The 144179-nt window shown below is 46.7% G+C and overlaps 1 long non-coding RNA gene across 1 annotated transcript; it reads right to left on the bottom strand.

Moving 5' to 3' along the window:
* Positions 1–68359: 68359 nt before the first annotated feature.
* On the bottom strand, positions 68360–125951 carry LOC146823215 (uncharacterized). The gene is made up of 4 exons (XR_014961892.1): positions 125866–125951; positions 88055–88130; positions 86159–86203; positions 68360–69130 (listed from the first exon to the last, which is right to left on the bottom strand). It is a non-coding gene; the product is annotated as an uncharacterized LOC146823215 (long non-coding RNA).
* Between the last annotated feature and the right edge of the window lie 18228 nt (positions 125952–144179).

Here is a 144179-nt window from a genome sequence, read left to right as displayed (position 1 = left end):
GGACGTTTGGCCAATTAGCGCCTAGAAAATGCTAGCTGGCCTAACATCAATTTTCTGTTTTTATCGGGGACCCCCCCCCCCCTTCCCCACACACACACAAAAACGATGCTATGATGAAAAAAAATAAGTTAAATTTTGGATTAGCCAGGAATGAGCACAGCACAAGATAACAACCTCCCCCCTCCCCTCCCCCCACACCACTACTACCCTGGATGGCCAGCCAGAGTACAAGGGGAAGAGAAAGTATAAGTTCAGTCAGTAGGAGAATGAGATCTTGATCACAGAGGTGATGGAGCACCAACACCAGCTCTTCGTCAGCTCCAAAGTGTCATTGGGGAAGAAAAAGATAATATGGCAGTCCATGGTGAACTGTGTTGCTGAAGTCAAGAGGCCGGTGACAGACTGTAAGAAGCACTGCCGCGATGCCAAGCGCAGAACTAAGGAGAAACTGCCAGCAAATCTACAAGCATCATTACAGACCGGAGAGGGTAGTCCAGCGCCCCAGGAGGAGTTGGATCCCCTGGAGGAGCAGATATCCACTGTTGTCTATGAGGAGTCCCTGGTTGGAGTTGTGGGACAGGATAGTGCTGACTATGACCAACTACATCAGCAACAGGGTAAGTACCAACAAGGGACAATGGGGGAATATACGTAGTATCGTGCAGCCCAGGCAGCTATGCCCCAGTCATCTGCCGCACTGTCTGCAGGTTAGATGGCAGGTAATTGGCTCATCTATGCTTAGACATGACATCAATTGAAGGCTCATGGGCATTTTGATCGCATGTTAGCATAGGACAGCGTTGCAAGCCTTATAGATGGGCTATCCTAACTCAAATTGAAAGAGCAGCAATGTGCTGTTTCTACAAGATACGGTGCATTCCTGTATTAACTTCATGCGCTGGTGCACATAAGCAGGCGTACACCAAAGCAGGCACCCCTGCACCATGGTTCTAGGGTACCTTCAAGCCAGCTGAATGTGCACCATCAGAAAGGAAAGCACAGGGATGCGAAGTACTGTCCTAAACACAGAGCGACCCTGCACTTTCCTATTCACATAGATTGGTGCAGCAAGATGATTTCTTGCGCTGCGCTGCACCACATCTCTATGAAATATGCCCCTCTGTCACACCTGGGCCAATGCACATTAACCAAGGCTACAAATTCCAAGCATACATTTGGTATCTCACAGGATGAATAACACACCTGAGGGATGAGAGATCTGTGGGCCGTGACTAGTACCTACATATAAGGACATTTATATTGTCACTTCCATACTCACCTAGAGCAAACTACATGGCACACAGATGTTTTGGCATGCAGGCTCACACCACACGTGTCAGCTACCATGGTAGGGACCACCTGAACTCCTCTCATTTACATATATTTGACTGGGTGTGGGTGAGAATGCAACTTATGTACATCAGAGGAACATGGTCCATAGTTAAAGTGAAAAGGCGTAGGGCGTCTATGCAAACATATCTTCAGCACCAAAATGCATCATTTCACAAATGCATGGATGGGCAGTATTCACTGGATTATGTCTCACCCCTGCGCTGCTGCAAAAAAAACAGCTGTGCACCAACGGAGGTACCCTTGCACCATGGCACAAGGTTGTTTGTATTGGTGCTTCACTGTCATTATTGGTGCCAGTGCAAGAGAAAACATATGTGGTGTGCCCGATCCTTGTAAATATGGAGCGGTCCTGTGTATGTGGAAAGATGCAGGGTTGCGTAGATAAAGTGCTTGCAGTGCCACATTGTCCCATTACAAGGCCTCGGTAGGTATATGTCACCATTCCCAGCAAAACTGCCATCTGGGCTGCAGCCGGACACATGTCACTCTATAACAGCCTTCCTTGTCAGTCCATTGGAGATGGTCACACATGATGTAGGTGTCATAGGTACTGGAGAGTCATTGTATGATCAGGGTCCCATCACTGTGTGACAGTAAGTCGGCTGCCAGGACCTATTTTGAAACAGCCATGGACACATATACGTGCACGGGTTGGATTAAAGAAATGTCTGACACCCTGCATATAACCAACTCTGGTCATGATGAAATGGCATGAACGTTAGTGCTTGGAATCTGACTACTAAGACGGCCCACCCGCTCAGAGTAGGTATAGTGTTACTGATGACAATGCTGAGGTTCTGTCATCTGAAATGGAAATACAGTGCTAGCTGCCATCCACACCCTAGTGTAACAGCTGTCCTGCGCATCAATGAGGATCTGAAAGTGTCATGCCATGCACTTTGTTTGTCAACTACTTTAAATCATATCAACATGTACAAAACATAATCAATTAGTGTAAAGATAAAAAGCCCCCTGCTACTGATAGGAAGTTCCTCTAGGCAGGGAAATAATACATAGTGTAAATTCCTAGGGCAACTTCTGAAAGAATATCACAATAAACCAATACAATTCTAATACAAGGAGACAAAGACAAATTTATATTGGAAAGTACAAAAATAGTTATTTATTGATAATAATATATTCAATATATCATCACTAAAACTAGAATAAACCACATACACACCACATTCATCTCATCATTCGTACTCAATAGTCATAATGTATACATAAACAGGTATGATCAACTCCTGAAAATTTATAAGTCAAAGCATTATGTACATGTTCTGATGTATTTTATATTTCCATCATAGTGATTATTTAGACGTTTTCCATAGATGAGCCTTGTACATAGGCTTTTAATACAAAGGTATGTATCTATGTCGTGAAGTGGCTGCAGCTCCTGGGTGGTTTCTACGTGCTTCGGCATAGGAATACATAACCAATAGCATTTCCCCATCTCACTGCAGAGGATGAACCCTTACCCCCTGGCCAGCACCCTGTTCCGGACATCAGTGATGATGGCGATGACAACCTACCAACCATCGACCATGACACCCTCCAAGAGCTTCTGGACTCCATTGGGACACCATCTCCGGACCCGGGGAGTGTCAGCAGCGCCGTGGCATCTCCACATACTCCACCTAACAACCAACAGGCACAACCTCCCACCACACCCACACCGCTGGACTCTGAGAACCCAACCATTATCTTAAAACGGACTGCGGTAGGAGTCCAGCAGGAGTTGGCAGATCAGTTTCAGGCAGGGATAGAGACTGTGGCGGCCACCCTAATGGGAGCCCGTGGATGCCTCAGTCCCAATAGGGACAACACTGCCACCATCAGAGGCACCTACCCTCCGCTACGTGGCCCCCAGCAGTCCCTGGCTGACATCGCTGGTGTCTTGAGGCTGAGGCATCAACAACTGCCCTGCCAAAGTCACACCAGCAACATGGACAAAGAGCTGGGGGCTATGTGAACAATCTTGGAGTTCATTGAGCGGAAGCCAAATGCTGCCATTGCTGCCTACCACCAATACGTTGCTGCTGTGCAGCAAATCCAGCAGATCCTCCTCGCTGCTGTGCTGACTCATGCATTGGCACAGATGAATGCTGCTGCAGGCAAAGGATCCACATCTTCCAACCCTGATGTGGGTGTGCCTTCCTTGGCTGCCACATCTACAACACCACCCTCATGGGAGACACTGCACACATCAGAGGAGGAAGATGTGGATGGTACCTCTTTCCAACGAAGAAGTCTCAGGTAGCATTTATCTGTGCCATTTAACTAGTTTCTCCTTAGCCCTGTGCTGATCAACATGCCAGGGAACCTCTGCTGTCACTGTCCTCATTATGACTTTGCCCTGTTCACCATGGCCATTTGCAGACTTACAATGTGGCCTGTCCTCCCCAACGACACTGCAATCATTCTCATGATTGAAGCACTCCTCACCTCAACATGTCCCATGACATGTTCCCCACATGGACTCTGTCTGGAAATCCACTGGCTCAAAACATCCTTTGGGGATGTTGTCCAATCAACTTTAGCTGTGATCTCCTACAACATTAGCACTTGTAAATAAATGCACCAATAAGTACTACCTCTGTGTTGTGTGTCTCTATGAGTCATGACAAGGTTCCCCATTGGCCATTCTGGGAGGCAAGTACAATAAGTACTAGCCAAAGGGACATATTTTTGTTTGCGGAGTTGAGACAATGTTAGCCAGTCAAAGTGTAACATATATTGTAATCACTATTTGTGTGATGACTAGTAAGTGTTTACTCAAGGTTGTAAGTATTAAGTCCAACTGGTGTCATGAGGTCAATGTGAATGGTGAGTTCAGTCAACCCACGTGTCGGGTCCATCCATGGTTACTAGCAAGCATACAACATTGGGTTGACAAGTAAACGCTGAAAGTGTGAGATGTTACAGGACAGCCATCAGGGTACGAGTCCAAATACCTACTATAAGTGCAAAAGTCATTGAGCACAACTTACCTCCAAGGCATGTTGCATTAGCAACACACACATTGATATTGTACATGAACATAAGATAAGCACTGTGTCAATATTCATCCATGAATGCCAGGTGTACTGTGCAACAATGTCTGATCATAAGATCATGTAAAGTCATTGGCAGACTGACAGATCCCTGTCCATAGCTAAGAAACCCACTCACACATGTTGCCAGACACTGCAAGCAAAGATAAATGCAGTACAAATCTTCACTGGAGCACTCACACCCACACAGTAATTCATGACGTACACCTGTATGTAGAAAACTATTAGATTTAATGTGAATATAAAGTTTAAATAGAAATAACTCTCTACCCTATGCTAAATACCTATCCTAAGCTATCCTACACTAACTTTGCCTATTTAGTATTTTAAACTACCTCAACTTAACTTAGCTTATTCTACACAATTAGCACGACATGATAAACACCAAACCCCCAACTTCCTTAAGTCACATTGTTACACAGGACAACAGAAACAACACCTAACCATCAGCTACCTTCACACAGAAACCTAAACAATCATATATTTTTTGTACTTTTTGTAACATTTTTAAGTGTTTTTGGTATTTTTAATTTTTATACATATAAAACACATCAACCCCCACCCCCTAACTAACCCACAGTAGCCCTACTGACTAACAGACTAACCCACCCCTAAAAATCCCCCTAAAACCACTACCACTACACTAAAACTACACTAATCCTAAACTTGTCTATAAAAACCTATTACAAATATGTCTGAATGTCAAGCAGGGGGAATGGCAGAAGGGGTCCCTGTGGCATACATCTTTTGGCCTGTCCAACTGCTTATATCCTGAAGCAGGGATAATGCCTGGTTCTCCTTGTTTTCAACAACTACCACTCTAAGGGGCATATTCTCAAGGAGCTATCACCGAGTTAACAGCACTTTATCCGGGGATAGCATCCTCAAAAAACATTGCCACAGATGACCCCGGCAACTAGCGCTAATGAGATGCAGAGTAGGCGTTCCCATGCAGAAAGCCGCAACACCACTCCACAACATTCTCAACGTCCAGCCAGATAGGCGATAAGATCACAAAACATGCGATAAGGAGTGTTAGCAGCAGGAAATTAACACCTGCTCTGACCTGGTGCAAAGTCGGACAACAACCAGCACCAAACAAAGGAGCACAGCCCATAGCCGAACATGAGGAACAACAGATGCCCCCGGGCAACTGAACATGCAGCCCGGAGCCCCAATAGGGCAACAACATTCACCGCCACCACCCCCAGGACCCCCCCCCCCCCGGCTCCCCTCCAGCCCCCTGCACGGACCAACACTGAGGCAGCGCAGACAAAGACATCGCCCTGATGAAAACGCACCAACCTCACAGACCCAGCACCAGGGAATGTCATTGCCCACCACAGGCCCAAAAGGACAACCATCCTATGCATCCTGACCACCATTGCCCACAGGCCGACGGTACCAACACAGTGGACAACCAACATCCCTCCACAGACAAAGCTGCTGGCTGTGCTGCACCTGTTGGCCTCTGGGACCTGCCAACCAACAACCGCCAGAATCGGAGGAGTCTCACAGCCAGCTCAATCCAATCCCCCCACAACTGTCTTGGATGCCATCATCAGCTTGGTACCACACTACCTATCCATCCCCCACACTGCACAGGAACAGCTGGAGACCAAGCAAGGCATCTACGCCATAGCTGGCTTCCCTCACCTGTCAGGGGGCAATTGAATGCACACATGTCCTACTTGTGCCCACTGGTGACACTGCACACGCATACCATCACTGTGCAGGCAATAGTGGACCACCTGAGAATCTCCACCAACGTCGACGCCAACCACCCATTCCGAGTGCATGAGTCCTTCATCTTCCGACAGTCCATCATCAACCGGCGCTTCCTGACTGGCACCTACGAAAATGCGCTGCTCGTTGGCAAGTACCAAATGAACACACCACACACCTCAACTACACAATCATGCAACTCACAACACTGAGAATGCACACATCACAAACTCACATACAACATGCCAACCAACATGCCCACTCACCAGACACGACAGCACAACTTACTCTGGCAACCTGGGCCAGCCATGCACATAAGCCATCAACTACATGGCACCTCAGCCACACGATAGCAGATTGTGGGAAGAGGTGGGGACCAGGCATGTGCGAAGGAGGCAAGTGATTGATGAATGAGAATGTACACAATGCCAAGTGTGGCATGGAAGCAATGTCCAGACTGCAGTATGCAGATCACACACCTATCCATGTCGACATACACCGCTGGTGTATTGAGTGCAGTGGACAGTGGATGCAACCATGTCACCCCAGCCAGTGGGGAAGATCCTGGAAATGTAGCTTGTTGCGTCCCCCCCTGTAAGCGTTAGCGAAGTGGGCTGGCCCGGCGTATGCCAGGCGTAGGGGTGTGAATATAAAGCACGTAGCTCTGGGTGTGGTCCTCTTCCGGAATGCCCAACATCTTTGCCAGGGCGGCACCCCTCACCCTGCCAGGAGGCCGACGCTGTCACCATGAGCGGTGTTGCCTGCGTTCCTGTGTGCCAGCTGCACCCCGTCCCGCTGGACCCCGTACCAGTCCTGCCAGGCTCGGCGCACCCAGGCCTCAATACACACCTTCAAAAAAGGGGAGGAACCAAGAGCTTTTTAATGAGGTCCTGCACCGTGCTCCGAGGAATAGAGAACAAAACCAAGGGATGCAGTTCCTCTAGGATAGAAGGGGAGTGGGGGGGGGAGAGCGATTAGTCTCTATAGAATGCCCTCACACACCTAGCAAGGTGTCATGCTTCATCATAGGGCTGTGCTCCTCGTCGGGCCGGCGCTGCAATGCCCGACGGGCTCCCGCGAAGGGGCTCTTTTTCGGAGATCTTTTATAGAGACAGCCGTATGGGTGCGTGGGTGTCAGTGCAACAAGTGTAGTGAGTGGTGGTGTAGTGAGTTAAAATAGGTATGGTATTGCCAGACAGTGAACCGTTTTATTCTGATGGTATACCAGCCTAAGTAAAAATAGGTGATCCCAAGGGATTATAATGATCCCTAGGGAGATCAGAAGGTCGACATGTTTCTTGCTCTATGCCCAAACGGGTCGGTGGCAATTCATCAGGACCAGGTGAGAAAGTGCTCAAAAGAATATATAATAAATGAACTCTACTACATAATTGGTGATGCAAAAATTATAAATACATCACCATGCAAATCCATTGGGTCCCTAAGAGGGGTGGACCCGTTGTTGCGGTACCTAGAAGAAAAAGGAGGACAACACAGACACATAAAACTTTACAGAATTAGAGAATTAGGTGCTACTGGGCTCCTGAAGGGAACCGTGCGTATGGTGTGACGGCCCAATCAATGTGCTCACACAGTGACTCAGAAGAGAGTCGTGTCCAATACTGTAAGTGTTACCACAAATGTGATAAGTACAGATACATGACTGCCGAATGCTAAAATGTGCAAAACAATGTGTACAGCTGGCACAGATGACTAGCAGAAGTGGAGCATGCCTTAACGTAACAGGCTTATCGAAATGCGTGAGGCTATGTGCACACCATATATGCCAAATATGCCAAAATGCTATACTGTGCGTCACGACATGCTCTATGGTGGGCGAATAATGGTGAGAATTAAAGCAAGGTATTCGTTCTACTGTTCAGCCCTTCGAAATCGTAAAACACACAATATGCGAGGTGTTGGGAGGCCGGGATGGCGATAGTAGTGGAAACACTGTCTCCACGGATACTAATGCTCCTGGCTAGGTGACCAAGATCGTAATGAAAGTAGAAGGTCCCGTACGGGGCAAACTCACCCCCTTTGGGACAGAACTTGTTGTACGGGTTCGCCTGGCGGCCATAGAGCGCCTGTCCTAAATCGTTAGAAAAAGTCAAGGGAAGGTTTAGAAGCCTGGCGAGTTAAAGTACATGTAACTTATGACAGAACCCAGGAGAGGAGGAGTACTTACAGATTGTGGGCGCATTCACGGCCGGAATCCTACTGCGGCTCAGGCTTCCGTAACACGCCGCTGTGGGTGTGTTACAGATAAAGGACGTGATCAGACGTAGCCCAGGCAAACGACTAGACCGCAACCATTGGCGGCCATATTGGAGGTGTCACAAAACTTTATTGCGCACGGGGTGTAAAGATCGACAATAGTCCCGTCTCAGGTAATATCACGAGCGCGCTAGGGGACAAAGCGTGTATGAGAAATGTAGTTAATTAAGTAGTCAGAGTGTGATGGTAATAGTATGTGGCTAGATATCCCCTAGTCAGACATAGGCATAGGCTCTGTCAGGACATAAATGTGTGTGAAATGGATGTCAGACTGACAAGCCGATGGGTCTTGTCTAAGGTATCCACAATAATGTCTGTAGACCTTTGGAATTATCGGCGGTGACCCAGGCTAGTCACCTTAATGTGGTGTGCAAGTATCAGGTGGATATCGGCTATCTCATGTATCCAGTGGTTCATGTGTTGTTGAGAGTGGCCCAAGGTATATCATCATTGAGGCCGTTAGTATGGCTCGAAATTCTAAAAATCCACTGTTGTTCCTTGCGGAAGAGGGCTTCCTTACTGATCATTGGAAACGCTTGAAGAATTGTCCATGAGAGGTCATTGGCAGTGTGGTTATTTTCCAAGAAGTGGGTGCACATTTTGGTGCTGATCTTTTTGCATCTAATGTTGCTCCGATGCTCGTAGATCCTGATCTTCACTGGACGTGTCGTCATGCCAATGTACATAAGGTCACACGGGCACTGAATTAAGTAAATGCAATTGCGAGTATTGCAATTGGTGTGGGATCTTTGTTGCCAATTCAGAGTCTCTGAGAAGGTTATAGATTTACTCGTTTTAGTGAGGTTACATGCTGTGCATTGTCCGCATGGATGATGGCCTGTCACAGGTGGGAGTCCCCACAGTCTCTGCTCAGCTCGTGGAGCTGGTTTGGGTCTGGTGCTGATAAGCATAGTTTTCAAATTGTCGGTTCTTTTGAATGCAAAACGTGGTTTGGGAGCTTCCCAGCCTCCTACCGATAACAGCTTCCAATGTCTTTTGATTATTTTCTGAAAGGTGTTTGATTCAGAAGTAAAGGTGCTTACACACGTAATTAAGTCGGTTTTCATTTTCTCTGTAGAGGCAAGCAAGACATCTCTGTTGGTATTGCGTGCCCTTTTGTAGGCCGTTTGCGTAATTGTACCCGGATATTCTCTACGGGCCAGGTGGCCAGTGAGCTCATGTGCTTGTGAGTTGAAGTCCTCCAGTGCGCTGCAATTGCGTCGGAGTCTGAGATATTGCCCATATGGCAGGTTGTTACGTAAAGCCTTCGGGTGAAAGCTACTAAAGAGTAGTGGGCTATGGCTGTCAGTAGGTTTTTTGTAAGTTTTGGTGTTCAACCCCAAAGTGTTTTTTTGAATGAGCAGATCCAGAAACGGCAGCTCAAGAACGGAGGAGTTGGCTGTGAACCGAAGGTAGGGGTTCAGGGAATTAACCCACGCTACAAAAAGAGGGATGGCATTCAGATCCCCTTTCCAGAAAATGAGTATATCATCTATATACCTCCGCCAAAGGGTGATGTTACCCTGATAAATATTGGTCTCAGATAGGATGTGGTTGGCCTCAAAGTGTGCCATGTAGAGGCATGCCAGGCTGGGAGCAAATGTGCTCCCCATCGAAGTGCCCTGGACTTGATGGTACATGCGGTCTTCGAATCTGAGACCAATATTTATCAGGGTAACATCACCCTTTGGCGGAGGTATATAGATTATATACTCATTTTCTGGAAAGGGGATCTGAATGCCATCCCTCTTTTTGTAGCGTGGGTTAATTCCCTGAACCCCTACCTTCGGTTCACAGCCAACTCCTCCGTTCTTGAGCGGCCGTTTCTGGATCTGCTCATTCAAAAAAACACTTTGGGGTTGAACACCAAAACTTACAAAAAACCTACTGACAGCCATAGCCCACTACTCTTTAGTAGCTTTCACCCGAAGGCTTTACGTAACAACCTGCCATATGGGCAATATCTCAGACTCCGACACAATTGCAGCGCACTGGAGGACTTCAAATCACAAGCACATGAGCTCACTGGCCACCTGGCCCGTAGAGAATATCCGGGTACAATTACGCAAACGGCCTACAAAAGGGCACGCAATACCAACAGAGATGTCTTGCTTGCCTCTACAGAGAAAATGAAAACCGACTTAATTACGTGTGTAAGCACCTTTACTTCTGAATCAAACACCTTTCAGAAAATAATCAAAAGACATTGGAAGCTGTTATCGGTAGGAGGCTGGGAAGCTCCCAAACCACGTTTTGCATTCAAAAGAACCGACAATTTGAAAACTATGCTTATCAGCACCAGACCCAAACCAGCTCCACGAGCTGAGCAGAGACTGTGGGGACTCCCACCTGTGACAGGCCATCATCCATGCGGACAATGCACAGCATGTAACCTCACTAAAACGAGTAAATCTATAACCTTCTCAGAGACTCTGAATTGGCAACAAAGATCCCACACCAATTGCAATACTCGCAATTGCATTTACTTAATTCAGTGCCCGTGTGACCTTATGTACATTGGCATGACGACACGTTCAGTGAAGATCAGGATCTACGAGCATCGGAGCAACATTAGATGCAAAAAGATCAGCACCAAAATGTGCACCCACTTCTTGGAAAATAACCACACTGCCAATGACCTCTCATGGACAATTCTTCAAGCGTTTCCAATGATCAGTAAGGAAGCCCTCTTCCGCAAGGAACAACAGTGGATTTTTAGAATTTCGAGCCATACTAACGGCCTCAATGATGATATACCTTGGGCCACTCTCAACAACACATGAACCACTGGATACATGAGATAGCCGATATCCACCTGATACTTGCACACCACATTAAGGTGACTAGCCTGGGTCACCGCCGATAATTCCAAAGGTCTACAGACATTATTGTGGATACCTTAGACAAGACCCATCGGCTTGTCAGTCTGACATCCATTTCACACACATTTATGTCCTGACAGAGCCTATGCCTATGTCTGACTAGGGGATATCTAGCCACATACTATTACCATCACACTCTGACTACTTAATTAACTACATTTCTCATACACGCTTTGTCCCCTAGCGCGCTCGTGATATTACCTGAGACGGGACTATTGTCTATCTTTACACCCCGTGCGCAATAAAGTTTTGTGACACCTCCAATATGGCCGCCAATGGTTGCGGTCTAGTCGTTTGCCTGGGCTACGTCTGATCACGTCCTTTATCTGTAACACACCCACAGCGGCGTGTTACGGAAGCCTGAGCCGCAGTAGGATTCCGGCCGTGAATGCGCCCACAATCTGTAAGTACTCCTCCTCTCCTGGGTTCTGTCATAAGTTACATGTACTTTAACTCGCCAGGCTTCTAAACCTTCCCTTGACTTTTTCTAATGATTTAGGACAGGCGCTCTATGGCCGCCAGGCGAACCCGTACAACAAGTTCTGTCCCAAAGGGGGTGAGTTTGCCCCGTACGGGACCTTCTACTTTCATTACGATCTTGGTCACCTAGCCAGGAGCATTAGTATCCGTGGAGACAGTGTTTCCACTACTATCGCCATTCCGGCCTCCCAACACCTCGCATATTGTGTGTTTTACGATTTCGAAGGGCTGAACAGTAGAACGAATACCTTGCTTTAATTCTCACCATTATTCGCCAACCATAGAGCATGTCGTGACGCACAGTATAGCATTTTGGCATATTTGGCATATATGGTGTGCACATAGCCTCACGCATTTCGATAAGCCTGTTACGTTAAGGCATGCTCCACTTCTGCTAGTCATCTGTGCCAGCTGTACACATTGTTTTGCACATTTTAGCATTCGGCAGTCATGTATCTGTACTTATCACATTTGTGGTAACACTTACAGTATTGGACACGACTCTCTTCTGAGTCACTGTGTGAGCACATTGATTGGGCCGTCACACCATACGCACGGTTCCCTTCAGGAGCCCAGTAGCACCTAATTCTCTAATTCTGTAAAGTTTTATGTGTCTGTGTTGTCCTCCTTTTTCTTCTAGGTACCGCAACAACGGGTCCACCCCTCTTAGGGACCCAATGGATTTGCATGGTGATGTATTTATAATTTTTGCATCACCAATTATGTAGTAGAGTTCATTTATTATATATTCTTTTGAGCACATTCTCACCTGGTCTTGATGAATTGCCACCGACCCGTTTGGGCATAGAGCAAGAAACATGTCGACCTTCTGATCTCCCTAGGGATCATTATAATCCCTTGGGATCACCTATTTTTACTTAGGCTGGTATACCATCAGAATAAAACGGTTCACTGTCTGGCAATACCATACCTATTTTAACTCACTACACCACCACTCACTACACTTGTTGCACTGACCCCCACGCACCCATACGGCTGTCTCTATAAAAGATCTCCGAAAAAGAGCCCCTTCGCGGGAGCCCGTCGGGCATTGCAGCGCCGGCCCGACGAGGAGCACAGCCCTATGATGAAGCATGACACCTTGCTAGGTGTGTGAGGGCATTCTATAGAGACTAATCGCTCTTCCCCCCCCCCACTCCCCTTCTATCCTAGAGGAACTGCATCCCTTGGTTTTGTTCTCAATACACACCTGCCGACACCGGCGTGTGTCGACGAGGGCCCACCACGTGCCGGTGCAAGCTCCAAGCCTGAGTGCCGCAACCCTGGCAGCCTGCTCAGATCATCACGGCCACCGCGACACAGGCCCGCAGTACTCTCTTCTCGTCGACGTACTCCACCGGCATACACAGCAGACTAGTAGGTCACACATTTGTAACTGAGTCTTGATTACACCATGGCAGAGAACATTAATTATGGCTGCTTTTGTCTCACTCTACTCCCTTCGATGTGGTGACACCAAGTCTGTGTATAGCATTCCAACCACACGTGTCTGTGTGCCCATACGGACTACTGCCCTCGGGCCACACTGCGCTAGAGTAGGTCACACATTTAGACTGACTCTTGATTTTTCAATGGCGGAGTACATATCATTGCACACAAGGAGAGGTGTAAGAGGATGACGCGTTTCAGTCCGGAGGGAAGAGAGGATCATTGTTACGGAGGTGATCGAACACTACCGACAACTGCCCTGGTGTCACTAACTCTGTGCATCGTAAGCCGACGACACGTGGCTGTGGGCCCCTGCTGACCGCTGCCTCCGGCCTACACTGCGGTCGAGTAGGACACAAATTTCAAATTCAGTCTTGATTTATTAATGGCTGACTTGATATCATACAGGCTGCATCGCAGACTGCATCCCCTTTCAGCTGCGGTGCCACTAAGTCTGTTCCCCAAAATCCATGGACACATTCTGGTTGAACTTTGGTGGCGACTGAGTCCATGGACTGGGGGTTGTCATCACCATCATGTCGGTGATACTGACTTTGTGGCAAAAATGAGGCAGTAGCATTCCACTCCTCCATTTGCTGCTTCCGGACGGCTTCTACCCTGTGCATCATGACCTGGAGGACACCTTCCACTGTCCCCCGGAACCCTCCCCCACATACCCCTCGAACATCGATGAGGACCCGCTCAGCTCGCGTGGCCCATCTGACTGCACCGCAAGTCACCGTCCCATGGCGGGGTGCATGTGCCGGCCGCAGTGCATCTGGGGCCACTAACTCTGGCTCATGAGATATTGGATGGCCTCTGAGACGATGGCCTTGGGGTCATCGACGCCATGTGTATGTGGCCCTGTACTGTCTGCTGCCTCCGGACTCAACCGCGTAAAGCCAAGGCTCGCACATCACATCGAGTCCTGACCGGACCGGACGACGCATCATCGCAGGGGGCACACGCCACCACCGCCAGGTCCACATCGAACCGCCAACTGCAGGAGTCAAAACAGTCGTACTGGCAGACTGACGGAGTTGCTCACACCTGTGGTGGATGCCATCATCTGCCTGATACCCTGCTCGGCACTACAGGTGCCCCAACCTCAGTGCACTGCAACACACGGACACCACTGTTTGCATATTGGGTGACCTCTGTACTTGCTCCGGCTACCTCCATGATGCTCCGCAGTTCTCTGTTATGCTGGGGTTTTCTGTTTCCGTTTTACTGGTGATCACTGTTCAAGTTTTTGCCAGCACCAGCCACGCCTTGCGGGCTGGCTTACACTCACCCCACACACATCCAGCACAGGCGTCACTGTACAAGTGGTCCTGCCAATAAAGGGGCCGGGTGCACGTACCCGTAGCCAGTTCCACAAACTATCTGCTTGTGTCCGTGTGGTCCTGATGTATGCATGAGGGCCTCTGGCCCGTCAACATCACATTGTGTTGTGTACAGCGGACACCAACATGTCACCGCAGGCAGTGTGTTAGACCTTGGACATGTAGCTTTATCGTCACCCACTCAATGCGCAAGGGGAGTGTACTGGGCCTTCGTACGCAGGTCCAGCATGGGTGTGTGGATGATGATTGCGAGCCTCTGCGTGTGGTTCAGTACTGGAAATGTGCAAATGCATGTGTCGCTGTTGCAGTGTGGGTCTCCTTTGTGTGGTGTAGGTGGTCCCTGAGGGGAATTAGACACCCATGCATGTGATCTAGTTTGTATTCCATGGGTTCGGACCCCACCCGCACCTGTTCGGCCACCTCTGTTTGGCATTGGAATGCCATGTGTAGCTCGGTGAGGTGTTGGGAGCCAGCTGGGGTGGCGGGTGTTTCCTGCTGTGTGGTCTGTGCAGGGGCTGGGTTCTCCTCTATGTAGCTTGGCTGCCGTGGTCCTGGTGGCGGGTTGCCTGGGATGTCCATGAGCTGTTGTGGTGCAGTGGGGTCAGAGGTGTGGTGTTCCCTCCAGCATCACTGTAGAGTTGTCTGGTCTGCTCTGCTGGAGGTGTTGTTTGTCCATTTGCAATGTGAACGGGAGATGCGTGTTGACATTGTGTTGACATGTATGTTGAAACATTGTTCTAGTCCATATGCAGACTGTATGACTGTACATTGTGGCTGTTTGTGGGGTGCTGGATATTTGGTGCTGGACAGTGGACATTTGGTCTACATGACGGACGTGTGGTTGTACACGTGCATTTCCATCTCACATTTTCCTGCTATGTTAGATGTGATTGGCCTGTTCTGCGCATGAGCGGACCCAGTTGTGTTCTCTGTTCTGCAGTGTCGGTGTGGCACTTTGTGCCACATTGTCGTCGGATGTGCTGTTATTGCTATGTGTGTGTGCTGCGGTGTGCCACAGGGTTCAGGGACATGATCCAGGGTCATTGTGGGTGTGCAGTGTGCTACACATCGTTGTGCATGTGCACCATCTCCCCCGTCCCCCAGTCCCTGGTCGTTACTCATCCTGTTGATGTTGTATCAGGTCCTCTCGAGCTGTGTCTTGTCTCGCATCACCTTGCAGCGTCTCCACACTGGTGACTGTGGCCTCAGTTTCCTCCAGCTCCTCCTGTGGCGCAAGACTCCCACCTCCTGTTGCCGTTGCTACCTTCCTGTTGGCAGCGGGTTTGTGCTTGGTTTGGCTTTTCCCATTATGCCAGCGCCTCTTGCCCTCCTCCATTGACCTCCTCGACACTCCGATTGCATTCACGGTGGTCTAATTGTCTGTCAGTTGATGGTAGTGTTCTGTCACCTCCGTGATGCTGATCTGCTTTTCCTGCGGACTACACCCTGTCTTCCTCTCACTCTTCTCCTTGGCCTTCCCCGACCCCGTTGTTCCTTGCTGGTGGCTTGTGGGGTTCGTGTTGGCCTCTGCACTCGGTCCGGGTGCATCCATGGTGCTACACAGTTGCTTTTTTTCTCCATTTTATTTCCGTGGCTTTTATGGTGCATTTTCCCGCATAATGCGTCGGAACTGCAGGCCTGTGGCTGGTTTTCGCTGTTTTTTGTGTCGCGATTGGCCTCATCGCAACTTTTTTGGCATCGCGTTGTGTTTAACGCGGTCATTTGACGCGTTATCGTGTGACTATCGCATGGTGCCGCCAGGTTGAGAATACCACGCTGCCACGGTGTTATTTTCCCGCGATAGACTGCGATGTGAAGAGTTGCGTTAAGCTACTTTTACAGTAGTTATCACACGTTCTTGAGAATATCCCCCTAAGTTTCAGGTTAGACATGTCCTTCCTCATGTCCTGCTCAAAAACGTGAGTGCCCTCCTGTGGTCCCTAAAGCTTAAATTCATCTTGCAGCTTAGAGTGACTATACACATTCTGATTATCTAGCATATCAGATGTCCTTAGCCCTAATTTGCAAAGGAAGGCAAATTGTTAGACTGTGGAAGAGCAACACTGTTGGCAGATCTAATCATGACCATTTCAGTACTGAGTATGCTTGGAAACAAACATCTTTAGTACCGATGGAATGGTACTCATTTTCACCTTCACTGGGTAGTACTGTACCTTCTGCTTCCTGCAATGGCATTTATGCCATAGGTATTTAACACAGAAGTACTATGTCTTGATAGCACATGTCTTGTCTCACAACGTTTAGTAATTGATAAGGCAAGGAGTCATATCAGGACACATTGCTACCTATAGGGATAACTTGGCAGGTATGACATGTAACTATAGGTGCAGGAAAAGTATCCTACATTATATAGAGGCATTTGAACCTTACCATATTTTTTTTTTTTTTACTGTTTTTAGTTTTTATTTGAGAAAACAACCAAATCTTCAGCAGGTATATCTCACATAGCACCAGTGTGATACAATGGGTGACAAACATGATTGGTAAGAATACAAATTTCACATTATAGCAGTTTTCCTTCATGAGTTTCGTGTCCCGCTCCCTTATTGAGTGTGTCCTGTTCCCCTCAACTATTCGTGGGATCTGGAAGATTAAGTACATCGCCTATAAGTCTCTGTGTGATAGGTTGTGTTGTGTCGGTTTCATCTTCCGCCATTTCTAAATTGTAGTAGCTTAACCGTTGCTGCTAGACTTTCCTGAACTTCTTTGGGCACCCTCTCGCTTTGTATACCATTTTTTCTGCCCCCATATACATGTCCAAACCGGCCCGCCACTCTTTCATGGTGGGGAGTTCTGCTCTCCCCCAGTACCTGGCTACGTCCCGCTTTGCCACTATATGTCCTAGACTGCTTGGTAAGAGTTTATATCTGGGCATGTCAATGTCTGTGTGTATGCCTAGGAGACATTTTTTGGGATCTATTGGAATCTGCGTTTCCAGTATATTATTAAATTCTTGTAATATCCTAGACCAGTAACTACGTACTAGTTTGCATTCCCATAGAGTATGCACCTAGGCGCCACTCTCCGTTTTACAGCGCAGGCAGTCTGGTGTCTCTGATCTGCCCATTGCATGAAGTCTCACCCTGTCGTAGTATACTCTGTGTAATACTTTGAACTGGATCAGTCGTAACCTAAGCTTGATCTCCGCCTCTCTGGGGTGCATCAAGGCTTCCTCTCAATCTATATCTTCCAAAGTGCCTGTAGTTTCCTCCCATTTATTTTTAAGTGTTAATAAGTTGTCGGGCATATTGTTTATTGGGGCCTTGTAGGTCCAGCAGACTGCCTTTACGGGTATCTCCTCTTGTAGCAGCCATCCTTCTAATGGTGCATATTCTGGAATATCTATGATGCAGGGTTTTTGCGTTCTCCAAGCGTGTCTTAGCTGGATATATTTATAATATGGTTTATCTGACAGGCTGTATTCCGCCTGGAGTTCTGAAAAGGTTATCAGGTTGCCTTGCCTTATTATATCTCCCAGTGTCGTGATCCCAATTGTGTCCCATCCTTTAAACCCCCGCAACTTCGCTATTTCTGGCAGTCGCTTACCCTCCCATAGCGGTGTGGACCTGGTTAACATTTTCCCCCATTTCATCTGTCGTTCCGCCTCCTTCCATGCTTCAATCACCCTCTGAGTTGTTGACAAAAGCCCCTCCCTCCTTAGACCCATAGACATAGTGTAGATAAGAGTGTCTTCGAAATTGGAGTCTCTCTAGGGCGTATGTGGGATGAACTCTGGGCACATGTCCCCATTCGTTAATCACTGTAAGGTGTGCCGCTCTGTAGTACGCCTGGATTTATGGTAATCCGATTCCCCCATTGTACTGATTAATTGCAGCGTTTGCAGTGCAACTCGGGGTGGTCTCCGTCCCATAGTAGTGTGCGCACTTTGTCATTTATCGCCCGAAAGACTGCCTCCGGAATTTTGCAATATGTGTTTTGGAGGATGTAAAGTAACTTAGGTAACTTAGGTATACATGGCCACCCTTCTGAGTAGTGTCAAGGGGAGGCGTCGCCATCTAGTTACATCTTCGCAAAATTACGCTAGGGCTCGCTGGATGTTATGAGCGAGGCAGTCTGTCATGTTAGTGGAAATATATAGTCCTAGGTATTTAAAGCCATCTTTAGTAATCGGAAGATGTTCCGGTATGAAATGTGTGTCTACGGAGCCGCCGATTGGATATAGGTTTGACTTCCGCCAGTTAATGTTGTATGCCGCCTGTCTACCATATTCCTTGGGATCCACCCTCAGATATATATGTACGTCAAATCCTCCCAGATTAAGTATGTATTCCTACAGTGGTGGAAAGTACACACAGGTTGTTTAAATACCCCTCACACACCAAAAGGGCCCTTGGTGTCATGCTTCATCATAGGGGTCTTCCCGACCCTCTACGGGACGGGGCGTGCTACGACCTACGTCTACGTGGGAGCACTGTTGTTGTGAGACAACTATGTGTTGTGTAGGGGTTTGAGAGGAAGGCTCAGGAGTGGATAGGAAAGTGAATTAAAAAATACCTGGCTCGTTGGTCAAAAAACTTTCATATACCTTAGAGCTGGTATTATTAAAATGTGGGGAAGGAGGTGTATATGCCTCAATGAGCTATGCCTCCTATATCTGCCGACATGTTTCGAAGCCCCCCCAAGCTTCTTCTTCAGGACCATAAGGATCCCTTCCTATACTCACAATTATAATAGTGGTGCGTGATCTATTAATCCTAATGGTGATATATGTCATGTGTAAAGAGTATGGTGCAAGTGAATTCACTGCACGCAGTCATGAAGCCTCAATAGGTCGTAGTAGTCGTTAACTTGAAAATTGTAGGAATAAAGCACCATGAGCCTTGTGGCCTCCCCGATGGCTCCATCGGGGAGGCCACAAGGCTCATGGTGCTTATGGTGCTCCATCGGGGAGGCCACACGAGGCAAGGCAGTGTCCCAGGAGTAATTGCCTATTAGGCACTCCTTCCACCCGTTCAAGGCTCATGGTGCTTTATTCCTACAATTTTCAAGTTAACGACTACTACGACCTATTGAGGCTTCATGAGTGCGTGCAGTGAATTCACTTGCACCATAGTCTTTACACTTGACATATATCACCATTAGGATTAATAGATCACGCACCACTATTATAATTGTGAGTATAGGAAGGGATCCTTATGGTCCTGAAGAAGAAGCTTGGGGGGCTTTGAAACATGTCGGCAGATATAGGAGGCATAGCTCATTGAGGCATATACACCTCCTTCCAACTTATTTTAATAATAGCAGCTCTAAGGTATATTAAAGTTTTTTGACCAACGAGCCAGGTATTTTTTAATTCACTTTCCTATCCACTCCTGGCCCTTCCTCTCACACCCCTACACAACACATAGTTGTCTCACAACAACAGTGCTCCCACGTAGACGTAGGTCGTAGTACGCCCCGTCCCGTAGAGGGGCGGGAAGACCCCTATGATGAAGCATGACACCAAGGGCCCTTTTGGTGTGTGAGGGGTATTTAAACAACCTGTGTGTACTTTATTTATTTATTTGCGGGTTTATATGGCGCTAGAATCGACTCCAATGGAGTATCTCTGCGCTTTGGGTCGGGTTTTCAGCTGATCAGTAGCAAACAAGGGAGGGCTGGCCTAGATGTTATTTTTAAACAGAAAAGTTTTAAGTTGTTTCCTGAATTTCAAATGTTCGGGACATAGTCTTAGAGTTAGCGGGAGACTGTTCCACAATGCAGGTCCCACCACTGATAATGCTTTGCCACCATGTCTAGCCTTCTTGACACGAGGCACTACCAACAGATGACCATTGCTGGATCTAAGGGTCCTGGAAGGGGTATAAGGAATACATTTATTTTCCAGGTATAGGGGACCTTGCCCATTTATGCTTTTGTGAATCAGGCAGCATATTTTAAACTTAGTCCGTTGACGGATTGGCAGCCAATGCAACTTTTCTAAAAGAGGCTTTGAAGCTGTTCTTGGAGGGGCATTAAGGACTAGTCGAGCCGCTGTATTTTGAATAACCTGTAGTTTGGCCAACACTCCCTCATTTGCTGAGAGGAGCAGGCCATTACAATAATCCAGCCGACTCAAAACAAGAGCCTGCACCAAGGTCCTTCTAGAGGAATCCGGCAACAAAGGGAAAACCTTACGCAGCAGGCCAATAGTATAAAAGCATACACCTGTGATGTAATGGGTATGTTGCTTTAATACTAAATCCTGATCAAGACGTACCCCAAGATTTTTAACGACCTGCTTAGGTTCAGGAACCATACCCAGATCAGAGGGCCACCAATCGGGGGACCACAATACCTTGGCTTCTCCAAACAACATAATCTCTGTTTTGCTGACATTGCATTGTAGGTAATTGGAGGACATCCATTGTCCTACAGCCTTCATGCCTGCTGAGAATCCATTGTCCTACAGCCTTCATGCCTGCCGAGAAAGAGTTCTTAGTTTCCGTCGTAAGGGTTTTGAAGGGGAAGAGGAGCTGCGTGTCATCAGCATAGGACACGGGAATGAAACCAAATTTGCGCATCACTCTTGCCAGGGGTGCCGCATAGATGTTAAAAAGTGTAGGGCTCAGACACGAGCCCTGTGGCACCCCTTTCGTAATTTCTACTTCCCTGGAACGGTACGTACCCATGGTGACAGTCTGAGTACGGCCAGTAAGAAAACTCCTCAACCAGGCAAGGGCTTTGTTCTTAATTCCTATGTTCGACAACCGGTCAACAAGAATGTTATGTGACACGGTGTCGAACGCTGCTGATAAGTCAAGCAAAACTAAGATTACTGAATAGCCTTTATCTTGAAGCATATGTAGATCGTCTACCACAGACAAAAGAGTAGACTCCGTGCTGTGTTTTGGCCTAAACCCAGATTGTGAATAGTCAAGGCCACCCACATCCTCAATGAAGCCGGACAGAAGTCTGTTGACATATTTTTCTGTCAATTTCCCCAGAAAAGGGAGCAGTGAGATAGGTCTTAAATTGGCAAGTTCAGTCCAAGGGATGGTGGTATTTTTCCTGATGGGCCTTACCAACGCACGCTTCCATTCCTTGGGGACAGAGCCCGAATCCAGAGATAAATTAACAAGCCTTTGAATTATGGGACCTAGTTGTTCAGAAAGAATAGGCATAAATCTGGCGGGTATAATATCATCCGGACTACCACTTTTAATCTGTGTCATCAGTGCTAATAGATCCGAAGAAGAAATGGAGGGAAAAGTATCTAAAAAATGTACATTGAGCATATGTTCAGTATCTCTAAAAACATGGCAAGAGTCAATAGTAGTATTGGCATTATTAGAGTTGACTATTTTCTCATAGATCCTGTCTATTTTATTAGAAAAAAAAGACGATATTTGGTCACAGAGCTGTTGAGAAGCTAATTCAGAGCTTTCACAGGCAGTCGGTTTGACAAAAGACTGTAAAACCTGATAGAGAACCCTCGAGGAATTCTCTGCCGCAGCAATTTGAGATGCTATATGGGTTTTTCGTGCCCCACGAATGGCTTTATGGTAAGTAGACAGAGAAGCCCAATATTGCTTCCTATCGTTCTCCTGATGGGAGGTTCTCCATTTTTTCTCCAACTTCCTAGAGGCCTGTTTTAAAATTCTAAGATCATCAGAAAACCAGATCTCTTGTTTGTTGGCAGCCCGTGGTTTAAATTGTTTCAATGGAGCAATAGTGTCTATCGTCCGCCTAGTAGCTAAATCGAATTTCCTTAAGGCACAATCAATTTTCTCTGAGGCAATGTAGGAGGGTTCAATAAAGTTATCTTTAAAAGTCACTTCATTGACTTTATGCCAAGGACGTCGTTTACAGGGAATAGAGACTGGTCCATGACCATTATATTTATGCTGAAAAGTATGGAATTCAATAATAAAATGATCAGTCCAACCAGTTTGAATAGGGGGTAGACATGAGACGATAGGATGATTGGCTAATATTAGGTCTAAAGTATGTCCTGCCTGATGTGTGGGCCCTGAATTAACTTGTGTTAACCCAAGTATGGAAAGGTCATGTAATATCGACTGAGCTTCTTTGCAATTTTTTAGTTCACTGTGTATATTAAAATCTCCTAATAAGAGAAAATCTCTGTCATTGCTGATAAATGGAGCAAGTGTCTCAAGTAAAATATTGGAGAAGTTCGTACATGGGCCCAGGGGGCGATATACTAGGGCACCCATCTGTGTGTTTGTGTTTTTAAGGGAAGAGGAGGTTTTGAAAATTAGTAATTCAATTTCCGGTGTAGTTAGCTCAGCTACCATGGTACAAACAATATCTTGTTTGTAAACAATAGCAATCCCTCCTCCCATTTTCGAGGGACGGTCTAGTCTAATTACTTTAAAACCCGTGGGAATTGCTAATGCAATCGCTGGAGTTGAGTAAGGTTTCAACCATGTTTCCGTAAGGAAACATAGATCCGGATTGCTAGTGGAAATTAGGTCCCATACCTCAGAAGTATGTTTAGGTAGAGATCTTATATTGCATAATATATTTTTCCTTCCTGTAGTAAAGTTAGTGGTGTTCTTACCAATATTTACAGTGGGAAAATGAGCAATCATATGCTCATGAGAATGAGCCTCCTGACTAACAGTAGTGAACTGAGCTTGACAATGGCAGCAGGAAAACGGCCCTTCCACTTCCACATTACCTCCTAGTCCACATGTCCGCATAGGACTCACACCCAGATGACGTAACATCACACTAGAATAGGTAATCCTCGTTGTAGGGGACGATGGTGGAATAATCGTGTGTGGTCCCATACTTTCCACGACTGTAGGAATACCTACTTAATCTGGGAGGATTTGACGTACATATATATCTGAGGGTGGATCCCTATGTTTACTAACTTGACTTTGGGAGGGTGTATCCACCTCCACTACTCGTGCTGAGTAGTACCTCTCTACTTCCCATTTTGTTTCTTTTTACTATATTCCTTGACCAAGTTAAATATGAGGGGGAGTGTCGTGTCGGGGCTGGATATGTAGAGTAGAATATCATCTGCATATAGGGAGATTCATTCGTCCGTCAACTGTCCCTCGGGATCTTGGAACCCCTTTATGCCTGGGTGTGTTCTAATTAAGCATGCTAAAGGTTCTAGGACCAGTGCAAAAAGCAGGGACGAAAGCTGGCAACCCTGCCTAGTCCCTCACTGAATGGAGAAGTCAGTTGATTTGACCCCGTTAAACTTGTCTCTTGCTCAGGGGTTTGTGTATAGTATATCCACCCATGATCCGATGTTATGTCTGAAGCCTAGTTTAAGAAACACTTGTCTCATGAAGGGCCAGTGGACAGTGTCAAAGGCCTTCTAGGTATCCAACGACAGAAGCATCTGGGGCGTATCTCTCTCCTTCGCCTTATCCAACCAGTTTGCTAGTCTGCGAAGATTGAGGCGCGTGGCTCGTTTGGGCATAAAACCCGACTGGTCCCTATGAACCAATGATGTAATAATCGTCAGTAATCGTGTAGCAAGGATGGAGGCTAGGATCTTAGTTTCAATACACTATTGTTTTGTTTAAAGAATTCCGCTGGCAACCCATTCGGGCCTGGGTTTTTCCTGATTTTTGACTGGTGTTAGCGACTTGCACTTCCTCGGCGTACTTGTCGAGCCATAGGCCTCAACTACCTCAAGATCTGGAGGTAGCGGATTTGCTAGTCCATGACTGGGTAACAGCAGGTCTGGACAATTGCATCCCAGCTAAGCTGACGAGGGTAAAACGGGACCAAACTATACCTTGGTTCAACGAGTCGCTATCTAAGGCAAAGAAGCATTGTAAACAGTTGGAACGTACATGGAGACGCTCTTACGATGCAGTGGGGAAATCTAATTACCGAACAGCCATTAATCTTTATCATAAGCAAATTCGGAGAGCTAGGGCTGAGTATATAGGAAATACTATCCTAACTAGCTCGAATCCTTCTAAAACAATTTTCTCCTTGCTTAAGATTATGAAGACCGGTGATATGGCTAAAAGTTCTCCAATTTCTTCCAATAACCAATGTGATGAGCTGGCCAACTACTTTATTAACAAAGTGGATAAAATATATCAAAATCTACCGGTAGCCGCTGATCCTGTTACGAAGATTGGGCCCACTGTCCCGGCCTCCCAAGGCCTAAATAGCTTGCTATCGTTTCCAGTGCTATCTCTAACAAGCCTGGAGGTCCTGTTCAAAAAAATTAAATCTGGTTCACCTATTGATCCATTGGCCCCTAAAAATCTTTCTCAAGGCATGCCATCCATTCTACACGTGTATCTTGAATTGATGAATCTCTCTCTAGAGTCAGCTATAGTACCTGCAACATGGAAACACGCAAAAGTTATCCCTCTGCTGAAAAAACCGTCGCTGGACCCAGCCGAGCCGGGTAACTATCGTCCCATTTCGCAACTTCCTTTTTTAGCGACAATGGTAGAACTACATGTTCAGACTATTCTGACGGAGTTCATTGAACAGAACACTATCCTTGACCCATCGCAGAACGGTTTTAGAGCCCGGCATGGCACTGAGTCTGCCTTGTTGACAGTGACGGAGGAAATCCGAGGGATACTGGATGTAGGGGACTCGGCGGCCTTAGGTCTTCTCGATCTAAGTGCCGCCTTTGACACGGTCTCCCATGGAATCCTACTGAAGCGGCTATCTGATATTGGAGTGAGGGATCTGGCTCTCGACTGGTGCCGAGCCTTTCTAACGGAAAGATCTTTTCAGATTTGGATGCCACCATTTCAATCCCGGAGGTTTGCCCTACAACGAGGAGTGCCTCAGGGGTCAATCCTGAGCCCCCTCTTGTTTAATATCTACATGCAACCTCTGGCCCAGGTGGCTCGGAAGAGGGGTCTGTCAATGGTGTCATACGCTGACGACACCCAATTAGTGATTGCCTACTTTAAAAAGAACACCGCCAATCTAAGTAGATTCAGGGAAGATCTGGTTGAGGTGGCAGACTGGATGGCCAGCAATTACCTTCAACATTACGCCAGTAAATCCGAGGTGTTAGTATTTGGAAAAGATCAGGACCTATGGTCTGATCATTGCTGGCCTGACAACCTTAAGCCAGCCCCTGTGCCCTAAGAAGCGGTCAAAAACTTGGGTTTCTGGATTGATAGCGGACTGACTTTTGACTTGCAAGCCAAGGCTGTGGCTGGGTCGTGTTTTGGCCTACTGCGTGGTTTGAAGCCAGTACTGGGCTTTTTTCCCCCTAGAGATCGTTAGACCATCATCCAGGCGACTATACTATCGAGACTGGATTATGGGAATGGATTATATCTTGGGGCAAACAAATCCTGTATCATGCGTTTACAGAGAGCTCAGAATGCAGCAGCACGTATGCTAGTGGCACTCCCGAGATCTGCATCGGTTGCCCACATCCTCCCCAAGCTGCATTGGTTGCCTGGTGAGAAAAAAATTCAATTCAAAACCTTATGTGTTGCTCATAAAATTCTCTCTCAACAGGCTCCATTGGGTCTATCTAAGCTACTTCAACCATATACACCTCAGCGATCTCTCAGATCATCCAATCAGCTGCTGGCTATTGTACCCCGGACGGCGAGAGCAAAAGCCGGGGGGCGGTCTTTCCGCTGTCTTGCAGCGTTACTGTGGAACCGACTCCCTCTCTCCATCAGGCAGATACAGACTCATTTCTCCTTCCGCAAGGCGATCAAGACCTGGCTCTTCCCTGCCGTTGTATAATCGCCTCCTGTCCCTCCACTCTTTCGTGTCTCCGATCGCGCTGGGATGCCCCATTGCTGGGGCAGCTATGCGCGCTATAAATCTGAAAAATAAAAAAATAAAAAAATTCCTCTAGGGTTAGCTCTGCTCTAGGGCTTCCTTGTCTTCTTGCTGCAGGGGGGGCATGTATATGTCACTGAGATAGTCTCTCATTTGGTCCTCGTCTACTAGTGGCTTAGCCTCGTAGAGGTTGGCATATTAGCGTGCGAAATGCTACAGCTATTGCCTATGCTGTTATTTGTCATGTATCTGCTTCATCGATCTGACTTACCCAGTTTGCCTCTCTTTCCTTACGGCTTAGCCAGGCTAGGAGTTTCCCCGCATAATATCCCCAATTCATACAGTCTGTGTTGTGTGGCCTGGATTTGGGATCGGACTTCTTTGAATACCAGAGCCCTGAGCTCCCTGCGTGTAACCTCTAACTGCCTGAGCAGGCCTACCTCATTATCTGGGGTGATACTACCTTCTAATTCTAAAAGTTTGCCTTCTAAGTTTTCTATTTGTAACGTTTCCCCGCTCCATTTCTGCGCTATTGTGTCTTGTAGTCTACCTCGGAGGACTGCCTTATAGGCCTCCCAGAGGGTGGCTTCCGAGGATACTGAGCCCTCGTTCTCATGAAAGAATAACTTAGTCTCTGCCCTAATTATGCCTGTTACTGCTTTATCTCGGAGTTCCCATGCGTTCAGCCTCCAATCTGAGCTCTGTCTGCGTTCTGTTCCCCCCACTTCAACTGCAGCGGTGAGTGATCTGAGATGCTCTTTGCAAGGTAGTCTACTTTATCTATTGTCTGGCTCTCCCCTGACGGCTCAAAGACGTAGTCAATCCTAGAGAAGGTCTTTATGTGCCCCTGAGAAATATGAATAACTGCGATTGAGTGGGTGGTGTCGGCGCCAAAGGTTTGTCAATCCCAGGGATCTCACAAAATCCGCAAGTGGGGTAGGAACACATGTTCAAGCCGGTGCACTTGATCTGTCTAAGCTTCGGTTCAAAACATCATTGAAGTCTCCACCAATGATATGAGTTGGGGATCCTGAGTCTAGCAGTATCTTGGCGACTGCGCTCAATGTTTAGGGTTATAGTCGTGGTGGGGCATAAACACTGACAAGGGTAATCTCCCGCCGTCCCCACTTTCCTTGGACTGCAGCGTGTGTTCCGTTGGGGTCCACCCAGGCTCTGGTTATGTGAAACGGCTGGGTTTTCCTAATGAGGATGGCCACTCCACGTGCTCCTGGGAAGAACCTGATGTACGCCAATGTGGTGTATGTCCCTCTCCCTATGAATGCGCATTGTGTGCCTTGGGTGAGTTTCCTGCAAGAGGACCACATCAGGCTTGAGTCTCTTAATATATCTATTAACTAGTCCTCTCTTGATCTTACTGCCTAATCCATTGACATTCCATGCCAATATTGTGTATGGCGTATCATGCATTATGTGTGTACCTTGTATGCACCGCATAGGGGGTGATCCCCACCCCGTCAAACTCCATCTCACTATTTCTAGCCATGTATCTTGATACGCCCTGCTGCTGTCTAAATTGAAAACATATCAGATCTTTGAACTATGAAATTCCCCACCCTAACCCTGGTCCCCCAACCCACTTTCTCCCACATCCTACGCCTATCCCATGAACTGTCAACATGACAACTTAGCGTATGTGTCTTTTAAGAAGTCTGTTGATCCCTCTCTTCCCCTCCCTCTCCCCTAAATAATATTCACAACAATAAAGGATGTAGGGCCAGTTGTACGGCGGTTTTTGCATGCGCAAACGGGTTTGCGAACCAGTTTGCGCATGCAAATACCATTAGGGGTATGTACAATCCCAAAATAGTGAGTCGCAATTTATTTGCGACTCGCTATTTTGGTATTGCTAATCACTATTAGGAAGGGGATGTTCCCTTTCTAATAGAGAGCGCAACCCCATGTACAAAGGTTTTTGGGGCCGCATTTGCGGGCGCAAAACTCTCGCAAATTACCACCCTCTTCAAGAGGGTGGTAATAGGGTCGCAAAAGGGAAGGGGTCCCCAGGGGACCCCTTCCCCTTTGCAAACGCAGGGGAAACACTTTTTGAGGGCCGGCAGTGGTCCCAGGGACTACTGCCTACCCTCAAAAAATGAAACGAAAACGTTTTTTTTTTTTGTTTTTTTTTAATGAATCCTCTTTTCCTTTAAGGAAAACGGGCTGCATTTGAAAATAAAAACTGCCTTAGATAAAAGCAGTCCCAGACATGGTGGTCTGCTGAGCCCAGCAGGCCACCATACCTGGGAGGACATGCCATTCCCAAAGGGGTCGCAAATTGCGAGAGTCTCATTAATATTCATGAGCCTCTCTATTTGCGACCCCATTGGGAATCGCTAACAGTGTGTTATACACTGTTGTACATCCAAAATAGCGTCTCGCAAATTGCTAGTCGCAAAAGACTTGCAATTTGCGAGGTGCTATTCTGGCTGTCGTACATCTGGCCCATAGTCTTTTCCACAGAGAAGTGTTTCTCACAATCTCTCCTGAGCGTTAGCAAGTCTGGGAGGGGGGCCTCCTTGCGACCGTCCTGTCACCGATCTGCTCCCGGCCCACGCCCATACTTCAGTCCTCTCCGTCACCTTTGTCTTGCTGCATTTGTTGCATGTTACCAGTTGCCTGTGCCTCTTGTCCTGGCTCTTCCGTACGGTTGATAGCTTTAAGGAGTGGGTCATCGCTGTCTGTTTCCACCTGGGAATCTTTATCAGAGTGGCCTGTGTGGGTGCTATCTCCTCGGTTTGAGTCCCTGCTGGTGGCTCGTGCCTGCCCTGAACCTTCATCTGAGGCTATTCATCTCTGTCGGTGTGGGGTCTCTATCCACGCGGTTCCTATTTGCTTTTTATGTCTTCCAGTAAGCCTTCTCTTTGTTTTTATTCTCTAGGACCTAGCTTCTCACCTAGGTTGCGACTCTCTGGGTCGTGCCTTGCTGCCTCTGGTAGTGGTCTAGGATGTTCTTCTATTCACGCCCAGACATATTCTGGAGTTTGGAAGAACTGGGTTGAGCCTTAAAACATTACTTTGAGCTTGGCTGGGAACAGTAGCATGTATTGAATTTGCATGGCTCTAAGTTTGACCTTTACCGAGTCAAAAGTTCTCTGCATCTTCTGCACCTCTCTGGAATAGTCAGGGAAGATCATCATTTAAGTTCTCCCACTCGTCGCGATTCGCTGAGTATTGTGTCACGCTCTTGACAATTTAGAAATTTTGCTATCAGTGGGCGCGGGGGGCCCGGTGGAGGCCTCACATTTGGCATCCTGTGGGCCCGTTGAATGATGAAACAGGTGGAAAATGTTTCCCCCGGGAGGGTGTCTTTCAGCCACGCCATGAGGAAGGTTATCGGGTGGGCGCTCTCCTGTCCTTCTGGTATCCAGATAAAGCGGAGGTTATTTCTCCTAGCTCTGTTTTCCGCGTTGTGAACCTTCCAGACTACCTCTCTCATGTTTGCCTGAAGTTCTGGAATTTATGTGTCACGTCTTCTACTTCCGAAATGTGGATTTCTGCTTGGGTTACTCGATCCGCAATGTTACGCACGTCTTGACCAGGAGGAACACCTCCGATATTAAATCCCCCATTTTACCTTCTATGGTCTCTCTTGAGGCATGGATTGCTTGAAGAATGGCTGCATTATCTGGGGGGTCTGTGTCCCCTCCTTCGGGCTCCGTCTGCATTGGGAGAACTTTTCTGTATTTGTCTATCTTCCCCTGTTTTTCCGTTTTAGGTTCCGTGTCTCTTGCCATTATTAGGTCCTGTCGTAGTAGGTTATCTTCCAGGTATCTGGGAATTATAGTTTCATGTAATTGGGCAGAAGCCGACTGCAGGGGATCAATCGGCTCAGAGTGGAATTCCTGTGGTTTTAAACGTTGCACTGGCAGGGCTTACTCTTCTCATACGGGCGCTAGGCTCTATAGGGACGCCCCTAACGTGTATCTGTCTATCGTGGGTATCAACCAGCTCTCTTCCCGTCTCTAAGACCCAGGTAGCTGTTTCAACAATAGTGCGGTGTCTTCTGGCCGTATCTCATATAATGTGTCCCCCTCGTCCAAGGACGAAGTTCTACAATATCTACCTAGTTCATGTCTGACAGGTCTCTCAGTGGCATGGCCGTCAAGGAGGTGTTATAGTTGGGCCACCCCTCCCCGTCGCCGGCATCTGAGAACTCTGGGCTTCTTCTGTGGTCTGACCGTGGGCCACTCCTCAGCATAAGTTCATGCTTCTTGTTTGCTTCAGAGGTGTCCCATCCGCTTCCACTCTCCCGCTGCGGGGGGTGTTTCAGATCTGCTAGTCTCCCCTTACAGTGGAGAACTGGTCCTAGGGACGGAAGGCAGGTGAGGCTCCAAACAGTCTTTAGACTTTCCACTGCCTAGAAAAGTTTTGGTGTAGCTCTGGGGGTATCTATGCTTCTTTCTCCCTATTGGGGTCCGAACGGCAGCCTGTTGAGCGTGGACATCTTTGCTCTATTTACCATATGGCGTCTTCAAGTGGAACACCTGGCAATTTCAGTGGGCAGGACTGTCCCTGAGGTCTTCTGGCTAGCACTAACCTCTCCGCTTCCCCAGGCCTCCCAGCTAGACGCCCGCAGCAGCGGGGGAGGCCGCCTCCCACTCGCCCTGACGCAGTCCCTCTCACCTGGGCTTGGGCTGGGCTCCTGGGTTCGGCACTTCTCCTCTGGGGATTTCTTCTTTGCCCCATTTCTGTGCGCAGATCACCGGCCCCGTGGTTAGGGGCCTCTTTTCAGCCTCGGGCGGCTCAGGCAGTTCCCTGGAGCACTTCCTCTCCGTGAAGAGAGCTTGCCACACAACCCACACTTGTTCACTTTGGGGGACAGGGCCTCACCGCTCCCCCAGCTGCTCTGCCAGCTCTCCGCAGATGCCGGCGTCGTCGCTCTGTGTGGCAGTGAGCCTCGGCAGTCCCGTGGTCTGGCGAGCCGGAATACGACAGTCGGCCCCTGGGTATTTGTATGGGTTCGTCGCCTCGGCTCTGGCAACCATTTTATTATTTCCAGCCTGCGTCACCACCGGGGCCGTGCTTTTAATTCAGGTCAAGCCGGGAGGGGGTCACTTGATTCTACTTGATTCTGCCTCTTCCATAACAGGGGGTAGTTTTTCACTCTCAGTTCTTCAGTGTGGCCTCGTTCTTCTTTTCCCCTTCGCTTGTCGCTTACGCGGGATCGCGAAGCTTCCCAGGCGGTGTTGTTGGCTCCTAGACGATCGCCGGCGGCAGGTCTCCGCAGGTCTTGGGCTACAAGCTGCCTCTACACAGCAACACGCAGGCAGCCTACCTCAGAGCTCCGAGCAGCAGCCCCAGTTTGGGGTATTGATGTTATCGGGTCCCATTGGCCATCTTGGCAGCCATGGCCGTCTCCACTCCGATGCGATTTTCCCCCAGTCTTGTCTCGTTAGCTTCTACTACAATGACCTCAGTCGTGTGCCTGGGGTGACAGGGCTACGCAGAGCCCAATTTGGGCTGTGGATGGGGTCTTGAAGAGCAGGATTGATGTCAGGATCGATGTCGGCCGGCCTGGAGCTCTGGCAAATGCGGCTAGTAGGCCATGTTGCTACCCACGCCCCCGAACCTTCCCATATTTGACCTGTAGCAACTCCATGGTGGACAGGTGCGCAACACCCATTGGGCTCAAAGGGCTTCAGTCCCCCGTCGTGTGTGGCCGCACGGGTTGAGACTGCTTCCCGGGCACACACACAGCCGCACCGAGTACTTCACAGGTCTTTAAAAGACCATTTGCTTGTTAATGAGGCTTTGTTGGTTTTTCACCCCTTCTAGAGCCCCTGCATCTCCACTATAACTATTGCTGGAAGAGTCAGCCCGCCCACTTACCCCCCCCCCCCCCGAAATTTGGCTCTAGTTGCGCACCTGATGGTGGACCATGCCACCTCTCAATGCATGCTCCCAATATCATGCCATGTGCAATTCACATGCATTCTGTAGAGTTCACAGCCACATCCATTTCTGATGTCCATCCACTACCAGATATATTAGCAATGTCTGACACTGGCATCATGGTTCCCCTGTCAATCAACTATCATGTGGTCCATCCCAGATAGGCAAAGTGTTCTCATCAACAGTTTTCGGAGGCTGATAGACATGCAACACGTCACCACAACTTTCCATGGCCTATTTCTCACCTTCCAAAAGTTTAATTGTGATGAGAATGCACATTGAAAATGGCAATTCCCACATCATTTGACGTCACACTCATTCCTTGCAGTACGCAAATAGCACAGATGAAGGCACTCACAGATTAAGTTGGAGTTTTTGAAGTTGGTCATCTCCGGTTCCTTGTATCAGGGGGGTGGGCGGGGTCCAGCTACAAGACATAACAAGTAAATCACATCATTTACCTTACTACATATATTTGATAAGCAACAACAGCACAGTACATATGCAAGGCTATTTGCTATTTAGCCATTCAGGTTGTAAGTGTCAGGTGACACAGTTGACATCCCTGGATGATACACATAGGTAAGGCTGGCTGAGTCAAAAATACATGTGAATGCCTTACACATGCACCTGTTGGCCACTATGCAGAACTATGTGCTGACCCTCATCACTACTTAACTACACAGTGATAGCTGGCTTGGATGATGCTGTGCACCTTCACAATTCCCATGCCATACTCAGTAAGGTGATGCTAACCAGAGGCCCTCTTCAAAGCAGGCATCAGTAAATGAGTACATTACATGCATCTCGATTCACAAGTACTGGTCCACTAAATAACATGAGTAATGTACCTGTCAGTGCTGCTGAGTGCATGATATTGTACACTTATGTTCTATGCATCCCTAAGCAGAAAATACATATTGGCTCATTGAAACGTATGGTATCGGCAGAGATGTGTCCCGTTCAGGCACGCATACCCTTGGATACTGTAGCATGTGAGTGGGCTCCCATTTGACACACATTTGGGCCCTCATACTGGAGTCGTGTACCATGTGTGTTGCAAATGTTGAGACAGCTCCAGTGGCTCTGGTCTCAATAATCCCTGCATGAAGCCATGCAAATTCAGCATGTAGGATTTACTATGCAGTCAGAGGTATGTAGTCAGGAAAGCCAGTGCAAAGCACAGCATAGCCATAGTGGGCATCAAGGAACCATTACACATAGGAAATGGTGTTAAAGACCAGTGTAATGTGTACTGCCACGTTCAGAGGTGAGATAACCAGTGTAAGCCATGGCAGGCCTCATTGATGACAGACAACTGAGGGGAGGTATGCCAAGGAATATTATTGGCACAGCAATATGGGGCTTCTTTACAAGGCTCTAGCGTGGCCGCTGCATCTCTTTTGATGTTGTTAGAAGTGAAAATGCCAGCAGTGCAAGGCCCTTTTAAATAAGCCCCCTTATGTATGACATATGTTCTGTGATGCACCATCACAACTGTCCATGACAAATAGCTAAGGAGAAATAAGCAGCTGTGGAGCATATCTGCAATACCTGCCCGGTCATAACATACGTTGTGTGGATGGGCTATGGGTGCTGGCAGGGCATGGGCCAGCCTGTCCTGGCCACCCGGGGCCAAGATCCGTGGCCTTCCAGTCCTGTCCAATGAGCCTGCCTTCCTGAAGCATTCAAGAATGTTTCAAGAAAGCTCACCCGCAGGGACGACACGGCGCTGGATACTGCTAAGACCGGAGCTCTACTTGCAAATACTTTTTTGCCTACACTGCGGACAACTTAACTGAGGCGGATACTTGAGTCCTGACAAATAATTGGACCACATTTGCTTTCACTTTGAGGTATAATCCCTCTTTCATCAATTGCCCCGACGCAGACTTGATGATCATTCGGACCTAATTTTATTAACATTGGCGAATTTACTACATTAGCTATCGCCCTGAAGAAGCCCTTGTCTGGGCGAAACGCGTTGGCTGTCTAATTGAGTAAACCAAGTGCATCTGTAATAAAAGACACCTTCAGACCATATACAACAACGTGGAATTCCTTCTTTTTTTTCCTGTACATACTTATGTTTTACTTTGTATATATATTGCCTCTCATACCACGTTGAACTTATGCGTTGATTTATTCCCTGTCCTTTATATACGCCGTATGTCACTTGTACCCATTGAATGGTTTAGTGAGGTCCTTAGTGTGACCCACCGGGGTCAGCAATGGCCATGTTGGGGCACAGGGATGAGGATCAAATTCGACTTTCTATAGGAAGTAAAAGTTGTTACCAGGTTTCTGGCCTGGGCATCTGAGTTCAAACCCTCGCCTGCCTCCCAGGTGGAACCTAAGGCACGATCCAGCCTTTCATGCATGCGCCTTGTCCGGCAGAGCGGTCCATGGCTGCCAGGTGCTTGGGCGAAGACCGGCTGCGGTCTGGCTCCTCTACCCAGGAGGACCTGACCGACGCACTAGGAACCGGAGCAGGTGAGCAATACGGCTCCTCCGAAAGGGGCACGATGCATCAGATAGCCCTTCAGAGACATAACTCACTCTCCCTCTGCAGAAACCCCGGGGAAACTGAATCCCAGTACTTCCCTAGGCTGGGCTTTCCCAAAGGCCCTCCAGTGCCCGATCCCAGTCCTCCCGGATTTTGCACGGTTAAGGAATGGCCCGTCTTGGGCAGTAGGGCAGCCTGGATAAGAATGAACCAGGGCCACATGAGAACCTTGTTTCCTCTCGGCAGAGACGCAATGGCCCCAGTGCGAATTGCTTCGAGGAGGTGGGATGGGACGCCGTCCCAGCTGCTCAGGTTTCCTCACATGTACCCCCCCCCCAATCGGGCATTGTGCCAGTTGCTTTGACAGCACAGGAGAAAAACCCAGCTCTCTTCTCCTTCATGGCAGTTTGGGGTGGCCCCCAGTCCACTGGCATGGCTCAGAGCACTCACGTGAGACATGGACTCTCGATGTGCAGGAGTCAAGCAGTGGCTACCACTGGGCGGCGGACGGCTGATGTGCAAGTGGTGCGACCCTTCCTCGTTGCCCTCGTTGCCAGGTACTTGGTTTACCTGGTCCGATGTGGAAAGGCTAGGAGTTTATAAACTCATGCGTTCCTACTCAGGCGTCCGAGAGGGCTGGTGGCAGAGCACTGTTTTACAGTGGATGCAAACAACTTGTGCCCAAGACAATGCATTAGTTAAAGGAAATAACATTTAGGCGGAGCCAAAGCACCTTTCTTAGTAGTGCTTCTTCAGTGCTTAATTTGAACCAGTGGTTGCAAGTGTGGGTCACGGGTGCTCATTTTTCAGGAACGACTCTGATTTTTCCTGAACAAACTTTGATCCAGAGCAAGAGAGAGAAAAACACAAAACTGGGAATAAAGAAGGAAGAGAAAGTTGGTAAAACAGTGACCGATAGGTAATGCAGAGATTAAAAAAAGAACCTGCATTACTGAGATAAAGAGCAGGCAGTGTTTGGTAGTGGTTTATAGAGACATGACGAGGAATCAAGCTTTGGCATTTGGCACCCCGATTTTTATAGCACAGGCCACAGGCTTATGAACAAAAATGATATCTCCTAAATGATATTTAACAAATTAAGCACTGTAGCTGCATCTTAAAAATCTTCGAGTGATCACATGAGGTCAGATGACAGTTGCGCTGTCAAGCTAGACCTACAGAATTATAGTCTAAACTTGAAAGGGATTGTGAGGGAAGCAGGATGATTAGTGGGCACTGCATACCAGGGGTAAGGCGCAATTACAGACCCATGTGTGGGTCACAGAAAACGAAATAGAAGGGTGCAGCAGATTAAAAATGTAGAGAAATTGAAACAGCAATGCAGTGGCCTTCATATCCGAAAGAAGAAAATCCCCTTGATCAGAATAGAGCTATATGACATTTGGCTTTATTTGTTACATGCAAAAACAGTCAAAATGCTTTAAGGGAAAAATGCTAAAATAAATATATCAAACGCCTTCAAGTTTTGCTTACTTGTAGGATATTAAGAAAGGCACGTGTTATTCTCTAACTTACCCAACCAATATTGAATTTTGTCTATAAACACTTTTGAGCAAAATGTCTGACTAGATGTTAATGTAGCTAAAAGTCAAAGGGTGATATAGTCTGCGAGGCGTATGCATAGCAAACAAAACCCCTTCTCCACCCCTTCACCAGTCTTTCGCCACGTCACACACGCATTCATTCATTACTATGAAATTCAACCACATTTAGGGAGTGGAGGTTTCCGGATGCACTGAGTCATAATGTGATAGTCACATTGTGACTCTGTGTGAGTCAACATTTTGGCGCCAGTCCTAAAATGGTCCCGCCATTTCTATAAATGTCACAACCTGAAAGGGAGCCCTTTGTTCTCGGAGCACTTTTGCAAATTTGCACTGCAGCTGCGTATGTGGACTTAGAAATGTGGTTACCTGCACGAGTATGAACACCAAATACAGTCAGTGAAGAGCGGAACTATGGAAGTGCCTGAAGGTAGCCCTTGAGACACAGACTGACACTTTTGTGATGCCAATGTCATGACGAGGCCGTGAGTCATAGCCGGAGATGCTTGGCTAAGGTAGGGCAGCCCTAAACTGATGGTAAAACACGCCCTACCGCCTCCTCAAAGCAAAAAAACAGGACGTTCTCAAAATTATCGTTACAAAATAAACGATTTAATGACTCGACGGTTTCGAGTGCAGATTCCTTGCCTGCTGGACCGTCAATTAGAATGCCTCAATGTCTCCCTATCTTATGGGAGTAAAATTCCTCTAGTTAGGTCCATATGTAACCTAAATATGCCAGTTAGAATGTAAATCGTCAACACCAGGCCTACCCACCCCACTACTCTATTCACCCACCAATCCTCACCCCAATGGGATGTTTATAATACATACTTCCTTCACAGCCCGTAGTCTCTAGCAGAACAAGTATGTCAAGAAAACTCGGACTTGTCACCCAACTAATAATAAATTACAGCGCTTCACCAAAATCCCACTTTTAAGTGCTGTAAATAATTTAATGAGGCTTACTTTGGCGGTCCCCCCAAAATGAAAGGCTGCCGAGACCGTAACTCGTGACCAGCGCCTCTCCGCACGTTTTGGAGGCGTGGGCCACATCGAGGGCTGCCTGTCTCGCATCCGAAACACTTTTAGACGCAGGCAGAGGGAATTTCTGTAGTGTCGCCAAACACAATAAAGTCTATAATAAACAGACATTTTCTACGTGCCTGTAACTCCAGTCCCGGTCATTTGTAAATGTGTCAAAAATAGAGTGGTAATATATTTTCGTAAGTGATCTCAAATCATTGGATGTGTAGACATGCGACTGATATGCCGCTGACCGCGGCCCCCGCAGGGGGCCACTCGGCGGTCGGCGCCTTAGTGGCCCCGGGGCCCCGGTCACCCCTCCCCACTCCCTCCTTCGGGGGGGGGGGGCAGGGACACAGACTGGTGCCCCCCTCCGTGTCAGGGCCGGAAGTGACGCGCAATGCGCGTCACTTCCGGGCCCAGGTGTGAGGGGGAGGCTATTTAGCCTTCCCCCACCCTCACTGGCGACCTCAGTTAGCAACAGATGAAAGTATCAGCGTGTGGGTATCGGACATCTGCTTTCTGGGAGCACCGTGCCCTGGGAGCACGCGCGTTGCCCTAATTCTGAGGCCTACCCATAAAGGGGCCGAGTAGCAAAACAAGTAATTAGGCTCCATAGGCGGGCCTCGGGCCTCACAGCTGGGCCCAGGGAAAATAGGGCTTTTCTTAATGTCTAGAGGACCATTGCGGTTGGGGGTACCCCCCACCGGTTTCACTGGTTGCGTACCGCAGATGCGGGAGACTGGGATCCGGGTACGGACACGTTACCGCGCTAGGGGCGCTGCCAGCAAACATAGGGTGCTGCTGGCACAGTAACTGGGGTGTCAGCGGGGCAATCGCAAGGGGACAGTATGTCAATAGTACATTTGACACACCCAGGGTGCACTAAATCTCCACTTCAACGGAGCAGGAATTTGGCACTGCTGGGGATGCTCTGGGTCCTTCTGAGGAGCATGATGGGAGGGGCGTAGTAGGACTTAGTCAATCCTCAATGCTTGAACTTTACTGACGGCGCGCAATGTTAAGCCAGACAGATTCCCGAAGCTGGTATACCTAGGGGGTTACATCACTGAGGGATCTGTAGGGGCATAATTCCCATAAGGAATAGGGGATGGTGGGCAGGGGCAGGAGTCGCCCCTTGCCCACGGTCACGCGCTGGCAGCTAGGAGCACTCCTGTGCTCCAGGTTTAGCAATCAGAGGGAGCTGGCCAAAGGTTAAGTGAACCCCCTCTCGCCTTCATAGCCTAAGAGGGCAGCCCAGAATTGTGAAGAGGGTAACCTGCCCGCATGGGGGGCGAATAGTTCTTGGCACATCTCCCCAGGCCCAACGGGTCCTTTATTTCAGCAGACCCTATTCCGATTAGGATAGCGTCTCGGGCCTTGGGGGCTTAGATGGGGCCATCTACAACACCAGGAGCTATAACTCAATGGTAAGTCTTGGGTTCGAGTCCCGCAAACGCTGTCAAAGTGTCAGGTGTTGGCAAAATTTCCAACTCTTCTTTAACCAGGAGCCATAGCTCAATAAGTCTTGTGCTACGGTTGTAATGGTCTCACAGGACAAGGGTTCGAGTCCCGCGAGCACTGTCAAACTGTCATGAGGTGGCAGAATGTCAAACTCTTCTGTCTGCAGGGATGGTTCCCTTGCAGCTAGTTGCAGGAAGCCCTAGATGGGAGAGGTGCAGGTAAGACTATAGCGGGTTGGTGGGGGGCCCTGGCTGCGACGGTTAGCCGCCTCCAGGGCTGTGGCGGAGTTACAGGGCGATCTGGAAGCAGGCCGGTACAAAGGGTACCTCTGCGCGGCACCACGTGGTGCCTGAGCCAAAACGAGGAGCCTCCAGAGAGGTCCCGGAAGCCGGTCGGCGCCCCGCTAGGCCTGCGGGCGGTTGTGGGCCTGAACAACCGGGGGCTTGCTATGCGACGCTCCGCCCCGAGAGGGGGGGTGTGAGTAGAATTTCAACGGCACGTGATCGTAAAAAAGAATCACTTGGGGGGCAGCACTTGCGGGTCGTTCCCGTGCTGCCCGGCTCATCAGGCGGGCAGGTGAAGTAGATGGCCACCTGCCCTTGGATCGCCCGTAAGATAACCCACCTATTACATATACTGGAATTATGTAATAAACCTGCAGCATTTGTTACCCACTTACAACTGTTTCTTGTGTTTTCATTGGGTAACCTAATTTGGGGGAGGGGGGAAAGCGGGGTGCCCCTGGGGGTACTATGCCGCTGACCGCGGCCCCCGCAGGGGGCCACTCAGCGGTCGGCGCCTTAGTGGCCCCGGGGCCCCGGTCACCCCTCCCCACTCCCTCCTTCGGGGGGGGGGGGCAGGGACACAGACTGGTGCCCCCCTCCGTGTCAGGGCCGGAAGTGACGCGCAATGCGCGTCACTTCCGGGCCCAGGTGTGAGGGGGAGGCTATTTAGCCTTCCCCCACCCTCACTGGCGACCTCTTTTGTCGCCCACCTCGCCTTTTCCCTCCCTACCGCTTACCCGGCGTGGGCGTGGTTGAGGGGGGGGGTTTCTGAGCGTTGTAATGTTTTCCTTTTCGTTGCAGGCGGAGTTACAGGGCGATCTGGAAGCAGGCCGGTACAAAGGGTACCTCTGCGCGGCACCACGTGGTGCCTGAGCCAAAACGAGGAGCCTCCAGAGAGGTCCCGGAAGCCGGTCGGCGCCCCGCTAGGCCTGCGGGCGGTTGTGGGCCTGAACAACCGGGGGCTTGCTATGCGACGCTCCGCCCCGAGAGGGGGGGTGTGAGTAGAATTTCAACGGCACGTGATCGTAAAAAAGAATCACTTGGGGGGCAGCACTTGCGGGTCGTTCCCGTGCTGCCCGGCTCATCAGGCGGGCAGGTGAAGTAGATGGCCACCTGCCCTTGGATCGCCCGTAAGATAACCCACCTATTACATATACTGGAATTATGTAATAAACCTGCAGCATTTGTGACCCACTTACAACTGTTTCTTGTGTTTTCATTGGGTAACCTAATTTGGGGGAGGGGGGAAAGCGGGGTGCCCCTGGGGGTACTATGCTGTGCCACGTGGCCAGTATACTTTACCGCTATAGTTCTACATATCCTTACCATCACGTGAAAAAAAAGGGCACAATACAGAAAGAAACTGTTTGTACTTATAAGTGGTACTCAGAACGCAAAATAAGCCGCTTTGCTCATTCCATCTTCAGAAAATGTTTGGTCGTATATCTCACTACAAGGTATAAAATAAATATAAAAAGCTATCCACGACAAATTAAATCCCATCATTATTAAAACAGCACACTCAGTCTGAAAATTCACGAAGAAAGAAAAAAAAATCACCAGCGACTCCAATATGATTTTACCAGATGCCTTTTCCAGTGAACTAAAGAAAGCAGGCTGGCCCAATCCCCCCTATTGACGCATCCCCAGCAGAAACCCAGCCCTAGCCCTAGATTCAAAACCAGGTCAGACCCATATCGTTCACCTGGTATAGTGTAAAGAAAAAAACAAGTGGTATTTGCTCCAAACATACCATCTGTTCATGCATTAGGAGTGGATCGGCCTTCACCACGCAAAACGGGGTTGGAGCAGTGCAAGGATCAAGTTTTGATGCTCAGAAACTTGCACTGAAAAGTTGATGGTATGCACAGATTTGTAACACGACTGCGCAAACCGTCACCTGATTTGGGCCCTAACCTGCCACCCCACAGATAGGAGAAACAACCGTTAACAAAGATGAAGTGGCAGAGCACGTGACGTGACCGCATGGACCAACGCTTCCATTTCACTGCTATTACAAACATTGACCGTGTGGATACAATGGCATTTACATCAACAGCCATCTCTATCAAAAGAGTTGAACATAAATAACGGAAAGGGTGATAGGACCTTTTTAGAAATCTGAAGGAATAGAGTCCGGACCTGAAGCTTTGCCACTGGGTAGGCTAGTGTAGGAAAGTAGGATCTGCTTTAATGGTTACCCACACTATTTGCCTGGTTCTAAGCTGTTTTTGACTAGTCTGACTGGAATCCTGCTAATCAGGACTCGAGTCTCTCTGCTTTCTCCCTTAAAATGGTTATGTTCAGTAGTTAGGTACATCCCAGATTGGATACTAGGGTACCCTTATCAGTGCCTAGTATATGGTACTAAGGTACCCCCAGTGGTCGAAGTGGGGAAAAAAAAGTAGGGGAACTGTGGGCGGAGACTCAGGGGGCGGGAATAACCCAAGGATTGGATCAGTGGGCGGAGTCGGAGGTGTGGCTAGAAATAGCAAAACATACCAATTTTTGAACGTTTGGCATTTCACTGACCAGTTACAGCGTATAACGTTATTTAATTCAAAGAATCAATAAACATGTTTATTTGAGGTTTAATATATAAGTTGTTTATATTTAATTCATTTACAATGTGGGACATGTTTCCAATCACAGAATATTCCAAATACGCTTATAAGTGGAATCATAAGCCATTTGTCTCCGAGCCATGCAGTTTCTTTCATCTGCATTTCTCCTCCCTTTTTCTAACCATTTCTGAACATAAAATTCAGGTTTAAATTCTATGACAGGTGGCCCCACGATATTTATGAACATTGTAGAAGACAGACGATTGATTGATATTCTGTTCCGCAGTGGTGTGAGCACATCATTCATTACACTAAGCCCCGTTCACATTCAGCAGTTGAGGTACAAAAGGTGTTTATAATGTGCATTAATGGTTTCAGGCTTTCAGAGATGCAATTTTTATTTTGTTTGTACTCTCTGAAACCAAGGATGTACTGCCTGGTATCAAATACATGCAACCTGCTACAAAGGTTTTGTAATTCTCCCTCACCGTATAAGATGTCTACTGGATCTGGCCAATAAACTGGTTGTAGGAGTTTCATTCTATGTACTAACTCTTTGTATTCTATTTCATCATTGTTTGTGGTTGTGCATCTAGAAACATTTGATGCATTAGACATTGTCATCCTTTTTCGCAGGTTATTTGCTAAGCTCCTAAAGAACTGTGCCCTATTGATGCTAACACAGCCTTTGTTCTGTTGCAGTCCTACACCAGCAAACTGCATCCGTTCAGCAGCATCTAATGCAGTTGTAGCAACCAAAGGGCCCAGGTGAATCAGCCATTGATTCAAACACTAAAATCTGCATCTGTATTGAACGATCGGCCTCATATATGGTCATATCACGCCGCTGCAGCCTTCTGAATAGGTCACCCAATTCTGTGAGAGCATCATATAAAATGCCCATATTTTCAACAAACACCAGGGAGGTTAATAAACGGTTTAAACCAGCATATTTCCTCTGCTCAATGTCACTCCTCGTTGAGTCTTCGGAAGATTCCATGAAATGTTTACTAAGTGCTTTGTAGTTATTCCAAACAGCTCTCACAGATCCTTCCCTTGAGGACACCCAACGTACATCTAGCACCTTTCCAATTGCCAGAAGTCTTACTTCTACCTCCAGAGCACATTCCCCAAGCTCTCTCTGATTTTTCGGAGAGGCATGGTAGGTGGTATATAGTTTATCAAAAAAAACTTTGAGCTGATTAATGCCTGCGACTTCTTTACAAACATCACCCACAGCAAGCTCCAGCTTGTGGTTAGCACAGTGTCATACACTCAACTGTACATATTTCAGTTTCAGAAGAGTTGCCACTCCGGATTTCCTACCTATCATATTGGAAGCACCATCTGTTACAAGCTGAAACAAATGACTTTTTAAATACTCATCAGTAAAACCCTGTCTCTCTAAGCATGCAAGTAAGGTATCTAAGATTAGATCTGCTGCTGTGCTTGGCAACTCAACAAGGTCCAAGAAAAAGGTCAGTGGCTCATTGTGTTTATCAATACATGCTCTTACACAGATAATTAGTGTGGTCAATTTACTATTTGTGAGCTTAGGGACATATTTATGGGAATGGTGGCGCAGGGCAGCACAGCAAGTTACTTTGCTGCGCTGACCTGCGTCACAGGGAAAGGGCGGGAATGTGTCGTATTTATCCAATATGGTGCATTCCGGTCTTTTCCCCCTGCACTGGTGCCATTTCGACAGCCTAGCTTCAATGCAGGCCCACTTGCCCCATGGTGCAAGAGTGCCTCCTTTGCATGCAGGATTGTTTTTGTGCAGGAAGGGGCACCTTCCTGTACAAAAACAATCTTGAGAGGCTTTTTCATCTTTCTATGTGGGCTGCAGAATAAAGCACAGTTTGAAAGAGAGAAAAACAAGGAGAAATAAAGATATTTCTCCTAGTTATGCCTCCTCTTGGCCAGCGCAAGATTTTGCCGCATTCCCAGGATTACAAGTACTTGTAAATCTACGAATGCGTCAAAAACCGTGGGAGTTGTGTGGGAGACTTTTATTATTGCAGGAAAACTACTGCGTGACAAAGCCACTGCTGCTCTAGGGTGTGCTGCTTTGTAGATCTGCCCGCAAGACTGGTGGTGAACTTCGGTATGAATTGTGGTGGACAGGGCTTCAAGTTTACCCAACTGGCCACCGGTAAGGTTCACCTGCTGGTGCTAAGAGACCAGGGCTTCTAAGGTCTAGTGGGGCCTTCTAAAGTCTATCATGGGTGCTCCCTCAGGAGTGGTCTGATGGACAAGGCATGAAGGCTGAACCAGGTTCCCCAGTTCCAAATTTGGTAGCTCTGGCCATAGTGCCACATCCTATCCCCACCGAACACCCTTCTGCCCCACTGAGTGAAACTCGCACTGTCTTCAGCTACAACCCAATTCTGCCCCATTATAAGCACCTGGATGTGACTCATTTCAAATTATGCGGTGCCTGAAAAAAAGGAACAACATTCTGGGAAAAGCAAATACTCATAGGGAATGCAGGATTATGTAAAGCATGCAAAATATAAGCAGGAACGACATGTTACCTTAACGCTTTTACTCTCGTTCAGAAATCAATGAGTATTTTTTGTCTCAAACATTGAGGACATGAATATAGGGCTCCTCCTGTACACATGTGTTAAGCAGGGCTCAGAGACAAAGGAACTCTTCAAGAGAATCTGATCTGACTCACGGAAACCCACAAGGGCTCCTTCTTATCCACAAATTGTGCACTCTTGATTGTCAGCGCCAGGATGCCTGTTAGGTGAGAGTGCGCTTTACAAGTGAGATAAATAAATAAATAATTCTTATTCATGTCAGCCAGCTAGCTGCTCAAACATAGTATAGCACATATGTATGCAAGTGTCCTGCAAAGAAGAATAAGTGTGAGTAAGTAAATGTGGCTGTGAATGATTGAGTGCCTGAATGTAACTGAGCATGAGTGAAAGAGTGTATGTCGATGAAAGTGAGAGAAAGTGAGTGAGAAGGAGTCACGTAGAGTAAGTGAAACTGTAAGTTAGAATGAGGTAATCAGAGTAGGAAAAAGTGGTGAGGCTGAGTGAGAGTGAGAATGTGATACCGAATGTTGAAGAGTGAGTGCAAGTGAGCAATTTTGAGTAAAAGGGAAAGTGAATGAGAATGAATAATGGGGGTAGTGAGCCTGAGTGAGATAACATGTGAGCAAGCAGGACAAATCACAGGCCTTGGCAAAGTGGAGGTAAATATTTACTTATGGGAGGAACATATTGTGCATCTTGAAAAAAAATGTGGTCAACTCCAGGCCTGCTTCAGGGCCCTCTTTTATCTCTTCTTAGTCTTACAAGGCCCAGTAAATCACACTTTTCCAAATCTCTTTCTAAATATTATCACTCTCAAAAACTGTTTTTTCTATGTAATTTTCCTTTGATGGGAAGAGGAGGTTTCTGAGGTGGTAGTATCAGGCAAGTGACACTACTTGGGCTCCCTCTGTTCGAGCCTTCATGGAGGATCCCTCTTCATTACTACCTCCACCTGACCCCAGACTCCGCAACGCACTCCCTTGCAGGCTTGATTATCTACTACTCCTCTCCAGTGCACCTTATCTCACAGCTGACCTTGGGCCCCAGCCCCATATCAGGCACCATCGGGCTCCACTTTCATTTTTCCCGGTAAAAACATTAGTAAAATCACCTTCAAACTTAAAACATTGAATATAGCAGTAAATATAATTAGCACGCACTTTAAAGTATGTTCCACAGTAGCCCTTATGACCCGACTGCTAATTAAATAAACAAAAACAGAAAGGCCATGACAGGGCCGGCTTTAGCACTGATGCGAAAGTCTTTTTTGGCGCCGCACCAATAATCACTGCCATACGCCACAAGTGCTCCTCATCTCCCCATAGCCCCTCCCCCTCATGACCTCCTCCTCGGATTCCCTCACTGCCACCCTCCACCAATGCCCCTCATTTCTCTGTAGCCCCTCCCCCTCATGACCTTCTCCTCAGAATCCCTCACTACCATCCTCCAGCAGTGCCCCTCATCTCTCCCTAGCTCCCCCCTCCCCCCTCCACCCCATGACCTCTTCCTCGGATTCCCTCACTGCCACCCTCCAACAGTGCCCCTCATCGCTCCATAGCCACTCCCACTACCTCCTCCTCGGATTCTCTCACTGCCACCCTCCAACAGAGCCCCTCATCGCTTCATAGCCCCTCCCACTACCTCCTCCTCGGATTCCCTCACTGCCACCCTCCAACAGTGCCCCTCAGCTTTACGTAGCCACTCTCTCGTATGCATTTCATTTGTTGTGTAGCGCTACTCATATCAGTGTAGTGTGTGTCAGTACTTTACACCACGCACACATTATACAGAGACAACGAATGTAAGTAAATCAGCCTAGAGGAATGTCACATAAGCCAATGAGGATTACAAGGTGTATGAATCACATGTCATCCATACTGGTGGGCTGTTATTTTAAGAGGGTTTGGTCTGGAGAAGCACAAACTCAGGATTTAAAGAGTACTCCAGTGGTTAGGGGTTGGCTTTACTGATAAAAATGTATATCTGCCCAAAGATACTCATTTTAGCAACATTAGAATAATGAAAGACTGGGGAAGTTCTAACTATATAACAAAACAAAAAACGCGAAGTTCTAACTATACCATTCAGGTTTGCATACAGCTCTTTGATGACAGTTCATTGGTCACTGTCATATGTTAGGATTGTAACTTCTGAACTGCAAGTAACACAAGGATCTCTGTCACAATGACAGTAACCCACTGAGCTTCCACATAAAATACAGTTCATCTGCACTTAACTACTAACAGAGAAATTATTGCTCTCCAGCAGGATCATTAATCACCAGCGTTATCTGGGCATTTTTTTATTGTCCTATTGTTGTCCTGCATCAGCCATGATAATGATAAAAACGGATTAAATGAAGCACACACAAAGTACATGTCCTGCTGGGCCTGTGCGGATTTTAAAAAGAAAAACAAATAGTGACACATTCTCCTACCTACTCCATTAGTCAAACTTAGTGTCGCAGCCTGAAGTGATAAGCAGCTGCAGGGGTTGGGAAAGGTGAATCAAAATAAACAAACTTCTTTTCTCCTGCGCTGCATAGAAAAAGAATATCCACGCAGCAGGACAGTAGGCAAAGGTTACCGCGGCCAAAGAAAGGATTTGTCGCCATCCCCTGTTGGAGATGAAGGGTTGAAAAAATAAACTAAGCCTCGTTAACATGTAAATGGTCTTTTAAAGACCTGTGAAGTACTCGGGTACGGCTGCGATAATCTCAAAAACTGTCTGGGTGTGGCGCCCGGGCGCACACACACGACGGGGGAGCTTTGAAGCACTTTGAGCCCCATGGCGTTGCGCTCCTCCCTTCAAGCCCTTACTGCAAGGGCCAAGGCTCCAGTCTGGGTGGGCCAGGCTAATGTTTGGGTGGGCCCGGCCCACCCGGTAGAACTGGGCCTGAATTAGGGCAGTCCCGGGCCGCTTTTTTAAAATTAAGAAGTAGGGGAACGGACTAGCATAATTTTTAAAAGTAGGGGCACGCAGTGCCCTTCCGTTCCCCCCCACTTCTAACACTGGGTACCCCACAGGTCGCCCATGGGCTGAAGCATGTTTTATGCCACCCATGGGAGATCATTCAAACTGTAACTACAGGCCTGCAGCCTGTGTAAGCTGGTGCTAGCACCCATTTACGAAAGATATAGGTTCCCTATATCTATGGTCACTGCACTTAAAACTTATAGGCCACCCCTATAGCAGGCATTTCCAATCCTGAGGGCAGGGTGCTTGGTTCTAAGTGTGAGGGTGCCCCTGCATGAGCAGGACATCCCTACAGCCTACGGAGTCCATTCTCCCAGGTTATAAGTGAAGCAGCCATATACTATATAGAGGGTTAGCACTTAATTACGCAATGACCATCTCAAAATCGACTGCAACGAATCCTGTCATGTTTGGTATCAAACATGTTGGAATCATACGCATATAGGTATGATTCCAAGCACTGGAAAAGGCCCTCCGTTAATCTCTCCCTGCTCCTGGTACCAGTCTTCTAGACCCGGACAGCACAACATGGCTGCTGTCGACCAGAGAAACGATTCTGCCCTCCTGCTGCTGAGCCAAGCTCAAGCAGGGGAAGGCAGAAAAATAGGTATCCTGTCACAGGGTTGTGTGACCACCTCCCAGATAGGATTCAGTGTATTGAGGCCGGGTGGGTACGCTTGCCAGTGCCACTCAGTCTGCATGAGGAGCACATTTAGTTCCTCCTTGCATAGTCTAGTTCAAACCAGCACTGGGAGCCGTTGGCTCCCGCTCTGGTGCAAAACTGGAAAAAGGACATGGGAGTAACCTCCCCACTGCCCAGGCCCTCCCCTGGGAGGGTCTCCTGAATCGTCCCAACCCTTTCCTTAGGGTACTTAAGGGCATACCTGTGGGTGGGTTCCTAGATTCGTTGCGGGACACAGTTTAAATCAGACACCCCTTCATCTTCTACCGTCTGGACACTCTGGACTTCGCTGGACTTCGTTTGGGCTCGACTTCGTTCCCCTTCAGTCTGCTGAATCATCTGTACCTGTGCACCATATAGGAACCTTCCAAGGCTTGTAATTATCCAAGACACTTGAAGGAATCTCCCTTGAAGTGAAAGAGTCACTTCCCTGCATCTGCAGGCTAAACAACTAAGCTGACTGGTCTGCTAATCTTGAGCTCCTAAGGACTTCGAAAGGTTCAACAACACAGATGGTGGTTCTCCACACCTCTTGAGGCCTGCCCTGCCCTCTCACCAAGTTTGAGGCCAGTATTCCTCGTAGGAGCTGCAGGAACCGAACCCCTGTGCACCACATCAACTTGCTGTTACAAAGGCTTGTTGGCTTCCTTCCACCAAGATCTTCGGACTCCAAGTAGCATCAACCTCAAGCATCTCCAGTGACCCGAATCTTTGTCCACACTGCATTGCTTGAACCGTGGTCTGCATCTTTTGGTGAGCTGCTCGAGGTCCTCTTGCGACTCCAGTGCTTCCGGCCTCCCCTGCTTGTGGTGAGTCCCCTGAACCTTGCCGGTCCCAAAATGACACCTTCTTCAACTTCCACTTTGTTTCCATTTGCCAAGGCTTGTTGGTGCTTCCGCCGGACACCAACCCCTCAGCATTCGACATACGACATGGGACAGCTCATGCACGGCTCCTGGTCTTCCTCAGCGACGCCTGGTCCTCACAGATGCAGAGTCAAGGTCACCTTCAACTCTCCTGCAAAACCCAACATCGGTGGGAATTCATCTTCCAGGTCTCAGGTCACTCCTGAGTGACAGAGACTCTTTCCCCTCTGCTAGCAGGTACCTCGCAACTAAAATCCACCTTCAGACTCCACCGGACACTTTCTCCTTCTCCAGCAGCGGCACTTGCCTGAAGTCCTCCATTGGGTTCGACATGCACCCGGCTTCCCTGGTTTAGGTAACGTGGGTACTAGGGTATCCACGGGTGGGGTGGCTCTCCAACCTTCTGTCTTCAACTGAGTTTCTTCAGGGTCTACTGGGAAGGGTCCTTAATCGTTAAAATTGCAACCGCGACTTACACATTGATTTGTACAGAGAACGCGGTTGTGTTCCCACACTGCACAGGATCTCGGTGGGACTCCTAGTCTCTTACCTTGGGTGCTTCCTTGGGTCCCCAGCACTTCTACGTCCCCTGGACATTGTCTTGACACGAGTCGTGGTTCTTATACCACTTTCTTAGTGTAGGGTTTGGTCCCCCCCGGGTCCACTGTGCATTCTGTGCTATTTACTTGATTTCTATTCAACGTGTTGTGTGCATTTTATTTATCTCCAGGTAGGAGGTATCTAAATGTGTTAGAGCGTAATATATAATAAATACATATTTTTTATAAATACCTTGTGTGGTTCTTTTCCATTTAATCTATACATAGAAGATTGCATTCTGGTAAAACAACTCTCCACAGCTACCAGTTAGAGAGCTGTCTAAGGTTGTCTAAGACCTCTTAAATCACCATAAGGGTTGTCTGGACTGGTGCAGGGTGCCAGCTTACATTGTGGACATCATATACCAGGCCAGCCTCTGACAGCGAGCATGAGCGTTTTCTAAATCTTGTTTAGTGATGGGTGTTTCCAATAATGTTTGTTGGATCCTTAGTTTCACAGGGATTACTAATAATGCTTATTTAAAATGATATCTGAAGTGAGGTAGATAAAGTATTATCTTGATAGGTAGTGGAATATTGTAAAAAAAAGTGAGATGATAGTGTGTTGGTGCAGAGTTGTCTTTATGACTCTATAACTGCTTCAATATACTCGTTGTTGGCTTGTTTTTTAAGTTTTAGGGTTATAATTCTTCCCAGGTTTCATTATGGACGACTCAGCTTCTACACCCCCACCGGCCAGCTCCGTTCCGCCGACCGTGCCCTCGCAACAGTCCCCCGCATCCGAAAAGTGACCTCCGGTGGCAGATCATTCTCCCACCTCGCCGCCAAGACATGGAACACCCTCCCCATCCACCTACGGCAGACCCAGGACCTACTGACCTTCAGAAGACTCCTCAAGACCTGGCTCTTCGAGCATTAGCAGCATTCCCCACCCCCCAGCGCCTTGAGACCCTCATGGGTAAGTAGTGCGCTTTACAAATGATATGATTGATTAATTGATTGATTATTCTCAAAACATTTAAGACTGCTTTGGAATGTAACATGAGCAGCTTTGTCCCAAACCTTTTTCTTAAGAAACATCTCGACAGTTATAAACTTACTATATTTATTCTCCTGGCTTGAAGGTGAGAAATGATTTTGTATTGACCATGCATGTTCTACTTCAAGAGTAAGGAGTGTTCCTCTTGAATGCTTCTGCGCTTCTTTAACTTTTTTTTTATCTCTAGTAATAGAAAACGTGAGAGTTGATCCTTAAATTACTGCCTTTAGACAGCCCCACACCATTTTGAGAGTAGCTTAATTAAGGTTAGAAGCCCAAAATTCTTTGACAGTTCTAGACCTATAGCCCTTTAATTCATATAAAAAATGTTTCTGTCAAATGATCATCTGCCAGCCATTTTCATACACTGAAGAGACAACCAGATGTACTAAAACCGAGAGGGCTATGATCTGACACTATTGAAGGATATAAACTGAATTGAAGCTTGGGAGTAGAGATTTTGTGCCACCAGGAGTACATCTATTCTTGGCTAAGTTTTATGCTGCGATGAATAAAACGTAGTCAGATGTTTTTGTATAGCAGTGGTGCCAGCACTCTACGAGCCCGAAAGAGGTCATAATATGTTGAAGAGCTGCAGCGGAGTAGAAAGAACCTCCAGGTTTTGTCATGTCTTTATCTGCTTGAATCGTTAAATTCCCATTACTACACATGGCCGTCCCAGGTAGAGAGTTCAAACAGTAAATGCTGAAATATTATGGGATCATCGTCGTCAGGGGCATAGATGCTACATGTTGTCAAGGAGCATGAGTACTTAAAAAGTCTAACAATTATCTATGTACCCTGAATATCAGATTTAGTACTGAGGAACTGCCAAATTTGATCTTTAACAAGCAAAGCAAGCCCCCCCCCCCATATTGGCACTTCTTGTTTAGTTGCGCCAAGAATAGTGAATCCTAATTGTCACAGTTCACCCCAATCAAAGTAATAGGCTGTGTTTCCAGAATCAGAAGATCTTGGGGGCAATAGGCAGCAGCTCCTCTTGGATATTATGTATTTTACTTGTAGATTGTAATCCATTTACATTCCATGTCAGAATTAGTAAACAACAGAGTAAAATACAGATTGTTGGTCGGACACAACCTTAAGCAAAGTGACCTCAGGTTCTTGCTGCTATACATCATCTTTTAATTTTTCTTAATGCTCATCGACTCCCATTGTCCACCCCATCTCATGTCCCGTTCTACAATCCCAAGGAGATCCCTCGCACCCCCTACCCATGTCTATAGGTGGTTTCTCAGACCTGAAATTAGCTTCCTTATTAGACTCAAGAATGAATAAAGAGGAAAGGTCACCCCCACATGAGAACAAAGGCAAGCATCAATCTCGATTGCCCTGAATATATCCAGAAAAATCAATCAACGTTTGATTTGCCCCCATGTGCATTTATCCAAAGTTGTGCGGATCTTGTGTCTGAGTTACAAATATAGGTACGCAAGTTATTTGTGCTTTTTAGTTTTGCAGGATCTTGTAGAAAGACCTGTGTCCCAGTGGCTTGAAAAGTGGGAATCAACTATGTAGTCTAAAGCGGCACTCAACAGTGGCATAGCACAAATCTGATCTGATAAATAGATTTTGTTCACCCTCTTTGATGGGCTTGGAGGGTTGTTCAGCCTGGTAGATAAATTGATTAAAAATATAGTTTCCAATGTAGATAAACAAAGTGCGTTGAGTGAAGGTCGCTCTGTGCTCATGTTTGGTTTATGAAAAAGCAATTTATTGGCATATTCCCCTTCTCCACTCACGGTTATCCGAGCATGTGAAGATTATTGCTCTGCATACAGTTTTCAACATCTGATAGCTTATCCGCCAAATCTCCAATTTATTTTCTGTTTAGTTTTTGTTGCATGTTATGAGTCATGTCTTTCAGTCTGATCTTTCACGTCTTGGATTCAAATACCAAAAGTAGCCACTTGCTTGGAAACTTTACATACTGCTGCTTGGGTTTTGTAATGAGATGTATGTATTGTAGCAAGGCCTTTTCTATACTCCTCCTGGTAAGAGCTGAACAGTTCAAATATGGAGGCTATATGGAGGTCATCGGAGCCCCGAATTTGCATCTGAGGTCATCTAGTTTAAGGAATGTATTTGTTGTATATTGCAAGGAGTAGCAGATTGAATGTTAGAAGCCTTCATAGTAGGTGTAAGCCTTCAACATCAAAGTTCACATCTGTATTCGACCCTAGGAGCAGTGAACATAGTTTTGATACATCCAAGAGCCCTAATAGTTTCAGTATATTGTCTCTTTCTTGACAGTGAGAGTAGTCTCTGGGGAGGGAGGGGGCAGGGGGAGCTGGGTTGGTAGGCAGAAGGGGTCCTTTAAAGCAAGGATTTTGTAAAACCTGAAGCCTTAAATATCCTTTCTCACTTCCTTGGACAATGACCTTGTCGACTGTGATGTTTAAACCATTAACAGAGTCTGGGCCAGTACCCCTTCTTACGTCAGCACCCTCACACTAAGCAGAGCCATCCACAGAGAAAGTAAAGTTGTTTGCATTCATGCCCTCTAATCTCGAAAAGTACTTCCTCAGCCTTGTGATTGTTTGCAGGTATAGAAGCTTGGAATTGTGTGCTTACCTTTAAATGTAAAGCCGCTACACCTTTACTCTGCTGAGTTGTCAGATCAGCAGAGGGCAGAGAGTCCCGGGGCTGCAGCGGACTGTCTGCCTTTAATTTCGTTATTCCTTCGTTACACTTCTCTTGTCCTTTTCGTAGCTAGGAAATATAGTCCCAGGTCAAGGAGTGACTCCGGAAGACATCTTCCTAGGCCTAGCCTTCGAGCAAGAAACCACTGGAGGATGTTGGTGGGCCGGGTTCTTGGAGCAGAGCAGCCACTTCCGCTGCAGCAGGTTGTTATTGAGCACGCTGGGAGAGCACTGCTGTTCTTGTCCCCTCAAATAACCGCGGCTTCATACCTCGCAAGGCCCAGCGGCCCACACTCCCCAAACAGCCACGTTCAACAACACTCTCCGACGTCAGCCAAGAGCAAAGCTCCAACCGCAGATCAGGAGCTGCAAAAGTAATCACTCTGGGAATTGCATGCTCATGGTTCCAAACAGCAAGACCAAACAATAGTATGAAGACATGTGAGGGTTAAGCTAAAGTGGCATTTGATTGGAGTTTTTTCCACAAGATGTTCATAATGAAATATGAAAGTGAAGGGCGGGGTGGGGGGTCATTGACATTCCTTCTATCCCAAAAGCGTTTGACACTGCCCCCTGACCTTTTCTGCCTATGTTAAACTCTTTCAATAAAGATTCTTGACTTCCTTCTTCATGATAAGAAACCAATTAACAAGATACTTACCTTCGGTATCACCTTATCTGGTAGAGACTCTATCTAGCAGCAGATTTCTTACTTTAGGATTATCCCCAAGCGTCAGACTGGATTCAGAAAGTTTATCATGAGCCCTACCCCTGTAAGTTGGTTGGTGGCATCATTTGGCTTCTTGTGGCATCGTCTGCGCTGGAAGTGACGTGCGCAGTGCCTATATAGGCGCAACCCCTGCTCCAGCGGAAAAGGGAAAATTTACATATCCTCCCTATGTCACAGACTCGTCACCACATTAACTCATTCTTACACTCATTCATTGGTGGGGCCCATAACACCAACACTCATACGTCTCACTCTAGTCTGCACACAGAAGGAAAAGAAGCGCTGGACATGTGGGGGTACCTTGTTACCTATCGGGAGTAATTCCTTTACATCATATACATTATATACATCAGTACTTATAGAATCCTAACTTTAACATCAAGGCACTCCACCACTTGGTCGATGGACCAATTAGTTGGACTGGTGGATGGTGATTTAGAACCAGCTAAAACACATTTAAAGCTTCGGAACCTTTCGGTTAACTTTTTTTTTTTTTAAAAACCTTTATTCGTATAATTCAGATACACAGCTATTCAGCCGACAACCCGGAGGTTCGGCAGCTCCTCAATCGACACGTGCAGTCATCTACAGCTCTCATACAGGATAAAAACAAAGGTTCCAATTTTTAAAAATGAACACAACAAGCAAGGCAATATACATCATAAGTTCGCGTCCGCTCCCAGCGAGGGGGCGGCCCCATTTCCAACATCAGTTCAAGCCACCGATTGAGAGGAGGAGGGAGAAGCAGGGGCGTTAACATTCTAGCAGAGGTGCATCAGAGATACCCAAGTCGGATGCGAGGCTAGGGGGAAAGTTGCTCCTCTAGTGGTTCAGTGGCAGGAGGCAAACATATGTACCCCCTATACTGGTTCCAACCTCCCCATACCTTATGCCATTTCTTGGGCCTACCCCGCGCACTATACACCGTTTTCTCCCGGAACATGCACCAGTCCATGTTGACCTTCCAAGCATCCAGGGTGGGAGGGCTAGGGGATCCCCACAATCTTGCAATATCACGCTTAGCCACCATATTACCTAGGGTCACCCATTGAGTCTGCGCCGCGTCGTAGTCTGTAGGACCCCACACATTCAAGAGACAGCGCCGCGCCTCTGGGTGCAATACAATGCCCGTGACCTCCTGCATAACAACATGAATCCGCTTCCATAGTTCCGCAATCACACCACACTCCCATATAATGTGCAGAAAGGTGCCCACCATCCCGCAGCCCCTCTTACACAGCCCGTCCTCGGAAAAACCCATATGGACCAATCGGGGCCCAGTGACATAGACTCTGTGGAGTATCTTAAGCTGGACAAGCCGCAACCTGGCGGGGATTGCGACCTCCTTAGGAGAGGAGACCGCGTACTGCCAATCCTCATCGTCCAGCTCAAGGCCGTCTCTAGTCCACTGGTCCCGCACCCCCAGGAGGAGATCGGTACGAACGTTCACAAGCTTTTTGTAAATTAGGGAGATTGTGCTCTCCGGCATATGGCCGTCCAGGATCCGGTCCTCCAATGGAGAGGACTCAGGCACCTTTTCCCCCTGAACGAGGACCGACTGCAGCGCATGGCGCACCTGCGCATACCGGAAGTATTCCGTGCCCTCAAGCGCAAATTCCGACCGCAGCTCATCGAACGACTTAATCCGCCCCTTGGTCAGCATGTCCCCCACCCTGGAGATGCCGATCAGATCCCATTTGTCGAATCCCTTAGAGTGCCAGAGGTTCCCCAACATGTCCGAGTCATACAACGGAGTGGCGAGGGTGAGCCTATCCTTCCATCCCAGGGAGTTCGTGACTGCCTTCCACACGTGCACCGCCACCCCGGTCGGCCCCGTGAGGGACCCAGCCGATGGCTTCGAATAAAGTGCTCTATAATAGCCACCACCCCGCAGCAACCACCGGTCCATAGCAAAGCCAGGGCCAAGTGCCGGACCGTAGACTCCATGATTGATCGCGCTCAGTTGGGAGGCCCAATAGTATCTCCGGATGTCGGGAAGCGCGATACCCCCGTCGTACCAAGGGAGAGTTAATTTTGCTATCGCTATACGCGGGCGGCCGTCCCACAGCAGCGAACGCTGCAGACTCTCAACCTCCCGAAAGTAGCTGGCCGGAACCAGCTCCTGGGTGTTCTGCAGGACATAGAGAAAACGGGGAAGAGACATCATTTTGAATAGCACCGCACGGCCAAGGAGGGAAAGCGGCAACCGCCGCCAGCCCGCCACATCCCGCCGCAGGCGCGCCAACGGAGGGAGCAGGTTCCTCTCATACCGCACCATTGGGTCGGCAGAGATATAAATCCCAAGATACAGGAAACCCTCCCGGGCAATCTGGATCGGGCAATTCCGCGGGGGAACCGGGACGTCCCCACACAGGGCATACAGATATGACTTACCCCAATTAATGGTTAGCCCCGAGTTCCTCCCGAAAGAAGTCAATATGTCGCAAACAACTATAAGGGACTTCCGAGGTGAAGTAAGATAGAGCAGAATATCGTCGGCATAGAGGGAAATGCGGTCTTCGTGGTCAGGGGACCAACGAATCCCCCTCACATCTGGGTGCCATCGTATCCAGGCCGCCAGCGGCTCAAGGGCGAGGGCGAGGGCGAGGGCGAACAACAACGGCGATAGAGGACAACCCTGCCTGGTACCCCTCCCCAGATCGAAGGGACGGGACGCCCTACCGTTAACTGCAACTTTGGCGAGAGGGTCTTCGTATAATAGCCTTACCCAGCCCACAAATCCGGGCCCGAAGCCGAATTTCGCAAGCGCAGCCCACAGGTATGCCCACTCCACCGTGTCAAATGCCATCGTTGCGTCGAGCGCAGCCACCATGGCCGGCTCCCGCATCGTCCCCACCCTCGCGATCACTCCATGGATGCGCCTAAGATTCAACGCGGTATTACGATGCGGGATGAAGCCAGATTGGTCAGGGTGGATCAGATCCCCGACCACCCTGACCAGCCGGCTTGCAAGGATTTTGGCAAGGATCTTCGGCTCAGCATTAAGGAGCGAGATCGGCCTGTATGAGCTGCACCGGTTCCTGGGCTTGCCATCTTTATGGATGACCACGATCGTTGCCAGGCGCTGGTCAAGTGGGAGGCAGCCCATCTCCCGCGCCTCCACAAACATAGCCCGCAAATGCGGAGCGATCTTGTCCGGTCGGAGTTTGTAAAGCTCAATTGGCAGGCCATTCGGACCCGAGGCCTTGCCCGGGCGCAAAGAGCGGATAGCCCCCGCAATCTCGTCGACTGTGATGTCACCATCAAGATCGTCTCTGTCTATGTCGGAGAGGCAAGGCAGGGCAAGATCGCGCAGGAGCTCACATGAATCCTCCACTGGCCTGTCAGACACGGAGGTATAGACCGTGTGGAAGTAATCCGCAAAGCACTGGACTATGCCGTCCGGCTCCGTGACCATAACGCCATCCTCCGTCACAAGGTCCGGCACAACACGATTGGCCCGCTCCTTTTTGTCTAGCCACGCGATCAATTTCCCGGCCTTGTCCCCGACGTCGTACAGACGGCCCCGCTGTTCCCTACTCAGGGCTTTGGCCGCATCCGTCACAAGGGCCCTGTACTCCGATTGTTTAAGGCTCAACTTGTGCAGCGCCTCCGACGTGACCTCCCCTTCCAGAGCCAACTCTAGATCCGCAATCTCCGCCTCAAGCTGGGCGACCTCCGCGTCTCTACGACGCTTGGCCGCTGTTATCAAGGAGAGGGCCTCACCCCTAATCACTGTTTTGAACGCTTCCCACAAGGACACCGCCGACGTGACCGAACCAAGGTTTTCTTGAAAGTAACGGTCGACCGCCTTCAATACCGCACTACGAGTCGCAGGGTCCCTGAAGTTAATTGGGGCCACCCTACCACCCACTCCTCTGCCAACATCCATACAGATCCACACCGGGGAATGGTCAGAAATACCTCGTGCCATGTGCCTGGCCTCAGAGACGAAGGAGGCGTGTGCAGCTAGGGTAAGGACATAGTCAATTCTAGAGAGACTGCCATGCGCCCCTGAGTGGAAAGTATATTGTCGTTGTGTGGGATGCAACAATCGCCAACAGTCAACTAGCCCAAGGGTATCTATAAAATCAGGAAGCCACTTCTGAGCCCCCCCCGAACTCCTCTGCGGGTGTCTGTCGAGCAGGCCAGAGCCAACCGCATTGAAGTCGCCACCCACCACCAACATTCCTTCTGGGAGGTCCAACAATGTCCTCTCTAAGTCCGCTAGTGTAGAGGGCTGCAATGCAGGGGGGACATAAACCGACACCAGGACCAGGGTCCTGCCCTCCCACCGCCCCGCTACTGCCGCAAAGCGTCCCCTATCGTCAACGGTAGTGGAGTCAACCTCGAATGGCAGAGAGGACCTGACAAGTATTCCCGCTCCTCTAGAACCCGAGGAAAACCCGGAATGTGCAACAAATTTATAGCCTTTACGATTGAGTGCATAGCACGTGTTACCAATCAAGTGCGTCTCTTGCAATAAGACAATATCAGGGGTACATCGCTTCAGAAATTGCAGGACAATCCCACGCTTTATACGATCCCCCAAGCCATTTACATTCCAACTGAGTATTTTTAGGCCCCTACCCTCCATCCCAACATGTAAGGAGACCACCACCCCCCGCGTGGAACCAGACCCGAGTCACAGCAGCTTGCATCTTTACGCCTTGCATAACAAAAAACAACAACAACCCCAACAACAACCCACATCCACCCCCCACCCTGCACCCCTGCGTAAGCTCTAAAGTGCCCCCCAACTTGCAGTGTGCCTGTCGCCCCTTAAAACTACTAATCTACGAAAAGAACCCCAGAGGAGGAAGAGGCTCCCCTACTGCCCCCGCTACCCCCCGGATTATCAACCTCCCGGAGGAACCGGAGTCCTAGTACTTAAGTCCTGGCTCAGTGTTCATCTCCACCACCATCTGCGCCACCGGAGCGTTCCACGCCAGACCGTCCTTGGGGCAATGTGTCCAGCCAGTCTCCGACCATGTCAGGTGACTCAAAAAAGAAAGTCCGCTCTTCGAACACCACCCGCAACCTGGCCGGGAAGAGCATTGCATATTTTAGTCCCATCTCACGTAGTCTTCTCTTGACCGCCAGGAAGCCTTGCCGTTGCTTCTGCACCATCTGGGTAAAGTCCGGATAGAAACTTACAGTAGTGTTCTGGAATGGCAACGGGCCGGCCACCCGCGATGCTTGCAGAATGGCATCTCGGTCCCTGAAGTTAAAAATCCTGGCGACAATCGGCCTCGGAGGGGCCCCCACCTTGGGCCTCCCGCCAGGGACTCTGTGGGCCCGTTCGACAGCAAAGAACTTACTGAGGCCTTTGGGCGCCAGATGGTTCACCACCAGGTCCTCCACGAACAGGTCCACCGACTGCTCCTCCGAATTTTCCGGGACCCCGATGATGCGCACGTTATTGCGCCTTGCACGGCCTTCGAACTCTTCCAACCGTCGGGCGAAGTGATCATTTGCCGTCCGCAGGGTACGGACTTCCTGCTGAAGGCCAGAGACGTCGCCCAGGAGGCCGGCAGTCTTGAGGTCCAAGGACTGAACCCGCTCATTAGTTTTCCCCAGGTCTGCCCGAACCAGATTGACGTCAATCGATATGGCATCCACTTTTTGTGCCAGGGTCTCAAATTGTTGCCCAATCGAGGACTTCATCCCTTCGATGGCCCCCATAATATCTTGCAGGGTCAGTTCTGTGGGGGGAGGTGTCGCGTCCTTCGAGGCGTCCAGTATCGGGCCCGATCCGCCCGGAGACCCCTTCTGGTGGGCATACCGGTCCATGTTGTTAGTCTGGGTGTAACTGCCCCGCCTGGTACTCTTGGGCTTCTGTTTGTCGGCGTCCGACTTGGTCGACATCGCAATCTGCCTTGTAGACACTCTCCTTGCCCATACAGAGTAATCAACCATGCGACCAGTGGCTGGCACTACGCACGCCCCGTCCCGGGCGCTGTGGAGACTGGAAGGCGAAAGTGAAAGTGAAAGTGGAAACACCCTCCCTCCGCCGACCCGTCCCCAGCCCGGCCGCTGTTGTTCAATTAGTGCACGGGCACTGTGCCAACGCAAGGCCCGGGCACCGTGCGGGGAGTAGGCCACAAACTTCCAGTCAGTACAACTTCGGTCTCCGGTGGACGATTTCGATCCGGACAGCGACTCTCGCCTCAGCAACAGCTCCCCTCCAATATTCCGGGCATCAAAAGCAGGATAATATACAGGATAGCTGCCGGAGGGAGCGAGGGTCTCGGGAGCTCTAGGCTCACGCGGCCATCTTGATCACGCGCTAAGCTCCTCCTCGGTTAACTTTTAATACCTTATTAAAGAATCACAAACACGTTTCTTATTAATCAAAGTTTAGTTTATCTAATTAGGTCACTTTGTGTTGGCATATTCAGGATTACAGTTCAAATAATTTCTCTATTGAGCGATTTCCAATCTTTGATCTTTAACATAAATTGACATAACATTTATATTTACCTAAGTTTGGACATTGGCGACCACCTCCAGAAGAACCCGTCAACCCACAGCAATAATCAAAATCCCTTCAGATGGAATCGTCTTTTTATAATCAAAGAAACCCAGGTAAATCCAGGGAATCTCCTTCAGCTCGACGCAGTCCCCACGATTCAGCCAAAGGACCAAGCGATCGCACCAACTAACATACAACCCAGCAAAATCAACCCTCCACACCACCAACAACAACAACAGCAATAATAATCCCCTCTTCCAAATCCTTTCCTTTTATACTCTTTTTTTCTCCTTACTTTTAGGACAATGCGCAACAATTTAGGGGTAGAAAGTGTTCTGATTGGCTAAACCGTCTGAAATTTGTAAGTCTCTTGAATGTTCCCAGGTTTGCCTGTTTCCCATGAGACCGGGCATGACATTTCTCAATTGTATTCTTTTTGGTAATTTCACAGGCAAAAGTTCCGAAGTAACAACATGTAAGCTTTCTTGTACAGGTCTTTCATTGTCCCCTCGGTCATTCACACTAGTCTTCATCTTGGCAGTCCTCCATGTTCCTATCCTTGACAAGGAACATTTCGGTTCTCGTCGGAGGTCGCTTGGAGATCTCCAGAGCCATCCGAGTCTGCGCAGTAGACATCGCGCTCACATGACGGTGGCCACTTCCGAACTCCATTTTAAGTACTGAGGCCTAGTAGGCCCGAATGCCAACTTAAGCAAAAACAAACATAACAGTAATGAAGATTCTAATGTTAAAACCCGCACTAATCCCAATATATATTAGTATTTTCCTAGCTTGTAGCAACATTTAAAGCAATAATACTCAACATTCTGCAGCACTGGAAGCACAAACCATTACAAAAGCAACATGAATCATGCAATTCTCTATTTCAATATATCCTAAAGTTAGTTTGCGTACCACAGTTAATCATTTAATTAGTTGCCATGCAATTAGCATTTTAGTCCCACGTGTATCTTGTGTTTATTAAGGTGCAATTATTGATTATTCATGCCACTTCACGCAATTAGTACAAGTTAATATTTAGAATGATTACGTAATTCAATTTCATGCAAAATAGAGGAGGTATACAACATTTTGCTTTACCTGCTCCATCAATCCCCCCTTTGGTGATTTTTAACATCACCACAAATCTCAATAAATGTCAAAAATGTTCGCGGAAATGATTACTCAGTTCCCTTACATTTTGTTATGTTACATCATAGTATCTCCCATCTCATCTTCTCTTGTTTTCTTGTACATGTTTTCTTTCCATTCTTCTAGTTCTATATCTACTACTTCTTTTTCTCTTATTTCCTTCTCCTTTCTTTTCACAATTTCTCTTTTTATTCTATTTTGTAATATTCTTCTTTTTATACATACACACCCTAATCTTAAGATCAGTATCAGTATTACCACACAAGTCACTGGTATTAGTATTTTACCTACAAATAAACTGCCTAATTTTATTAATAAACCCTTTATGGTAGAAAACCTTTTACCAAGCTTCTCCCAAACACTTTCAACCTCCAATGGAACAATTTCCTCATGCAAATCAGTTATATTCTTAATGTATTTCTTTAAATTTTGTCTCTCGTCAGGAATATAAGTACAGCAATGTTGTACCTTCAGCATTCCACAGACTCCTCCCTCTTTCGCTAATATAATATCAAGGGCAAGTCGATTTTGCATAATCATGGCTCTCATGGCAACCATTTCGGTATTTACCATTAAGAACACTCCAGCTGTGCTCGTCGATAAGCGATCCACAACTGTAGACAATTTTCTAATTTTATGTGCATTCAGAGATATTCCAACGGCTGGTATCAGTGCTCCAAAGATATCCCCTATAATTTCTGACCAACTCTCCCTCCTTCTATGTGTCAGTTGTCTACCTATTTTGTGCAAACCGTCCTCTCCCCTTCCCACATGAAATATGTTTGGGAAGACCAGGCCTAGGTAGCATGTACCATACCAGTGGTCCGGTAACCTATAATAAGCCCTGTTCCCACAGATGTAATATATTCCAGGGAATACCGTATCATTTCCTCCTTTAAATCCCCATCCTCCCTGGATTTTATATAAATCATGGCATTCACTCGCACCTACAAAGTAATTATCATAAACAGTGTTATCTCTACTGATGCACAATTTCCCTTTCTGAGGCCAATCCAAAGCTATTGCGGGATTTATTTCTCCCTTTAGATGGTTTTCCTTTTCAGCATCCCAAAATGTTGTTACCATCTTTTCCCCATACACTTTTCTTTGCATCTTAATTCTCCTCTCCTCTACCATGTTCAAGAAAGTTTTTTCTTCTTTTCTCAAGCTACAAGTAAGATTATTCTTAAACACTTCTTCTAAAGTTAATTCTCTAGTTTCTAAGAAAAATTCACCTAAAATTCTACCAGGAATCACCTTGTTTAGTTCAGGGACTACAGGTATCTGTGAGAAAACATTATCTACATCAGTATAATAATATTCTAATTTCCCTTTTCTATAGAACAAGCTTGCTAATACACTACAAGTTATCCCATATGTCAAAGGAAGGTGATGCTAGATGACACCTTCTGACACCGATGCAGGTAACTGCATACAAACATAACAATCTCTGACTTCCATAGTCTTTACATATTCGTACAGCAACTTTGAAAAAACATTATCAGAAAAATCATTTATAGACCTATCCTTATGGAAATCTGTTCTATCTACCAGTTTAGTAACATGAGCATCATAAACCTCTTCTCTATTAGTCCTGTTCTCAGTGTGGTTTTATACCCTTTTAAATGTCACCTTAAATGAAATCGTTATTGCTAATATGATCCATAGAAGCATTAGTAATCATGTACAACAAAAACACATTTTACACCATCTTCGGAGAAACCCACATGTAGGTGTTCTACCTTCTGTGTTTGCCATTTCGGAAATGATCAGTGTCTTTTGACTTAGCCTCTTTTCATTCACAATTTAAATGTTGTCTAAACCTAAGGCTTTGAGTGCCTACTTGGTTCTTTCAGTTACGTGTCTTGTCCAATGTTTTAAATTCTCTGCATCTTTCTTTGTCACTTCAATCCGTGCATGGATCGTCTTTGTCTCTGTTTTCACAATCTTGGTTCAGAACTTCCTGATCATCCATCTCTTCTCTGATATCAGATAAGATTAATCTCAGGATTTCCGAATCTTCTTCTTCTTCAACTACTTCCTGTACAGTCACTCCTAGACTTCCTTGGCTGTCTGCTTCCTCCTGTATATCAGGAAGTGCCACATACGTCCACTCTGGAGACTTGTACTTCTGGTTGGGTTTCTTTATTTTCTCTACTCTTTTCAAGTGTACCTGATCAGTGTCTTCTGATTTCTCTTGACTAGACACTTCATTCACTTGTTCAGCGTTAGAAGATTTTACTCTTGTTAGTCGGTATCTCAATCTTTTAAGTTTATTAGGCCAAATTTCCTCTTTCGACGGTCTCTTCAACCTAATCCCCTTCTCACCTTGCTCTGTTTTCAAAGCTCTTTTCCTCAAGATTCGTCCTCCTTGGCCTTCTCCTTCACTTTCTTCAGATTCTGTATCGGTTTGACTTTTACTTTCTTTGGATTTTATTCTCAGGACCTCAGGCTCACTATCTACGTTTTTCCCTCCTGTTGTTTCTTCCACGCAATCTTCCTGCTGACTAACTGTCCCTTCTTCCACCTGAATGTGTGTTGTCCCTACACCTCCTCGGGGGTCTTCTGCAATAATCTTACCCTCTCTCTCTGTATTTAATTCCTCACCTTCTATTTCTATGATTTCAGGCGGAAATTCTCTTGTGCTTGCACTTGGTGCTTCTTTATCAAGAATTACTTGTTCAGTTTCTTCAATATTTTCTTTTATCCTTTCTTGTATTCCCACCTGTTCAGTCTGATTCGGAGCTAGTGTCAGAAATTTCCAGTCGTCTCCTTAGTGGTATATTCTCTGGCTCCGTAACTTGGCTCAAATCCACTTCTCCCGTTCTTGGGGTTTGTCTTCTTGTTTCTTCTGTTTCTGACTCAGAACTGGTATCAGATTCTTCCAAATACTCTTTCCTTAGGTCTAGTTATAGGACCATGGATTCGAAGAGTATGACTAGCATGAATCCAATTCTTTACCTTGGCACACTTCACAGCAGTCGTTGTGGTCAGAATCACTTGACGTGGTTTCCCCCAGCGTGGGACCAGACAATTTCTCCTTCTATGCACTTTGATTCGTACCCAGTCTCCAGGACTCAAATCATGAGCTGGCTTCTTTTCAAGGGTGGTTGCATCCGGTCCAACCTGATGAAACACAGAATGAAAGGTATCAGCCAACCCCTTGCAATAATCCAAAACGAAGTCATCAGATATAGGCAGTAGTTTGTTGACAGAAATAAAAACATGTCTCATTGCTCTACCCATAATAATTTAATGGGGTCTCATGCCAGTGTTCCTATCAGGAATCAACCTAATAGTCATGAGCACCATGACAACTGGCCATTTTAGACCTGTGGCCAAACACATTTTTCCCAATCTGTTTTTAATGGTGCCATTCATTTGTTCCACTACTCCAGAAGCCTCTGGGCGATAGGCACAATGTAGTTTCTGTTGTACATTCAATGCTTCACAAATCAATTTTATAATTTCGTTCTGAAAATGCTTTCCTCTATCTGATTCAATCGTTACTGGGAAACCAAATCTAGGAATTAACTCTCTCAATAGGAGTTTCGCTACAGTAACTCCATCACTCCTTCTAGTCGGGTAAGCTTCCACCCAACATGAAAACAGGCAGACAATTACTAGGACATTCTGGTGAAAGGACCTCCCTCCTGTCCTATAGTTCCCAAACTCACCACTGTTTTTCTTCCCGGATGATATTGCTGACATATAAGGCATCTTTGACGCAGGCTCTCAGCTACAAGCCGGAACTTGGCGTTATACCAGGTCTGTTTGAAAAGTCTAATCATGGCATCCCTACCTATATCTGCCTGTCCATGGTACATCCGTGCCATGGTAGAGATCATGCTATCAGGCATTACTGGTCTTCCATCACGATAAACCCAAACCTTGTCTACCTCACGTGGTGCACATCCTGATTTTATCCACTGTTTCTTTTCCTCCTCTCATGCCTCTTCCTGTAACTTCCTCACCTGATCCCAGGTACTCACAGTGTTAGTAAAAAGCAAGGGACATGAGTAAATTTCCTTTTCCCGATTCCGATTCAAGGAGTTTTGGTTCCGCGCACAATACTGCGCTATGTAATTCGCAAATTCGTTGCCCTCTGACACGTAGTCTGTACCCTTGGAATTGGCTGCACATTTTACAACTGCAATTTGCTTAGGCAGCTGTATCGCCTCAAGCAATTTTCCAACCACTTCAGCATTTCTGATTGGAGTTCCACTCGACGTCAAGAACCCTCCTTGAGATCAAATCTGTCCAAAATCATGCACCACTCCAAACCCATACTGACTATCGGTAACCACAGTAACTCGCAGGTTCTTTCCCAACTTGCATGCTCGGGTCAGTGCAAATAATTCAGCAACCTGAGCTGATTTTACTCCTTTCAGGCAGGACGCTTCCAACACAGCCGCTACAGTACATCCTGCATATGCAGCACTCAGAATTCCCTCTTCAGTTCTCAGACATGACCCATCCACAAACATCACATAGTCACTTTCTTTCAGAGGCACATCTTTTATGTCCGGACGCGACTTAGTGCAAAAATCAAGCACTTTCAAACAGTCATGATACACCTCATCCTTCACTTCCACATTCACAGTATCAGATAGCAATGTTGATGGATTTACATTAAGGCACCTCACAAGGCTCACATTTGTAGCACCTAGAATGACCTTTTTATATTTAGTTAGACGACTATGCGTCATAAATTGTGTGCGGCTTCTTGTCAAAAGGATTGCAACATCATGGGGAACAAACACTCTCACAGGATATCCCATCACAATTCCTTCACTCTGGTCCAGACTCTTACAGGTAGCAGCCACTGCTTTCAAGCAACCAGGCAAAGCTACGGCTACAGGATCTAGTACAGTTGAAAAGTATGCAACTGGTCGTCTTAATTTTCCATGCCTTTGTACTAACACAGAGAGAGCACATCATCTCTCTCACTACAATATAGCTCAAATTCCTTTTCGGAATCAGGCATTCCAAGAGCTAGTGCTTCATACAAGCTGTCCCTCAGTTGTCTAAAAGCCTTCATCTCCTCCTTATTTAGTTCAAGGGGATCTTTCACATCACTTTTTGTCAAGAGTACCAAAGGTTTCGCAATCAGCGAAAAGTTGCTGATCCACTGACGACAATATCCCACCATCCCAAGAAACATTCTCACTGCTCTCATTCCTTTTATTATTCTGATCCTGTCTGCAGTCACTTTCCTCAGGCTTTTCTCAATCTTATGACCTAAGTATTGTACTTCCTTCTTCCAAAATTGTAATTTTGATGGGGATGCCTTAAGTCCTCCATCCGCCAAATGATTCAACAATGCAACTGTGTCCACCACACATGCCTCTCGCGTCTTCGATGCCACCAATAGGTCATCGATGTATTGCACAAGTACTGAACTTTCGGGCATTTTCAAATCTTCTAAGGACTTCTTTAGAATCTGATTAAATATCGATGGACTTTCTGTATACCCCTGTGGGATACGGCACCATGCCAAAGTACATTTGCCGAACCGGAACGCAAAAATGTGTTGGCTATCGTGGGTGCAATGGGATAGAAAAGAAAGCATGACACAGGTCGATGACTGTGTACCATTCTGCATCAAGGGGAATCTGATATAGGATTACCGAAGGGTTCGGTACAATGGGGCAGCCGGGCACAACAATTTTATTCACTTTTCTCAAATCTTGTACTATCCTGAAAGTTCCGTTAGTCTTCTTTAAACCCATGATCGGAGAATTACATGGACTACTCATTATTTCTCTCAAAATTCCCTGTTCAATCATCTTGTCTATTACAGGCGTCACTCCTGCAATTATTTCTGGTGTCAATTTATACTGGGGAATATTCGGGTAGCTTACTCCTTCTTTTACAGTTATTTTCACAGGATCTACTCTTTTCATTAATCCCATATCTTCTCATGTGAAATCCCATACCTCGGGTTTCACTGTTTTCTTCAATTCCTGAGGCAATTCCTCTGGATCAAATACAACAAATGCCTCAGTAGTTTCAGGTTCCAAATTTGCCATTGTCATTCTATACAGTACATCCTCATGAGGAGTTTCAAAACATATGCCATCAGGGGCCCAGAAGATCGTGCAATTCATTTTGCACAACAAATCTCTCCCTAACAAATTCACGGGGCTAGTGTCACACACGACACATTGATGCATGTCGGTGAATTTTCCTATTTTAACTTTAACAGGATCAGTAAGATAAGTTTTTATCTGTCTATTTGAGACTCCAACTACTTGGATTGTGTCACCCGAGAGAGGTAGATTTTTAACGTCAGCTGATCTAACAGTTGAACGAGTAGCACCAGTATCTACTAGGAAAGTAATATTTTCATCATTTACCTTTCCATCTACAAAGGGTCCTGTCTGGTCTACCTCTAGAGTTGCGCCAAGTACGCACTCCTCTTCCTCTCCTAGGCACCGTCAATAACTCTCTTCTGACTCACTCTCATCGCGCTGCAGCCAATACTGCGAAACAGCACTAGCGCGCGGTAGCTTCGTTACCTGTTCCTCAGTGTAGAATCCTGTCTCATTACTGTATCTCTGAGGATTTACGCCCTGTGGAAAAGGTGGCTTTGGCACCTGACACTGTTGGGTAACAACCTGCTGCTGTCGCGGCAGTTGACAACTCACCTCATTCTGCACCTGTGGATTCAATGATGCATCATCACCATTAGCACTCGGGGGCAATTTACACTCAGATTTCCAATGCCCTTATTTTTCACAATTATGACATGGCCATTTCTTTTTTGCTTCCTCTAAGCTGATTGGTCCCTTTCCTTTTCCAATATTAGGTTTTTGTCTAACTTGGCCCATGCCATTAGCTTGCTCAATCAGCTGGGCTTCTTGTCTCTCCGCTACCTTAACTTGTGCCCACATCGCCTTCTCTTTCAGTTTGCATTGCGCTGTTTGCTTTCGGTTAACTTTTAATACCTTATTAAAGAATCACAAACTCGTTTCTTATTAATCAAAGTTTAGTTTATCTAATTAGGTCACTTTGTGTTGGCATATTCAGGATTACAGTTCAAATAATTTCTCTATTGAGCGATTTCCAATCTTTGATCTTTAACATAAATTGACATAACATTTATATTTACCTAAGTTTGGACATTGGCGACCACCTCCAGAAAACCCGTCAACCCACAGCAATAATCAAAATCCCTTCAGATGGAATCGTCCTTTTATAATCAAAGAAACCCAGGTAAATCCAGGAAATCTAATTCAGCTCGACGCAGTCCCCACAATTCAGCCAAAGGACCGTGCGATCGCACCAACGAACCAACAACCCAGCAAAATCAACCCTCCACACCAACAACAACAACAACCGCAATAATTATCCCCTCTTCCAAATCCTTTCCTTTTATACTCTTTTTTTCTCCTTACTTGTAGGACAATGGGCAACAATTTAGGGGTAGAAAGTGTTCTGATTGGCTAAACCCTCTGAAATTTGTAAGTCTCTTGAATGTTCCCAGGTTTGCCTGTTTCCCATGAGACAGGGCACGACATTTCTCAATTGTATTCTTTTTGGTAATCTCACAGGCAAAAGTTCCGAAGTAACAACATGTAAGCTTTCTTGTACAGGTCTTTCATTGTCCCCTCGGTCATTCACTCTAGTCTTCATCTTGGCAGCCCTCCATGTTCCTATCCCTGACAAGGAACATTTCGGTTCTCATCGAAGGTCGCTTGGAGATCTCCAGAGCCATCCGAGTTTGTGCAGTAGACATCGCGCTCACATGACGGTGGCCACTTCCGAACTCCATTTTAAGTACTGCGGCCTAGTAGGCCCGAATGCCAACTTAAGCAAAAACAAACATAACAGTAATTAATATATAGAAATGAAGATTCTAATGTTTAAACCCGCACTAATCCCAATATATATTAGTATTTTCCTAGCTTGTAGCAACATTTAAAGCAATAATACTCACCATTCTGCAGCACTGGAAGCACAAACCATTACAAAAGCAACATGAATTATGGAATTCTCTATTTCAACACATCCTAAAGTTAGTTTGCATACCGCAGTTAATCATTTAATTATTTGCCATGCAATTAGCATTTTAGTCCCACGTGTATCTTGTGTCTATTAAGGAGCAATTGTTGATTATTCATGCCACTTCACACAATTAGTACAAGTTAATATTTAGAATGATTACGTAATTAAATGTCATGCAAAATAGAGGAGTGTTGCAAAGTCATCCTGTGCCCTGGGAACCCCCCAACTTTTTGCTGACTGAAACTGGTGGTAACTGACTCTGACTGACCCTGGGCTCTGTTTAACCAGGCCCAGGGCCAGTGCCAAGCTGAAAGGAACACATTAGAATACAGTTAAGACACCCAACATACACTAGGGTACACTATGGTATGGTGGGGTACCCCTGTAATCGGTATGACCTACCCCATAATCCCCTAGTATATAAGAGGGCAGGGGATTGAAAATACCTAGAAGTCCCCAGTATCCTGGGGCATGGCAGTTTAGAGGCCAGCAGATTTTCTGCACTTGCATGTGTGCAATGGTGATGCCTGGGGTCAGTTTAAAAACAACCCTGGCTGCCAGGACTGCTTTTAAACAGTACATTCTGCCCAAGCTCGACTATTGTGGTATGGGCACTTAAAAATGGAAAACCTACAATGTTTTGGTATATTATGGACCCCCAGGGTCTCCCCTAGGTATCCCAGGGGTGGGGGTCAGTTATCTATAAGGTACACCCTTATAAAATGAGTTTTTATATGCCTGGGTAAAGTGAAATTTCACATTTCACTCCTCACATTGTGTTAAAGTGGTGGTCAAATTCGACTTTGATGCTAGGAGCACTGGGTAAGGAGGATCTGCATTATTTCTGCAGATTCAGAACCCCTAATGTCTCCCCTAGTTGCATCCTGTAGAAATTAGGGAAATACTTATAAAATATGTTTTTATAAGCCCTGGTGCTAGAAAACTGGCCCAAGTCATTTTCCCCATTGCAAACCCCATGGCCCATAGGTTAACATGGTAGGAAGTTATTGATTAATAAATATTGATAGGAGAGGACTAGCCGGACCATTCAAAGACTTCCCAGAATGGCAGTAGTAAATCCAACAATATTATATTGTTGAATTTCTCCTAAAGTGTACATACAAGAAGTTATAAGACTTTGTTTGTACGTCCAAATTCAGCCTTACAGTGGTCTGCCCTGATTGGTCAGAGTTAAGTGGATTAGCCAGGCTGCTTTGAAGAGGTGATAAAGAACCACTCTGCTGGTAGGGCAGTGTGCTGGTCTATAGGAATGCCAGGCCAGGGGGTGGAGTCATAAACCATGCTCTTCAAAGGCAGAGGGGAGGCCTGGGTTTCAGTTTCACTCTGACACTCTTGACCCAGAGTCAGGTCTAGGCTTAAGGAAGGTATGTGCAGATGGTAGGGGGAGAGTCCATGGAAATAAGCCATCCCAGGGGGTGTGTTTAGCCAGCTCTTGCCTCCTTGCTAGAAAATCACCCATTATGGATTTGGAAGATTGATGCACTCTGGGACAAAATAATGCCACACTCTACAGGATGTGTGGTCATAACTATGAGGAGTTGCCCTGCTCTCATTGGTCAGAAGTGACCTGGTGCTTGACCCAGAGAATTTTGAATAAGTATCTGAGAGGGGCAGAGCCCTCCAGATCTGCTACTTGAAACTGAATGAAGCAAGAAGTGCCTTGCTGAAAAGATTTTGCTGTGCAAGGAACTCTAAGGCCTGACATCTGAAGACTGCGCCAAGTGAAACTGCAGCCCTGTGGATTACCTTGCTGCCAAAGGACTCAAGAGTGGAACTCCCTGCAAGCTACAGGTTAACAGAGCTCACCTGGACAGCCCCACAAAGAATTCAAAGCCTGGAGTACCAGTGGATTTGTAAGGGTTTTGTTCAAGTGGATTGTGGAATTGAAGTTTCACACGTTCAAGGACCCTCTTGGAGATTCCAGATCCTTGGACTGTGTGTTGGATACTTTGGGACCCGCAAGCAGAACTTCAGGAAGGAGTTCTAACTGGACCCAGCCTGCTGGAGAAGGCTGCACAGTGGTGAGATATTCTCCAAAACAGTTTCTAAAGGTGTGTCCCTGTCAGAGAAAACTAAATGACTAAAAGGGGCACTGTTGGTTTCTAAGCACTAGAAAGTGACTAATCTTTAAAAATTCATATATCTGGTTCCCTACAGTGCATTTTTATTGTTTTGGTGTCATTTAAAAGATAAAAATATTACCTATTTCTATAAATTGGTGTTGGATTTTTATTTTGTGTTGTGTCCTAATTATTTACTGAAATGGTGTTTTTGAAGTTAAGCCTGTCTGCTCACAGCCACGTTACCAAGGGTTGAGCATAGGAATTACTTTCTAAGACCTATGCTGGGTCCTATAATGTGTTAGTGGCCTTATTGCCAGTGGCAGACCTACATTTGCCCCTACCAATAACCCACTTTCCAACATTTGGTGCTCAGCAGTGTGGATGAGGACTTGCATTTAAAGCGTACACCTTTCAGTAAAGTGAATAAAGATTGTAAAAATCCTCTAAATTGCCTTAGAACAAAACTTTTGAGTTTGATTTTTGGAATTTGGACTAAACAGTTTTTAATCCATTGTTTTGATTTTTCCAAATTGTTCTAAGTCTGTTGTGCCTAGTTATTGTGACCCAAAACTAGGGAACCATGGAGCTGGACCTGGCTAAACTGTTCCAGTTCGCAGTGGGTGATCTTAGGGTACAGTGTAGGCTTAGGGGGCTGCCTGCTTCCAACAAGATTAAGACAGCGTTGCTTAAGTCCCTAACGGCCTGGGTTGGGGTAGCTGAGGAGACACAAGGGGAGATGGAGGGGGAGATGGAGGGTGAGCCCCTCAACCTCACCCCAGAGGGAGGTGAGGATGATGCCTCTTCCATTTTTTCTAGTGTTAGCCATATGATTCCAGGTGGTGGGAGGGGGGAAGGGTCCCTTACTCAGATACCAGTACTGTCCCTTGCAGAGAGACAGCTTCAGGCTCAATTAGAGCTGATTGCCTTGGAGAAGGAGACATTTGAACTGGCTGAGAGAAGATGGGAGAGGGAGGAGGAGAAGAGGAATGGTGGCAGCGAAAGTGAAGAAGATGTTGAGATGTCCAGGGGTGGTAGATTTGAACCTACACTTCCCAAGGGCATAGTACCCAAGTACACTGAGGGGGATGACATTGACAAGTGGCTAGCAGCTTTTGAGAGGGCTCTTAAAATGAGTAGGGTCCACTCTAGGTATTGTGGTGCACTCCTGTGGGAGTTGATTCCAGTAGCTGGGAGGGATAGGCTCCTGTCCCTGAAGGGGGAGGATGCAGAATCATACCAGCAGATGAAGGCATGCTTAGTCAAGAGATTTGGTCTGACTCCAGAGCAGTACAGGGTGAAGTTTAGCGGCACCCAGAAATTGAGTTCAAAGTCTTGGGTAGACTTTGTGGACATTTCAGTGAAGGCACTGGAAGGCTGGATTGTTGGTAATAAAGTTGACACATATGAGGGATTGTATAATTTGTTTTTGAAAGAAAACATTTTGACTCATTGTGCAGAAGAGAAGTTACGCCAGTATCTAGTGGACTTTAAGCTGACAGACCCCAGAGAGCTGGGGGAATCAGCTGATGAGTGGGTGAGAACCCGGGTTTCCATTCAGCACCAGGGGGGTGACCAGAAGAAAGGAGGACAGGTCCCTCCCCAGGGGAAAGCCCAGGGAAATGAAGGTCAAAAACCTGAGGAGGCCTCCAAAGACCCACAAAAACCTGCACATGGATGGGGGCCCCGAGCCAACCCAAATTCAAAGGGAGGGGGTTTGAGGGAAAGCCTGGTAGGTTCTTTGATCCCTCAAAGGTGGGTAAGTGCTTTGACTGCAACCAGCCAGGGCATAAGCAGGGAGATGCTGTCTGCACCAAGAAGCTCCCCCCTAAGGGGCCATCCACAGGGATTGCCAGTGTCAGTGTAGGGGTGGAGAGTGGTGCCCCAGAGAGGGGTAGTCAGGTGGTGGAAGCAACCTTAGTGTCCCTGGGTGGGGTGAGTATTGCAACCCTTGCTGCCTTACCTCCAAACATGCACAAGTACAGGCAGAGGCCTAAAGTGAATCGGACTGAGGTTGAGGCTATCAGAGACACTGGGGCTAGTGTAACTATGGTCCTGGATGAACTGGTACCTCCAGAGAGGTTGTTACCTGGTGAGTTTCACCAGGTGACATATGCAGACAGAACTACCAAACTCCATCCTTTGGCTGTGGTGGATTTGGAATGGGGAGGTGTGACTGGCCCTATGAAGGTAGCTGAGTCAAAGGTGCTCCCAGTCCAGTGTTTACTGGGCAATGATCTTGAAGCCTCTGTGTGGTCAGAGGTGGAGAGAGGACTCCATATGAAAATATTGGAGCTCCCTGAGTGGGTATGTACTGTGACTAGGTCACAGACTAGCCAGAAGGGAGGGGCTGGACACCTGGACCCTGGAACAAAGGGCCGAACATCCAAGGACAAGGGCACTGGGCCTGGTCAGCCAGCCCAGGGAACTCCAGAGGTGCAGGAAGAATCTTACCCTGATGGGGAGGATCTGGCCTCTGAGGGAGGGACTCCATCCCTGCCAGAGCTGTCAGATTTGGCAGAACTGACAGGAGCAGGTGGACCCTCCAGAGAGGAGTTCAGTCAGGGACAGCATGACTGTCCCACCCTTGAGAGCTTGAGGCGGATTGCTTCTAAGCAAGAGGAAGGGGATGACAGTGGGTTTCACAAACTCTACTGGGAAGATGGACTGCTTTATACGGAGGCCAGAAACCTCAAGGAGGGGGCCACCAGGAGGTTGGTGGTGCCACAGAAGTACAGAGAGTTCATCCTGACTTTGGGTCATGATATCCCCTTGGCAGGACATTTGGGATAGACAAAGACATGGAACCGGTTGGTGAACCATTTCTACTGGCCAAATATGTCTGAAAAGGTAAAGGAGTTTTGCAGCTCCTGTGTCACCTGTCAAGCCAATGGCAAGGCAGGGGGCAAGACAAAGGTTCCCCTAATACCACTGCCAGTGGTTGGGGTTCCTTTTGAAAGGGTGGGGATGGACATTGTTTGTCCCCTGGACCCACCTACTGCATCAGGGAATCGGTATATCTTAGTGGTAGGTGACCATGCTACTAGATACCCTGAAGCTATACCTCTTAGAACAGTGGTTCCCAAACTTTTCTCTCCTGAGGACCCCCATTGAGTCACTATTGGAAGCCGGGGACCCCCAAGCAATTTGTATGATTTAAATGTCAAACATTATAACTGTAATTAGACAAAAATAAACACACTCCTGTGCACATCAAACAAAAAACAGACTTGAATTACTAAAGATTTTAGTATTTTTATTTAGAAAATATTTTCAAAAATCGAAATATCTTAAGGAAAATGTTAGTGCTGCATCTTGCAACTAACATTTCATTGTTTGGTTGTATTTCGCTGCCCGAGGCTCCTCCTCCTGCCAAAGATGCACTGGAAACCTAAAGCTACCCTGGCAAATGTGGTCAGACCAGTCCCTGTACAGTGCACACCAAGTGCAGCAAGTGAGCCTGACCACTTCAAAGTGAGCTTTGGGGGACTCTCCCCAAGAAAATTGGGGGAACCTTGTTCATTTTACAACACATTTGACATTATATTGAATTGTATTAGCTTATAAAGCATGGTAAATAATGACCTTACTATGCACCAGGATACAACAATCTTTTGTCAATCTTCAATGATTGACAATCTTCAATGATTCCCTCACTACTACCCTCCAACAGTGCCTCTCATCTCTCCATAACCCCACTGTCACATGTATTTAATTCTTTTCATAGCACCTCTCATACCACTGTAGGGTGTCAGCGCACTTTACATCACACACAAAAAGCAACAATGAATCATACATGTGTAGATCAGTGAACAGAAAATGTTACATAAGGCAAAGGGGACTACAACATGTAGGATTTACATGTCATCCATACTGGTAGGCATTTTTAAGAGGGCTTGGTCTGGAGAAGCACAAACTCAGGATTCAGAACATAACACAGGGGTTAGCGTTAACTTTAATAATAAGGACTTATTTCTACCAAACAAACCTTTTTAGCAGCATCGGGATAATGAAAGACTGGGAAAAAGCATAACTTACCAACTTGTACCATGCAGTTTGCATGCAGCTCTTTGATGACAGTTTATAGCTCACTGTGCTAGATTACTATTGGAACTTGTGAACGGCACAATAACAAAATAATCTCTGTGTCAAAAGCAGGAACCCACTGAGCTCTGCACAAAACAAAATACTGTTTTTTTAATGCATGGTAGACATTCTTTGCAGCAGGCATATTAACCATCTGCACTTCTTTAGATGAGTCAAAGCTGCCACTGGACAAAACCCCCATCTCTCTCCAGCATGTACATTAATCACCGGAGTTATCTTGACACTTTTATTGCTGCCCAAAAACTGCCGATTATAAAAGAAAGTTTGCAGTGCTTGTAAAACTGCTGCCTGCGGACCCCCTAGGAATGTGTCACGGACCCCTGGGGGTCCACGGACCCCAGTTTGGGAATCACTGTCTTAGAACCATTGATGCTCCTGCGGTGGCTAGAGCACTTCTTGGTGTGTTCACCAGAGGGGGTTTTCCAAAAGAGGTGGTGTCAGATAGGGGCACGAACTTCCTGTCCAGCTATCTGACTGCTATGTGGGATGAGTGTGATGTCAACTACAAGTTCACCACCCCCTATCACCCACAAGGAAATGGTCTTGTTGAGAGATTCAACAAAACCCTGAAGGGCATGATAAATGAGTTGTCAGAGAAACTCAGGAGGAGATGGGATGTTCTCCTCCCATGCTTACTGTTTGCCTACAGGGAGGTGCCACAGAAAGGGGTTGGTTTCAGTCATTTTGAGCTTGTGTTTGGACACCCTGTGAGGGGGCCATTGAGCCTGCTAAGAGAGTCGTTATAGAAGCCTCTTAAAGAAGCTAAGGACAAAGTGCTTGATTACGTGCTAGGCCTGCGATCTAGAATGGCGGAGTACATGTACAAGGCAAACTGGAAACTGGAGGCCAGCCAGGAGCTCATGAAGCACTGGTACGATCCAAAGGCTACTATGCCTGAGTATACTCCAGGACAGTTGGTGTGGGTGTTGGAGCCTGTGGCTCCCAGGGCCCTCCATGACAAGTGGAGTGGGCCCTATCCAATCTTAGAAAAGAAGGGTGAGGTTACCTATTTGGTTGACCTTGGCACCCCTAGGAACCCTCACAGGGTCCTGCATGTGAATAGATTGAAACCCCACCATGACAGGGCAGACATGACCATGTTATTGGTCACTGATGAGGGTGTGGAGGAGGAAACTGAGCCTGTGCCCGACCTCCTCTCCACTAATGTGCAAGATGGGTCAGTGGAGGGAGTTGTACTCTCTCCCAAATTGATAGACGAGCAGCACAGAGACTGTAAGCAGGTGCTGGAGCAGTTTGCTGGCCTGTTCTCTTTGACCCCAGGCATCACTGAGTGGTGTGTGCACCACATTGACACTGGTGACAGCCTACCTGTCAAAAATAAACTGTACAGGTCGTCTGACCACGTCAGAGCCAGCATTAAAGCTGAGGTTGCTAAGATGCTGGAACTGGGGGTAATTGAACCGTCTGAGAGTCCATGGGCCAGACCAGTGGTGCTGGTACCTACACCTAATCATCAGGGGGGACCCAAGGATTTAAGGTTCTGTGTGGACTACAGAGGTTTGAATGCAGTCACAAAGACTGACATTCACCCTATACCTAGAGCTGATGAGCTCATTGATAGGTTAGGGGCTGCTAAGTACCTGAGTACTTTTGATTTGACTTCAGGTTACTGGCAGATTGCCCTCACTGATGGAGCATAGGAGAGGTCAGCATTCTCCACACCAGAGGGACATTATCAGTTCAAGGTAATGCCCTTTGGATTAAAGAATGCACCTGCCACCTTCCAAAGGTTGGTGAAAAGGGTCTTGTCTGGATTGGAACAGTTCAGTGCAGCTTACCTGGATGATATAGCTGTATACAGTTCTACCTTGGGGGATCACTTAAACCACCTAAGGGAAGTGCTTCAGGCCATGCAGCAGGCAGGCCTGACTATTAAGGCAAGCAAGTGCCAAATAGGGCAGAGTTCTGTGGTGTACCTGGGCCACCTGGTAGGTGGGGGCAATGTACAGCCTCTCCAAGCTAAAATCCAAACTATTTTGGATTGGACAGCTCCTGTTACCCAGACTCAGGTCAGGGCATTCCTTGGACTGACAGGGTACTATAGAAGGTTTTCTCAAAATTATGGGACCATTGTGGGGCCCCTAACAGTCAAAAGACGGGCGGATGCAGCCGTCTGCAAGGAAAACTGCACAAGCAGTACGAGGGAGTGTTCCTTTGGTCATTCCGGTTGCGACCAAAGGAACACTCGCCCGTCTTTTGACTGCTCCTGATATTTATGGGAGTCTCGAAATTGTGTACATATGCCACTACTGGCCGTTCTCCTACATCCGTTACCCGTTTCCGAACCAGGTTGGAATTAACACCGGTTCTCCGATCCCGCATATCTTGACACTTTTTCAGCCCTGAAGAGTCACGGGTGACTACCCGCTTGAAGAAACACGTGTCGGCTGCTTTCTTCTTGGTGTTTTCCTCCTGAAGGAGGTTCACAATATATAAAACGGACAAATCAACTATTGTTTGTCGACCCTGTCTACAATTTTGCTTTAACACGAAATATTCATTGTTGATTCACGTTGTTTTGAACCAATTTACCGGACGTGTGCACGGGACCTTTGTTTGTATTGAATAGGGTGAGGCCCTCGCCCACTCTTTTTCAGGGGTTTTGGGTTCCCCCTGACCTGTTAGCACCGTTTTCATTTTGTAACGATTTCCTATTTCACCGCTACCTGTTAAGTGCGCCATTCTTCCTATATACTGAAAACCCTACGCAGAAACCTTAGTATGTTGCAAAGTCATCCTGTGCCCTGGGCACCCCACAACTTTTTGCTGACTGGAACTGGTGGTAACTGACTCTGACTGACCCTGGGCTCTGTTTAACCAGGCACAGGGCCAGTGCCAAGCTGAAAGGAACACATTAGAAGACACCCAACATACACTAGGGTACACTTTGGTATGGTGAGGTACCCCTGTAATTTGTATGACCTACCCCATAAGCCCCTAGTATATAAGAGGGCAGGGGATTGAAACTACCTAGAAGTCCCCAGTATCCTGGGGCATGGCAGTTTAGAGGCCAGCAGATTTTCTGCACTTGCATGTGTGCAATGCTGATGCCTGGGGTCAGTTTAAAAACAGCCCTGGCTGCCAGGACTAATTTTAAACAGTAAATTCTGCCCAAACTCGACTATTGTGGTATGGGCACTTAAAAATGGAAAACCTACAATGTTGTGGTATATTAGGGACCCCCGGGGTCTCCCCTAGGTATCCCAGGGTGGGGGGGTCAGTTATCTATAAGGTACACCCTTATAAAATTAGTTTTTATATGCCTGGGTAAAGTGAAATTTCACATTTCACTCCCCACATTGTGTTAAAGTGGTGGTCAAATTCGACTTTGATGCTAGGAGCACTGGGTAAGGAGGATCTGCATTATTTCTGCAGATACAGAACCCCTAAAGTCTCCCCTAGTTGCACAGGGGGTGGGGGTCCGGTAGAAATTAGGGAAATACTTATAAAATATGTTTTTATAAGCCCTGGTGCTAGAAAACTGGCCCAAGTCATTTTCCCCATTGCAAACCCCATGGCTCATAGGTTAACATGGTAGGACGTTATTGATTAATAAATATTGACAGGAGAGGACTAGCCGGACCATTCAAAGACTTCCCAGAATGGTAGTAGTAAATCCAACAATATTATATTGTTGAATTTCTTCTAAAGTGTACATACAAGAAGTTATAACACTTTCTTGTTTATAAGTCCAAATTCAGCCTTCCAGTGGTCTGCCCTGATTGGTCAGAGTTAAGTGGATTAGCCAGGCTGCTTTGAAGAGGTGATAAAGAACCACTCTGCTGGGAGGGCAGTGTGCTGGTCTATAGGAATGCCAGGCCAGGGGGTGGAGTCATAAACCATGCTCTTCAAAGACAGAGGGGAGCCCTGGGTTTCAGTTTCACTCTGACACTCTTGACCCAGAGTCAGGGCTAGGCTTAAGGAAGGTATGTGCAGATGGTAGGGGGGAGAGTCCATAGAAATAAGCCATCCCAGGGGGTGTGTTTAGCCAGCTCTTACCTCCTTGCCGGAAAATCAGCCATTATGGATATGGAAGATTGGTGCACTCTGGGACAAAATAATGCCACACTCTACAGGATGTGGTCATAACTATGAGGAGTTGCCCTGTTCTCATTGGTCAGAAGTGACCTGGTGCTTGACCCAGAGAATTTTGAATAAGTATCTGAGAGGGGCAGAGCCCTCCAGATCTGCTGCTTGAAACTGAATGAAGCAAGAAGTGCCCTGCTGAAAAGATTTTGCTGTGCAAGGAACTCTAAGGACTGACCTCTGAAGACTGCGCCAAGTGAAACTGCAGCCCTGTGGATTACCTTGCTGCCAAAGGACTCAAGAGTGGAACTCCCTGCAAGCTACAGGTTAACAGAGCTCACCTGGACAGCCCCACGAAGAATTCAAAGCCTGGAGTACCAGTGGATTTGTAAGGGTTTTGTTCAAATGGATTGTGGATTTGAAGTTTCACACTTTCAAGGACCCTCTTGGAGATTCCAGAACCTTGGACTGTGTGTTGGATACTTTGGGACCCGCAAGCAGAACTTCAGGAAGGAGTTCAAACTGGACCCAGCCTGCTGGAGAAGGCTGCACAGTGGTGAGATATTCTCCAAAACAGTTTCTAAAGGTGTGTCCCTGTCAGAGAAAACGAAATGACTAAAAGGGGTACTGTTGGTTTCTAAGCACTAGAAAGTGACTAATCTTTAAAAATGCATATCTCTGGTTCCCTACAGTGGATTTTTTTTCGTTTTGGTGTCATTTAAAAGATACAAATATTACCTATGTTTATAAATTGGTGTTGGATTTTTATTTTGTGTTGTGTCTTAATTATTTACTGAAATAGTGTTTGTAAATGCTTTACATACCTGTCTTTGAAGTTAAGCCTGTCTGCTCGCAGCCACGTTACCAAGGGTTGAGCATAGGAATAATTTTCTAAGACCTATGCTGGCTCCTATTATGTGTTAGTGGCCTTATTGGCAGTGGCAGACCTACATTTGCCCCTACCAATAACCCACTTTCCAACAAGGAGGTATACAAAATTTTGCTTTACCTGCTCCATCACCCCAATGCGCTGACATCAGTTTCTTTTAATGACTTTCAACTCCAGGAGAGAGGAGGCACGATGACCACTGACAACTGGTGTGGAAAACTGGCCCCTGAAAGGGGAACCAACTGAATCAGTTCACAGAGCGGGGAGGATGGGTGGGTTAACAAGGAAGCTGCCGCTAGACAGATTCTCTACCAGATAAGACATTACTGAAGGTAAGTAACTTGTTCATCTGATAGAGGCTTCTAGCCGCAGATTCCTTACCTCAGAATAGATACCCCCCAGAGATGGGTGTGTAAAACTGTTCCACAAGCAAAGTGCCCGTCCTGACGGACCTGACTGTCCAGACAGTAATACTTTGTTAACATGTGTAGATAAGTCCTTACTGCATCCTGGCAGATATCCTGTATAGCAGTGATTCCCAAACTGGGGTCCGTGGACCCCTAGGGGTCCGTGACACATTCCTAGGGGGTCCGCAGGCAGCAGTTTTACAAGCACTGCAAACTTTCTTTTATAATCAGCAGTTTTTGGGCAGCAATAAAAGTGTCAAGATAACTCCGGTGATTAATGTACATGCTGGAGAGAGATGGGGGTTTTGTCCAGTGGCAGCTTTGACTCATCTAAAGAAGTGCAGATGGTTAACATGCCTGCTGCAAAGAATGTCTACCATGCATTAAAAAAAACAGTATTTTGTTTTGTGCAGAGCTCAGTGGGTTCCTGCTTTTGACACAGAGATTATTTTGTTATTGTGCCGTTCACAAGTTCCAATAGTAATCTAGTACAGTGAGCTATAAACTGTCATCAAAGAGCTGCATGCAAACTGCATGGTACAAGTTGGTAAGTTATGCTTTTTCCCAGTCTTTCATTATCCCGATGCTGCTAAAAAGGTTTGTTTGGTAGAAATAAGTCCTTATTATTAAAGTTAACGCTAACCCCTGTGTTATGTTCTGAATCCTGAGTTTGTGCTTCTCCAGACCAAGCCCTCTTAAAAATGCCTACCAGTATGGATGACATGTAAATCCTACATGTTGTAGTCCCCTTTGCCTTATGTAACATTTTCTGTTCACTGATCTACACATGTATGATTCATTGTTGCTTTTTGTGTGTGATGTAAAGTGCGCTGACACCCTACAGTGGTATGAGAGGTGCTATGAAAAGAATTAAATACATGTGACAGTGGGGTTATGGAGAGATGAGAGGCACTGTTGGAGGGTAGTAGTGAGGGAATCATTGAAGATTGTCAATCATTGAAGATTGACAAAAGATTGTTGTATCCTGGTGCATAGTAAGGTCATTATTTACCATGCTTTATAAGCTAATACAATTCAATATAATGTCAAATGTGTTGTAAAATGAACCAGGTTCCCCCAATTTTCTTGGGGGAGAGTCCCCCAAAGCTCACTTTGAAGTGGTCAGGCTCACTTGCTGCACTTGGTATGCACTGTACAGGGACTGGTCTGACCACATTTGCCAGGGTAGCTTTAGGTTTCCAGTGCATCTTTGGCAGGAGGAGGAGCCTCGGGCAGCGAAATACAACCAAACAATGAAATGTTAGTTGCAAGATGCAGCACTAACATTTTCATTAAGATATTTCGATTTTGAAAATATTTTCTAAATAAAAATACTAAAATCTTTAGTAATTCAAGTCTGTTTTTTGTTTGATGTGCACAGGAGTGTGTTTATTTTTGTCTAATTACAGTTATAATGTTTGACATTTAAACCATACAAATTGCTTGGGGGTCCCCGGCTTCCAATAGTGACTCAATGGGGGTCCTCAGGAGAGAAAAGTTTGGGAACCACTGCTGTATAGGATCTCCGTGTGCTAATGAAGTGGTCGCAGCCTTAGCTCTGGTGGATTGAGCACGCATACCCTCAGGGAGTTGCTTCTTAGCAACCTTAATAAGGAGCATAATCCATTGGAAGATGGTTTGTTTCTGCATGGCCTTTCATTCTTCACTCCGACATTCGCCATGAAGAGCTGGTCTTTCACCCAGAACTCTTTTGTGTTAGCAAAGTTGAACGACAATGGTCTTTTTGGGTCTAGGCGGTGAAGTCACTCCTCTTCCTTAGAGTGATGTGGCGGGGCATAAAAGGTAGGCAGGGTGATGGACTGGCCTACATGAAAAGGAGTGACAATGTTCGCCAGAAAGAAAGCTCTAGTGTGAAGAACCAGCTTGTGGGTAGATGTTCAGGTACGGAGGCTTGGATGACAAAGTCGGAAGCTCACTGACCCTCCGGGCAGATGTTATTGCCACCAGAAAGGGTTTCTTGATGGTAAGGAGCCTGAGAGGACAGTTGTGCAATGGCTCAAAGGGAGCCCATATCAGAAACGTTAGGACTTGATTAAGGTCCCACTGAGGCATGATGAAGGGCGAAGGTGGAAACATGTTGCAAACCCTTCAAGAACTTATTTACAACCGGAACTTTGAAGAAGGATGGCTGATCTGGCGACCATAGAAAGGTTAAGTAGGCACAAAGATAGCCCTTTAACGTGCCCAGAGTAGAGCCCTGCCAGGCAAGAGAAAGGCTAAAGAGAAGTACCTTAGAGAGAGGAGCAGAAATGTGGTCAATCTGTTTCTCTGCACACCATGCCACAAACTTGCCCCAACAGTAGGCGTATAAAGTGTTGAAGGAGGGACACATGGCTGCCAAGATAACATTGCAGACTTCGGACGGAAGAATGAAGCTGTCAACTACAGCCTCTAAATCTCGATGAATGAAGCGGACCATTGACAGAAGATCCTCCCAAAGGGATAACCTGATCAGAGGACATATGGCCATGCTCAACAGTTCGGGATACCAAACTCTCTGAGCCCAGCCTTCAGCCACAAGGATGACTTCGGCCCGATCGTTCCTGATCTTCTTGAGAACTCTGGGAAAGAGTGGTATGGGTAGAAAGCCATACAGAAGGCCCGAGCTCCACTTGAGATGAAAAGTGTGTCAGAGCGAGAGCTGCCTTGGAAACTCCAGCACACAGAACCGGTTGACATTGCGCATTCGACAGTGAACAGATCTAGCCATGCCTATCCCCAATGCTTAAAGAGGCCTTGCACCATCTCTGGATGGAGATGCTATTCATGATCCAGTAGGCATCTACGGCGGAGTTCATCCACCCTGGTGTTCAGAGAGCCTGGCAGGTTTTGAACCACCAGGGATATGCCCTGATGTTCCAGCTATGTCCAAGGATGCAGAGCCTCTTGATAAAGGATTCACAACCCCACCCTGTCCAGTTTGTTGCAGTACCATATGGGGGTGTTTTTGTACCTGAACACTTGTACTAGATCCTGTGATGGAGGGTAGAAAGGCTTTTAATGCCAGCTGGATCGTCTGGAGCTCCAGAAGGTTGATGTGGAGTCCGAATCCCATCGGAGACCACGGGACTCTGATCTCCACCTCACCTAGATGACTGAACCATCCCAGGAGTGAAGCATGTCTCACCACTGCTTGATCTGGTTGGGGAAGGGAGAGGTGTCTGCCACTGTCCCAATCGTGGTACGTTAACCACCACTGCAGATCTTTTGCAGTTCCCTCCGAGATCTGGACCATGGAACTTCAGGTCTCACTGCACAGCCTGCATATGCCAGCAGGCAAGTGTCACAAGTAGGATGCAGGAGGCCATGAGTCCCACAAACCTTAAAGTCAGTCTCACCAAAATCCAGGTTAGAGGCTGAAACATCCTGGACTTGCCATTCTGGAGGATAGACCCGAAACTGCACCGTGTCCGTGTCCAGAACAGCTCTAATGAAAAGGAGCGTCTGAGAGGGAGTCAGGTGTGACTTTGGCATGTTGATAGTGAACCCCAGTGAGTGCAGGAGGTCCACCGTAGTCTGGAGGTGGGCGACGACCGCCTGGGGGAGCCTGCCTTCAACAGCCAGTCTATAGGGGAAGACTGGCACTTCTGTTATCCGCACATGAGCTGCAACCACCGCCATGACATTGGTGAACACACAAGGGGCAATGTGTAAGGCCAAAAGGGAGCATGGCAAACTGAAAGTGCTTGTGGCCTATCATTAACCATGGATAACACCTGTGGGCAGGCAAGATGGTAATGTGGAAGTGTGCGTCCTCTAAGTCCAACGCTACCGTCCAGTCTCCCGGGTCCATGGCAGACAGGACTTGAGCGAGCACAAGCATTCTGTACTTCTCTTTTTTGAGGTAGAAATTGATAGGATGCAATTCTAAGATAGGAAGAATGCCTCTGTTCTTCTTGAGCACCAGAAAGTAGCAGGAATAACAACCACAACTTACTTCTGGCATAGACACTCTCTCTGTGGCTCCCTTGGCCCTTTGGGCAATGTGAAGAACCCAGTTGTCTGATGTTATTGACCTCGAGCGGAGCAGGTGATGGCGTATCCTGACTCCCACTACATGCCGATGAAGGTAAGAGGGCAAACTAAAAGGGTTTGGTGGCTGCAGCTGCCGGAGGGGTAGAGCACTGGCCCAACCTCTGGCAGCTCGACCCACGGGGTCTGTGGGTACTGCATCCTCAGCCACACAGAGGCTGAGAAGCTTGGCCCGGTGGTTGCTGGTCAGGAAAAGATGCATCTGGAAGCCCCTATTGTGGTCACAAAAGGAACGAAAGGCAGGCTGGGGTTGGCAAGAGGCTGTGGAAAGGCCCAAGGACCTGGCCATAGCCCTGTTATCCTTGAAGCGCTCCAGGAACGAGTCTGCCTTGTCTCCTAAGAGACAGAAGCTATCAAAGGGCATGTCCATAAGCGACACTTGGACATCCCTAGAAAAGCCAGTTGTTCCGAGCCAGGCATGGCACTGCAAGGCCACCGATGAAGAAACTGCTCTGCTCAGCGAGTCAGTCGTGTCCAGACCACATCAAATTCTGAACTTGGCTACATCTCTCCCATCTGATATAGCTTAGGAAAGTAGGGCCTGGGTCTCCTCCAGAACGATGGGCAGCACCTACGCAATCGAATCCCACAGTGCATGGGAATAACTGCCCAAAAGACAGAGTGTTCACAGACTGAAGTGCCAGGTTGGCGGAAGATTTTATTTTATTTCCTAAGTTATCCAGCCTCTTGGATTCTCTAGCAGTAAAAATGAAAACAGGGTGCCTTAATCATAGCACCACATTAGTAACCCTTAATCTTGCACCCTCAAGAGCCACCAACCTATTCCACCCTGGCCATGGCCAAATGAATAATAAACTACTCAGACTCAAATGGTACTCTGATGCCAAGGTGGAACTGCCCAGGTGGAAAACATTTCAGGATATGATATTACTGAAAGAAAAGCTATAAGGGGCATCATCGTCTAGAACCATAATTTTGATCAAATCACTTCATAAGATGCCCTCAAAGCCCTGCTCTTTTATCTCATCGCTTCATGTGGCTCGGAACTTCAAGCGACAAATCTATCAGAATTACAACAACAAAAACAAACGGTACACTCGAGAGCTTATGATGTATAATGAACAGCTTCAGGCAATTAAATAAACATTAGTAAGGGAACCCCCACCATGGATGTCAAACCAGCAAAAAGCCAGAGGTAACAGAAGTGAGATCACATGCCCATTGACCCCGATGACATCGTAGGATGCAACATCACACATCCTTTCAGGGGATGACATCAGATTACCTTTATCCTTGATGGTATCACAGAAGTAACATCCCTGATAAAAACCTATAATAAATGCAAGATTATTTAAATATTAAATAACAAAAAAGTAATGAAATCAGACAAAAGAGTTGTTTAGTTCCTGCTTAAACATTACAAACAGAGCGCAAAGATATACTAGGAGTACATTAATAACCTACCTAAATCCAGATGCAAAATTCTAGAAAGTGATCATATGCCCAAATAGGAACATAAGTGCCGATTAGAACCTGGCATGCACAAGTGTAATCTCAAATGCCTGGGATTAACCATCATATGCCCAACTATAGCCTCAGACCAGCAAGCATGACCAATTAATATCTCCAAATGCCAGACAATCACCAAAATAGCCAGATTGTATCTTTCCACTTTGCAAGCTCGAGCACCAGGACTCTTCGATTGGAGCAGCTGTGCACGATATAAATGATCAACTATCGTATGCCGAGACACAATCATCTCACTTGGGTTTACATCATGAACTGTATTCACTTTATTGAGACATTAAGAGAGCTGTTGTAATGCACAGATATTTTAACCTATCCAACCATTGGGAATTCTCACAAGGCATCTCAATCCTGACACACAATGCACTTGCAATTTCCAGGTTTGCATTGTGCATTGGTCTCCAGAAACTGAAACCTTATGATTTCTCTCACCTCTGCTGTGGTCCACAGTATACACATGTAGCGAAGTAATTAGATTTCATTAGAGCTTTTAGAGTGTGCCTGCAATCTGATTGGCAGTGCACCCTGGAATCACAGAACCAAAACAAGCATAGCAACTCAATATTGATTTGCATCATGCACTAATGTATAAGTACAGAACGACCTCTGATTAGATTCTTGCCCATTCCCGACTTTCTTTCTAACTTATGCCTTTTCCCGCCTTTCGTTCTTACTCTACCACTTTTTATTCCCCTTTCTCTCCATTTTCTTTTCACTCTAAACTTTCCCCTCCACTTCATACATTCCCTATTTTCATTATTTCTTGTTCTATCCTTCTCTTTCTTCCGTTGCCTCATCCTTCCTCATTTCTCTGATTTCATCATGTATCATTTACTGCCATCTTGTTGATTCCTTTGCTGACAGTCAGTCCCTGGAAGCTCAGCCCTGAAAGTTCAGTCCTTCTTCCAGATTGTGTATGATCCTAAACCTGAGAGCAGATACAACTGTTGACGGGGGCCCATGAAAATATTTGGTCACTTGCAACATAATGAAAAGGTGAAGGAACAGCCCAGGAGGTTTCCCACTTAGAGATTAAGTATGACGTGCGCAACAGCAGTACAAACTTCTCAACAGGTACTGCACAATTGGCTGTGTTCCAGGTTTCATAAATACATAAAATAGGCGCAGCACAGACAGGTGTGCAGGATTACCTCAGACAGAATACAGGTCACCCGCATGCATCAGTCATGCAAGCTTTCCTCTTAGAGCGCGGGTACAGTAGTGGCTGTGGAAGTGCAAACGTTCACCATACAGAGCAGATTCAGGAGCAGCATTGCAGGTTTCCATCACACCGAACACAAACCAGTATTACAAGATTTCCAGACACAATAAGGCATTGAACAACAGCACCTGAGCATGTTTTCTTCACAAAATGAAAACACACAACCCAGGAACCACAAGTGACAGCTTCCTTAGTGAAGGAAAGACAGCGTGAGCAGCATTTATGAAAGTCATTTTTACATAAAACTGTTATAACCTAGGAAGCATCAGTACGTGCCCCTCTTACACACAAAACAGGTAAAACATGGAATCCTTCTTCTGTAAACATTTATTGTTTTTTTAAATCAAGATACCATAGAGGTTCACCACACAGTAAATACCCACAGTAGACGAGAACAAGAAAAACAATAATCACATAGATAGGAAATAATACCAATCATTCAATCCAAATGGACTCTCGTCTCGGTCTTCTACAGCAGACTCCCAGCTAACAGTGCTTGTGGTGCCTTCTGTTTAGTGAGATTCATAAAACAGAAATTAATTAAAGTACAGAAAAGAAAACATTAAAGCAATTTCAGTAGCAAAACTAGGCACCCCCTACACTAGTCAATCTGAATTCCAACTAACCAATAACTCGCAGTCAAATCCAGGAAACTAGATGTCCCACCAACCCACACCCCCGAGGTTAGCATCATCCAACCAGCGGAAAGTCTGACAGGAGTAACCAGGCATCTACAGTCGCCTTACACATGTGGGGGTTGAACCCTGGGTAATAGTGAACAGTCAGGGTAGAGAACAAGGTTTTGTCCACCAAAGGTGCCCTTGTCCTTGGGCGCATGGTATTGTATTGTATTTACATTCATATAGCGCTTTTTCGGCGAGCAGCACGCTACTCCGGAACCCATAAAGGATTAGGGGTGAATTAGTATAGAGAAATATATGAAAGTAATTTGAGTGGTGGATATGTTAGTCAGTTATTTGGATTGAGAAGGATAGTGGAGGGAAAGAGAAGGGAAAAAGGTTTGCATTTATATAGCGCTTGCTACCCCTGATGAGGTGTTGCGGTGCTTTTTCAGAGAGTAGCACGCTTCTCCGGAACCCATAAAGGATTAGTGGTGAATTAGTATAGTAAAATATGAAATTAATTTGAGTGGTGGACATGTTAGTCTGTTATTTGGATTGAAAAGGATAGTGGAGGGATAGAAGATGGAAGGATTTGGAATTTGTTTTCTTTTTTTGCTTGTTTTGGAGCTGATAGCAGTAGGAGGCGGCTTGGGATGAGTAAAAGGGAGGTGGAGGGGGATGAGTAAAAGGGAGGTGGAGGGGGAGGGGGAGGACTCAGAGGGAGGGTTGGGAAAGGCTTGTTTTGGGGGATCGGAATAGTAAAAAGAGGTATGAGATGATGCAAGGAGGGACTGGAGTAGGGAAAAGTCTCTAAAGGGTTATTTTGGTTATAGTAGTGGTATGGGGTTTGGGATGAATACGAGAGTGGAGGTAATGGATATATTGATAGAGGTATAGGGTGAGAAATAGGCTAGTGCATTGGAAAGAGCAGTAGAAAGAGGTTTGAGATGAGTCAAAGAGTTGGAACTAGAGGATATATTGAGAGCGGTATAGGGTGAAAAATAGGGTAGTGCATTGGATATGCTGAATTAGAAGAAAAGTAATAAATATATAGATCCAAAAGTAACAAATATATAAGTACATGGAAGGTATACAGATGCATAAAGGAAGGTAGTAAAGGTAGTATATGTAAACTATGGCTTTCAAGTATTGTACTTTAAATTAGTTGTATTTATTAATATATATTTTTTTTAGCTCAATAGTGAAGCAATTGTAGATAAATAGTTATGATAAAAATATTTACTTGAAGGAGGAGCCAAGATGGCGACCGGGACGGCAGCGTAGACTCCCGGCTCCGTTAACCTCCGCATCCCGCGCGGATATCCTGCACGAGATCCTCAACCTGTGCTACGCGGTTGTGTTTCTGAAGGAGAGTGGCACCCGACTGTGTGACTCCGAGGTTTCTGGCTGCGGTATCGCCGGAGAAACGAGCATTTGAACTTTGCGGCCTGTGCGGCCCTGGAGCCGGGACCTCAAGTGGACGCCGTGGCCGGGTGGCAGTTCAACAACAGCGGCCTGTTGTGACTGGGCGGAGGCGGTCCACCGGAGCGGTGCCAAACTCGGCCTACATTTCGTCGTGGTCGTTTCTACTGTCAAGTGTAGCGGTCCGGGTGCATGCCCGTGGGCGCAATTCTCAGATCCTCCGGTGGCTGCCCCTGCCTTTGATGGTGAGCTGCCCGGCTGCCGCCCGTATCCTGCCCTGATCCTTGCGGGCCGCCCCCGGCTTTTTACGGGAGCGGGTCCGTAGTGGGGATGACTGTTGCCCGTGACCACGCAACGGATAACTTTTCGCCTGCCCCCGGAACCCGGTCACCAGCGACGTGGCCATCGGGACGCTTGTCCCAGGGTCCTGGCCCCGGTGGGGGTCGGGCGTACTTGGCGGCCATCTTGCTGCGATGAAGCCTACCATCCTGTCCGCTGGGTCGCAGCGGGATTGTGAGAGTGCGACTTTTGGGAGTGTGGCGGCGCGAGCGCAGAGAGCTGTGCTGGGGTACGGCGACCTCCTCGAGGCCCTTGGTGCTCTTCACTCCTCCTTGATTCATGGTGTCGGGGTCTTGGGGAGTAAGCTCGACGGTGTGGCGTCGGCGTTGGGGCAAAGGCGGCCCGCCTTTTCGCACGTACATAGGGCCTACCCACACTGCGTACAGGGGGACAATTTGGCGGCCACCCCTGAGGTTAGTGCACGGCTGGACACTCCGGCCAGTATGCTACAGTGTGTTCGTCCAGCTGAGGGCCTGATCTGTCCCGGAGGCGTCGGACCTGAGTGGGGTGTGGTAGCCTCGTCCCGTACGTGCCCTCCTGCGACCCAGGGACAACTCCAGCAACTATTGTCTGCTTTGGCTGCTTCTGCCTTCCTGGACCTTGAGTGCAGTGCATATCCTGGGGCAGCACTGGGAAGCCTGTTTCTCCACGCTGCGGACTGTGTTGATGCTCAGAGACTTCCACCCCACCTGTGTGCGTCGCTTCTCGGACGTTTTTGGACTATTCTCTTCCTTGGAACGTTGGATATGGTGCTGGGTCGAGGGGTAGGCATGGGCAGAATTCCGAAGAGTGGTCAGGGATAAGGCTGATCCTTCAGGGGTGGTCATCTAGTGGACGGGCGGGCTCAGGGGTTGCGTGCTCTCCTGGCATAGCTAACAGCATAATAGGTGCATAGTGCTCCCCATCTTGTTTTGAGAAGATCGCTTTTGTGCTGTTTATTGTCCACTTTGGGGGAAACTTACCGTGCGGGAGGGAGAAGCCGGGGGTATGTTTTGAAGGCCCTCCTCCAGTTTTATTAATACTTTCTCCACCCCCCCGTCTGGTGGGGTTCTTTTCCTACTTCTTTTTCCCTCTTCTCCTATATTTCGGGTCTGGTTCCAGGGTGACAGGCACACTGCTGGGGGGGGGGCCGTACTCATCTGCAGAGGTGCAGGGTGGGGGGTTGGGGGAGGGGATTCTTTCGTCTTTTATCTCTTTTTCCATGGCCTCCTTTTTCTTCTCTGATTCTTTTTGTTTTTTCTTTTTCTGGGATCAGTGTGATACACCTCCTTTGCTATGACTCGTTGCCGCTCTATGTGTACCACAATTTCCGGGGTGCTCTCCGGGAGTTCTGGCGGGGGACTGCAGGCGCAACTGCTTATGATACTCTTCCTCATCCTGATGTTCTTGTGTTTGCGCCATTGACCTAATAGATTGCTGTAAATCGTTTACTTCTATTACTCTGCGTACCTGTAATTGCTGTTTGAAAATTGTCTGGCACCTGATCCTTCTGCCTTGTTTCATTATAAAACGAAAACCTTTTTCTCCTGTTGCCCTACCTACGCTGTTCACAGTATTAGCACCACGATTCTGCTCCCCGATGTGCTGCCTGTGTTTATACTTGCTTGTGTTTGCTCTGATTGCTTAGCGGCCGGCCCCGGGGGGTTGTAGGCCCATACTTGTTCTCTATTGAACTGTCAATAAAGGTTTTCAAAAAAAAAAAAAAAAAAAAAAAAAAAATATTTACTTATTTATGCAGTCACTTATAAACATGTTAAAAACATAGAATACAGTAACTATCAGTAATATGCACATTTGTTAAGCAGAACTAATGAATATCTATTTATAATATTTTTTTAAACATAAGTATTCTACATATTTATACAAAGCAATACATAGGTACATATCTATAGTGCAAATAAATGCATATATACAGAGAGGTAGGCTGTATATTTCTATCTGTTTGCGTATGGTGGTTATGTGAGGAAGAACCAATTCTTGAGTATTTTTCTGAAGATAAGGTGGTTATCTGTGAATCTTATGTTGGGAGGTAGACAGTTTGTCAGGCAGCAAACAGCATTATCAAAGCGTTTGTCCGTACAGAATGGTGCAGCACGAGTGATGCGGCAGGAGGAGGGGCCAGCGAATACGCGGTGCAGAGCGGTTGGAGCTGCATGAGTGCATACGCCGCATCCACCAGGGGTACTAAGTATAGCCGGGCCATACTAGTTTTGATCCCGGGTTGGCTGGCCTGTACCCCGTTCACCGAGCGTATCGATACCTATTCTGGGACAGCCAGCCACTGGCCAGCCCCCTCCCTCCTTGCAGATGAGTGCAGGAGCCGTAGGTGGCTCCCGCTGAGATCGAGCCCTGGGTGGCCCGCAGAGGTGGCCCAGCTAGGTCTGGGTGAAGCCTGTGGCCCACCTGGTGTGTCCCACTCCGCTGCCTCACAGGAGGAGTTGCCACAGGGGGTTGCAATAAGTCTGAGGCTAAGTAGAAGAAGAAGTAAGAGGTGGCGACAGCTGTGTGTGGAGGCTGACCCCACTTCTCTACTCTAGCCTATCCAGCAGGTGTACTGTGCATGCTTGTTGTTCCACTACCATCCCAGTACCATTGCACTTGGAGAGCCTATTGTCCTGCCTACTGACGGACCAACGGACGTACAGGTTTTGGAGGGGTGCTGGGGGGATGAAGGAGTTGAAGCAGCTGATCGGGCAAAAGGAGCAGGGACAATAGAGGTTTGGTGGAGGCATGGTGAGTCAGTGGGAGAGCTAGTGGGGGCACACTCTTTATATCACCCCCACCTTTTCCCGACAACCGTTGCACTCTCTCCACTTGATTGCTCTCATACCCCTCTAAGATTACACTAGCACCTGCTCGCAGGAGTATCTATAAGACGAAGATATGACCGCAAAGAAATTGACCTCTGGAAGATTATTATATATAAGAGTTTGCAAAAAAACTAAAGCTGATCCTTTAAGGAACAACTTAATACAAATAAACACTTTGAAAGGTTTTAACGCCATCAGCTAATTTTTTCCTAAAAAAGAGACAAGCTTAAATGGAGCAGGGATGTTGGAGGGTAATCAAGAAACTCATGGTGAGGTTAAAGTAGATCTGGGAACATCTTCTTCAGTAGAACCTACTAACCAATCTCCCAAAATTGGAGGAACTTGGTCGAGGGATGTACCACACTCTGAATCTAGGTCGGATGACTCTTCTACTAAGGAAAAAGATATCAAGAACAAAAGTAACAGTGTTTGTAAGAAAAAGAAGAAAAAAAGGGCAAAACGTTGAAGGATAAATAAAAAAAAAAGGGCAAAACAGCTACACTTCGACCCTAATTTAATTTTAAATCTTTAATTGAACTCTGATCCGAACGTCATGAAGAAGGAAGATGGTCAAGAAGAAACTAATTCATTGGGACCTAGTTCACCTTTTTTAAATCCTAGTGCTCCAATTCAATCTTCCCAATATGTAACTGCATTAGATCTAAGAGTTCCTTTTATTGTTCAGAGTAACTTCAATGTCAATGCCTCGTTATTTGCCTCCTCTTCAGGTAGTAATGTTATTTATAATCCTACTGAAAATGTTCCTGAGGTAACTTGACAAGGCACTCAATCACCTTTTGCACCTTATACCTTAGATTTTTCTTGTCTTTTTGATCATGAACATAGGTCCTTCTTATTGGGTTGCTTTGCCGAAATCCCTGCCCTCCAAATGATCCAGAGTAATGACCTCGCCCTGGTTCAGGTTCAAAAGTATAATAATCCTGGTGGAGCAAGAGTAACGTTTGCATCTAAAGTTATCGTCCATCTAATAATGTCAAATAGTGATAAATTACGATGCTGTGGTATTGATGTTCTTTTACCTGAAGAAGAGCTGGCCTAAAAAAAAGCGATCCATAATAGGGGCCCACCTTTCCTGGAGAGAGAGAGAGTATATTGCAGGTTTCTCTTGGTAAAGAGGAAAGGAGGGTTTCGCTTCTCACAGAGAAAAATAACCACTATGTAATCCCTGCAGATGAGGAAGACACAAAATGGAGTTGGGTAGCAGGCGCCCTTAATACAAATAGATCCTTAGGCATAAAATACAAATATTCTTCCTAGCAAGGGTATTAATCTGATTTCTTGGAACACAGTCGGCTTAAGCACCAATAGAAATAAACTCTTATTTTTGAAAGAGCAGAGTGCAGACATAATGTGTCTACAAGAGACTTGGATCACAGAGTACTGGTCCACTGAAGACTATATAGTGCTGAGCCGGCGTGTGATCCCTGTGAATAGAGGACATGCTAAAGGAGGTATTGCTATGTTACTAAGTACAAGTCTTAGATGGTCATATAAAGTATTTTTTCATACCTCTAACTTAATTCAGGCGATTAAGCTAGATCCTGAGGACGTTCAAGACCACTCAAATTCTCTGCTGATTATAAATGCATTTCTACCTCCCGATGCAGGTCTCTCTCATCTATTACAGGATCTATTTGCCTTCATTTCCACTACTTTGGAAAGTGAAGTTTGCAGGTTTCTAATGCTAGTTGAAGATTTGAATTCTAAAGTCTCTTCTTGAAGGTCTGAGAAGCCTGAACCGTATAATTGCCAATGAGAGGTTAGAAAATGATATATGAGCAAATTTCACCCATAAGGCGCCTACTGGGGGATCTATTATAGATTATTCAATTGTTTCTGCAGATTTCTTTTGTAAACTCATAAGTATGGAAGTTTTTGAAAATAATGTTAGTGACCATATGTTGATCTGCTCTAAATTTGAATCTACGTGTGCTAAGGAAGGCTCCTGGAATTTTAGATAGCACTGTAGGGTTTAATGCAACAAATGGTAGAATCCATTGGAATACTTTAGCGGCCGCTAAATTAAAAGAGAATTTATCAGTTTTGATAAAAGATCAGCATCATTTTGCAATGGCCGAGTGTTATTCTCCTCAATCCGACTTATTTTAAGCTTTTTCTCGTAATGCAGGCCCTTTGGTGACATCATGTAAATCATTGCATGTCTCAGCCAAACGGAGATCGTATTTTAACCCAATACTTTCTATAAATAGGAAAATAAATAAATTAGTGAGGGCCCAGTTCTTGAATTTTTCTCTTGTACGAAGTAATTTTTGTAAAAAACAATTTTTAATTGGAATTGATTGGTGTCATACATAGTTATAGAGCAAAAGTACATAACAAAAACAAAACATATGAACAGCAAATCTCGTACAGAAGACCCTGCTTTCCGCAAGTAATTTCAACATATGGATAATTTACAGGTTTTCCAAAATCGAGAACAAAAATGTAATTAATTATTCAGAAAAAGTTTCCCCAGATCTTTGCAAATTTTCTTCCCCCCCCCAATTCTCAGGGCATACCTTTGCTCACTTATCTTAACTCTACGCATTTTGATTAACCATTCATGCATAGATGGAGTCTGATTTGTACGCCAGTTCTGAAGAAGCAGCGATCTAGCTACTGCCATACAGATATACACCAGTTTTGCAAATGGTACAGAAAAATTAAGATAAGGATCAAAACCATAAAGCATCAGTTTAACATTTGGAAATAACTGGATATGAAAATTTAAACGTAGGAAGGCAAAGATATCCTCCCAAAAGGCTTTCACCATGCTACAGTCAATTATAACATGAGTCCAATTAGCTGGGGCAAAGTTCAGGCATCTGAAACAATTAGGTATAAAATTACTGTACATTTTAGAAATTACCGCCGGGGTACGATATAGAAGCCACTTACCAAAAAATAACATTCTGCGCCAATTAGCTCCACTTAAAGTAGAAAAATTGAACTTATTAATGGTCCGCCAAGCAGTCCAACATAAAACATGATTTTCTTGTTCCCACCATTTTTTGGCAGCTTTGGAACCCAGATCCCCTTGTCTAGATTGAGCTAAAAAACGTTTCCACTCACCGGGTTTCCTTATCAGAGTATTATTAATGAAAAGATCATTATATAATGAGGAGATCTGAGAAAATGAAATGGGAGTATACTGTAGCAAGGATTGATAAATCTTTTTATGAGACCCGATTAACAAAAAATTTCCTAAGAGTAGTACTCGCATCTCGGACGGGGTTATCCAGCTTGACTGTTGTAGAAAATCGCCTACTTTGCTGTAACCAGCTTTAGCCCAATAGGCCATTAAATCAGAGCCTGGACTCATCCCACTAAATGAAAGTAAGGAAACAATAGAAGAGGAGGAATTAAAAAGAGAAAGAGAATATCTTTTAAGCATAGCGGTGCGCTTCCTAAAAAACCATGCAATTATTTTATACCTAACCAATTTGGGGGATTGATGTACCAAAAGAGGGGAGGGTATTTGACTTTCCGAAAAAATTAAGTAAAAAAAAAAAGCTGATGTATAAATTTGGATTCGGAGTTGGAATTCTAAATCGGGAGAGATATTGGGCAAAATAGGCGCTATAATAATCTCTAATATTAGGAAGAGCAAGGCCTCCATTGTCTGAATCCTCAAAAAGAGTACTCATCGCAATTCAACTCATCGCAATTCAACTCATCGCAGTTCAATTTTAGTAGAGAAAGTGCCTGAAAGAAAGCAAGGGATTGTTGAAAACAGGAAATTAAACAACGGTAAAATAGACATTTTTATCAAGGCGACTCTGCCCAAGATTGAAAGCGGTAATTTATTCCAGCGCGATAACATTGAGCGAACCTTCTGAATAAGGGGATCAAAATTCAAACGGTAGAAATCTTTAACTGAAGATGAAAAAAACCCCCCAAGATATCTCTTAGGTTTATTATTAATGCTGCCCCGTAGATCCGGATGTAATTCCGGACTGTGATTACCACAGACCAATATTTCTGTCTTCTTTTTATTAATCCGATAGCCCCCAAAAGTCTCGAATTCCTCAAAAAGTTGGAATGCGGAAACTTGAGACTGTAAATCGGATTTGATAAGTAACATAATGTCATCGGCGTAAAGTTTTATCTTGGACATAAAAGGAAGCGGAGGTAAGATCTCAGTACACTTACGAATTGCAATTGCGAGAGGTTCAATGAAAAAAGCAAAAAGAATTGGTGAAAGGGGGCAGCCGATTAACAGAGACTGACCCGACCATTTGTGAATTAATAATAATATTTGCTTTTGCACCCGTGTATACATTTTGAATTAAGTTAATGATATTTGGCGGAATATGAAAGTGTGACAAAATAATAAAAAGTGTCTCCCAAACCACCAAATCAAAAGCTTTTTCCGCGTCCAATAAAAGAATAAGTGCGGGAATCCTCTGTGTCTCAAAATAATCCAAAGCTTCCGAGAGATAATGAGTATTGGTCAGCAGCTGTCTACCGGCAATGAAGCCGTTTTGATCTTCGTGAATCAAATCCGTGGAAATCTGATTAAATCGAATAGCCAATAATTTAGTAACGATCTTATAATCAGAATTTAGGAGGGTAATTGGACGGTATGAATTAGGATCTCTAGCATCTTTCCCCTTCTTCAAAAAGCTAACCACAGTACCCTCACGAAATGAGTCTGGAATAAGAGCTCCTGCCAACATTGAATTGAGAAGGTCAAGAAAAAAATTTGAGAATGCAGGAAAAAATACTTTAAAAAATTTGGCGGGTATCTCATCTGGGCCAGAGGCTTTACCCAAAGGAAGTTCTTTCACTACGAGCTCTACCTCTTCCAAAGAGAATCCACCCATCATATTTAATTGTTCAATTTGGGAAAGAGAAGGAATCGCGGCCTTCCTCAAAAAGGCGTTCAATTTAGACTGGTCAATTTTATGCTGATAGCTATATATTTTTTGATAATGACAATGCATTATCTTACCTATCTCAACCGGGTCAGTTGTAAATTGAAGCGTGGCTGGACAATTTATCCCCCGAATTAAATTAGACGCTGCTTGTTCTTTCGCTTGCCAAGCCAAGAATCTTCCCGTGAAATTGCTTTCTTCGTAAACTTTCTGGTAATGAGTACGAAAGAAAGCCTCTCCTTGCTCATATAAAAATGAACTAAATTCTCGTTTGGCTTCATTTAATTGATCTTTGAAAATTCTGGAAGGATTTTGCTGTCTTTGAACACTGAGAACCTGTATACGATGTTCTAATGATTTTTTTATGGCCCTAGCCTCTATAGATGTGGCAGCGTCTTTTTCAATACATATACCACAAATAAAAGCCTTTAAAGCATCCCAAATAATACTAGGAGAGGCGGTGCCTGAATTACGCGTTAGGAATTCTCTAATCTCATGTTTCACTTCGGAAACCCATTTTTCGTCATTAAGATAAACTTTATTGAAAACCCATCTTTTAGGGGAGCTTCTAATGTCCCCAAGAATGAATTACCTAATGAGCATAGCGTGATCAGAAAATACATTATACACCGTATTATAAGAACCAAGCCTAAGTTTACGTGAAGCTAAAAAAAAATCAATACGAGAGGAGGACTTAAATCTGCCCGACCAGCAAGTATACTCTCTTTTAAAAGGATTGGCTAGACGCCAATGATCAGAGAGATCCAATGATCGTATAATTAGAGATGGTGTGAAAAACTTTGGGTTTGAGTTGTTTTTTTGATTGTGAAGATGAGTCCACTTTGGGATCCATCAAAACATTGAAATCACTAGCAATCACTATATCGCCTGACACCGTTAATAAAGATTGAAACATATCTTCATACATATTGAAATCGTCATTTAAAGGCCCATAACAGGATACAAAAATAAAGGGTCTTTGTCTACTTTTATTTTTTTTTGTATTTTTATTTTATTAGAAACCGTTGGCACACAATAAAAGACATACAAGGGCCTACAACCACCAGGGCCGGCCGCTATAGAGCCCGAGGGCCCGCAGTGTAACGCCATACATTCCAATGAACCAGCGGCAAAGTACCCGGCAGTCCGTAAGCACCTATAACAGACCATGGCCATAGGCCAGGAGCGGTTTAAGACAACGGTTTCATTTTTTATTAAACATAACACACACTCAAGGCAATGAGAGTCCGAGATAGCAGCGTGCTCTTCCCAGGACGGGGAACAACATACAGTGTCCAAAACGATTCTGGTCCAGAAGCGGTGAAGGGGGGCAATGGGAAAGCAAAGCATGGAACACACATTACACACTCCCGCAGAATGCGCAGCTAGGGGGTCAAAGCCATATCGACCTCTAATGGCAAAGGCGGGGCGCAGATACGGCCTCGATATAAATTCCACGGACCCCATACCCTACTCCATTTCCCTGGCTTACCTCTCGCCACATACACCGTCTTTTCCCTAAACATACACCAGTCCATATTCTCCTTCCATACATCAACCGTGGGCGGCCTCGGGGAGCCCCATAGCTGTGCAATGTTACGCTTAGCCACCATATACCCCAAGGTCACCCACTGCGTCTGTGCCGCATTGCAATCATTCGGTTCCCAGACATTCAACAAACACCTCCTAGCCTCTGGCAACAGGGCCACGTGCGTGACCCCCTCCAGTACAGTATGGAGACCGTTCCAGAATCGCACAATCTCCGGACATTCCCACAATATATGAAGGAACGTGCCCGGCAGGCCACATCCACGCTTACACAATCCATCCATCGAATAACACATACGCAGCAAACCGGGCCCTGTGACATACACTCTATGGAGGATCTTCAGCTGTACAAACCGGAGGCGGGCCGGGATCGCCACCTCCTTCGGGGAGGCCACCGCCGACACCCAGTCCTCATCATCCAGCTCTAAGCCATCGCCTGTCCATGCCTCTCTCAGACGGAGCAGCAAGTCCGCGCGATCGTTGATGAGTTTCTTGTAGATCAAAGAAATAGTGCTGTCGGGCACATAGCCATCCAACACTCTATCCTCCAGTGGAGAATACTCGGGGATGGCAGCAGCGTCCGGAAAAACCGAACACAGCGCATGGTGGACTTGAGCATATCGGAAATACTCTTTATCGTTCAATTTATATTCCTTTTTAAGCATTTCAAACGTTTTGAAAGCTCCCTTCACCCAAAGATCACCCACCTTACATATACCAATCATGTCCCATTTCTCAAAGCCTTTCGATCTCCACAAACAGCCCAACCGCCCAGAGGCATACAGTGGCGTCGCCCGAGTCAAGCGATCCCTCCACCCCATCGCAGCATTCGCCGCGTGCCACACACGCACCGCCACCCGCGTGGGTCCCGTCAGCCGCGTGTCCGGGGTCACCGAGTACAGCGCCCTATTATAATCCCCACCTGGAAGCAGGAATTTATCCATCTCGAACGCCGGGTTTAAGGCGGGACCATATATCCCGTGGTTCACAGCCGCCAACTGAGACGCCCAATAGTATCGTTTGATATCAGGGAGTGCAACCCCCCCATCGTACCAAGGAAGCATTAACTTGGCGAGAGCAATCCGCGGCCGCCCGTCCCAAAACAGTTGACGCTGAAGACCCTCAACCTCCCGGAAATAGCGGGCCGGTACGACATCCAGAGTATTTTGCAAGGCGTACAAAAAGCGAGGCAGCGACATCATTTTGAACAATGCCGCCCGTCCAAGCGGTGAAAGCGGAAGTCGTCGCCATCTTGCGACGTCGGCCTTCAGCCGCTGGAGGGGAGGGAGAAGGTTTCGCTCATAGCGGACCGCTGGATCCAGTGAGATAAAGATTCCCAAATATTTGAACCCCAGGGTAGCAACCTGAACAGGGCAGTCTTGCGGCAGGAGGGGGGCTTCCCCGGAGAGGACGTAGACGCACGACTTGGCCCAGTTGATAACCAGGCCGGAGTTGCGGCCAAAGGAAGTCAACACGTCCACCAATACCATTAGTGACTGTCGGGGGGAAGTGAGATATAGAAGGATGTCGTCCGCGTAAAGGGAGACACGGTCTTCGAATTCCGGCGTCCATCTAATGCCTCGCAACGACGGCTCCCAACGCAGCCAGGCGGCGAGAGGCTCCAAAGAAAGCGCAAAGAGAAGGGGTGATAGCGGACATCCCTGTCGCGTACCCCTCCCCAGTGCGAAGGGAGCCGACACCCTACCATTCACCACCACCTGAGCCAGTGGGTCAGCGTATAACAATTTTACCCAACCAATAAACTCAGGGCCGAATCCAAATTTCGCCAAAACGGCCCAAATATATGGCCACTCCAAAGTGTCGAACGCCATAGTAGCATCTAGAGATGCCAAGATGGCCGGCTCCCGTATAAACTCGGCTCTAGCCAGCACACCATGTAACCGCCTCAAATTTAGGGCGGTATTCCGATGGGGTATAAAACCGGACTGATCCTGATGAATCAAGTCGCCCGCGACCCGAACCAGTCGGTTAGCCAACACCTTAGCCAGAATTTTGGGTTCTGCGTTCAACAGCGAAATGGGCCTATAGGAGGCGCAGCGGTCTCGCGGCTTCCCATCTTTGTGTATCACCACTATGGTGGCGAGGCGTTGGTCAGGGGGAAGGAAGCCCGCCGCACGTGCTGCCGAAAACATGTCACGAAGATACGGCGCTATCTTATCAGGACGTAACTTATATAGTTCAATGGGAAGACCATTAGGACCACCCGCCTTACCAGACGCGATCGAGCGAATGGCCAAAGCAATCTCATCCGACGACAACTTCGCCTCCATCAATGTTGCATCCGCCTCCGATAAGGTTGGCAGTGCGATGTCTCGAAGCAACAGATGAGAATCCTCCTCCGAACGCACGGAAACCGAAGAGTATACCCCGCGGAAGTGATCCGCGAAGCAGTCAACAATCTCAACAGGGTCAGTCACACGAACTCCATCCATTCTCTCCACAACGGGCACCACCCTGCTCGCTCTCTCCTTCTTATCCAACCAAGCAATCAACTTCCCGGCCTTATCCCCCACGTCATACAGACGCCCTTGCTGTTCTCTATACATCCCTTTAGCAGCTTCCGTGACTAGCGCTCTATAGTCTGACTGTTTGAGGCTGAGAACATGCAATTTCTCATCAGTAACTCCACGCACCAAGTCCTCCTCCATTTCAGCTATTTCAGTCTCCAGGCAAACCACCTCAGCTCTCTCGCACCTCTTAGTATGGGAGATAAGAGACAAGGCCTGCCCCCTGACCACCACCTTATAAGCCTCCCATAGGGAGACGGCCGACGACACCGACCCCACATTATCAGTGAAGTAGTGATCAGTGGACTTGACCAACTCTGCGCGGATCTTAGGGTTACGAAGATACCAGGGGCCAATAGGTGCCACTCTTCCCTTTGTACCAGGGTCAACCCTCAGTTGCAACCATATAGGGGAGTGGTCAGAAATACCTCTGGCTACGTGACGCACCTCCCCAATCATCCCCGCTTGGGTCGCCGGCATGAGCATATAGTCGAGTCTCGAGAGACTCCCATGGGCCCCCGAGTGAAAGGTATACTGCGCTTGTCCCGGGTGCATCATTCTCCAGCAATCTACCAGTCCCAAAGTGTCCAAAAAACTCACCAACCAGGCCTGAGCCCTAGGGAGATCCCTGGGGGGGGTGACGGTCCTCCAATCCAGAGACCACGGCATTAAAGTCTCCACCCAGCACCAAAACCCCCCCAGGAAGCCCCAGAACCAAACGCCCCAAGTCAGCAAATGTAGTCGTCTGCAACCCCGGGGGCACATACACAGCCACCAGTGAGATGGTTCTACCCTCCCATCTTCCCACCAGTGCCACATATCGCCCCCCATCATCGTGAAGCACCTCGTCCACTGCCAGTGGGAGGGAGGTCCTAACTAAGATGCCCACTCCCCTAGAGCCAGAAGTGAAGCCAGAGTGAGCGGCCAGGCGATAGCCCCTCCTATTTAGGGCCTGGAAGGAGTTCCCAACCAAGTGTGTCTCCTGCAGGAAAACTATGTCGGGCGAGAGCCGCTTCAAGAACTGTAACACCACCCCGCGCTTGATCCTGTCCCCCAGACCATTCACATTCCACGAAAGGATTCGCAATCCCCTATCCCCCATCCCACTCCCGCACATGAATCCCACATCCCGGAGAGCACAACCCGGAGAAATCAGCAAACAACTTCACATTGCCCTGCGAAACGAAAAAACAACAACCATCCCCAACAACCCCCCTCCCCCACAGACCCAAAACCACAACTCCCCCCTCCCTGCACCCCTGCTTGAGCCCGAACAGCCCCCCCAACTTGCAGTGTGCCTGTCGCCCTAACATTTACCACAAAAGAACCCCAGAAGGAGGAAAGGACCCCAAAAAGCTCCCCGCAACCCCCAGACATTTGAAGGGCATGATGTGCCGGATTAGAGTGTAATTGAGCCAAGGTGCAATGAATAGTCAATCTAGTCCATCACCAGGAACCAAGTTCTAGTCCTGCTCCACCACATCCCGTCCGCTCTCCTCCGCCCGATCGTCTCGATCCTGTCCCCGCGGTAGGGCATCCAACCAGTCACCAACTGCCTCCGGTCGGTCAAAAAAGTGGGAACGACCCTGGAACTCAACCCGCAACCTCGCAGGGAATAACATCGCGTATTTCAGCTCCATGTCCCTCAGGCGCCGCTTGACACCCAAAAATCCCAGCCGCTGTTTCTGGACCGCTTGCGTGAAGTCCGGATAAAAGCTGACATTGGAGTTCTCAAACTTCAGCGGCCCAGCCACCCGCGACGCCTGAAGGATAGCATCTCTATCCCGAAAGTTAAAAAGTCGAGCGATTATAGGCCGCGGGGGAGCACCCACTTTGGGCGCACCACCCGGAATCCTGTGGGCCCGCTCCACCGGAAAGAACTTGCTCAATCCCTTGGGCGCGAGACGGTTGATCACCAGATCCTCCACAAAAAGATCAGCAGCAGATTCCTCCGATCTTTCCGGCACTCCGATGATACGGGCATTGTTCCGTCTAGCCCTGCTTTCCGAATCCTCAAGTCGACGATCAGTCTGGTCACTGGCTAGCCGCAACCGACGGACCTCCGTCTGCAGGGCGGCCACGTCCACAGTTAGGCTCGACGCCGCATGTGACAAGGAGTCGACCCGCTCGTTGGTTTTGGACAGATCTGCCCTGACCAAATTCACATCGATCAGTACCGCGTCCAACTTATGTGCCAGGGTATCAAATCGCTGACCCACAGCAGCCTTCATCTCCTCAATAGCGCCCATAACGTCCTGCAGGGTAAACTCCGACGCCGGGCCCGCCAGCTCTTTAGACCGCTCAGGCGATTTATGCAGGCCAGCGGGGGATCCCTTTAGCTGCGCGTAACGGTCCATGTTGTTGGCCTGAGCATAGGATCCCCTCCGGGTTGACTTAGATTTCGACTTGTCCCCTTCGAGTCTCGCCGCCATCGTCCGGAGGCCACCAAGGTTGGCACCCGCCAGGGACAGGGACCCGTTGGCTAAGTTAAGCGGACACTGCGATCGCAGGCAGGACGTCCGTGGATAGTCCGAAGATCGGGCCAGACACTCCGTTGTCCGCGCTCCTCTGAAACACCAGGGTCCCTCAGCCGATCTCAAACAGCAGACTTGAAAACGAAAGTGAAAGTGCGGGGTACGGGGCAGGTCAAGCCCTGCATGCCGCTGTTGTTCACTTCGTACCCGGGCACCTCACCAACTCGAGACCGGGACCTAGGCACCAGCAGGCCGCAAACTTCGGAAGGCAACCATTCGGGTTCCCGGCGTCCGATCAGAATTCGGAAAACGGGTGGCACCTCAGCGCGAATACATCAGCAAAAGCCCGTCAAATTTACCAGGATTTAGTCAGGATAGACGTGGGAGGTTGCGGAGGCCCTCGAGAGCCTTAAGCCTATGCGGCCATCTTGGTTGCGCGCTAGGCTCCTCCTCCTTTGTCTACTTTTAACTCTGCAAGAGACCCAGCACCAACGTCCTGAACCTCCCTCTTCTGAATGAATAATTTCAGGATAAATATTCTTATTTAAAAATATCGCCACCCCTCTTTTAGATTCATCACATGATGCAAAACAACGAAACGAAGCCCAGGATTTAAACATAGAAAACTCGTCTAATTTAGAAGAGGGAATATGAGTCTCTTGTAACAGAATTACGGATGGATTTTCAGCCTTTAACCAGCATTCCACAGCGCGCCTTTTCTTAATATTGTTTAAACCATTAACATTAAGGGAAAACAACTTCAAACTTTCTTTCATTGACATCTGAGTTTAACTAGCTGAAGACAGATCATCAGACCACCCCTTGCACATTATATACTTTCTGGCACTTAGAATTGAAATCGAGGAAAAAATAAATAAGCATATCCTGACACCATCAAATTCCTTTTTTGATTCATCCCACCCATCACCGACACCCCCACACCAACCATCCCCACCCTCACCCCCAAACCTTACCCTCCAATGGCCAAATTTCCTCTTCCCACGCAGACCATAGGAACCTACCCCACTTCATTGGGGTGACCTGTTAACACCCCCTTGGCCCCCTGGTTTCCGCACTCCTTCATGCTCTCATAGCCCGCCCCCCACCCTCCAATTAATCAGCTCACAGAAAAAAAACCTATAGCATCCTATGGACAGAAAAAGACATAGCTCAACATATACTCCTACCAATCTAACTAGATTGAAAGGACGAAATCTCCTTAAGCAGATCCTGTGCTGCTGCTACATCAGATCGGTACAAAAGGGGGTGGTGATGGACGGAGCATGAGAACCAATCAAACACTCACACCCAGTCAACAGATCTGGGTTTGATCCATCACCGTTCTTTAGCCCACTCTGCCACCCCAGTTCAGATATGGCCATATGCAAATCAGTCTGACCCTGTGCCTCATGGGAACAGTCCAGCCCGAACTGCCAAGCCATGCCTTCCCTGGACCGGAAACAAGCTTCCTAGGACCGGTTTCTGGCATTTCAGCCGTCTTCAGCCAGGCTTGCCTGAATCCAGTGGCAAAGTGAGCAAGGGACTCACGTCTGAGCATACCCTGCCAACTTATGGAAAACAAAGCGGTACAAAAGGGGGTGGTGATGGACGGAGCATGAGAACCAATCAAACACTCACACCCAGTCAACAGATCTGGGTTTGATCCATCACCGTTCTTTAGCCCACTCTGCCACCCCAGTTCAGACATGGCCATATGCAAATCAGACTGACCCCTTTTGTACTGCTTTGTTTGCCATAAGTTGGCAGGGTATGCTCAGACGTGAGTCCCTTGCTCACTTTGCTACTGGATTCAAGCAAGCCTGGCTGAAGACGGCTGAAATGCCAGAAACCGGTCCTAGGAAGCTTGTTTCTGGTCCAGGGAAGGCATGGCTTGGCAGTTCGGGCTGGACTGTTCCCATGAGGCACAGGGTCAGACTGATTTGCATATGGCCATATCTGAACTGGGGTGGCAGAGTGGGCTAAAGAACGGTGATGGATCAAACCCAGATCTGTTGACTGGGTGTGAGTGTTTGATTGGTTCTCATGCTCCGTCCATCACCACCCCCTTTTGTGCTGCTACATCAGATAACATAAAAAATTTGCCTTTAACCAAAACTTTAAGCTTAGACTGTTGCGCTATCGTGGCTTGGGCGCCTTTAGCTTTAAACAAGTGTAACATTTGCACAAACTCTTTTCTCCTCCGAGCTGCGGATGCCGACATGTCTGAAAAAATACGACACTTCGAAGATTCCGTAACAAAAAATTGTCTTTTCTGGATTGCCATTGAAAGAATAGTCTCTTGAATCCGTATATCAGAAAAATTTACTAATATTGTTCGAGGAAGAGAAGAATTTGAAAAAGGCTGGGCAGGAACTCGGTGTGCACGCGTAATAGTTAAGTTGCCCTCATGATTAGGGATCACTTTTGATTTTAAAAAAGAGGTAGCCCATTGCAACGTACTGGATCCTTCAAGGCCTTCCGGAACCCCCACTATACGAAGATTCGAATGACGATTATAATTTTCCAAATCGTCCAGTTTAGTTTCTAGCGAACGTGTAGTAAGGGAAAGCCGGCTGGTATCTTTTTTAACCTCGATCATTTGATCCTCAAGATTAGAAATGCGAGTTTCGGCTTCTTGAAGGCGGGCAGGGAATGTAGAAAAAAGATCCTCCATTTTATCCAATCGCTGATTGATCAAAGCCAACTCCGATTTTGAAACCTCTTTAATTCTCAAACCTCATCCAAAATTAAATTTAGCATATCTTTGACAGACATCTGGATCTCACCGACAGTCTCAGTGTCCAAATCTAACAAAGGACTCAGGTGACTATCATTTGAAACTAAGTCAACAGCAGTTTTGGGAAGCTTGATGAACAATGAAGCGGCTGTGGCCGAATTTTTCGAGGACAAAGCCTCTTTCTGAGTGTCGTCCATAATTTTCAAGGAATGTTCCAAAGAGTTTTCTTTAATTGGAGAAGTCAAACTTGTTGAGGGTGCCAAGAGGTTAGGTTTATGCAAAAAATTTGGGGGTTGAATGAATGAGGGAGCAGAGGAGGAACATACAAGAGCAGGAGTTATCTGACAAGATGCTGCATGTTTTTTATCAAAAAGAGGAAAAGATTTAGCACCTTTTGACACATCCGTAGAACCTTCTTGTTTCGAAATAGTACCCGAAGCGGGAGAAGAACATGCCACCTCTACACTTTGGGAGTCCTCAAAATCCGGAAGCGGAGTCGAAAACTCCACGAAGGACTCCTGCATCTCATCCGAGCTTTCAGAACTATCAATTTTATCCCCTGCATCGCCTTTATCACAGATGGTATCTTTATTTTTATTTAATAACTTGGCTGCGTTTTTTGCTTCTCTGGCCTGAACACGAAGCGCTTTTGCCTTACGTGTATTAGTTAGCTTCCCCATATTTTTTTATTTTTTTTTTATTAAAGTTTTATTGAAGTTACACAACGTTACAAACAGTAACCAACAACACAAGCCAGCAGTGTTACAGCCTCATTACATCTGTGGTACATGCCAATGCATTTACGTATATGTATCCATAGCTTTGGGTGCTCCTGTCAACTTGTTTTCCCGTCACTTCAAGGACTCATCCACTCAGGGCCAGATCAGACCTGTCAGTTCTCCCATCCAGTAATACACCCCATCTGACCCAGACCTCCCCGTGTCCAAGTGGGCTACCGCTACGCAAATCGACCGCCCCGATTGCCTCCCCTCTTACCCCGCCAAATCACCACCCCAGACCCCCCACACTCATTCATCCAGTGCAGCCTCTTGCTCTCGTTGTTCCTGAGTCCACCGCACAAAGGGTTCCCAAATGTCTCGCGGGCGAGAGGTGGATGGCATCAAGTCCCAGAACATGCTGAGCTGCTCATGACCATAAGTGATGTCCGCCAGCCATTCCTTCACCGAGGGCACCCGACGTCTACCCCAGTGGATCGCCACCCGCCTTTTTGCAAACAGTAGAAGCATGGCATGCAGTTTACGTTCCTTAGGTGGTGTGTGCTTGACATATCCCAATATCCCCAGCTCGGGGGAGGGGGCATCAGTGTGACCCAGCATCTGGTTGACTATCGCAAACACCCGGGACCAAAAATCCTGAAGCTTGGGGCAAAACCACGCCATATGCAAGAACGAGGCAGGCTCACCTCCGCACCTCCAACAACCTACCCCCTCCCTCAAGCCCATTCTATTTAAAGCAATCGGTGTTCTGTAGAATCTATGCAAATACTTGAAGTGTATGAGCCTCAGTTTATAATTTGGGGAGAGTTCAGCTAGCTGACCGCAGCAGAAGGTCCACTGTTCTTCCGACAGGGGAGGGTCCAGCTCCTCATTCCAGCTCTGTAAGGACCTAGGCTGCACCACCGGCGCTTCATTCTGCATGGATCTATAGAGTCTGGTAACTAGTCGTCGAGGAGACGGGGAACCCACCACGCCCTCCAGCGCCTGGAAGACCGGGGGGGCCGCCAGGAAGCTCCCGCTCAGCGCTCGGCATGTCTCCCGCAGTTTGTGATATAAGAACAGCTCAGCGAATTGCACCGCCTGCCCCTCCTCTGCCACCGGCGGTTGCAGGAAGGTCTCATCCGGGAAGAGATCCGCAAATGTATGTAGGTGCATCCTACGCAGTAGAGGCGGGCTGATTCCGTCCACGATACAGGGCAAGAGCGGGTTTCGCTCCAAGGATAAAGACGGTGCATACAGGAGTGGCACACCCGCCCTGCGTCTAAGTTCCACCCAGACCCAACGCAGCATCTCCGCGGTGTCCACGTCTCCTCGGGGGCGGCGCGCTTTCGCACAGATTGCTACTTTTAGCGGGATCGGCGCTACAGCATCCTGCTCCACAGCCACATGCGGCTGGTAGGGCGTCGGATGCACCCAAAAATGCAAGAATTGGGCCTGCGCGCATAGGGCATATAAGCGCATATCCGGCGCCCCCAGCCCTCCCTGCGCCAACGGTAAAGTCAGCATGTCCCAAGACGCGCGCGCCTGTCCCCCAGCCCACACCAGTTCGAGCAAGTGCGACCGTAGTGTGCCGAAAAACTGCGACGTCAAAGGGATTGGTATATTCGTAAATAAATACAAGAATTTAGGCAAAACCACCATCTTAACCAGAGCTATCCTGCCCGTTAGCGACAGGGGCAGCCTCACCCATATCTTTATCCTTTCCTCCAGCCACGAAACCACCCTCCCAAAGTTAAGAGTCCGTCCTGAGGCACTCGACTCACCCAGATGCCGAGATATTTAACAGCATCCATTTCCCACCGTAAGGGGTACTCCGACCGCATCCTCTGGGTGCTCTCCGTCAATGGGAAGACCACCGATTTGGACCAATTAATCGCTATACCCGCGAGCCCCTCAAAGCGAATGAATTCCCTCAGCACTACGTCTAGGTTTTCCTTGGGCCTAGTGAGATAGAGTGTTACGTCGTCCGCATAGCGCGATATCAGCAGACTCCGCGCGCTGAGTCCTATGCCACGTGCCGTGTGATGTTGGCGAATGCGAGCCGCTAGCGGCTCCATCGCAATGGCGAAGAGGAGCGGGGACAGCGGGCATCCCTGGCGAGTACCACGTGAGATCGTAAACGGGTCTGAGATCATACCATTCACCCTAACTCTGGCACAAGGCATAGTGTAAAGCAGGCGGATTTTATTTATTAAGAGCTGGCTAAACCCCATACGAGCCAAGATCGCGAACAGATAGGGCCACTCCAGAGTATCGAAAGCTTTGGTGGCATCCAAGAATACCACCGCAGCATGTACTTCCGGATGCAAGTAATGCAGTATGGAAAAAATCGTACGGAGGTTATGCGACGTTGACCGCCCTGGGATGAACCCCGATTGGTCCGGTAAAGCTATCAGGGGCAGCATTGGTTGTATTCTATTAGCAAGTAATTTAGCCAGAATCTTTACATCCACATTTATTAAGGATAGAGGCCTGTAAGAGTGCATCTCATCTTCTGGTTTGTCCGGCTTTAACAGGGTAATAATCGACGCCTCACGCATCGTCTGGGGAATCCTTCCCACCTGTAAAGCCTCCTCATACACCGCCAACAGTCGGGGGGCCAGTTCCTACGCGTACGCCTTGTAAAAGGCCGTAGTCAGGCCATCTGGGCCAGGGGCCTTGTCAAGGGGCAAGCTTTTGATCACTTGGGCCACATCCGCGGCCGTGATCGGGAGGTCCATATATTCTCTATGTTTATTATTGAACCAGACCAGTGCTATAGACTCTAGAAAGGAGTCCAGCCCCTCCGGACATCCCCCCTGGGTGGTAGCGTATAAATCGGTGTAAAAGCCCGAGAAGGCGTGCAATATGTCCTCTTGTCCCCTGATAGTGTCCCCCGTCCGCGAGCGAAGCTCATGGACAAACGTCGCAGATCTGGACGGCCTCATCATATTCGCCAGGGTGCGTCCCGGTCTATCTCCCTCCCCGTATCTCCTGGCCTCTGCATGTTTACCCAGAAATTTGACTTCCCGCTGTGCCTCCTAGTCATATGCTAGTAACTTAGCCTTCAGCAACCCCAGGATGTCCGGGGTGCTCTCAGTACAGAAGCGGCGTTCCAAATCTTTAATGTCTACCTCCAGCGACGCGAGCGTACCTCGTATAGCCTTTAGCACCCCGGCCTGACGCGCAATACACTTTCCGCGAATCACCACTTTAAAGGCCTCCCACAGGGATGCCTCAGTGCTCACCGAGCCCGCATTCAGCGCGAAGTAGTCAATAACGTCCTCCCTTATCTCCTCCTTAAACGCCTCGTCCAGCAGGGCATGTCGCGGAAGGCGCCATGAAAAGCCCCGCGGAGGCAAGCCGGGCAGCGACAGTCGCAACAAGCAGGGCGCATGGTCCGAGAGCGTCATATGTTCGGCCTCCACTGTCCACAAAGCTGCGTCTCTAGACAGCAGCCAATAGTCCAATCGAGACCAGGCGCAGCGGTGGTCAGTGATGCAAGTACCCTCCCTCAACTCACCATGTCTAGTTGTCCACACATCCACCAAGCCTTCCTCCTCAATTATCGCCCCCAGAGCAGCTCCTGCCGCAGGGTGTAGGCTGCGGACGGCACCCTGCCTATCCAAATCATCATTTAACACTGTGTTGAAATCCCCCCCCCAAAGCACGGTGTTGCATCCAGCCGCCCTCACCCTCGCCCAGACAGCCTGAAAAAACCAGGGGAGTCCACATTCGGGCCGTAAACGGCCACAATTGTCACCATTATGCCACATAAAAGGCCCCGGACTAAGACATATCGGCCCTCTGGGTCACAGTGCGTTAGTTCTTCCCTCCAATCCAACCCGCTGCGAACTAGAATGGCCACCCCTCGGGCATAAGTGGAGTACGTAGCAGAGTACACATGTCCCCAGCGGGAATGGCGAAGCTGGGGAGACGAGGAGGAGCCCAGATGCGTCTCCTGTAGGAGGCAAATGTCTATCTTATGACGGACTAAATATGCATGCACTAGCCTGGCCTTTCTGCAGTCATTCAGACCCCGCACATTCCATGTTACACAGTTTAAGACGTTAGGTAATTTTTGCGTCATGTCCATATCCTAACGATGCACCCAGTGTTCCCCACATTTCTATGCACTCTAGCGACCACAGAGCAAATTACATGTAAGCTGGAACCAAAGGTTAAACAAAAACATCCCAACATCCACCCCCCGCCCACTCCAACCCCCCAAATAGGTCGTGTATTACCCACCCCAGAATCAAGAACCTCCAACATAGTCGGGAACCTTCCCATGGGGACGTGCCTAAGCCAGCATCTCACCCCGGTTAGAACAGGGCGGCCAGAAGATCTGCAGGCAACCCGGCCCACACGAGATCATTTATACAAAATAGGGGTACATGGCAGCTCAGCAGAAATTTGTAGAATAGGGAGCGGATGTTTACAAACCCACATCAGAGCCACTACCAAGCGGCAGAGGCAGTTAAAGTACTTCCTATGAATACGATACCCATATCAGTCATTGTCACTCAGGTGTCCAGCCGCAACCTCTGCTTCCCCCGTCTGCCGTTTTTGCTTCTTTCCTCCCACATGTTTGGCAAACTTCATCGCCTCTTTAGCTTCCGCAAAGAAGTGTGTGGTGCCTTCAAACGACACTTTGAGTTTCGCTGGGTATAGCAACGAATACGGGATCTGCGCCTGCAGGAGAAGTCTCTTAGCTGGTGCGAACTCCCTTCGCGCCGCTTGCACTGCTGGAGTGAAGTCTGGATAAAAGGATATTGCATTTCCCTGATGCGTTATCTTTCCCCTCTTTTGCGCAAGTCGAAGGATAACGTCTCTGTCCTGGTAGTTAAGGAGTTTAGCAATAATGGGCCTCGGAGGTGCTCCAACCGGCGGCTTTTGGCCCAGCGACCTATGTGCCCTCTCCACCACAAAGACCGCAGATAGATGTGGGTCGAACAGCTCGTGCAGCAGGTCTGTTATGTACTTCTCCATTTTGGAGATGGCGGTCGTCTCCGTGACCCCCGTAATTCGGAGGTTGCTGCAGCACGATCTAGCCTCTAAATCATCATTCTTGGCCCTGATAACACTCAGCAGCCTGTCCATGTGCAGGAGCTGCTCCTTAGTCTCGACCTGAAACTCATGGAAGTCCTCAGCCCGACCTTCCAGCGTGTCTAGGCGCGTTTCGTGGGCAGTGACCTGCGTCTTGACAGACTCGAGCTGTGATGTCAGGGTGTCCAACTTGGTGTCTATGTTGCGGAGGCTGGATCTCATCTCTAGCATTAAGGTCCTCAAATCCTCCCCTTGATCTTCCACCACCTGGTCAGGCTTGCCCCCCGCCTGCGCCTCCGTTCCCGGGTCGATCTGCCGCGTCGCCCGCTTGCGATCGAAGTTTATCTTCGACTGTTTTGCATCGTGCTTCCCCATGTCTGCCGCCCTTGAGATCCTGCCCGAACCACCAGACCGAGGGTGGCCCTCTCAGGTAATTCACAAGGCCTCGCGCTCCCCGCCGCAGAACCCCAAGCAGGTGCCGGTCAGCTACAGGACTCAGGATGGCAGGATTGTTTGCGGGCCGGGCCCCGGGTTCAGAGCAACAACCGCCGTGCAGGCTTCAGCAGACCACAGGCCGCCCACGGCTCCTGCCTCCCTCTCTCTACAGCTCGGTTACAGCTCCACAGTGACAGTAACGTCGTCTTCGGTCAGGCTCCGTCCCAATATTCCAGGCCACACGATACTCCCTTCATCCGGGTCACTGCCCACCTCCGCACACTGCCATAAATTCGCCGCCGCAGGCCCTCGGCCCAGCCACACAGAGTCACGGCCTCTCCGCACGCCGACAGTGCCCCCAGGGCAGCTGCCAGTGTTCACCTCACCCAGGAAGCGCTCTGCAGCGGTGACGGCCTCCCGCCGCGTCAGCTGGTCAAGTTCTGGGCTGTAGCGGACGGCAGCACCCCAGCCAGATTTCCCAGATCACCAGGGAAGCAGCGCTCACAATTTTGTCCTCCTCGGGGCCGTCGGTCAGCCAAGGCCGCGGTGCCCCTCCCCCACTCCGAGCGCTCACCGTCTAGGATGCCAATCCGCTGCCGCCAGACCGCACACACATGGCACTCCAATCCGGTAGGGCATCTGCAGTGTCAGTCCCCCATCCTCTGCCGCATCCAGAGTCTCGGGCGATCCTCTTGGTAGAGACGGCGGGCCTTCCGCCAGGTGGGTGCCCCGGCCTCAATTTACGTGACGCCGCCTCCAGGTCCCGGCAGCAGCAGTCTCTCTCTCCGCCGCAGCGGCCGCGGGGCCGTATCTCCGCCGCCAAAGCCTCCCGGCTGCTAAAATTTCACCTGCGGGTGCCTCGCTCCATTCGTTCACGGCTCCGCAGATCTCGGCGGCCTCAGTACGCCCAAGTGTGCAGGATTTGGTACAGGATTAAGTTCCGGCCGGCGGAGCTCGCTTAAGCAGCGGCCATTCCGCAGCTCGGCAAACCACGCCCCCAGCTTCCCCATATTTAAAGAAGACGGGGGCAGCAGAGAATTAATTAAATAATGCCTGAAATTGAAATTCAAGCCCAAAGCCGCGGTACCTGGAATCCACGTCCTGCCGTCCCATTAGATACAGACACCAAGGTCCAAAGACAGTGGCTGAAGCCAGCAGTTTTCCGCTGCACAGGCAGAGAAAAGCAGAAAAAGAACTCCACAGGTGCAGCTCACCACAGCTCATCACGGCTCACCACAGCGTCCTCTGCAACTCTTCCAGCATCCAACACAACCAACCAAAGAAGACAAACGGTTCCACTCTACGTCGTTTTGCAGTGAACAAAGGCACCCCCTTTGGCGAGGCGGCACGAATTATCAGCGCCACAAAAGAGAAAAGAAAAAGCCGCTCCGCTCCGTTACAGTGTCTCGTAACCTCGGAGCCCGGAATCAGCGTCCTTCACTGCCGTCCGCCATCAGCCTCGCCGTACAACGAAGGGGAGGGGAGGAGCCTGGAGCCGGAGACCTCAGGTGTGCACGGAGGCGTGGAACTCCATGCCGGCCCGGCCTTCTTAATTGCATGTACGAAGTAATTTAATAAATCTATTGAAGAAGATAAGACAGAGGGAAAAACGTTCCTTAAAGCAAATAAAGGAAGATTGCGAATGGGTACAGTTAAAAGAGGTGGCCTCGAAAAATAACTCTAAAAGATACTGGGAAATAATCGCTGATTGTTGTGGCACAAGAGTGAAATCCCTTCCCATTCCTATTAAAGAAGAGGAATGGAAATTCCATCTGGTAGAACTCTACTCTGCGAATCCTAATCCTTCCAGCTCTGCCCCCACTTTACCCCACTTGTTCGAAATCCCTGTATTCAGTTATGCGCCCTCAATGGGCAAAGTGGTAGGATTTATTAAAAAAATTAGAGCCTCAGGAGCAATGGGTCCTGATGAAATTCCCTTGCCAGTAATTAAAAACGAACCTTTGTTTTGGGCTACTTACCTAACTCCACTGTTTGATTTCTGCTATTCCCAGGGAGAGAAGCCCCCATCTTGGTCTGGAAGTATCTTAATCCCTCTGTACAAAAGGGCCATAGACATCATCCGGGTAACTACCAGCAAATTGCTTTATTAGATGAAGTGGGGAAAATATTTGCTTGCAGTATTCTTGATCACCTCACTGAATGGGTGGTGGAGAAGAAGGTCCTTCCTATAGAATAAGCAGGTTTTAGGAAAAATCACTCTACCCTGGATAAAATATCCATGTTGAAACTGAGTGTGGAGAAATATACAATTTTTTCGTAGGGTAAATGTGTATACGGCCTTCAAAGATTTTTCAACAGCCTTTGATAAGGTAGAGCGGTCACTACTATGGAGAAAATTACACAAAATGGAAGTACCTTCTCCTCTGATATCTCTAATTATTACCCTACATTCTCAAACATGGTGCCAGGTATTAATGGGCAGAAATCAAGGCTTATCATTTGTAATACCCATAGAAAATGGTCTGAAACAAGGTTGTTTATTAGCACCGCTGCTCTTTTCCTTATATATAGCAGATTTTCCCGAATGCTTTTCTCACTTAGAGGGAGATGCACCAAAGATAGGCAGCCATTCTTTTGCATGCCTCCTGTATGCTGGTGATATAGCAGTGTTGGACATAACCCCTAATGGGTTGAATAAAAAGTTAATATCATTACAGAAATATACAGTGGCACACTTCTTGAAGATCAATTTTTTCGAAAAGCAAAATTTTAATCATCAAATGTAACAGAAGTCGAAAATTATGTAATTTTAAGTGGAATCTATCTAGGAAAATTAATAGCGGGCAATACGAAGAATAAACTTCATATCGAACACAGTTTTTGTAAAGCTGCATCGCACGCAAATGGCTTGCGTATTTTTTTATAATGCAATGGGTCCAAGGCACTTTTTACATCTGCTCCATTTTTTTTAAAGCAAAAATACCTTCAACTTTGCTTTATGCTATTGAATCAATTCCTGTAAAGGACTGTTTTTTTTTTTACATAGGCTTGAAGGCACTAAATGTTTTCTGTACAGAAGAATAATCAGTGATCGCCCTCCCATTCTCAGAATTCAAATCCTTTTTAAAATCAACAAGTGGTAAGATCAGCCATAATAGAGATAGTACATTATGCAATTCTAAAGAGAGGTTAAAGTTAATAGCCAGGTTGAACTCACCAAGAATTCCTCAGAAATATGTATCTTGGAAACTAGAACACGGAATTCGACAATGGCTTACTCTATGTCGCATGAACCTTTTCCCTTTAAATGATCTAACAGCAAACTGGTCTCATTGCATGAAAAATTGAAAAATCTGTAACTTTTGTGAGCTGAATATTCAGAACCTGGATCATGTCTTTTTGTCTGCCCAGCATTGGTTTTGAGTCTTCATCGTTGGCTTTGTCCGATGTTTTTACAAAACTGTATTAAAAATGTACCTTCAGCCCGTGACTTTCTCTTTTGCCCGAAGAACGAATCAGTCTGTGTAAAACTATTCAATTTTTTTAAGGAGTTCATGAATATATTTTAACTTTTTACATATGCTTTTAAATGGGTACCCCTTTTAGACACATGGCTCTCTATCTAATTTTGTTGTTAATATCTGGGCCTTGGTGTCCTTTTGAGAAGTCTTTGCACTTTTCCTTTTTGGACTGTATTTTGCACATGTATTGGCTGCTAATCAACTGTTCTTTGCACAATTGAGATATGTTGTACTCCCACACTCTTGCCGCTATTTTAAAACCCGACTTTCTCAAGAAGCTGTTATTATACGTTGCTGTGTAATTTTTCTGAAATATGTTCATGTAGTTGCTGCTATTTAATTGCGTTTTTGCACAATATTAGAGTATATTTAGTTTCTAGGCTTTATTGTTAAAGGAAAATGTATTGTTTTTCCAAATGCGCTGATAGTTTCAGAACACTCTCCTGTTTTTTTTACCAAGCAACTGATGTGATGTACATTATTCGAAACGGAATCTTTTTCAAAGTTATTATTGTCTAATATGGACCTAAACTTGTGCCACTTGTTTTGGGTAGAGGTTTTTAGTTAGGATCTTGTTGCTGCTTATTGGTCTTAAGGCTGATGCCGTCCATAGTTTTTTCTTGTATCTTTGGATTTTGAGGAGAGGTGCCACTCTAGAGCAGAGGTTCCTTTGTAGAATGGGTTTGGTGATTTTATTCCTGATGCGAGCGGTCCCGTTCCATGTATCGTTTTGTGGGTGATACAAAGCAGCTTGAACGTGGATCTTCTGGCAACCGGTAACCAATGCAGGGCTTTCAAGGCAGGGGAGATGTGGTCTTGCGCTTTTATATGTAAGAGTAGGCTGGAAGCCGAGTTCTGAATTCGTTGTAGTCTTTCCATGGTTGTTAAAGGTGATCCATGGTAGAGGCTATTGGCGTAATCGAGTTTGGACAAAACAAGGGAGATGGTAGCCTGGACCTTGTGTGGAAATCCCAAATGGGAGATTCGTCGCAGAGTTTTTTATAGTAACAAAGCTTGATCTTGCTAGTTTGTCCACTTGGGCATTCATCGATAGCTTAGAGTCCATGGTTATTCCGAGGTTTCTTACTTCCCTCGAAATTTTAGGCGGTGTCTCCAGATCATCAGGCCACATGGCGAGGGGTTCATAATGTTTCCAATAACCACACATGAGTATTTCCGTTTTGGAAGCATTCAATTTGAGATGGCTTCATGTCATCCATTGATCCACAGCTCTGAGACAACTGAAAATTGGCGAGTTTCCAATGTCTGGGGCATTGCAGTTGAAGGTATGTTTGCATGTCATCTGCGTAGTTACAGCGCGCGAGGTGAAATTGATTGATCAGTGCCGGTAATGACTTCATGTAGATGTTGAAAAGCATGGGTGAGATAATAGAGCCTTGAGGGACCCCTGCTTTTGTGAAGTATGGTTTGGACAAGAAAGGTGGGGTATGGATGACATTAGTTCTGTTGCAAAGGTAGGACACAATCCAGTCTAGAGCAGTCCTCACTATGCCGGCTTCGTGGAGTCTTTGCATCAGAGAGTCAAGGTCAACCATGTCAAAGGCACCCGAGAGGTCCAACAGAAGTAGCGCAGCAACCCCATTCTGGTCAACTGTGTTCTTCAGGTCCTTCCAGATGGCAAGGAGTGGAGAACAGATTCTGTGCCTCTTCCTGGACGGAATCCCGTTTGGAATGCCTGAAAGTATGGCAATCTCTTCAATGAATTGTGACATCTGGCCAGTTTGCCCAGGAAAGGGCCATTTGAAATCAGTCTGCAGTTGTAAGGGTTCAGCTGGTCCAAGTTTGTTTTCTTTAGTAATGGGCGTATGTCTGACCCTTTGAATTCCTCTGGAAATATTCCGGTATTTAAGGAGTTGTTGATGATTCTCCTTACTGGATTGGTAGCAGAGGTTGTTAGAAGAAATGCCTTGAAGGTTTGCGGTGGACACTGGTCAGAAGGGCTGCCAGCAGGCCTGCTGGCTTTGACAAGGTCCATAAATTCATCGTGTGAAATTAGTTGGAAGGAACGGAGAGGCTGGGTTAGAGTATTCTTGGAATGTACCCTTGTAAAAGGGTTAGTGCCGATGCTTTGTCTCGGTTTTAAGTATGAGTCCACCGTGTCTGCTTTGTCCGTGTAATGATTTGCCTGTTTGTCTGTGAACTCTTGAGTAACGGGATGAGCTGCTCCTAGGAAATTTGGTTTACGAATTCTTTATTTGCACATTTAACATTTTGAATTCTGAATAGTATTTTTCTTTGCTTTTCTGAAGAGCTGACTTGTACAATCTGTTTATTTTCTTTAGGCAAAGTTTGTCTTGGTTGGTGTTTGTTTTGAGCCAGGCAGATTTTCCACTGTCTCAGAGTTAGAATTCTTAGCAAATTTCCCAGAAAAAGGGATTGGCAAGCATTTTCACATTGTCATCCATTATGATAGTCTGGCTGCATAGAATGAAGTCATAGACGTATTAGGTGCCTTGCAGTTAATCTGTCAAAGAAAGAGTGAATCCTAATATAAGGAACAACCATAGTAGTGTTGATAGAGAAACTTGCACAAAAGATTGCTTCATGGTACTCACACCCTATGAGCAGGGCCACTGGAATTATGTGACTTTGCAGCTGCATCTTTTTTGCATAATTATTGATTTGCTACATTTGCCACATAACCCATTATATGCTTGATAATCTGCAGATGTGACACAATTTTGTTTTTATTTCAATGGATCAAAAGTTACTATAAACATGTTCGTATGCAGTGGAAGGCCCTTTGCAAAGCTTAACTGGACAGCTTTCAGTTGCTCATTTCTGTATTTGGTTGTTAAACACGTACTAATTAGGTGAAATCTTTGCCCCGGCTGTGATATCATGCGCAAAAATGTGCCACATTATGCTGCATAATATGCCTTTTCTTGCTGTATAATTTAGTCAACATTGCTGCATAATTTGGCACTCTCCAGCCGCACAATTCAAGAGGCCCTGCCTGTGAGAAATCCCTATAGTTCTCTCTTGCCACAACCCTTCTCCTATTCCACAATTGTAGAGAATTGGTTATATAGGTATCAGCTCAAACCTGCATTATGTCTAATGAAGCCGTGGGATACATTTCAAAGGCTGGTTTTAAAATGGTGATGCAGTTATACAATTCACACAGACCCCTGAAAATGGAGCTATGCACAGTGACAAGACAAGCCAGAGACTTAATGCAGAGAGGGCCATATCTAGTGGAGAGGCACATTAGAAGACAAGAATTCCATAAGCATTAGTCCTATTCAAATAACAAAAATGTGGTCCCCCTTTATGTCTTATAGTAGGTGCTGGCTCACTGTCTCATCTGTCCCACTGAGAATTATTATAACCAGTTGGTTCATAATCGTGACTTCACCACAGGTCTAAATTAATAACATGTTTTTTATTGGTTTAGGTTCTTTGCTTTCTGCATGATATGTTTTTGGATAGAAGAATGTTTGATTGCCACTTTCTCATTTATTTTGGGTATCTAGCAATGCATTCTCTGAGATCTCCAGAATGTTAGCCAACATTACCAGATTTGGCCCCAGAATCCCAGTTTCTGTATCCTAGCATAATTCTAAATCCCTTGTGTGTTAAAACCCTGGAGACTAGGGCATTTCTGAAGATACTCAAGAAGACCTGAGCACAGGCCCATAAGATAACTCTGGTTACATGGCTACATGTTTAAAATCCCTGTTATCCACTGTGCCATATTGTATCTGAAATTCTGGTGCCAACCACCTCCTAATAAGCCTTGATAACTTGTTCTCACCACCTGAGAGATTAAAACGCTCAGAGAGTTCTCTGGTTATCCAATCAGAGTGAAAGTCATGTTTGTAGCAAGTCTTTGAACCTCATGAATCTTAACCAATATCTTCCATACAGAACATTCTACATCCAGCACCCTTCCAACCAAACACTCCGAAAGGGCTCCCAGAAAACAGATGACAATTGGAGTGCGTGCCGCCCTTTTCAGGATTGTGAAGCCTTTTACAAATTGTGCAATACAATACAGTACAACAGTATTTTGGCCCTGGAACACTAGTGATAAATGACAACTCCCACGGCAGATACTGCCTAAAAACCTACGCTTGCCATAGGAGCCCACAATAATGAAGCATGCAAGTTTTGCCAAGACTGTTCACCATATGCCAATTTGTAATACTTAGTCGAAATGAACAACTTTTGTTCTCACACTACACTCCCAAACTCTAGAAGAGATAAACTTGGGGCACACTCTCCTTATGCCCCAAAAATACTTTGTGGAGCTTCTCCTGCTAGCCAATTAAATCTTGCGGTCAGCACAGATGGAAATCAACCTGTCTCAACCACGTCTCCTAGCATTTCAATTTGATCTCCATCTAAAAGAATGTTTAGAGAGCATGGAGAACTAGCTGTGTGTTACAGCTCTTTTGTGAATTTGGGAAGGAGCCAAGGCAAAACCGTGTGACCATAGCAGTAACTGTTTACTTATATCTTTAGCATCCAAAGCTCCTTCTCTCTGATCCTACACATGTGACAATGTTTCAGGGTCCCTGAAGCAAATGTTCATATGCATGAGTTTGCCTGCAGACGTTTTTTGGAAAGGTCACACATGACTTATGATTGTGGTATACTCCACAGTTTAGCATGAGCTATCACTCACGGACGAACGGCTTGATTGGAAGACTTAACCAGAAAAAGAGAATGCCAACAACTTTTTTTATTGACAAATGGGATTTAGTGGTTTCATTTGAAAGTTTGTGATATGCGCATTGGAAATTCAATTACATCTCATGATTTTTCTTGCCCAACTGGTAGCTTGACGAGTGCTTTCAAAGATATTATGCGGACACAAATGACTTTTACAGAGCTTTCTAAGTAGCTCGTAGTAGTTGTAGGATGCGAAGTGAAGTGTTTAGTTCGTTCCCCAAACCAGGACCAGCTACCAAGCATCTACACCCTCATTTGGATGAGGAGAATGTGTTCGGGACAAGTGTGAGTGGCTTGTCTACAAAACAGATATTATGGTCATGTGTGCATAGTTAATTACAGCTTTTAATTAGCCCCAAACCTAGTTGAGTAGGCATTTATAATCGATACCTAATACTTTAAAGCGAATTTGTAACAGCATTTGAAACCAATGGCAAGATCTAAAAGTGAGGGGTATACAATGATTGGATGTTCTTGTTGCTCTAATGTCTGTGGGTCATATTTTGCAACCCCTGTATGTAGGATATGGATTGGGGAGGATGCTTAGGTAGAGTGAGTTACATTAGGATCTCCATTTTGTTATCGTGGGATCTAGCCATGACATCCATCTGTTTTCCTAGCATAACATAATTATTGATGATTAAAGCAAATTCTACATGTTACTATTGGACGTAATAGGCCTATGTCTGTGAATAAAGGAACCTTTGAAAAGGGCGCCTTTTCCTAAGATCAGTCTTTATCATATATCATTTTAGAACCCATGTAAAGTTCTGACTGGCGAGAAGATGTTGGTCTTGAACATTGATGCCATTGTTCTCATCAGCTACTTGGTAATAAAACTATTATTATAATATAAAGATTGCAGAAGCGAGATGTGCTGGTTTTGCTGGTGGTTGATAGGGTTTGTAAAAACATTTATTTTAGCCAGATTGAGCATCAGGCAGTAGGCACCATCCAGAGGTAAATACTTTGACACTTGGAGAAGTCAAGTACCCCAAGCACCCTTCTTCTGTAAATGACATCTCTCCTGTAGAGCGTTTCGTGCACATCTATCATCTAAACCATCTGTTTCCTGTAAAGAATCCATCTTCTCTAAAGTATCCCTCTACTCTAAAGATCCACACTCCCCTTGGCACCCCTATTCTCTAAAGACCCCTCTCTCTAAAGCACCTCTCTTGTCTAAAGCACCCTCTCCAGTAAAGTGTCCTCTCCTTTAATGCCCTACATTACTGTATAGCATCTCACTCCTGCAAAGTACACTAGCTGTAAAGCACACATCCTGTGAAGAACCTTCCCTGTAAACCCTTGTTCTTGTGTAAAGCATGCATCCAATGTGAAAATAAAACCCTTTCTTTGATAAAGCACCTCTGCTTTATACATCAATCTTCCCTAGAAAAGAACACTTTCCGTAGAGCACCCCTTTTCTGTAAGGGACATCTGTCTGGTATACACACATCTTGTGCAAAATAATGGTATCCTTTAAAGAACCTGTTATCTAAAATCTCTCACACCTGCAAAGCACCTATCTCCTGTAAAGCACGTCTGTCAAGTAAATCACATTTCTCGTAATATACTTCTCCTTGTTAAGCTCATGTTTTCGTAAGTGCCTGCACCAGTCTTCCTGCAAAGCATGTCTCCTGCAATGTACCTCTCTCCTGTAATTCATTCCCTACTGTAAAGCACATTTTTCTATGATGTATCTCCCTCCTGTAAAAAAAAACCCTCTACAGTAATGCATCTCTGCTTGTAAAGCACGTTTGTCCTCTAAAGCACTTCTTGTATTTTTATTTGTCTCACACCTGCATTTCCCACTAGCTGAGTAGGATGGGATTCAATTATTTGAAAACAATAATAACAAGCATTGGCATAGCCAATAGGTCTCGCCTTTGGGGCCTTATAAGTATTTAGTTATGCAGCACAATATCCTTGGTGCTACAACATCAACTGTTGCATGGCTAAACATTTATAAGGTCCCAAATGCGAGACCTATTGGCTATGCCAATGCTTGTTTACGTTTATTTTGCACACTGGACACACATCTGTTTGTGGAGGTGCACACATTCCAATTCTGGAACTACTGCTTTGCAACTACTATCTGCAAAAAGGAGGCAAAATCAGAACCTAGCTGTAATCAAAACACTGATATAATATGCGCCTTGGCATAATCAGAGAGGCTACTATCACGGATCTAATACCGTGAGAATGCTGCCATAATATGGCACAAAAAGGAAAAAGTAGATTTTTTTATAACAGAACATTTTTCAAAAGCATGCCTCTCTTGGACTACTAGAGTCTTTAAAAAATTCTACACCCCTGGGAGATGAAGAGAGGTGGCAGAGAAAAGTCAATGAAATACAGAGTTAGCACAGCCCTTCCTGTGACGTATTTGCCAAAAACAATATAGAGCGAGGCCCTGGAATTGGAGAGCTGCTTCTCGTGTTTTTTGATGTGGACTCTTCTGCCTGGCAATGCTTGACCCTTACTAGTCGGTAGCACAGTAAGCAGGCATAATGTTATCACTCCCCAGTGCCTGTCGAGTAAAGACTGGCTTGCCTGCGGCAGAGCAAAACAGCTCAAAAGTTGAGTATTCCCGCACCCAGATTCAATGGGTGCAAGAACAGCGCGCCCGAAGTTGCTGGGGGAGGTGGGTACATTTGTGTGTGGTTTGTACTGGGACTGCGGGGACAAGTGCACCCCGACATTAGGCATGGCAGGTTTTTTGCGAGGCCCAAGTCAACAGCTTAAGAAAGGCCTACAATTAAACGAGCGCCCGTTTCCAAGTTTAAACAAAACATGTCCTACAGGAAAAGAGACGACGTGGCAGATAAAACGTGACACAATCTAATAGTATTAGGCGCTTCGCCCTGAATAAACAATGCATCTTTAATTTAAAATCTATAAATACATTTTTCAGCACGGGCGCAAGGCCCCCAAAAAAAGCAGGTGACCTGAGGAATAACGCTCACTGTTCCCCTCCCTTCTGACAGCCCTGCTTGCCTCTGCCCGACACCCTGCTATTTATTGCTTCCGCAAACCAATTTCTAATCTTATTTGTGGCTGCGCTAGCGTGCTGTACAATGGGCCTCCATCTCTTCATCTTAGGCACTCGCTCCCATAGGTGATAGTGGGGGTGAACTTCGTTTGAATCACTTGTAGCAAAGGCGTGAGACTTGAACCGGTTATTTTGAGTTTAATATTTTTTAATGCAACTGCCGTTGCATTAACTCTTCTTGATCTCGCTTCTTTTTGTTGCGAGAACCTACATTTACTGTCCATTATAATTAGGGCTCCCGGTTTTATGGTATTTATTTTTTTGCCATTTCCGTCTGTATTTATCCATATTTATTTTTGGGGCATTTTTTCTGTATTTATCCACATTTATTTTTGCCACAAGCAAAAGACGACGCTACAGCTAGTATTTTTCCACATTTATTTAAATTGACAAATTTATTCGTTTTCTAGTACAATATAGTCTATATTGTACTAGAAAACAAATAAAAAATTTAGGACAAAAAAATGATAGATCTTGAATGGCTAATTAGTGGGCTGTGCTGCTTTGTCGTTCTCGCTCTCCTTCCTGCTTGACTATGTATCCCTTACTCCTAAAGGCGACGCAACAGCTCTAAAAGATTGTGCTTCAAATCAGATGGAGTTTCTTGCTGTGCGAGATAAGAAAGCTGACAAGCCGCACCCGAGTACTTCACAGGTCTTTAAAAAGACCATTCACATGTTAACGAGGCTTTGTTGTTTATTTCACCCCTTTTTACCAGACTGCGGGCAGTGTCTACCCCCTGTGAGAGTTGCCTTTTACACGGGACACGGGTGGGAGCTACATGCCCATAATAAGTAGCATGCTACACGACCACAGAAAGGGTATGACGAGCTAAATAAATGCAAGTGCAATATAATAAAACATAGTATTAACTTTAAAGTCAAAATTGCAACAGTTTGAGCTGCTATCACCATATTTTTAGGCGTTAATGTGAATAACTTTGTAGCTACGAATGAAGAAAAGCAAGCACGCTCATGGAACCCCTACAATTCTAGAGATGTGTTTTGCACCAGTCGCACTGATGATAATTACCGAGAGCGAGCGCAAAATCACGAACAAGTTAAAATAATGTGAACGTTAGAATGGGCGGCAGCCTATTTCTAATACTCTACGGTGTTATCAGCACCAGTTAAATGTAATTTCCGTTTAAAATCAAAACTTGAAAGAGAAAATACTACAGGGCAACAATATCCATGCGTAACATTAAATAGGAGTTTACACGATTTGTTATACAAATAATGGCGCCTTGAACTTTTGAGGAGCGAAATCCACAAACAATTGCTTTCTCTAGAGGAAGAAACGCTACAAACACATACAATCTCCAGAATTTTATGAAACGAACTGTCGATTTCCTGGATCTATAAGTGCACTATCACCTTGTCGTCTTTAAAGAAATCTCTTCAAAAAGTACGAGGCACAATGGCTGACTGACCTTCATGTTTGTGCAGTCAGTTGCTGACTTTTGTGCATACATCAGAGGCATGCTCGTTGTTTGGTGGATGGCATTCGAAGTGCCCCGTCGGTCAGAGGCGCAACTAGAGCCAAATTTCGGGGGGGGGAGGGGGGGGGGGCAGGGGGGGGGGGAGGGGAGCTGAGCAAACATTTCGGGGGGGAGGGGGGCTGAACTTTAAGCTGAACTTTAAGCAATAGGCAGAGTGGAGCTGCAGTGGCTCTTAGAAGGGGTGAAACAACAGCAAGGCCTCATTAACATGCAAATGGTCTTTTAAAGACCTGTGAAGTGCTCCGGTGCGGCTGCTTTTTTGCCCGGGAAGATGTCTCATCCCGGGCTGCCACACACGACGGGGGGGGGAGGGGGGCTGAAGCCCTTTGAGTCCAATTGGTGTTGCGCGCCTGCCGTCGGTAGCAAAATACCCAAATTGCCAAATGTGCTAGTATTTTGCCGTTTATAAATATAAATACAGACAAAGGAAATATAGATTTCCGTCTGTATTTATATGTATAAATCCGTAAAAACGAAAAACCGGGAGCCCTAATTATAATGCCCAGGTACTTATACTCTTCAACAGGTTCCAATGGGAGTCGTCCCAGTTGCCAGCGGTGTCTGTGTGCATTCTTTTTAGTCTCATCACTTTGGATTTACCTAGATCTATGCATAATCCGCTGCTGACAGAGAAGTTGTGCGTGGCTGATCAGTACCAGATTGTCGGCGTAAAGTAAATTTGAAGGGTAAGTCCTCGCATTTTTGGGGTGTGGGAATTGCATTTGTCTAACTCAAGCGAGAGGTCTGACATAAAAAGATTAAACAGAGTCAGGCCAGAACACAGCCTCGTTTCAGCCCCTTCGCCGTTGGTATCTTTCTGGATAGGCGGTCGCTTGCTCCCAACTTTATTTGTAGTCCCGTATCGCTAAGGAGGAGAATCAACTCAGGAGTCCCGGTAGGATTTTTCTTTTGAATAGTTTATCCCATAGTTTCTTCCTGTCAATGTTATCAAAGGAGGATGAATAATCAATGAAGCAAACGAAGAGTTGCAGGTTGGCATCTTTAACAGTGTTTATCAGAAGGTATAAGGCAAGTATGTTTGTTGTTGTTCCAGTGAGTTTGCGAAATCCTGTTTGAGAGAGATTTTTACCATTTTGGTCACCCAATCTGTACGTTCTTCCAATAGAAGACCAGCGAGTATTTGGCATCATTGTCTATTAAGGCGAACAGCCTGTAGTTTTTTTTGCTTCCTTCTTGCTGCCTTTCTTATAAATTGGGGAAATGATTGACCCCTTCTAGGAGTCTGGAATTCTTTCCTCTTCAATAATCTGTTTGAAGAGTGGTAGGAATGCTGCCGCCCAATTATACGGGTCTTGTTTGTACAAGATCGGTGAAATACCGTTAGGACCCAGTGCCCCCTCTGCCCTGCCTTTCGCTATCCTGTTAGAGATCTGTATGCTCGTGAATACAAAGTGAGCATCTTCCAGCAGTTTGATCAAATTGAATAAGTACCTCCCAGCTCTCTGCTCTCCATGCGCAATATCGGCTTCTTTACCAGAGATAATTAGCCCAGGCTTCTTCCGTCAGATGCGGGTTAAGTCCAGGTGCCCTTGGGTTCTATAGACTATTCACTGTGCGCCAAAATCTTGTGCAGTTGTTTGTTTTTGTGTCATGTAATAGTGTGGCCCATAACCTATCTTCTGGTTCCCTTTTTGATTGCCAGATGAGTTGTTTCTTGCTGATTTGTAGATTCCTAAATTCCTTTTGGGTGCCATCATCTGGGCCTGTTTGACGGAGCCTTCGTACTGATCTATTTCTTTCTTTCTTGAGGTGCCTTAGACGCCCATTTTGCGTAGTTGAAAGTTGATTACATTGCGTGCTTTGTGACGCAAGAGGGATCCTCCATTAGAGATTTAATCCTGTTCTTAAACAAGACTCTTCTCTTTTTGTCTGGACTATGCCAAGGCTTCTGCTGAAAATTTCCTGGCAAATTAAAATGCTTGTATTCCATCCATTTGTTTTCCTCCCAAAGATTTTTTGCCTCGACCAGAAAGCGTTCTAAACTGTGCATTTTACATTTAATTATTCTACAGTTCACTGGGATTCCACACTGGTTGGGCGGTCCCAAGGAAAACCTCTGTTCAATGCCACCAGAATCAAATGTTCTAAGTCCATTAAAAGTTCTTTTGCTAGCCTGGTTTGTTTGCCCCATTTGCAGTCTTCTTGGTGTGGGATGCCCCATGCCAAAAATTGCTCTTTCATTATGTGGTCCCTATCTTGGGGCCCCAAAAGATGCATGTTGAAGTCACCTGTTACAAAAAGATTCGGGGTGGACTCCTCTGAAAGTATCCTCGTTAATTCAGAACCCAGGAGTTTCATCCCAGTTTTTTTGTTGATTAGTGTTGTCTCCTCCTAAATCCATTTTTATTGCTTTTATGGCATTGGTTGATGTCATTTTAGTGTCCAGTTCTTTGATTATATTTATACTCTTGATTGAGGTGTAGATTGTAAGCACTCCTATTAAATGCATGAATTTGGCGCTTTTAGCAGCCGGGAGATAGTAGGTTTAATAGTCTTGTAGTTGGTATGGTTGGTCTAGCCAGGTCTCTTGTAGAAGGATGAGGTCAAATTTTTGAGAATAACAAGAGATACATTGTCCGTGATTTTATTTCCTAATCCTTTTATGTTCCAAAAGCATTAATCGTAACTGAGAGGTAGCGGTTACAATTCATTCCCTGTCAGGTGTTCTTGGACCGTAAGTTGATTGTTCTTGCTATTCAGGTCCAGTCATCTGATCTGGTGCTTCCCCTTGGTTGTGGAGGTCTCCAGGCTTTAGTCTCTGTTTGCGATACAGAGGTACTTTGTGCCCCGTTAAGCACAGATCAAGTCTTCCTCGTGTTATGCAAACTCATAAGCCTGTAGCCTTCCTGCTCTGGTTTGTTTTGGAGCAGAGGCTCTGGATAGCCAGTTTTTAAGTTGGGTTGTATTTGAATCACCCATGCATTTAGTTGGGTTTCCTCATTTATGATTCTCTTCGCCGTTTCTTGTGAGGCCCAGGTTGTCTTTGTTACCTCTTGGTCTAACAGATGTTTGAGATCCTTGAACTCTGTAGACACCAGATCCCCTTGTGCCTATATCTGCCAGGTAGCTGATGGGTGCTAGTAATCGCAAAATATTCCCTCTGTCCCAGATGTCGCCCTGGCCTTTGGACTTATACTCAGGGATGAGCAGGATGGTATAAGTCTTAGGCTCCTCGTGGCAACAGCGGCTTGGGATGGTTGCTAAGGCTGGCAATCCAACCTGATTCGAGGGGATTATTTCTGTAGAAGTTGAAGGCACTTCATACCTTAGAATGTTTGAGCTGCATTAGTTAACCCCTTTTTGGTTCCCCTCCTTTTGTCCAGGGATGTGGTTGGCCTGACAGTCTTTGTTACTTTTCCCTCCGCGTTCTATGCACTCAACATTTATTTGGATAGGCTAGAAGACCTTTTCATGGCCTGTGGGGTTTTCAATGCCCAGATTAACATCTGTATAGAGCTTTTGCCTGTTGGGGTCTCAGTGCCCGCTTGAAAATATACCATTATGTTGGTATTCTTGTTCCTCCCTTTCCTCCTTGGTTTCCGGCGAGGTTTTATTTCATGCCATTTTTTACCCGCTTCTTCTTCTCTATCAGACCGCCCTGATGGGCTGTTGCAACTGTTAGTTCCATTGCCTGTTGCTGTAGGGCACCAGTGGACTCTGCATCTGTTTGTCCGGAACTTGCTTCAGGGTGGTCCTGGAAACTTTGTTCAATACCTGTGTCCCCTCCTGCACCCTAGGACTTTTCGCTGGTATGTTCCAATAACTTGCTACTCCTCCCAGGGGCGGTCTGATCTGTTGTCCACTCGCATTTAAGGGGCTCATTGAAAGGTTCTTGCTCCTGGTGCACTTGAGAAGTTGCCCCTGTGAGGTTAGAGGTTACTCCTGCAGGGTCCTTTTCTTGGCTGGCATGATGTTCCGTTCTTGCATTGTATGTTGCCTTTTTATATCAGAGAGGAGCTCCCCCATCAAGGATGGGAATGTTGAGAATTTGTCGACAATAATGAAGCAAGTTCAAGGTGGCTGGATTATTTGTGTTTGGACCCTCTTGATCCTTCTACTCATGTCAGTTAGTTTGCTGTCAATGTTTGAGACATGTATTGCCAAGAAATTGAGAAGAGATAATTGGATGTCTGATTGCAACTCTCAACAAAAGCAATGCAGTACCAAAGTGTTTAGTAGAGACAACCATACATTTTCTGTTCCTGTTGGCATTTCCTTGGTATCCCTGTCTCGATGGGTTTTATTGCTATCCTCCTGTGGTATGTCTGGGGAGTATGAGACTACCAGCCGTTCCCATTCTTCTGTTGTAAGGTATGATATATTACTTGTTTCAGCTTTTGCAATTTCAGTGTCTGTCTTCTCTGTGCCACATTCAGTTTTATCATGATGAATCACTACCTGAAATTCTGCTAAGTTGAGGGCCGAAACCCTGGGAGTGCCTACTGCCCCTTCCTCTTTCTTATCCAGTAGTTCTTTACCCTTGGTGTTATTCTGTGGTTGTTCGGGAGAGTGATAGGCAAGCAAGGTCCTTCGCAGTTGGCTGATAGGTAGCTGCTTGGTGCATCTTCTAGTCTAGTTGCAGCTGTTGTTGTGGATGCTGTAGAAGGCATGTAGGCTTGAGTTCTAGAGACAAATTGGACTTTAAGTTTATGTTGGGCAGAATTATAATTTTTGGCTCAAGCGGTGACTGTCGTAGTGCCTTTGTGGTCAGTGCTTGGTATGGGCATGCTTGTGGTAGGAATCCCCGTTTGTATGAGTATGTTTGTGTTGCCTGAGCAAGACTTCCCTTTACGCGTGCTGTAATTCCATGATAGCCATTTGTGTCTCATGCTTCTTTAGCCATGATTAGATCCCTGTTTTCCGGCATTAGGGTGGCGGCTACTGCTTTTGTTTGAGATATAACCTCTGGGTGAGGCCCTTGAGGTCTTTGATGCTTGCGCTCAGTACTGCCCCTGCGTCCTTGATAAATAAGAATTGTGTGTAAATCTTTGGTTGGTAGCCAATTTATATATAGGGCAATATAATTTGAAAAACTGAATTCAGGTTAATAGTTTATAAAACTGAAATCCTATTCACTGGCTTTCTCTACTTCACTTCTAGTGCTCTTGTCCCTGCAGCAGAACGCACGGTATTTCCTAGAAAATCCATTTAACAAGCAAGATGTTAACTAAAATACATTTGAAAGCAGATTTCCCTCTCCAACTCACACCGTCTGTCCCAGTTGGCTTCCTCACCCCTTCTGACCAGGGAACAATATGCAAACTGCAATGTAAATTTGAAGCAAAGGTGGATGAGGGCATTTGCTTCCTGGGACTCCCAGCAACAGAGGTCAGGTCATTCCAGCGCTGAAAGTGAATAGGGCTGCAAGCCCTGTTTACCATCTTTGTGCAATAATACGCTGCATCTCTGCTACATCTGAGGCCACGGGTTGCAAGGGGAGCGTCAGGTTTTGCAAGGGGTGGGCCAGGGGTCACAACTACGACCCCCAAATGACGTCCATACTCCTATATCCTCACTTACAAATATGCAAAAAGAAATATAAAAAGAAGCTGTTGTAAGAAAAGACTAAGGCCCTGATTACAAGATTAGGTGTTATTTATCACACATGTAAAATAACGATACTACAGGGTAAGTTTTTTATTGTGTGCGATAAGTAACACCGTCACAAGTTTGTGGGGACTAATGTGGATTTTGGTATTTAATGCACCAAATCCGTATGCTACGGTAAATATCGTTTAATTTCCCGTTTCATTTCAGTAGGATTAACCTGCCAAAATTCAACAACATTTGGTGTCCAATGCATCTGATAGTTATTGGATTCATTAAATACAGCGGGACTGGTGATCCGACGGTCAGAATTTACCCCTCCCACTTGTAATCTAGGCCTAAATATATTGAAAGTCAATGGCTCAGGATTTACACTAACTGAAGCAGATCAATATCATGGTTGGAGATTCGTCAACGACTTAAATAGGGAGGATCAACCATCATAAGGAAAATAAAATTACTTTGGATACCTGGGGAGAATTTTATCTTGCAACTCTACCATGATGATAATATCCCCCTTGAGAGGGATGTTCCACCTCAAAGTAATGGAAAGTATATATATAAAAAAAAATCCAATGATCTCATTAAGAGTCATTAATGTTCTAAATGGACAAAGGTTGAGTGGGGCCGGGGGAAAATGGCATACCATTCTCAGTTTTTAAATTCAATAGGAATATTGGGAATCATGGCTGACCCCCTTGTCCAGTGCCTCTTTTCAAGAACATTCAGTTGTGGACTCCTGGCGGGGGTCAATCCTACACTCACTTTACAAGAATAAGGGCAGCAGATCAAATCCTTCCAATTATCATTAAATTGCATTACTAGACACCGAAGGCAAAGCGTACACAAAGATTTTATTGCAAGAACTCGAAACCTGGCCAGCTAGTAAGAGCATCATCCCTTTCATCCAAACTTTGATTTAGACCATTTTGTAGCACTATTGACAACATTGTAATAATTTCCTACTTAGCCCTCTAAGCCACAGATTTCCAAGGTCCTCACTATATACTGTTTTATTGATTATAGAGCCGCCTTCAAACAGGTCGATGGACACATATTGTGGAGGAAGTTGGCAGCTTGGGACATTTCATCCACTCTCCTGCAGACTGGACCGGCTGACTTTTTAGTCCTTTACCTCTGTCTGGGTTTCCTCTATGTGAGAGTGGTGCCCCATTGTGAGCACCCCTCTTCCATAGTGGCAACGGGCAAGCCCCTTCCCTTGATCGTTATATGGGCATGCATCCCTGATCTTTGCCATGCCGGGTTCTCCTTACTACCTGGACGCTTTCCTGTGGGAGCCTCCAGTATCTTGTTTCTGCCTAATTAGGTCTAATGAGATTGTGTTTTTTAAGCTCCATGACTTGCTGAGGAGTGCTTATTTCCTTCCAGAAGGCCCACACTACCACCTACGCGGATACCTCCATCTCAGTGAGGGTGGAGCCATACCCCATTTCTCAAGCCATTATTTAGGGACCATCGCCAGTACTTTGGCATTCTCTATCCTACAGACGCTCAGTCTTCTGCCATCCTGCAATCAGTGTTAGATGTGTGTGAGGCCTGTTAATTTTCTTTTGGTAACCTGAGATTGCGGTCATTCCGTTTAATGCCAACACTGGGTATTTACTCTCCTATACCCTAGCATTAATATACAATCTTTTTGAACAAGTTTCAATGGGCTCTGACATTGCTACCTATTGCCATTCCTTCTCTCCATGTCCAATTACATGGATCTGGTTGTACAATTGGACGTATCACGGACATTTGTTGTCCCACACTGAGCAATTGAAGTCAACTGTACAATGTTTTTAAGACTGCATAGTACAGTCAAACCTGCCCCTTTTTCTATCCCTCTTTCCTATTTTAGGTTTTGGAAGCCACCTTGAGTGCATGCGCCGAGGAGGAGTTGCCATTAGCTTCCCCGACCAGACAGGTAAGGATTGAAGGATAATTTTCCTCACCATTTCCGTACCCACATTAATGTTTTTTAACACTATCCATATCTGTGGTACGGTATTAAAGGAGTGCTTGTGGAAATGTATAGGCTGAAACATGTAGACCATTCCAGATGATGAAGCATGCCACCCACAGGTGGGTGAGGGAATCAGTCCGATTAAAAGAACTCCTCCCCACACTCCGCTGTCAATATTTTGACCCAGAGTGGCTATTTTGTGTTGCCATAAAAATAATTAGTCAGGAACTTCAACAGATGACAGGGCTAAAATGGGAGAAAGAACGGTCTTATCCTCCCAATTGCCAGATAATTGAAACCATATATCTTTCCAGACATTCCTACAATGGTCACATGAAGGGGGACAATGAGGACTAGAAAGATGCAGCATGCCAAGTCAACTAGTACGGACAACACCTACATTGCTGTCAGATGGGTTGCTTTCAACAGAATGATATTTCAGATGTACAGTTTTAACAGTCTCTCCTCTAAATGTAACTTCTGCTTTTATAGCAGCCAGGACACTGCTCGCAGATAGTTTAGGGACTGCAATGAAGCGGATGTTGATTTCTCTTGATTGATGTGTGGCCTTCAGTGATTTAGAGTAGAGACTCATCTGGAAGCTAGTCAACCAGATACAGAGAGACAAATATCTTGTGTCTCCTGAGAAGTGCTGCAATGGCAGCCATGCACTTCAAGAAGGTTCTCGGAGCAGACTTAAGGCCGAAAGGAAGGACATCTTACCGATGAGGTTTGTTGCCAACCACAAACCGCCGATACCTGTGAAGCTGCTTGGCCACAGGTGCATGGAAGTATGTGACAGAGCAAAGCTAATCCCTTAGAGCTAAAGCTAGATTTGATAAAATGTAGACATTTCTGTATACATTTGTTTAATAGTTTTAGATCCACCATCATAAGGAAAATAAAATTACTTTGGATACCTGGGGAGAATTTTATCTTGCAACTCTACCATGATGATAATATCCCCCTTGAGAGGGATGTTCCACCTCAAAGTAATGGAAAGTATATATATAAAAAAAAATCCAATGATCTCATTAAGAGTCATTAATGTTCTAAATGGACAAAGGTTGAGTGGGGCCGGGGGAAAATGGCATACCATTCTCAGTTTTTAAATTCAATAGGAATATTGGGAATCATGGCTGACCCCCTTGTCCAGTGCCTCTTTTCAAGAACATTCAGTTGTGGACTCCTGGCGGGGGTCAATCCTACACTCACTTTACAAGAATAAGGGCAGCAGATCAAATCCTTCCAATTATCATTAAATTGCATTACTAGACACCGAAGGCAAAGCGTACACAAAGATTTTATTGCAAGAACTCGAAACCTGGCCAGCTAGTAAGAGCATCATCCCTTTCATCCAAACTTTGATTTAGACCATTTTGTAGCACTATTGACAACATTGTAATAATTTCCTACTTAGCCCTCTAAGCCACAGATTTCCAAGGTCCTCACTATATACTGTTTTATTGATTATAGAGCCGCCTTCAAACAGGTCGATTGACACATATTGTGGAGGAAGTTGGCAGCTTGGGACATTTCATCCACTCTCCTGCAGACTGGACCGGCTGACTTTTTTTATTTTGACCCAGAGTGGCTATTTTGTGTTGCCATAAAAATAATTAGTCAGGAACTTCAACAGATGACAGGGCTAAAATGGGAGAAAGAACGGTCTTATCCTCCCAATTGCCAGATAATTGAAACCATATATCTTTCCAGACATTCCCGATGAGGTTTGTTGCCAACCACAAACCGCCGATACCTGTGAAGCTGCTTGGCCACAGGTGCATGGAAGTATGTGACAGAGCAAAGCTAATCCCTTAGAGCTAAAGCTAGATTTGATAAAATGTAGACATTTCTGTATACATTTGTTTAATAGTTTTAGATCCAGAATGGGTCTGAATTTGTTCTTTTGTCCCTGGTTTCTCATGTGTGCGCGCTCCCCCACCCCATGGTGCATGCACCTGTTGTCATAGTATGAGTGGGAGTTGGTAGTCTGAAAGGTCAGTCTACTGTGATGATGTGGCTGCTACACCATTGTATTGCCTTGTGTAGTCTTTCTGATACAACACTGGATCTTCCAAACTCTGTTGCCTGTGATCAGTATCTGTAACCATTCCTGGATCTTTCTCAAGTGAAGTCTGGGTTTGATATTAGCAATATGCATGAGATCATCATGCCTATGAGTTGCTCTACCAACCTCACCATCTGAGCTTGCCTCTAATAGTGGAGGCAAGTATGTTCTGTCATTACTAGGACTCTCCTCTCTAAAGGGAAGGCTTTTTCCATTTCTGAGTGCCGTCTGGCACCAATGTAATTTCTTTTTCCTGTCTGGTATTAGGGATGATGTTAGGAAGGTAGGATTTTTCTAGCATGTTTACTCCCCACTTTTTGCCTGATGTTATGCTGTTTCTGACTAGTCTGACTGGGAACCTCCTAATCAGGACCCCAGCCTCTGCACTTCTTCCTTAAATTAGACATGGTGAGTACTTAGGTATACCCCATATTGGCTACTGGTGTACCCTTGTAAGTCCCCGGTATTAAAGTACCCAGGGCATAGGTACACCAGGCGTTCCCCATGGGCTGAAGCATGTATTATGTCAACCATGGGAGAGCGCTCAAATTGCCATTGCAGCCTGTATAAGCTAGTGCTAGGACCACTGACGACAGATATAAGTTTCCTTATATCTGAGGTCTCTGCACTTAAAACCTATAAATCAGCACTAAGGCAGGCCTTTCAATCCTGAAGGCAGGCTGCTCGATTACAAGTGTGAGGGTGCCCCTGCATGATGACACTCCTACAACCCATGGAGTCCATTCTCCCGAGTTGTATGTGCATCAGCCATTACGATACATAGGGTGACCATGAGTCAATATGCAATGGCTAACTCTAAACTGTCTGTAACAAACACTGTCGTGTTTGGTATCAAACATGTTGAAATCATACCCCAACACCATAAACAGTGTAGGAGTATGATTCCATGCACTGTAAAGCTCCCCCAGGAGGCCCTCAGTGCTCCTGGTACCAGCCTTCTAGACCCAGACAGCAAACTATGGCTGCAGGCGACCATAGACACGATTCTGCACTCCTGCTGCTGAGCTAAGCTCGAGCAGGACAATCGGTTTCCTATCACAGGGAGGTGTGACCACCTCCCAGACAGGACTTCGTGTATTTGAACAGGATGAGGGTGCTTGCCAGCGACACTAGACTGCTTTTAAGGGCACATTTGGTGCCCTCCTGGCATACTCCAGTTGGAACCAGTTCAGGGAGCAGTTGGCTCCCGCTCTGGTGCAAAACTGGACAAAGGACATGGGAGTATCCTCCCCACTGTCCAGCCCTTACTGTGGGAGGGACCCCTGAATCGTCCCAATCCTTTCTTTAGGGTACTTAAGGGCTTACCCGTGGGTAGTTCGTCATGGGACAAGATTCAGATCCAAAACCACTTCATCTTAGACCGTCTGGGCACTTTGAACTTTGCTGGACTTTGTTTTGGGAACTGAGACTGCAACTGGGAAGACTCCTGCTGCCCTTGGACTCTTCAGTCTTCCATTTCGTCTGTGCTCCAAACAGGTTCTTCTACAGGCCTGAGGCCATCCAAGACACCCGAAGGACTCTCCCTTGAAGTGAAGGAGTGACTTCCCTGCATCGGCAGGCCCCACAACAAAGCTGACCAGTCTGCTGTTCCTGAGCTCCCATGGACTCCAAAAGGTTCAGCAACACAGGTGGCCGTTCTGTAACTCCCTCGAGGCCTGCACTGTCTTCACAGCAAGTTTGAATCCAGTATCTAACTTCAGAACTGCTGGAGCAGTGCCCCTGTGCACAACATCGACAAGCTGTTGCAAAGGCTTGTTGACTCTCTTCACCATTGATCTTCGGGCTCCAAGAAGCTCCAGCCTCAAGCATCGCCAGAAACCAAGATGTTTGCCTGCACTGCATCCTCTGCACCGTGGGCCTTCATCCTTTGGTGAGCTGCTTGGGGTCCTCTGGAGGGTCTTCTTTGGTGCCAGTGGGCTCCCCGGTTTGCTCAGACTTGCTCTGACTAACCTGCTCGTGTTGAGTCACTTGGACCTTGCTGGTCCTGACACCGCACCTTTTTCGCATACTTTTGTTGCTGTTACCAGGGCTTATTGGTGCTCACGACTGACACCGCTGGTTCTTGACATCCGACATGGAACAGCTCGTAAACCGCTCCTGGTCTTCCACAGCAGCACCTGGTCCACACAGCTGCAGCTTCAAGGACACAGTCAACTCTCCTGCATCTTCGATATCGGTGGGCATTTGTGTTTTGTGCCTCGTGGTCACTCAGGATTGGCATAGACTCTGTCCTCTCTGCTTGGAGGTACCTCTCATCTTGAATCCACCTTTGGGTTCCCCTGGACTCTCACCTTCGCCAGCGGCATCTTCACTAAACTCCTCCATTGTGCTCTACGGCGGTTTCCGATGTCACTTCACACCTATGCACCCGGCTGCCCCCCTGGTGTAGGTATCCTGGTTCCGGGGGTATCCACAGGTGGGGTGACTCTCCAATCTTCTATCTTCCATGGGTTTTTTTTCAAGGTCCTCTGGGAAGGGTCCTTAAAAACTGCAACCCCGACTTACACATTGACTTGTATTGAGCACGTAGTTGTGTTCCCACTCTGTACACAGCCTCCATGGGGTTCCTGGGTACTTATCTTCGGTGGATTATTGGATGCCCGGCTCTTCTATGTCTATTGGGTCCAGTCTAGACTTAGGCCGTGGTTCGCATTCCACTAGTTTGGTATATGGTTTGGTCTCCCCCTGGAGACCACTGTGTATTTGTGCTACTTACGAATTCTATTATCAAAGTACTGTGAATATTGTGGTTATATCTCCAGGTAGGACATATTGCAATGTGTTACCGAGTGTTTATAATAAATAAATATTTTTATAACTACACTGTGTGGTTCTTTCTCACTGAACCTATACAATAATATTAGGTACCAGTAAAACAAGCTGCTTTGCACTCCTTCTGGACTAAGCCTGAAAGCTGCCCTCCACAGCTACCACTACCACTTGGAGAGCTTTCTAAGGTTGCCTAAGACCTCTTAAATCACCAAAAGGATTGTCTGGATTAGTGCAGTGTGCTACATTTACATAAGTGAGCACCAGATACTAGGCCAGCCTCCTACAACGATTACAAGCTAATGGAATCCGTGCGGTGTTTGTATGACCTTGTTTGTGTTGAATTTCCCAGCTGGTACAACATTTCCTTTATGAGCTACTCGCCCAAGACTCAGGGTGTCGACTTTATCCCAAAAGGGAACTTTTGTCTATCACAAATCTCAAGAACCTCCAGTATCCTCTGTTCTTTGACACATGTAGGTACACATCCTTGAGGTCTATTGTGGTCATGAAGTCCTCTTTTCTGATGAGTGGAAAAACCTTCTGCAGCATTGTCGTCCGAAACTTGTCTTGATGTACCTGTTCAGGGCCCTGAGATGCAGATCGGTTCTTAAGGACGTCTACTGTTGGTCCCAGTAAGTAGACATAGTACACTCCTTGTCCTCCTTTTGACAGTTACATCTTTTCTATAGCCCTTTCCAGTTGTCGGTCAGGGACTTCCTTTTCCAAGTGTATGGTATCCTTCTTGCTTTGGGGTCTCACCTATGGTTAGATGTTGGGTGGTGGTTTCAAGAGGATCATACAGTACCCATGCCACTTGTGGCAGATCATGATGTGGCATTTCCCGACGAAGCCTCCAATCCATCCTCCTCCTGGTGTTGAGTGTAAGAGCATGTGTTCTGTGGAGCTGCCTGCTGGTGTGTCCAGCGACTCTGTGCTTTACCTCTTCCACACGCCCTGACTCGGAAGGGTTGTCTCCGCTGTCTGATGTATCACCACGGTGTTAGAATGCTGTGGCTTAGTTACTGCGCAGTAAAAGACGTATGGCAGGGTGAGGGTTGGGAACAACTTTGGGAAGTCATTCTCCTTAGTGGGGCATTTGCTCTTCTGAATGAATCTCTGAATTGCAGTGCACCCATGGACTTAGCGGTTTCATTGGCCTTCATTCTCAGAAGGTAATCATCAACTGCCGTTACAAAAAGGAACTTCCCTGTGAAGGGCATGTTTACAACAGTTGGTTGCACAGCCTGCAACACTAACAGCCTTAGCCAATCGTGACTCCTGCGCCACACGGCAGTGTCTGCAGTATCAAGGGATGATTTTAAGCAGGTATTGCGGGTTGTCTTTCCCTCCTAAACAAGTGCTTTCCCCCTTTTGATATTGCTCTGGGAGGTGTTGCAGAAGACTCTCTATTTCCCCCCCACTACTGGTCGGCATCCCTGTTGAAGAGGGCACTGGAATTAACAATTTCCTCTGAACTGCAGGCAAATGCTCCATCTTTCTGACCACCCACAAGCTCGTTCAGATGGTGGGCCCACGGATGTCGGTGAATTGGTTTTATATGCATAACCTGGAGAAAACGATGGCAACTTCAGCCACTGATCCCATGATGTAGGTAGCGTCCTGCGTCGAATGCCTGTATTTCATCTCCACACATGGAGTGACAGCATTTGACTTGGATGAGTTTTTGAAGACATCAAATCCTTACCTTTCGATTAATGCCTCCATTTCTGCCTCAAGGTGTCCTTTCTTTCTTTATCTAACGTTTTCTTCTTTGAGTTAACTGCTAGTATTATTTTTTCTGGTGCTGAAGTTTCTCCCTCAAGTGCTGACTTCTCTCTACGGTGCTCTCAATCTCCTTTCAGAGTAGAGACTGGTTCTGATTGTTTGCGTCTTATGTTATCTCTTGGTTAGATCCGATAGGCTCTTTAGGCTGCTGTTTGACCTGTGCTGTCTCGAAGTATAAGTAGGCCACTTGATTTTGGAGTTCAACCCTTTTGAGACTGTCCCCGATTGTGCCTGCAGTACCCTACTATTTGATTTTCAGTGTCCATTGAAGATGGTTTCTTCTATACCTTCCTTTTCATGCTGTTGATGACATTGAGGATGGACCACACCAAATGGTGGATGACACCCAGTAAAAAAATAAAATAAAATAAGAGATCAAGGAAAACACAGAATTCAGGGACCAACCATTACAAGGTGGAATAATCCACCAAAAAGTTTCATGCTGCAAAAGTGAGGGGACAGCGAACTGCAAGACATAATGGTACACTGGCAGTCTAAGAGCCCTTAAAGGCAGTCTCAGTTTAGATCAGAACACAGCTTCAGTGTCTTTGCCTACATTGCCCTGGTTTCATCCACTTCACTTCCTTTAAAACAAGCATTTGCAATGCAATAGGTCTCGCATTAGTGAATCTTTTCATTATTGGCTATACCAGCAGTAGCATAAACAATAAAAGAAAATCCACAAAGCAAGGAAAGGGTACAGTACCATACACTGTTACTAGGTGTCCCTGTGAAGTTGTAAAGGGACTTCTATACTGGTGGATCCAGAGCAGCATGAGATGGGAACAGCTGTCACCGTGGTTGGCAGTGTTGACACTGGGTAGTGCTTTTTAGGTCGAGCCTAGCAGCAGTGCGCATGCGCTACTCTCTCTGCGAGGCATGCTGTATTGGGTATGGAATACAAGCTCCGCTTATCTTTTCAAATGGCTCCTGTTCCCGTCCTTCCTAAATCGTTGCTTTCCATTGGTAAATAAGCTTACTAGTACCTCCTTGGTACCACCTGGTTTGCATTTGTAATCTCCCACAAGGACGGGACCTTTTACTTGTGTTGTTATACGGTGTGCTTTCTATGGTCCGCGAGCACTATTTTCTTGGTGCACAGCATGGGCTGTAGCAGGTACGTGTCGATCTGCCACTCCGTCCTAGCTGCACTAGCAGTCTGAACATTTCCTCCTGTGCCGGCACCAAGTCATACCAATACCTCTCCAGCAATGCCCTCCAATGATACTCCCACAACACCCTGCTTTGATATACCCATAACTTTTTCCAGGTTGCACAGCTTCATGAAGCAAGGCGAGCCCAACAACTCCTGTAAGCAGAGCTCCGAGATGGGCAGATTTTATTGTAGCCACCTTCCACATACACGCTGACTGATGCATGACAATCCCACTTCTCGCTGTCCCCTTCCTAGCTTGCGAAGGGTGCATGCTCCAATCACGGCACTCCCAGTCTCCCAGCTGCGTAAATGAGACTGTCCGGCCAGGCACTGGCAGTTCCACCGCTCTGCCCTTCCCGAACATTTGCTGCTAGTAAATAAGCTCACCAACACCCAAGTCCTTCCAGCACTTAACAAAGCCCAAGAAGCAAAGCGATACGGTGCACCACATCCCTAGAGACCCCAGCGCCTCCCAGACTCTCCTTCAGGTGACTAAAGAGCTCCAGCTGTTAAAGCACATATCACCCCGCTGATTCGCACTTCTGTCATAACAAGGCACAGCACTGGAAACAAAAGGACAGGCAGCGAATCACTCAATTATCAAGAGCTAGCGTCCTGCGCATGTAGTGGCCATGTTAGAGTTGGTCAATTGCAGAAGAAAAAGAACACAACAAAAAGTTATGCTCTAAACAGGAACTTAATCTAATGAATTCTGAATTACTTTTTGATACTAGCGCATGAACGTTAACTAAAATTCCAATCAGCCAAAGAAAAGGAATATGCTACTTACCAGTATGCATCTGTTCTTGGCATGTAGAGCTGCAGATCTACACACTTGTGCATAGATCGCCATCTGGTGTTGGGCCCGGATGTTTGCAGTTGTTTTTCCTCTTGGAAAGTCTTTGGAAGTCAAGAGGTCGGGGACTCCTCCTTTGGATCGTATTGCGCATGGGCTTCGGCTCCATCCTCAGATTGTTTTTCGCCAGCAGGGAAATGATGGAGCATAGTAATAAACAGTGAAGATGCCCATGTGTGTTGTATCTAAATAAGATAAACTGGAACAGATAAAGGTAGCCGGGTGGGTGTGTGTAGATCTGCAGCTCTACATGCCAAGAACAGATGCATACTGGTAAGTAGCATATTCCGTTCGAGGCATACGAGTTGCAGATTACACACTTGTGCATAGATTATATAGCAGTACCCACCCTTAGCGGCGACCACCCGTATCTGTTGCAGTGGTTTGAAATAATGTTTTGAGTATAGCCTGGCCCACACTAGCCTGTTGCTTAGTTTGCACATCCACACAATAGGGTTTAGTGAAAGTGTGCGGTGTTGACCATGTAGCTGCTTTGCAGATATCATCTAATGTTTCCTAGAAAAGCAATTGAAGCCCCCATTTTACGTGTAGAATGGGCTTCAGGGGGGAACGGATAGCGTTCGTTTTGCTTTGTGGTAGCAAATCTGAATGCATTTGACAATCCACCTAGCTATCCCCGACTTGGAGATGGGGTTGCCCTCGTGTGGTGGAGAGAAAGGGACAAACAGTTGTTTGGTCTTACGGAAAGGTTGTGTTCTCTCGATGTAGTAGAGTAAGGCTAGTTGACATCTAGTGTGTGGAGAGCTCTTTCTGCAACGGTTTGTGGTTGCGAGAAGAACACCGGTAGTTCTACAGATTGGTTTAGGTGAAAGGGAGAAATGACTTTAGGGAGGAATTTTGGGTTGGTACGGAGAACAACTTTGTTATGGTGCATTTGTAGAAAAGGTTCTTGAATGGTAAATGCTTGTATCTCACTGACCCTTCTGAGGGAAGTGATGGCTATGAGAAAAGCGGTTTTCCATGTTAAAAATTGGAGTTCACATTTGTGCAGTGGTTCGAAGGGAGGCCCCATTAGTCTGGTGAGAACGATATTTAGGTTCCACACAGGTGAGGGTGGCACTCTGGGGGGGGAATTATTCTTTTAAGGCCTTCCATGAAGGCTTTAATGGCAGGTACTCTAAAGAGTGATAAATGTTGCCTGTTTTGTAGGTAAGCTGCTATAGCTGCGAGGTGCAGGCGAATGGACGCATAGGCTAGATTACACCTTTGTAGGTGGAGTAAGTAGCCTATGATGTGTTGAATGGAGACATCTAGGGGATTGATGGTGTTGTTGTGACAATAGACAACAAAACGTTTCCACTTGGCGGCGTAGCACGCTCTAGTGGTGGGTCGCCAAGCTTCCTTGATGACGTTCATACAGTCAGAGGAAAGATTTAGATAACCGAATTCTAGGATTTCAGGAGCCAGATCGCAAGGTTGAGCTGAGCTGGGTCCGGGTGTCTGATCTCTCCATGGTTCTGGGTTAAGAGGTGTGGAGAGAGGCGTAATTTTTGGTGCGGTACTACAGATAGTTCCAGCAGTGTGGTGTACCACGGTTGTCTGGCCCAAGTTGGAGTTACTAGGATTAGTGTGAGGGTGTGTTGCTGTAGTTTGCGCACCACTAGTGGAATGAGTGGGAGAGGCGGAAAAGCGTACGCAAATCTGCCTGACCAGTTCATCCATATCGCATTTACTTTGGACAATGGGTGTGGATATCTGGCGACAAAGCTTGGGCATTTGGTGTTTTTGTGGGTGGCGAAGAGGTCTATCTGTGGATGCCCCCACATCTGAAAGTACGGGTGTAAAACTTGTGGGTGGAGTTCCCACTCGTGGATTTGTTGTGTTTGTCTGCTGAGCAGATCAGCCATAGTGTTTTGGACTCCTGGGACATGCTGCGCTAGGAGAAAGATTTTCTGGGGTATGGCCCATCTCCATATGCTCTGTGCTAGCTGAGAGAGCTGTGGAGAGTGTGTGCCGCCTTGTTTTTGAATATAGTACATGGCTGTCATGTTGTCTGTGCGGATTAGGACTGCCTTGCTTGAAATCT

This window comes from Triturus cristatus, chromosome 5_2, assembly GCF_964204655.1.
Source record: "Triturus cristatus chromosome 5_2, aTriCri1.1, whole genome shotgun sequence".
In the NCBI taxonomy this organism is placed as follows: domain Eukaryota; kingdom Metazoa; phylum Chordata; class Amphibia; order Caudata; family Salamandridae; genus Triturus; species Triturus cristatus.
Note: the sequence above shows the minus strand (reverse complement) of the source record. Positions and strands in the feature narration are given on the sequence as shown.